General features: G+C 39.5%; 1 protein-coding gene across 1 annotated transcript; it reads left to right on the top strand.

The window, feature by feature from the left end:
- The first annotated feature begins 62,749 nt into the window (after positions 1–62,749).
- LOC127661564 (protein Aster-B-like) lies at positions 62,750–131,458 on the top strand. Its single transcript, XM_052152327.1, has 20 exons — positions 62,750–62,810; positions 91,504–91,711; positions 101,638–101,658; positions 107,582–107,605; positions 117,898–117,982; positions 118,765–118,868; positions 119,031–119,126; positions 119,258–119,338; positions 120,411–120,526; positions 121,920–122,091; positions 122,579–122,771; positions 123,220–123,366; positions 123,687–123,805; positions 123,974–124,116; positions 124,211–124,314; positions 128,165–128,365; positions 128,470–128,560; positions 129,419–129,526; positions 131,056–131,176; positions 131,313–131,458. Exons 1-20 carry the CDS (start codon positions 62,788–62,790, stop codon positions 131,391–131,393), a joined length of 2,238 nt encoding a protein of 745 aa, XP_052008287.1. The 5' UTR covers positions 62,750–62,787; the 3' UTR covers positions 131,394–131,458.
- Positions 131,459–144,179: the final 12,721 nt, after the last annotated feature.

Raw genomic sequence — 144,179 nt, 5'->3', positions numbered from 1 at the left:
CGTGACAGGCCTCGGGACTGGGGCCGTGACAGGCCTCGGGACTGGGGCCGTGACAGGCTTAGGGACTGGGGCCGTGACAGGCTTAGGGACTGGGGCCGTGACAGGCTTAGGGACTGGGGCCGTGACAGGCTTCAAAGCGGGGGCCGTGGTAGGCTTCAAAGCGGGGGCCGTGGTAGGCCTCGAAGCGGGGGCCGTGGTGTAGAGCGCTGGTTCAGTATCTGCCTCCCCCACAGTAAACGAGGAACCAGCGTACAGTAGGGCGAGGTCAATAAACTGAGCCAGGTTGAGGGAGCAGCGACCACCAGGCATTAATGATGAGGTTGGCTCATTCAGTCCACATTGAAAAATAGTCTTCAGAGCCACCTCATTAAAATTCACCTGGTTGGCCAGGGCACAAAAATCCACAACATAATCCTCCAAGGATCGACTCCCCTGGCGCAAACACACGAGTCGAGCCGCTGGCTCCACAATGTTAAGGGCGGGGCTATGGGTTACATAACCGCTGCCTCGCAAAAAAACCCCTTGGTCAGCGTCCGAAGAGCCGTCAAACCTCTCAGGGGGTTGAAGGCTCACGGCGCTCAGAAATGCGCTGGGAGCATCAACGGGCTCAGGGACAGACACAGGTAGAACAGGGTGACAAAAGTCAAACAAAGTGCTTACCTGCTGCCCCTGGGCCGTGAGTGCGTGGTAATCTCTCCCAGCCGCAAATCCGCTCTAGAGAGCTGCGCGAATCCGTGGCGTACATTGTGACTGTCTAAGGTGAGGTTGGTTATTCTGTAACCCGGTCACACACACACAAGATGAGACAGTCACAATGTTGGATGAAACTGCTTTTAATGGTTATTAAAAGCAGTGCAGGCAAAAGTACAAAACAAGGGAAATCCAGTGAGAGTAGTCGAGGGGAGCGTAAGGTCGGAAGCCGGGAAACAACGATAAACAAGGGGGCAGATCTAATGAGGGAGGTGAACGATAAGCGGGGAAAACAGTTAACAACTAGGGCGAAGGACAAGACGAGACTAGCGGGAACAAAGACAGGGGAACGAGAGAGTTGGCAAGCTAAACAGGTAATCAAACAGTGGGGAGGTCAAAACTAGACGAGACTAGCAGGGGCAAAACTAGACGAGACTAGCGGGGCATAAACACGGGAATCTAAATATATACAGGAATCTAAATACAATAACCAACAGGAAACAAACGGAAGGATGGTGTATTTATAGGGGCGAGTGCAGGTGCAAACAATGACAGGTGACGAGACGAGTGCAGGTGTAACTAATGTGTGGGGATAGGAAGCGCGTGAGTGTAAGTGGTCATAATGTTCTGGCAGATGAGCGGGAAGAGAGCACGCTCGCGGAGTGCATGTGTGTCAGAGGGGGGAGAGAGCTTACGAGCGAGAGCTCGTAATAGCAAACCGGGCGTGAAAGCCTGAGGGAGGAAAAAGAGCGTACGAGCTCAAGGGGGCGGAGCGAGGGAGCGGGAAGCGAGCACGCTCGGAGTGTATGGGTGCGTGCTCGAGGAAGCGGAGATGGGGCAGAGGAGTGGGGTTCGTGACAAACCAAGAAATAAAGTCTTGTTTTTTCCCCTTTTCAATAATTATAATAATATAATAATAAAGATTCAAGTGATTTGTACAACTGAAACAAGCACTAATTCTATTCCTGTTGCTAAGCAGCAAGATGCATTTTTAGTTGAAAATGGAAGATAATTACAGTGATTAAGTAAGGTGATTGTTGAGATATGACACAAAAGACCTGACACAATGCACAGCATTTGAATAAATTCAAGCCTAAGGAAAAGTGCACCACAGGAAAGTTATTTCTTAAGTTTGTATGAAGGTTAAAAGCACACAGATGAAACATTCTTCATTATGCAATTTAATACATCAATATATCATTATCATTGGTTGATTGTTTGATTGAGATTTTTTTTTTTCCTCATAAATATATGCCAACTCATCCTCTATCCATTAGCTGTCTAACCCTTGATATTCATCAGATAATTTGGTGAATAAATGAATATTAAATTACTACACTATTTATTAGAAATGAAACATTTTAGGCAGCTTATTTGCAACTTGCAAAAGCCAACTTATAGGTTGTTTGTTTAGTTGTGTATTTATTTAATTTACTTATTTAGTAGCCTATAGTGTAAGCCATTGTTTTTGCAAGTCCCTTTGTTTTTTTGTTTTTGTAGCAGATGGCTCAGTTAAAATGTCATAAATATGTAATATGTAATTATGTAAAAAATAAATAAAATCTTTGCAAACAGATTAAACACCACAGTACATGCAGTAGGCATAATTAGCGTCGAATTTAAACACGTTTATATTTGTGATTCTAAAAAATCTCATCAAGTCAAAAAAGTCATAAATAAATTATTTATATCTGATATGTTGCCTGGTCACTTGACAAGATGATGCAATACATTTACAATATATTTTTATGGGTAAATAACACAATGTAAAAATATCATATAATACTTTTTTTCCAGGGCAACATTTATTGTTAGCAAACATTTTAATATAAAATATGACCATGGGTACGAGATAGTATTTAAACTTTACAGGCAATTGAAGGTGGATGGAAAATAAGATAAAGCATAAATCTTCATAAAGCAGTCTCCTCCACCTCTTCTCTCCTGTAATTTATCAGGGCAACCTGCCCTGAGAGAAAGGAAACTCTCTCTAATGTGCTTTCTTTCTTGTGTATTTGTGTGTGAGCATCCTTTGGCAGCATGCCATAACCTGGCAAAACTGAAATACACACTGATTAGTGTACTGTAGTGCGTGCCACACACTAATTTTCTGTAGAGCAGTGTAGGACATGGTGCACTGTCAATGCTGTGACACACATTATGAATCATCGTAAAGCAGTAGTATGAAATTATTGTAAAACATTGTTTATCCTATAGTCTAAAGATTGCATCCTTCAGATGACCTTCAGATGTGAGCAGTAGATCTGTAATTGACATTGTGTGTTCAGAACTGCATGACTGCACTAATGACCTAATTAATCCTTATCCCTCTTTTTCTCTGTTTGACTCTTTTTTTACTAGAGACAAGTTTTACAAGTATCTGCTTACAACTTTAAATAACACAAACTTTTTCAATGTTAAAATACTTTCTCCTATCCCAGCTTAATTTGCAGAGACAATTATAAGAAAGCCCTTCATATAAATATAATTACATATATAATGATGAAATAATGATACATAATTATCTTTAAATATTTAAAAAATATATATTTTTGTATATATATATATATATATATATATATATATATATATATATATATATATATATATATATATATATATATGTATATATATATGTTTTTATTTTATATATATATATATATATATATGTATGTATATATATATATATAAAATAAAAACATATTCAGATAATTAAAGCGCATTCTTGTGGCAGAAGAGATCATCATTGATAAGACAATACAAAAATTGGCTTTAGAATACAATGTATTGTTTACTACCATATTATTGATCATAATCCAATCATTGGCATACAGTTCACAGCAATCCATTTCACAAGTGAATTTTTCAATTAGTTGGAGATTTATTATGTGGGCTTGTTTAAGGATCCGTCAATGAACAGCTGTGTCAGACATGCTTGTGTAGCGTCTTGGATGAGTTGTGTCATAAACATAACATTTTTAGGTCACTGTGTCAAGTTGAATATAGTTTAATACTTAGAACACATATTGAGATCCCTTATTTCAGATTTGCAATCAATCAAGTGTTTTGAACGCAGGAACGTGACGCATATGTTGTTTTGCTGCTCAAGGGTGTTTTTCTTCACTATATAAACTGCTCATTGCCACGCAGCTGAAGTTTCTCTTACTGCCCCCTGGAGTAAACAGGTGGTACTAAAAGCTTGCATTTCTCAGGAATCTTACATATTACGTTCCGGGGGGCATTGCGATGAATGGTTTTATTTTTTTTAACGCATTATTTTTAGTCAAATTAATCGCACTGAATTAACGCGTTAAATCGACAGCCCTAATAATGACACATTAATCATTAGGCCTATTATTGCATGATATATCGCAAAAAGTAAAAGAAGAAAAATAAAGCACTTAAAACGTGCACCGTTGCTCTTAATTATACTTGCATTTAATCTAAGTAGAATTCAAAGTAATTTAGTGTAATACCTGAATTAACAGACCTTCAAATGTGCATGCTTAGAGATGAGATTAGCAGATTTTTTCTAATTTATCTGGCAAACTTTATCATTTCTGGACACGTTGGCCAGCACTAAAACTCTGGTGTGCCGTGCAAGGCAGGTGTTTAAATGGCTGCTGCAATCATGTTACGAGCACTAGTTATATTCTAATTGTTACCCTGCTTTGCTTCATTGATAAAATGCCTGTGCAATGCACAGGTCTCAGCATAATGTCATCCCACCATCTGCTTTCACGATGGTCAAAGCATGGTTTATTGAAAGGGTCATATAAGAACGTGCCTTTAATTGTGCCGTTAAAGGAATATTGCGTTAATGCTTTATTAATTAAAGGGTTAACTTCGACAGCTCTAATTTAAATGTCCAGGAAATTCAAATTTGGCAAAATTTCTGCTGACCTCAGACCTGAATACACCTTTCCTGGGACTTGGCATGTATCAAAAGGTTTTTAAGCTTTTCTTGATATCTTTTACGCCATAGTTTAGTCCCGCTGATGATCACAAATATGACAGCTGTGGGGGGAAAAGTGATGTCACTGAATAAGGTCAATTAGGGTAAATCTATTAGACTTATCTATTAGGTCTGTGCATGCCACTGATCCTGACAAGCCTACTTTTTATGAGTATAATCCAATAAAACACATGATGGACACCAAATATAATCATCCCTACACCCTATTCCCTAAGAAGACTTTACAATTAACCCTGATGGCTTCGGAGGTCTAAAAAGTGTGAGGATCAGAAATAATTTAATTAACAAACAAAGTAATTTTTATTGGAAATTGCAAAGTGGAAGGCATGCTTGTAAGGAATGCAGGGAATAACATAGTTTTAACCAATAGCGTGAGTTTATGATTGAGCTATTTGTATTTATTATTGAATCTGATCAATGGCAGATGTGAGTGTTCTGGAAATTGGTTTGAAAAAAAATATTTTTATTATTATTATTATCATCATCATTATTTTTCAGTTTGGTGGTTTTCTGATCTTGTGAAGTAGAAAAAGAATTTACTTTATGTTTAAACACAAAGTAGGTGGTTATCCAGGTGTTTGGGGTCAGTTTGATAGCTTTGTATTTTGGATGAAAATACCCCATAAACAGAAAAAATATACTGTAACATTTTCATATACAGTACAGGACTTTTGAAACATGTAAGAAACTAGTGTATAGTCAGCTTTCGTAAAATAGGGAACATGTAAGCATTAACATGATACTTAAATGTTAAGTGTGCCTTTAACAATTTAAGTCTATGTATATAATTCATAGACATTCTATATTAATTATATTTTATACACTATAAAAACACACACTAATTGTACTCAATTGAAAATACTCATAAATTATTGCAATAACATTTATAAAATCTATAAGTATTTTTTATATTTACTTTTTACGAGTATAATCCATTAAAACACGTGATGGACACCAAATATAATGTTTTAAATGTGTTATAATCCATTATACTCTTTAAAGGGTAATTGGGTAACTATAGTTAACTATTATAATGTATTGCCAAGACAGGATGCATTATAATGTGTGTTGTAAGGCATTGTGAATATCTTTTTAATGCATTATAGATATACAGGCTTCAAGTGTTAAATTAGAGTTGTTGGCGTTTCTCAGACCCCAAACAAACCTTAAGGGTTAACTGAGAGCAGTGTCAGTTGTGTTTTGGTCAGCACGCGCTCGGTAATGATAGGTCATTGTATGGTGGTCTGCTCTTTCCGTGAGCGTTTGAAGTGTAACGGCTCGTCTCGTCCTCTGAGCAACAGTGATTGCTGGCCGGTGTGAGATCTCATCGTTGCGTGTCGGTGTAACGGGAATGAATAATTAAATGAATGTGCGATGTCTCTAAAATTGGGGATTTATCTCAAACTGAGCATTTATGAATTAAAAACTGTCTCTCAGACTGATTTTTCCTGTAGCAGCTTGCATCAGAGACAGTAGAGTGTCTTACTTTGACACATTGACAATGCCTCCTTTTGCCAGCCATTGGGATCTGCTAAACATGAAGAAAATCTGATTGAGTGAGTTTTAATATGTTGCAAGTTAATTTACCACACAAACCGTCAATCAGAAAGCCTGGAAACTGCACGCGCTGGATATTGGCGCAGGTAAGGATGAGTTTTGACGTCATGCTAAAAGGTATGGTAACTTTGTTACTCTACATTGGTCATGATGTTATCATAGTCAGATTCGCAGTTGTTATTTTTCACGATACTTTGGACAAATACACACGCACCCAGATGCGCAAATAACAAGGTGGTATGCAATGCATTGCCAAGGGATCAAATGGCAGAAGTATAGTATTTCGAATAAATATTTCCCTTGATCCTTTGAAATAAAAGAGTTCATTGTGTACTATAAAAACAAACTATAATTTTGTTTTCATTCCAAAATTGAAACTATGTTGCAAAAATTGCTTGTCCAAACATTCTGTGGCGCTATAAAAACGTGAGCCTCAATCACTAACCATGCATACACGTGTATTTGTGTGTGAAATCTGCCAATGAATGTTTTCACGAAAAAATTATTCATCAAATTATTTTAAATATACCACATGTACGCAAAGGTTCATCCAACAACTTGGTGAATATTATAAAATCATTCTAAATTGTAATGCTGTACTGCACTATTATAGTGTGATGTTTTTTTAGCCTTTTGCTTTGATGGCATCTTTCTCTACACATTTACATTTGTTCAGGTATGGCGGTGCTAAAGCCCTTATATGGAGATGGTTTGGGCGTGTCTTATGCAAATTACTAACTTTGTACATATGCTTCGTCATTTAGAATAACCCGGATTCATTAACATTAGAATGAAGGTAAGAACACATTTATGTGCGTACTGCGTAATTCAGGAGGAAATTATTCGTGAAAACATTTCCTGTACATATAATTACGGAAAATCCATGCAATTAGTGAATTAGTCTGTGTTTGTGTGGGCTTGACCAATGGTGTGAGTTTGGGGCGGGACTATCATTTCAGTTTACTTTTAAATGTTTTTGTGAAACATTTAAGTGTGGTTTGTTTTGTGAACCTGTCAAAAGGTAATTTGCAGGCTTTTCAAACAGACTTATTGAAGGATGGGGTCGATAAAAATGTCTGAACTCCCAAGCAAAACCTCAGTTCAGTAAATAAAGTACATGTATAGTAAAGAAGAGTGGATGAAGCTCATCCATGGTAATTCTGAACATTTTTGTATTCATACATTATATCCAAATGTTTAATCTAAGTTGGGGCCTCTCTCTGTCACACACACACCCACACACACATGCACACACGCACGCACGCACACACACACACAAACACTCATACTATTGTTGCTTTTGTAACCCTAGCTCTTCCCAGCTGTTGGCTGGCACATGTAATCTCTCTCTGTGTGTGTGCTTCACTCAAAGTTAGACAGCAAAATGGTGTATGTGTGTGTATGTATACTGTATGCATGCGCAAACAGGTGTTCATTCTTATTCAAAGATTTGACTTGTTGGAATTTAATATGTTATGCAGCTTAATGATCGTCAATTCATCAACTGTTCAATTCAGATGTAATAGGCTTAAATAAACATCATATTCAATTATTTGTTTCATGAAAAGGATTATAACAAAATCTGCTTTGAAATTAAGTGCAATTTAGAAGTATTAAAGCAATACTTCACCCAAAAATTTAAATTAGCTGATAATCACCCTCAGGCCATCCAAGATGTATCTGAGTTTCTTTCTTCATCAAAACAGAATTTAACATTTTTAGGATTTAATTTCAGGCCTCCTCCTTCAAACAATGAAAGTGAATGTACTCCATTTTTTGACGGTCCAAAATGCATATTTAGGGTGCATCAAAATAATCCACACGACTCCAGACAACAAATAATGTTCTTCTGAACCCAGACGATTGATTGTTTTTAGAAACAAAACAACACTTATATAATTTGTAACTACAAATGTTCGCTTCCGTACATCTCTGTGACGTGCGCTTATGAGAGGGATGAAGTAAGCTTGTTGGTAAAGTCACGCGTCACGTGGAGGAGGAGTCAGGAAGCTGTACAAAAGTTTAATTGTCTTTGATATAGATTTGTATTTGTAAGTTTATAAGTTTATTGTTGGTGTGTGTATCCTGGATGCTTCATGATCATGAGCGATTGAAGCTCTGACTTATTGTGCTGAACCTGGATATCAGTACACCCCTACATTCTCTCAAATATTGGAGGGTGTGCAGTGAACATTTTACCCCAGAGGATTTCAGACCATCGAAAGAAACAAACGGTCGATATCTGAATTTATCAGCTGTGTCCGTGCTGTTTTTCCAGTGAACTCAGGTATGCGTGAAAAGTTTGTCATTGTCGTTTGTCATTGTCACGCCTCCCTCAGACGCTACACCTACCTCAGCGCTCCGCTCCTCATCACTTGATTTTTAGTTCACTGCACCTGCACTCAATTCACTCACTTATCAGTGCATGCATAAATAAGTTTGTGAAGCTTCTCTTCTGTGTGATATCACTTATAATATTGATCTCATTGTGTAAACCCTGTAAATCCTGTGAATCTCAGTAAACGTTCTCGCACTTGGTTTCACTTACAACAACTTGTGTGGCTTGAACTCGTGACAGTCATATAGCCTATATATTTCTGCTAAAGAAAAGCCACAAGTAGATAATGCAATGGCATTGCTCTTTGAAATAAAGTATGGTTATTTACTGCAGTAATGTTGTTTATTATTATTATTATTATTATTATTATTATTTGGAAATTATTTATTTTATATTGTTTTGAAATAGTTTTGGACTGTTTTGGTTTGTGAACGGCGCATGGTCTGTGTTCTGTGCAAGTTTCTCTTGTAAACAATGATGCGCTTCCTGCCTCCTCCTCCACGTGAAGCATGACCTTACCAATGAGCTTACATCATCCCTCTCAAGAGCGTGCATCACAGAGATGTGTGTAATCTAAAGTAACAATCAGTTACTCTTCCACCAAGGCACTTGCAAGATCCCGGACATTTCTGGGGGAATTGCCCTAGCCCTCACAATCCGAACCAACAGGTCTCAGACATGCTCAATGGGATGGAGATCCAGGCACTTCGTTGGCTATGGCAGATTCCTGTCTTGCAGGAAATCACGCACAGAACGAGCAGTATGGCTGGTGGCTTTGTCATGCTGGAAGGTCATGTCAGGATGAGCCTGCAGGAAGGGTACCGCATGAGGGAGGAGGATGTCTTCCCTGTAACGCAGAGTGTGAGATTGCCTGTAATGAAAACAAGCTCAGTCCGATGATAATGTGACACACCTCCCCAGACCATGACGGACCCTCCACTTCCAAATCGATCCCTCTCCAGAGTACAGGCCTCAGTGTAATACTCATTCCTCTTGATAAACGCGAGTCTGACCATCACCCCTGGTGAGACAAAACCACAACTCGTCATTGAAGAGCACTTTTTGCCAGTCCTGTCTGTTCCAAAGAAGGTGGGTATGTGCCAATAGGTGATATTGTTGCCGGTGAGGTCTGGTTAGGACCTGCCTTACAACAGGCCTACAAGCCCTCAGTCCATCCTCTGTATACATTGCAATTGTTTGCTCTTGCCACATCTGCAGTCCTCATGACACCATGCAGCATGCCTAAGGCATGTTCATACAGATGAGCAGGGACTCTGGGCACTTTTGGTGTTTGGAGTCAATAGAAATGTTTCTTTAGTGTCCTAAGTTTTTATAAATATAACCTTAATTGCCTACCCGTTCCACAGGTTCATGTTCATTAATTATTAATGGTTCACTGAACAAGCATGGAAAACATTGTTTAAAACGTTTACAATAAAGATCGGTAGAGTTATTTGGATTTTGACAAAATTATCTTTAAAATACAGTGTCCTGAAAAAGGGATGTTTCTTTTTTGCTGAGTTTATATAAATATTGTTATGTTTCTAAAAAATTATCAAACATTTGACTTCAGAAGAAGTTTAGTCACGTGGATTATTTTGATGCACCCTAAATATGCATTCTGGACCATTAAAAAATGGAGTACATTCACTACATGCATTGATTGAAAGAGGAGGCCTGAGATTAAATCCTAAATATCTTTAATTCTGTTTTGATGAAGAAAGAAACTGATACATCTTGGATGGCCTGAGGGTAAATTATCTGCAAATTTTAATTTTTGGGTGAACTATTCCTTTAAGTGATGCATTCTGCATGCTCTCTGACTTTCTCTCAAATACCCAGGATTTAAGGGCAACAATAAATTCCATTGCTTTACTCTCAAGGCCTGAATGCGTTCAAAGTCTAGAACATTCTGTGCAGCAGACGTGCTAAAGTGATATTGTCTTAAAAAGAGAGAGTAAAAACAGGGCTGCTTTGGAGGGAAAATTTGGATCTGTAGATGACAGGATTGGTTTGCTGTTATGCAGTAGGTCAAAGGTAATGCAGCCCCACCGTAAGGAGTGGAAAATTTATGTTGTCAAAACATTTGGTATCTATTAAGTTAGAGCTGAACCAGGCTAAGTTTATAAATCACTGAGAGCATGTGACAAGGAAACTGCACAGACCACATGGGGATTTATGCACTTGATTATTGTTCATACAGACATACATTAACATCATTTTTGTATATTGTTACGCTATTATGTAAATAAATACTTGATAAATTAGAGAACATTGCAAAAATTATCTAGTCCAATGATTCTCAAGGTGCTGCATTTAAAAACACTTTGTTTGTGAGATGTGCAGTCGGGTCAGTGCTTTCCTTCCGGCAGGAGAGGCTGGAGGGGCGGCTGTCCCCACCATAGTGGCCCACCATGACGTGGTGGATGGTTAGTCCCTAGGGAAGCACGACATCAGCCCAGACCAGCCCAGAGGCTGAATCCACCTAGGCCACACTTCTTCCACTCATGGGATCTCTCTGTGGTCCTCCTGAGTCTTTGGAGAGCCCTATTTGAGTCAGTCGAGCTGAAAGCTCTCTCCTTGAAGACGGCCCTCCTGATTGCGCTCACCTCCATCAAAAGGATTGAGGACCTGCAAGCGTTTTCTGTCAGCGACACTTGCCTGGATTTCGGTCTGGCAGATTCTCATGTGATCCTGAGACCCCGGATGGGCTATATGCCCAAGGTACCCACGACACACTTCATGGATCAGGTGGTGAGCCTGAAAACACTGCCCCACAGGAGGCAGATCCAGCCTGGTTGTTGCTGTGTCTGGTGCGTGCTTTGCCCATCTACTTGTTTCACATGCAGATCTTTAGACGCTCTGAGCAATTATTTGTCTGCTTCGGCTGCCAGCGGAAAGGGAAAACTGTTTCCAAACAGAGGCTTTCCCACTGGATCATGGATGCCATCATTTTGGCATACCAGGTCCAGGCCGTACCCGCCCCTTTGGGAATATGAGCACACTCTAAAAGGAATGTGGCATCGTCGTGGGCACTGGCACCTCTCTAGCAGACATCTGCAGAACAGCGGGTTGGGCAACACCTAATAATTTTAAAAGATTTTACAATCTCCAGGTTGAGCCGGTTCCGTCCCATGTTTTGTCAGGTACGAACCGGTAATTTTTTTAATACGGAACAGCTGGCTGGTGTATCGATTGTGTTGAAAGCCTTTCCACTCCATCTGGTGAAGACGTGCACTTCTCCCATGTGAGTTTACGAACCCGTGAACCCTGGATGTCCTTCCTCCCTAGCCCTGTGGTTTGCGGATTTGGTGGAGGAATTGGCAGCCGGACCCACTACGGGTGCTTATATACCCTGTACTGGGATAGGTAATCCACAGGTGTCGGTTACTCCGATAACCCCCTGTGGCGTATTTTCTGCGATACGTGTCCTTTGGGCAGAGCTCCCACTTCTCCAGTCGCTGTGTTGTGGAAGTCCTCCCCTTCGAGGTAGGACCTAACACCGCGCTTCTCCCATGTGCGGCTGGTGAGCTCACGAGATGTATTTGCCACATGTTAACCTCCCCTTCGGCAGGATGTGGTCTCCGCAGGGTCTTTTCCCCCTGAAAGAATAGAAAAGGAAAAGAACACCTTCCCCAATTCGTATAATAGCATTAGATGGCCCCATCTAAATCTAATACTCTGTGGAGTGAAAACATTGAGAGAAAAGGCAGTGGCTGGCGCGGGCTTTGCCCATGCTAGTTACATTGCTTCCCAACCTCAGGGTATGGGGAACTACATGATGTCTTGTGGGGCATTGGGGGAGGTTATGTGCAGACTGATGCACCTGCTATTACGCGCACAGCAGCTTGCTTGCACCTGCATCAGCAATTCACATAACATGGTTCAGCTGTTGTGGCATTTTTCTATAGAGACCACTAGTCTCACTACATTGACACAACATCAAGTGAGTGATAGAAGGAGAATGTCTCGGTTATTGTTGTAACCTCTGTTTCCTGATGGAAGGAAGAAGACTTTGTGTCCCTCTTGCCACAATGCTGTACTAGCTGCTGAAATGTCCTGGACCTTGTCTCGGCTCCTCAGCAAAAAAACTGCATTATGTGGCCGCATTCCGTATGTCCGGGGGAGTGGCATGCAGATTCCACTCGCCAATTCTCATTGGCTTTTCTCAAAGATTAGAGGTGTTTGAGGCACTCAAGAGCGATCCCTAGTGTCACTGTATCAACACAAGGTCTCGTTCCCTCCATCAGGGAACGGAGGTTACAACAGTAGTTGAGACATTTTCATTACAACACATCCCAGAGTCTGTGTCCTGCTGGGATGTTTTCCAGGCCACTTTGTTTAAATTTCTACACTCACTCAATTGCACAACATTACAGAAACATGCAGTAAATTCTAACTTGCATGTAAGGGGGTAGGAGGAATGAACAATTGTATCTAGAAACGTTTTTTCTGCATGCATAATTGAAAGGATACATTTGACATTGGAAGAATAAGCATTGTAATTCATGCAAGGGAAACAAAAGTGTGAGACTGACAAACCTCTTCATCTCTCTTACACCAACCAATGGGTTATTTTCAAAAAAACATGTCAGGGTCATATTACACACCAAAATAAAAATAAAAAGTGTATATTTTACTGTAATGCGTTTCTTTTTGTTTGGACTGAACAACAATTAGCATAAATGAAAGGCAGTAAACAAACATACTTCTAACCTGATGTATAGACACTTAAAAATAAAACAAATACATCATAATTAATGAGAAAACAATTGTTTTGCTTAAAGACAATAACGTTTCTTTTTGTACCATTAAATGCTGCTTATTAGATGTTTTTTTGTTTTTGGCACCATTCTGAGTAAACTCTCGAGACTTTTGTGTGAAAATCCCAGTAAAAAATCTCCAGCAGTTACAGAAATGCTCAAACCTGCCTGCCTGGCACCAACAGTCATGCCACGGTGGAAGTCAGATCACATTTTTTCCTCATTCTGATGGTTGATGTGAACATTAACGGAAGCTCCTGACCCATATCTGCATTCTATTATGCATTGCCCTGCTTTCACATGAATAAGTAGGTGTACTGGTGTTGCAAATAAATGCGAGATAGATGCGAGTTTTCGCTCTGCTCTGATAAATTGTTCATGATTTAGATGAATACATTAATGGAGCTTAAATACTTAAAAGTGCACTCAGTGATTCTTGAGAAACACGGTTGATATTCGAACTCAGCTGCCAAAACAAACAAACCCCTACCATCATTGCTCCTCTGGAAGCGCCACACCCCAAATTCATGCATGCAAATTAATTTCTTTTACCTCTCAGCAGTCTCTACATCTTGCCGATATTGACTCCGAGCCCTCGACTTAACATCATTTATTTTGTTTATTTAAATTTGTCTGACCTTTTTCTCTTGGTCTGTTTCTCAGTCATTTGTCCTCGGAGTTTAGAAAGTTTGCATCAGCCAGATTTCCCATCACTCTTCTAATGAATTTCCCTCTTGCTCTGCCCAATTTTAGCATAAGGCTGCAACATAACAAAATGTGAAAAAATTAAGGGGTCTGAATACTTTATGAATGCACTTCATAAACTTCATTTACGCTTTGAATAGATGACATTGTATCATTGGTGATTTGATCAATGCATTACAACAAATTGACTAAGCGCCACACAAATAGTGCACAGCATGGGAGACTCAATTTCAATAGTGATGCAATGCTTTAACAGCACAATACCCTACTAAGCAGAGAAATACATAGCACACACAAATATTGTGTAAAATAATCAATTTCAATTTCCCAGAACCATCATGCACCATCTTCATTGGATATTTTCCCCCTGAACTAGCAGTGTTGCTTGTTTAAGTGTTTGGCTACAACTAGTTATCTTTGGAGGCAACATCATTTGGTTGCCTACCTTTTGGCGCAGCCTTTTGTGTCTGGATTGTGCCTAGAATTCCTTAACAAGAGCAATAATATCAAAAGTCAGAATGTATTCAAGGACCTTTGGCTCAGAATTTCGATGGCCTGTGAAGAACATAGCCTCTTTGACATGCCATGCTGCAGTCAAAGTGTGGACGATAAGACAGGCTGCTCAGTCAAGATGACCGTCATAGGCACAGTCAGATTATTCTTGCTCGAAAACTTCTTGCCAGCAGTTCAGCTGTTTCACACTGTTCACATGAACTGAGACCCAGCACTCTGGAGGACTGATTGTCAGAAAATTTATTTTTTATATTTATATTTTGTCTTACTGTACTGGCAGCATTTTTATAGTTAAATAGACAAGTGAAAAAATCTACCAGTGCTGAAGAAGTAATCCAAAGCATTTAGAATATGTTACTGACCTTGAGTAATCTAATGGAATATGTTACAAATTACATTTTACTGCATGTATTATGTAGTCTGTATTGGAATACATTTCAAAAGTAACCCTCCCAACCCTGCAGATTGTATTGTCTTTAATATGCATCCGTGTTCAGTCACCTAGTCTGTCTTATAATGTGTGTTGAATATAATCTTCTGTGATTAAAAAATAAAGAAAATGCTTTAAGCACGTTACACATATAGAAGAGGATGTTTACATTTTACTTATGTCACTGTAAAGATGAATTAAGAAAATCACACAGCCAGATGGCTCTGCTGACATATGATGCAAAAAACAAATGCATTATTAATCAAATCCATTATTACATAACTTGATTACATTGCAGAACATTTTGGAGGTATGAAGAAACTGGCTACGGTTGCAGACACATTTTAAAGCTACTGTAAGCTTTTTTTTCTTCTTTTTTTTATATCACACATACAATTTCAGACTTCCTGATAGATATCTCTGAAATAGGTGTCCTGAGCAATGACACCTGTCTCTGTGACACCCCTATGATCTTAAAAAAACAAAAAAGGATCAGACTCAGGCCAACATTTGTTAGCCAGTAAGATTTTTTTTTAGGTGGCTCTACTCCATGGTGGAAGTTTTACCGTGTGTGAGGGGTACGTTGTGTCGCACCAGCAGTTTACAGACACCCGTTCAATTTCTGACATTCTGCATGCACTTGAGTCTTTTGGAAACCTGTTTGAAACTCGCCATTATTTTTGTTTGTTACAGTTATTCGACTTATTATTTGTGTCATTATTTTTGTTAGTGTATTTTTAAGTTTGATTCTGCTAGTATCACTTACAACAGCTTTAATTTGGGAATTAAAATACAAGACTAAATAATTAGACATTTTGTAGCCTTTGACATGTCTGTAGAGACCACAATTTTTACATCTGGGGTCCTATTTTAAGAGCGCTAGCGCTATGTGCAGTGCTATGCTTTAAGTCATAAGTGCCATACCAGTGGACATGGCCATTAAGTTTTGGTGTTTTCTTGCAAGTACGCATTAAGTCTAGACGTAAATGGGTTTGGGGAAGTATCGCGCAAAGCACAAATGGGCTGGGTCAAGTGCAATTTAATTCTGAGGTTCTTCTCTGGTTATTCCACCTTTTGTGTCCTATTATATAGTCCATTCCCTGTCAATCACCAGCAACATAAACAAAGGTAGCACATTCATAAGAAGTTTGTAGTGTAATGGACTATGAAATAGAAGAATAGAAATATGGATTTTCCTCTTTTATGCTTTAACCTTTGTTTACATTTACATTTATGCATTTGGCAGATGCTTTTATCCAAAGCGACTTACAGTGCACTTATTACAGGGACAATCCCCCTGGAGCAACCTGGAGTTAAGTGCCTTGCTCAAGGACACCTTATATAGCACCTTTTTAACCTTTTCGGTATTCAAAGCACTTTACACTGTTGACTCATTCACCCATTCACACACACACACACACACACACACACACACACACACACACACACACACACACACACACACACACACACACACACACACACACACACACACATTCATACACCAATGGCGGCAGACCTGCTATGTAAGGTGCTAGCCTGCCATTGGAAGCCCAAAGACACTTCAGCATGTGGAGTCGTGTGGGCCGGGATTTGAAGCACTACACCACCACCTATGTTGAATGGTAAATGGTCTGCAGTTTAATACAAATCGAATCATCTTTGTTTCATAAAATGGCTATTGTGAGTGACATAATTCACAATATTTTCAGAGTTTGGAGATTAACTTTATTACCAGCTGCTGGTGGAATCTCCAAACTGCAAATGCAGGAACTGACTTTAGACTTTGCACTGAAAACAGACCTGCTATTGAAACGTCTTAGTGCAATTACCTATTTCTCAGGAAAATAGTAATTTACGCTTTGTGCAACCTCATTACCATACAATACACCCAAATATTGCGTGCATACACCCACAAAAAGTGCAAAAACTCTCACCCACACCCACTTGTGCCTTGCACTCGGACGTAATTTGCATTTAGAATTAGCGATCTCACGAAAATTAGTGTGTAGTGCTCTCTTTGCATGCTCACAAGAATAGAGCCTCTGGTCTTTATGTCCACTGTTATACAAATCAAGAGAAATTTTTCTATCACCTGTTGTTTAAGATAAACAAAGCAAAAGAAAACTAATTATTTTTAGAAAACATATCCTTGACTGGTTGTGCCACAGTCTGAACTGCATTTTGTGTATTTACTATACAGCCATATTCATTTCGCTTTTAGCAAACAGATTTGCATCTTTCTTTCAAAAAAATTTTTTTTTTAAATAAGAGTTATTTTGTCTTTTTGGCAGACATTTTGGACTTTTCTTTTAAAAGGAGTGATTACTCTATCTTCAGGGTTTATTACTGTATATACAGACAGTTGTACATTCCATATAGACTCTAAATGTAACCTTTGGAATGCTTTAAATCTGTGACCTGGTTTATAATTTTCGAAACCATGTACTATGGTAAACTATGTTGGAATCTCCAGCAACCTCTAACATGATTTGAACTGGTCTTTAGTAGAGGTCACGGTCACAGATATGACTTGTGGTAGCAGTGCCTCACCTTCGGTTCACACATATTGTAAGTGTGAGAACTACATGTGTCATTCTGCATGTATTATGCATTCAGTTAATGAGAGAGAGGGGAGCATGAGTGTCTGTCTTGACACAATGACACAGCCTCTCATTTCAAAGTAACCCAGTCCGGTCACTATCTGTCAACATGGCAGTTCCATTACAACCTGACACTTGTGCAGGTACCTGAATGCTCCTAATGCTGGTGTAGAAACAAAAAAAAAAAAAAATCGCCTCTTCTGATTTGCAGGGAACAGTACTTGATTATATTATTCACCTTGTTACTGCTTCTTATAAATAAAACAAAAAAATAAATTCTGTGCATTGTTGTTTGGAATATGGCCATTAGTTTGTGTGCCTTAAGCCGCATGTAGCTCAGTGGATGTGATTGTTTAAATATTTGATGTCAACTGGATTGTATTTGTGTTTCTCAGTACTAGGTCAGTGGTCTGGGTGATTGGACCCGGGGCTTTTTATATCACTCGTATTGGGCTGTTTACTCTAGTTAAGATTGTGTTTGCACTATGTGGACCTATCGCTATCTTCCTGATTTCCTTTCAGCTAAATGCTACCCCTTTTCTACAAAATCATTTTAGCTGTATCTGGTGTGAAAGTAAAATACAATTGTACTAAAGCTACTTTAATGCTTCACCCTGTAATCACATCTTCAGACCTAAATTCAATGTATAGTTTCAGCATGGAGCATGTGTGTGTTTGTGCAAATGAGTGTGTATGTGCTTGCATTTTCATGATTGCTGTGCTTCATTTTAGCGTTGCAAATTAATCTGTATGTTTGGATTATATGCCATCCTGTGGCTTGTGTATAATTGTGTTATTGTGGTCTGTATGTGTGGGATATATGCATTTTTAAAAGTCTCTATTGTCCTAGTCAACTCGCATCCTATCATCTTACTCTAATCTGTAGGTAGTTGCAGCTGTGGGCCAGAAGACTGAGATGCAGATCACTATTGGAACTGAACCCTCAGGATCTTGACCAAAGAACAAATTACCCACAAATCCTGCTCCAGACATTACCGACCATTTGCAGGCTTGTTTTTGGAAAAGGGCACCAAGGTTCTAAAATAATCCTTGACCAAGGATTACACCACCTGAATGACACTCTTGATGAGAGATTTCTTAAAAAAAAAAAAAATTATACACCATAAATTTCATTTCCATAATCTGAGTCTTTATTGCACGTGAGCATGTGTTTGTGTTCATGAGGCTACAAGGAGGCCAGGAGTACTGTTACACTGATAGTCAACCCTTATACATGTTTCATCTGCTGGGAGGGGAACAGAGCCTTCCTTTGTTATTTTATATGTCCAATCCACTGACGGAGTGCTCACGGTAGGCTTCCTCTGCCCTGCTTTTACCCACATCCACCAATTAATTCCCCTATTCCTTCATTCAAATACTTACAGGTGCCCTTTATCGGTCAGTTGTGTAGCTCTTACAGGAAGAAAGAGTGTTCGATTCTCAATCAATAATAAGCCAAGGCCTCTGTCAAGAAATCACACACCTATTCTCCACAGAACTGGATGTTCGAATTTTGACCAAGTATATTTATTTTTTTTATTTTTTATATAAGGTGGTGGGGCAGTTTTTTGGCTCCATCATTCAGATACAACCACAGGAACACTCATGATGCTTCGGATCAACCTAGCACCTCCATTTGCTCATGATAGCAGCTAGCTGGTCAGTGTTCCAAAACAGCTTTTGGAAAACTTTCACAACCTTCAGGATCAACCTAACACCTCCATTTTCACTTAATAGAAGGCAACTTGGGAGTATTTGTGTTTCACAATTCAGATATAGCCTTTAAAAGACTCTTGCGACATTGAAGACCTTCTGGATCAACATAACACCTCAATTTCTTTTTAATAGTATGTAGCTGTCCATTTCTTTTTACTGCGCCACCATTCAGATACAGATATTTGAAGACTCTCAAAGCCCTGTAGACTCTTCGGATCAACCAGACGCCTCCATATCCTCTGAATAGAAGGTAGCTGGGCTGTTGACATTCAGAAATATTTGACATTCAGAAACAGCCTTTGGAAGACTCTTGCAACCCTAAAGACCTTTTGGATTAACCCAACACCTCCTAACATTTCCTCTTGTATCTTTAACCCAGACAGCTTGCCAGTTAGCTTCTCAACTTCACTGGTGCTTCTTTCTTATAGCAGGGTTAGATAACTAGAGCGGCTCTGCTTAGCATCTTAACGGTGATCACAGCGGCAGGGGTGGTGAGCTTGGAGCATGACTGACACCCTTCGGCCACCTTCCCTCCAGGTGCATGTCCCACGAGATGAGCCCAGCCATGGAGAGGAGGAGGGTGTCAGTGGAGGTCAGGACAGCCATGTCTGGTCCAGCTCTTCTACCCCCACCCTGCGGCGCCGGCGGTTTAAGATGAGACGAATGAAAAAGTTGCCCAGCGAGCAGGAGCAAATTGAAAATGGGCTACTACGGCAGCCAGAGTCACGCTCAACTTCCAAAAAATACCTTCAGCTTCCCTCCATTGAGATCACGCCGTCCAGTGATGAGGATGCGGCATGGTCTAACAGCTCCACTCCAAGCGCCTCACCCCGCCGCAAACGCTTCTTGCTTCGCAAGTGGTTAAAGGTCCGAGAGAGGAAGGAGCAAGTCAGTGAAAGCAGGTTGGTGTTTCAGATATAAGGATCAGGAGATATTAACGGATGATTTATCCAATATCTATTTTTATTTTTGAGAAAATACTGCCAAATGATTATATTCAGGTTAAGAATATTTTAAGAACAGAAATGTTAATGCAAAAACACAGAGTTGTATAAATGTTTGACCAGGATGAATGTTATGTGGTATAAATACAAAATTGATCTTTGCACTGCCCTGCAAAGCCGAAATGTAGTTACTAAATTTTTTTTTAAAGAGTTTGTCTGATATCATGTCTCTTAGACAATGATCTTTCCTGTGACAGAGGAGTTTAACTCAACAATGCATAGATTGAGAAAAAGCAGAGTGATAATATTTTATAATCTACATTTGGCTGCTCGGTCAAAAAAACATTGAAGCACTTATTCAAAAGAATGTCGTGATCTGTCGTATGGAATGCAGCACTAAGATCTAAAAGCACAAGAAGTGAAATGCAGCTGCGATCAGATGATAACAGCAAGTCATTTGTAACGTTGATAAGTGGAGTCTCTGTACTGTGATGGGGACTAAATACTGACTGTAATTGTTAATATATACTATTTATCTGTAGAAATGAACATTGTTGGGAGGATACTTCCTTCTTTAGTATTTTTGACATAAACCGGAGATTTAAAATTGATCTATAATTAGCCAGTTCTCCAGGATCAAGTTGTGGCTTCTTAATAAGAGGTTTGATAACTGATATCGGATAGTGAGGAATTAATAATATTAAGAAGAGGTTCTGATATTAGGGAATACCTTTTTTAAGAACTTAGTTGGTATTGGATCTAACATACATGTTGTGGCTTTTGATGCTTCAATAAGATTTGTTAGCTCTTCATGTCCTATGACAGCAAAGGATTGAAGTTGCACGTGAGGAAAATTATGAGACACTGTTTTCTGAGGTACTGTGACATGATTGCATAGTTCCAATTTTATTTCAGATTATTTACATTTTATCAGTAAAAAATCATGAAATCATTACTCTTGTGCTGCAACGGAATATCTGGTTTAGTTGAGGCTTTATTCCTAACCAATTTAGCCACAGCAGTGAATAAACAGCTAGGATTATTATGGTTATTGTCTATGAGTTTGCTAAAATATGGTTGGTTGCTAAAACCTGTCAGCTTTTTAGTGTAGCTACAGACACTATCCTTCCATGCACCGCAAAATACATCTAATTTTGTATTCTTCCACTTGCACTCCATTTTCTGAGCTGCTCTCTTGAGAGCATGAGTGTGATCATTGTACCATGGTGCAGGGCTTTTTTCTTTCATTTTCTTTAATCGAAGGCGGGTGACACTATCAAGAGTGCTAGACAAGACTGTATTTATATTTTATGTTATTGCATCAAGTTCTTTAGTGGTTGAATGAATAGTTCTCCCTGAACGATGATGTAGACTGAGTAACATTAGCTGATCGCATCATACAAGAGATGAGGTAATGATCTGAGATGTCATCGTTCTGTGGTAGAATTTCTATAGTATCAACATCAAATCCATATGACAGAATTAAATCTAGTGTATGGTAATGGCGATGAGTTGGTCCTGTCACATTTTGTCTGACACCTGAGTTGAGAGTATCGATAAATGCTAATCCCAATGTGTCATTTTCATTATCGATGTGAATGTTGAAGTCACCAACAATTAAAGCTCTAGAGTAAATCTGATAACAATTAGCAAATTCAGTCAGAATATGGCCCAGGTGATCTATATACTGTAGCAAGGGTAAAAGATGACACAGTTTTTTTATTTGTATCTGACGGTTTCACATTGAGCATTATTACTTCAAAAGACTAAAACTTATATCCTGTTCTCTGAGTAACACCAAAAACTTCACTGTAAATTGTAGCAACAACTCCACTTTGACCCTTCAGACAAGGCTCATGTTATAACAATAACTTGGGGGAGTAGATTAATTTAAATGAATATATTCATCTGGTTTAAGCCAGTTTTCAGTCAAACAGAGAACATCCAAACTATGATCTTTAATAATTGAATTCACAGTTAGTGCTTTAGTAGAAAGAGATCAATTGTTAAGTAGCCCTACCTTCATATGATGTTTATCTTAATTTTTTTGTTTTGTTCAAGTTTGACTTTTAATTAAATATTTTCTAAATGAGTTAGTGAGAGTTTTGTGTTTGGTAGTTCGGGGAACAGACACAGTCTCTATGTGATATCTAGGTGATACAGTCTCTATGTATTGTAGTTTATGTGACCTGTGTGTAGTCTCAAGGTAGCTAGCAGACATTAATTTGTTTTTAATGACACGGGCCCCAGTTAGGCAAACACTATCATTAGTAAGATTATGAGCCAAATTACTAGTGAGGAGAGTGGCACTTTCCATGGAGGGATGGAGTCCGTCTCTCAGGTCAGGTCAGGTCTACCCCAAAAACTCTTTCAATTGTCTATAAATCCTATGCTATTCTCCTGACACCACAAAGACATCCAGCCATTCAGTGACACTAATCTACTATAAACCTCATCACCAAGACAAGCAGGGAGGGGGCCAGAGCATATTACAAGTTCACACAACTCTTTAACATTATCTCTAGTGATCTCCGACTGGCAAAGCTGGACATCATTAGTGCCGACATGAATATTTTTTTTTTAAATCTACGTTTATCATTAGCCAACACTTGTAAATTTTATCTGATGTCAGACCCAGAGCCCCCGAAATTAATTTAACAATAGTGGCTGGAGTCTCTATTTCCACATTCCTTACAATAGAATCACCAATTATTAGGGCTTTTTTTATTATTAGGAATTTCAGTGCATGCATCACTGAATAGGGAGAATCGATTGGAAACCCTAACAGGAATGGGAGAGTGGTGTCACTTTGCTGAGCGAGTATGCTGCAGAGACATCACCCAAATGCCTGCTGCGGGGGCTCTAAAACCGTATCCAAAGTGTGTGTGTTGCTCGCTGTTCAACACGCATCTGAAACAGTATCTACCAGCTTCTCTTTCTCACTGTCCTTCACTAGCATTCGGATTCGTGTCTCTAACTCATTAACCTTCTCTGTCAGCCTGACTAATTCCTTACATTTATTACATGTGAATCCCTCATTGCTGACGGAAGAAGCTATTGTAAACATGTGACATGCAATGCAGGAAGAAATAACATGAGTTGATGCCATGACTTACCGCAATTGATAATTTTTGTTGTTGGTTGTTGTTACTGAGCAGTGAGGGTTTGAGATCGATGTGAATCCCTCACGCAATTGTTTGTTGTAATGGTTGTTCTTGATAAGCGGTGCTTTGAGATTGATGCAGTAATCTGTGTTAACACAGAAGAGAAAAATGTGTGTGTGATGTAAAATGCACACAGCTTAATCACAATAAAAATAGAAAACGGATGCATGTGGAAAAGAGAATAACAGTTAGGAGAATAATATGGGGGAAACCCAATGCACACTGAAAAATGGCAGATGTTAAGGATTAAAAGCTGAAAACAGAGAGATAAGCGATGCTATAAAAAGTTAGCAGGCTACAAACACAGACACGAGCTAGGCGCCAGCAGCAACAGGTAAAGTAAACAGATGAAACAGTAGAAATACTGTATGTGGTAAAATGACAAAGATAAAACGATGAATGTATAAGAATAATATGTGTGTAATAATGTCCTGCTATAGCACTTAGGATTTCAAAACAGGTTTTAAGAGAGAATGTAAGGGAGAATGTGGGAAAGAGAAAAGAATAGAGAATGTGTAGGTTGGGTATAGTTTGAAAACAGCTTTATTGTAGGTGTTTTCAGAAGTGTACTGTATTCAGTACACTCAAAAAATGTACTCTTTGGCTGAACTTTATTCAGTTATGGACAGTGGTTCCACGTGTTTGAAATGAGTTTTCTTGAATTAAAATTACCATGTAATTTAAATTTAAATATTTCAATTTCAAACTAACAGAATCAAGTAAACCCAACAAAATTGTATATTTTTAAAAAACTCAAATGAAACACTTTAGTGATATTCTAGCAAGTGACAGAAAATGTTAGCATGCTAAATGCATAGTATTGGGAAGCACTACTTAGTGCAACTTGGTCAATATGCTATGGTTAGCACAGGATAAAGCACTATATTAAATACTCAAAATGTAATCTAGTCTCAAGCTCCATTCTTAACCATGATGGTAACTCCCAAAACTACAATATAACAGAAATTCTTCTAAATCTCAACATAACAAGTCTCACCCTTTACATTCAACTTGCACAAGGACACAAAAAACAACACTTAATTTTAACATTAAAGGTGCACTAAGTAATTTGAGTAAAAAGTGTAAACTCCTAAAGACATGAATTGTAATTTTTCAGTATATGTATGAAATCAGGACCAGTCACATTAAAATGTAGACTCCAGTCATATCAGTAAATTATAAAATCTATTTTATTCTACATGGAAAGGGTCCACACATGGGGGCTGCCATGTTAGAATCACATGCGGGCATGTGTCTGTCAGTCAGATTTTTTCTTCGGATCTGAGCGGTTTTGCAACAGGAAGTTGAGTTCACCATTGTTCCACTCACCTCTACTGGAATGAAGCACTGCTGTTGGATCCTTTGGTGCATTTCCAGCTGGCGTTCTCTCTCTCTGCACGCTGTGCAGTCCACGCCCCTGGGCTTTCCAGTGCTTTCACTGCCTAAAAGAGTGTTTTCCCCTTCTTAAAGAGTTTTATTCTCTAAAAGAGTTTGAGTTTCACTCATAAAAGTGCAATACACAGCAGGCGTTGAACGTCCTTTACAGGACGTGTCTTTTTAAAGATGTCTTTCCGCCTCTGTGTAGTTCCTGGATGCGGTCGATTTCTCTCCACTTCTGACGGTCATAAGAGCTGCCTCGTGTGCCTGGACTACGATCACATGCAGGCAACGTTTTATGAATGGTTCATGTTCTCAGTGCGAGAACGTAGCCATGGCAACGTTGCAGTTGCAGCTTCCTTTCCTCACAAGAGAAAGCCACTTCAGCTGCTCGCCCAGTCTGAGGCTGATGCGTGGATGTCCGTTATGCTTTCCTGGGCCGCCATGAGCGTGAGGCTCGACTGGAAACTTCAGTCCCTCCTCACGGCTAGTCGATCGGTTCCTTGGGTCAGGGCGCCGCTCAGACCAGAGTCCCCCTACAGCAGGTGTCCAGACGTGTCGTGGTCACCACAGACGCCTCTCAACAGGGTTGGGGCACCGTGTGCAATGGGCACACTGCCGCTGGCTCCTGGACAGGGCCCCAGCTACGTTGGCACATCAACTGCCTAGAGATGCTGGCAGTATTCCTTGTCCTGCGGAGGTTTCTCCCACTGATTCGGGCAAGCACGTCTTGATCCATTCAGACAGCACCTTTTTTTCATATGTCACAACTTGACCGCCATCTCCTCCTTTGGAGTCAGCAGTGACTCCAGTCGCTGCACGCCACTCATATCCCTGGCAACCGCAACACGACAGAGGATGCGCTATCGTGACAGGTTTTGCCCAGCGGAGAGTAGAGGCTCCACCCCCAGGTGATCTAGCTGATTTGGGGCCGATTTGGCATGGCACAGGTAGATCTCTTTGCCTCCCAGGACAACATTCACTGCCCTCTCTTGTACTCCCTGACAGAAGACCCTCTTGGGACAGACACGTTGGCACACAGCTGGCCCCGGGGGCTTTGCAAGTACGCATTTTCCCCAGTGAGCCTACTTGTACTGGTGCTGTGCAAGATCAGGGAGGAGGAGGAACAAGTCACCTTGGTGGCTCCCTACTGGCCCACCCGGACTGGCCCCTGGATGTTACGCTGAAGATCTGAGTGACCTACCACCTGCAGTCATAGTCACGATCAACCAAGCCAGAGCTCCCTTCATCAGAGAACTTTACGCCCTAAAGTGGCGCTTGTTCGCGAATTGGTGTTCTTCCCAATCTGAAGACCCACAGAGAGGCGCAGTTCGGTCAGTGCTCTCATTCCTGCAAGAGAGGCTGGAGGGGAGGCTGTCCCCCTCCACTTTGAAGGTGCATTTAGCCACTATCATGGCCCATCCTCCATGGCCAAGCCTATTCTCCTCCTGGGATCTCTCAGTGGTCCTCTCGAGCTTTCAAAGACCCCCCTTCGAGCCACTTGACTCAGTTGAGCTCAAGGCCCTCTCCTTGAAGACGGCCCTCCTGATAGCGCTAGATTCCATCAAGAGGGTTGGGGAACTGCAAGCGTTCTCTGTCAGCAACACTTGACTGGAGCTCGGTCAAGCACATACTCACCTTATCCTGAGACCGCGACCGGGCTACGTGCCCAAGGTTCCTACGACCCCCTTCAGGGACCAAGTCGTCAACCTGAAAGCAAGCTGCCCCGGGAGGAGGCAGACCCAGCCTTTTCATTGCTGTGTCCGGTACGTGCTTTGAGTATCTATTTGGACCGCACACAGAGCTCTAGATGTTCTGAACAGCTCTTTGTCTGCTTCGGCAGATGGCGGAAAGGGAACGTTCCCTTTCCGCCATCTGCCGAAGCAGACAAAGAGCTGTTCCAGACTCAGGCCATGCCCGCCCCCTTGTGGGTTCGATCACACTCAACGAGAAGTGTGGCATCCTCGTGGGCACTGGCCAATGACACCACCCTAGCAGCCATCTGCAGAGCAGTGGGCTGGGCAACACCCAAAAATTCTTTGCGAGAATTTACAATCTCAGGGTTGAGTCGGTCTCGTCCCGTGTTTTGTCAGGTCCGAGCCAGTAGAACTTGGTAATGCGGCACAGAAGTTGATCGAGTGCGCATTCTCTCCCAGGTTTGCCACTAAGCATCACTTCCTGGATGTTCTTCCTCCCTAGACTTCTGGCATGCGAATTCATCTGAGCAATTTGCGACCAGACCCACTACGAGCCACAAGTGTTCCGTACTGGGTTAGGGCTCCACAGGCTTAATTCCCTCTTCAGGCAACTCACTGTGATGTATTTTCCTCGGTACGGTCCCTCTGTCGGAGGACCTGCGTTGGTCGGCGTGTTTGTAGAGCTCCTCCCTCATCAGGCATGACCTACCACCGCGCCGTTTCCACATGTGGCTTGGTCATGTAGCACCTGTTCCCCCCTCAGGGGTGCTGGGAACCTAAGGTCTGTATATGACACCTTTTCTGGGGCATTGGGGAGGGTTACGTGTGGCCGACACAGCTGCTTCTAGAGCGCAGCAGCCTGCTTGCACCTGTGTCCGCCGTTCACTTAACACGGGCTAGTGCGTGGCGCTTTTGAATGGGACCCCTTGTGTCACTTCATTCAACACAATGTTGAGTGATTGACAGAAGGGGAACGTCACGGTTACCTCCGTTCCCTGAGGGAAGGAACGAGACGTTGTGTCCCTTCTGCCACGGCACTAGACCTACCACTGTAAATGGCCGTACCTTATTCTCGGCTCCTCGGTGCAAAAACCTGACTGACACATGCCCACTTTTCTTTATACCCATATGTCCGGGGGTGGAACATGCACATTTGAGAGAACAGATTTTCTGTAAAGTGATGGGCTAAATTTAAGCATTGTTTGCAGAAGATATGCAAAGCACAAAGGTCACACACATTCTCAGTTTTATGAACTTATTAAAATAAAATTATTTGTCTAATTCTTATGTGACATTTTTACTCTTTTATTCTATATTCTTTTAAAATACTGCCATATAGTTGAGGCAATGCATCTGACAGATTTAATTGTATTTATATCAAATAAAACATTTTCATTTTATGTTTTAGAGTCACCTAGTCATCTGCCAACAATATCATGTTGTTAGACCTTTTTACACCACTATTTTCTTTTAAGGGTATGTATTTTTGTTTTTTGGTTGATTGTTAGTGAAAGTTGTCAAAGTTCAGGTCAAGAGCACCAGACAAACCAGCACAGTTGTTTTAAGATTAACCAAATTATCTTAGTTTGTGCTTAAATGATGGAACAGAGGAAACACAAGAGTCAGCAAGACCTTTAGACTTTATAGACAGAAACAAACCACCTCAACTAAGTCTTTATTTAAAAGATTTATTTTTAATTCTAATAACAATTTAAAGATTTTGTTAATTTACTTTTCGATTTAATTTGTTATTTGTTTGGAATAATTTGGAATAAGTGTCAGCACGTTAGACAATGAGCCATTCGTAGGGCCCTATGAAATCCATTTAATTTAGTCAATGTTTTAAAAGGGTTTTAAGGTTGAGACAATTTTACCAAAGAACACTGTGTCATGAATGGATTTGAATGGATGCAGGTACAGTTATGTAATAAGTTAAGTGCTTGTATTTAATCTGTTCTCTCAATTATTGATGAAGCAAAATGAAAATGATTAATCATAGGTCATTTTAGGGGGAATGCCATCCAGTAAAAGGGAAGAGCAATAGAGAGGTTCAGTATATTGAATCATATCTGGATCATATCTCATCTGTCATTGATTTTTAGCACACACTCTCTGCTCTTATTCTAATAAAAATCCTAAAAAAAAAATCACACTTTATTTTTTCAAGCATTATGTCCTTCTTATAAACTAACAGATCTCAAAATAGTAGGTCTATCTTTTTTATGTCAGTTGCTTTTCTGTCCATATGGTGTGTTGTTGTTTTTCTTTCCTTTATAAAAGTGTCATTTTTTTGCAAATGCTGTTTTACACTCAATGACCCAATGAAATTGGAGTTTTGTGGCTTTTATGCCATGTCAGCTTTGAGCTAATTTATATGCTTGTGTATTCCTAAAAGTTGACAAAATTAACTAATAACATACAGTATCTCACAAAAGTGAGTACACCCCTCACATATGTGTAAATATTTGATTATATCTTTTCATGTGACAACACTGAAGAAATGACACTTTGCTACAATGTAAAGTAGTGAGTGTATAACAGTGTAAATTTGCTGTCCTCCTCAATATAACTCATCACACAGCCATTAATGTCTAAACCTCTGGCAACAAAAGTGAGTACACCCCTAAGTGAAAATGTCCAAATTGGGCCCAAAGTGTCAATATTTTGTGTGGCCACCATTATTTTCCAGCACTGCTTTAATCCTCTTGGGCATGGAGTTCACCAGAGCCTCACAGGTTGCCACTGGAGTCCTCTTCCACTCCTCCATGACAACATCACGGAGCTGATGGATGTTAGAGACCTTGTGCTCCTCCACCTTCCATTTGAGGATGCCCCACAGATGCTCAATAGGGTTTAGGTCTGGAGACATGCTTGGCCAGTCCATCACCTTCACCCTCAGCTTCTTAAGCAAGGCAGTGGTCGTCTTGGAGGTGTGTTTGGGGTCGTTATCATGCTGGAATGCTGCCCTGTGGCCCAGTCTCCGAAGGGAGGGGATCATGCTCTGCTTCAGTATGTCACAGTACAGGTTGGCATTCATGGTTCCCTCAATGAACTGTAGCTCCCCAGTGCCGGCAGCACTCATGCAGTCCCAGACCATGACACTCCCACCACCATGCTTGACTGTAGGCAAGACACACTTGTCTTTTTACTCCTCACCTGGTTTCCGCCACACACGCTTTACACCATCTGAAACAAATACGTTTATCTTGGTCTCATCAGACCACAGGACATGGTTCCAGTAATCCATGTCCTTAGTCTGCTTGTATTCAGCATCTGTTTGCAGGCTTTCTTGTGCATCATCTTTAGAAGAGGCTTCCTTCTGGGACGACAGCCATGCAGACCAATTTGATGCAGTGTGCGGCATATGGTCTGAGCATCTTACCCCCCACCCCTTCTACCTCTGCAGCAATGCTGGCAGCACTCATACGTCTATTTCCCAAAGACAACCTCTGGATATGACGTTGAGCACGTGCACTCAACTTCTTTGGTCAACCATGGCGAGGCCTGTTCTGAGTGGAACCTGTCCTGTTAAACCGCTGTATGGTCTTGGCCACCATGCTACAGCTCAGTGTCAGGGTCTTGGCAATCTTCTTATAGCCTAGGACATCTTTATGTAGAGCAACAATTATTTTTTTCAGATCCTCATAGAGTTCTTTGCCATGAGGTGCCATGTTGAACTTCCAGTGACCAGTTTGAGGGAGTGTGAGAGCGATGACACCAAATTTAACACACCTGCTCCACATTCACACCTGAGACCTTGTGAGTCACATAACACCGGGGAGGGAAAATGGGTAATTGGGCCCGATTTGGAAATTTTCACTTAAGGGTGTACTCACTTTTGTTGCCAGCTGTTTAGCCATTAATGGCTGTGTGTTGAGTTATTTTGAGGGGACAGCAAATTTACACTGTTATACAAGCTGTACTATCACTACTTTATATTGTAGCAAAGTGTCATTTATTCAGTGTTGTCACATGAAAAGATAGAATCAAATTTTTACAAAAATGTGAGGGGTGTACTCATTTTTGTGAGATACTGTATATATGCATTTCAAATTCACAGTTTCTCTTAACCATGATAAACAAATCAAAAAACTTTTTCTTACGAATCTATCATTCATATGTGTATCCAGATTTGTTCACAATAAAATGCTCTATAGAATAATAACACTCATCCAATACAACCTAGTTAGTTAAAATTGCATGTAGCAAATCATGGTTCATGACTGTGATGTAATATAAAGGCTATAGTTTTCTTTTTTAAAAAACAGTATGTGCTACCCCAACTTTTTGTTTCAATAGGAAATGTATCCACACATTAAAAACTACTGCTTGTAACATGATTGTATGGGGTCTTTAAGCTCCATCAATGACTGATTTTAGTGTAGCCAAACTAACCATTTTAAAATGTTCTCTGGCTTTTGGCCACAGCGATGTAGTAAATACAAATCTAAATTGGTACATGTACAATATATTCTTTCACTGTTCAGAACACTGAGTATGTTGTGAATTTGTTAAAAAGTGTAATGCTGAAAATAGGAGGCAGATTAATAGTTAAACAGGTTTTGGTATAGTCTGATGTGAAGTGTCAGAAGTACCTAAGGAAACTCAGTATAAAGAAGCTGCCATGATCCAGAATAAGACTACATTCAATTTTCATCCAGCAGAAAGGTTGGAACGAAAGCTGAGTCAACTCTTGGGCAGCACTTTGCTTTTGAAGCATACTTTCAAGGTTTGATTCATCATTAACTGTAGCCTACCTTTTAAAATAGGCATTCTGCAAAACATTTATTTGCAATTTCAGCAAGAATATTTAAGATCTTTTTCGTTTAAACCTTTTCAGGTTTCACACTACAACAGTAGTGTTATTTTAAACCTGAGTCTTTTTGAGCTTTTCATATTACTCTTGCTTTCCTCGTCTTTCTCTTGGCATTCCATAACATTTTAGTGTGGGTACAGTATGGTCTCTTATCAATGGTTGTCTATGTTGTTTCTGGCAGAGCCTAATACTGTCTGTGGGTGAAGGGTCCGCTCGTGTTGCTGAGATGCATCAAGACCTTTCGCAGTCTTGCTTTGCTCTGATAAAAGCTTGTAGTGCTATTTTAAGACATGGAGATTTTGTAAGTGTGCACCTTCCAGTTGAGAGTCTCTGTCATTTTTGTTAATAATTCAGATGTAAGCTCTTTTTTTTCTGCTGGAGGGGAGTAGGTGTAAAATTGTTCTCAGAGGTACATAATTCAGGGATAGAGTTTGCAGGAATGTCTTTGTGGTTCTGCAGCCAATTTACCAATTGGTCTGCTGTTGGGACAAGCTAGATCTTATGTTTACATGCACTTTAAAAGTTCGATTTCAGTTGGACAAAAACAATAACTTGTCTTTTGAATAATGGTATGTTAACACATTAGTCCAAGTGGAATTGTTCCAGTCCACATTTTGCTTCAAATGGCTTACTCCAACATTTATATACGTTAATCTGACCACAATTTTGCCTCTGCGTTGTGTGCATACTCCAAAAGACATGTGATGCACAGCTTGTATTTAACACTTCCACATTCTTCCATTAAATATTCAATTGCACATTTTGTCATGTATTCTTGGCCAGACAGATGAAGACTGTAGCTTGATTATAACTGCACATGTAAACTTATTGATAAAGTATGAGAGTGCATATTTTTAGATTAATCAGATTTCAGCTTTCCAAAACAGCTGAAAGCTCAGTTTCTTGAAAGCTCTCAAGGCTACCTCATTAGATTGGATGAGCTTGTTTGTGCTAAGACTTGTGCAAATTTAAAATTAATCAGATGCAGTTACAGTTTTATTTTCTCAATACAGAAATAAATTTTTGATTGGACAAGTTTGAACTAGATGGCTTGTGTATATTTTTAGGTAATTTCAGGCTTATTTTGGCAAGGCTTTAAAAGAGAGCTTTGTGGTTAAGAAAAGAGAGTACAAGAACCAATGCTCCTCTAGGAGTTCCATGTTTCCAGTGATTCAACATAGCTGACAGAGGAAGCTCTGAAGAGAAGCAGATCCATCTAGCTGAAAAGCAGATTGCTCAACTCAGCAGGCTAATGCATTGTTATATTACTGTGTCACAGAAACCTTTAAATGTATTGGCTCTTTCAGTTTCAGTTGTATGATCAGTCACAGCGCATCTCTTTCAAGGCTGTGCCAGGGGGCACTAGGGGCTTGAGCTTACTGAAAGCACCTCATACATTAATCTCTATCTAACATTTGCTTAACCAATGGCATGAGTTTGGGGCAGTACTACTAATGGCAGACAGATGGAAAGTAGCCTATTGTTTACATGGAGAAATCTCGGCCCTTAAGAATTAAGTCAGTAACCTGAAGTCCTCCAAAATAAAAACTTTGCCTCAGACATCAATTGTAAATGCATTACTGTATGATTGTTGCTTTTTTTTTGCAAAAACAAAAAGTACTTTCTGTGATAATCATTAGCATGACACAGATGCTGTTGATAGAGCTTATTAACTCTATATCTATAAAAACTAAGTATATTAACTCCGGAACATTCCTTTAAACCAGCATGTTCCTATTCTGACGTCAGCCAGTAGACTTTTCCTTAAAGCACCAGGGTTTTGTTTGAGTAGCAGTTAAAACACACGCAGCTTCAAACAGTCAATGGTCATGAATGATTTAGTAGTGTTCTAGGTCATGTCAAGCCTCCATCTACTCCAGTTAGCTGGGAAGTTATACATAAATGCACACGCAGGGAAAACTCTAGACCCCTCAGGCACAGATGCATAAACACACTGAGACAGAGGCTACATCTCTAGTGTTTAAAGGAAACAAGATTAGTCTACATAGGTGAAATGATGACAAACCAACTGACCATAAATTAAATATTTTCCTGCATTGTTTGAATTGCAGATGCAAACTTTCCTGTCAGTGTGTAGTCCGTAGTCACCACAGACAAATATCTGTATGCACCTGAGCGTGTCACCCATCGATAAATCCCTGGAGCTGATGGAATGAGAATATCCAGTGATTGGAACAGGGATTTATGTAGCTCACACGAGAATAAAATATGCAATAACACATTATTGCAGCAATGTCAATTTTACACATATTCTACATTAAAGAAGTTTTGCTATGTAAAGTGTCATTGTTACGATTGCTCATACTTAAGGTTAGGCTAGTTATTTTAAATACTAAGTATTAAATTCAGGCATGCCTCTTGCATGTTTGTGCTACATCATGAATGTTACCTCAAATAGCATTACTTGTATGAGATCAGACTTAGATTTTCACCTTATGTTTAGGCGAAAAAGAACCACATAATAAAATGCTAAAAACTTTGAAGAACACCTTTGCAACTGCATAGTGATACCCTGGCAACTACACACAATACCCTAGCATCATGGCAATAATGCATGAGCAAGCACCACTGTACAAATCAATATATTTTTACAGTTCTGTTTAGTGCTGCTATTGAAACAGAAAATACACGTTTTACTTTTAATTTATATAATAGATATAATGTAGTGTAATGCAAAGTGTGAGTCAAATGTTTTAGTTATTTTCTGTTCAGTAGAGATTATGTAACAGTGCTGCAAGTGAGTACTACTGTTTTATTTTTGTTTTGTTTTTTTTGTCTGAATGCAATGAAAGTTTCATTTCTGAGTACAATGAAACTCTAGATGTATCATGCTAGAGATATCATTGAATGCTGTGATTCTGTGCTGTTAATGGTGCCTGATTGTGAAAGTCTGATTGTGCCCTCTTGTGGCAAAATCATAGGGTCACAATTTCCAGAGAGAAAATACCACATGCTTTATTACTCTTAGAGTAACCTTAAACTAATATTTTTGTGTATTTAAGAATTGTAAATGTTTCCCAAATTTGAGTATTTGAATTTGTATTTTGAATTCTTGGCTGATATTGACCTATTGCAGTTACACAGATATGTGTGTTGTGTTTTCATGGCACATTGTTTACAGATGTCTTTCATTGGCTTTTTTACAGCAGTCAGCAGAGTAGTCAGCAGAGCAGCCAGCAAAGTAGCCATGATGACGATTCCAGCCGCTTCCTGACTCCCGTCAGCCACGAGGAGAGGTACAGTACCTGCATATGCAAAGTAACTGCCTGTCTCATAGATGTAAATGTAGCATTATAGATTTAAAGGTAACATCTGCTATAACTGAATACACAATGCACTCTTTGGTGTGTTTAGCATTGGTTAAAAACATAAAATATATACATTTATATTATAGTTTTCTTTTCTTTTGCTGTTAAAATTATACAGCCCTAGGTTTAATTAATTTAATTGAAAATGATAATAGACATGGTAATGACTGCTGACATGTCAGAGATGTTTGAGGTAAAAAAGAATAAAACCTTTATTCTAAACATTTTAGGGGTTAATGAGCACAAAACAAGAAGTGTTAAAGTTATTCCTGCTCTTTCCTAATTATGAAAAACATCCATGATTTAGGTCATTTATATATATATATATATATATATATATATATATATATATATATATATATATATATATATATATAAGTGATTTAATGCTCAGGAATCCTTGGCCAATCAGATCTCATGGTGCAAAGGTGAAGAATTACATAATGCTTTCTACTGATGTTCAGAATCAGCTGCCCCATAGCATTGGCTCAACCCTAAATTGAATTTGTTCCAAGAGCACTCAAAAGTTTATGTTATGATCTCATTGATTCTCTCAATTTGTTCTTGTATTTGATATTGAAAATGAAAAAGCAGAGGAAAATTTCCATGTACAAATTAAAGTAGAGTGAATTAGCATCTATCAACAATCATGATATAATCTGAGTTCATTTTTAAAGCACTACACAACATGTACAGCATAGAAAAGGTATTTCGACACTATGGCACTTAGTAATTGTTTGTTGTAAAACGTTTTACAAGTGAAGAAATTAAAGGAATGTTCCGGGTTTAATACAAGTTCATCTTAACTGACTGCATAATGTTGATTATTACAAAAATAATATTTTATTGTTTAGCCATATCACCCTGTAGCTCAAGACTGGTTGCCCACTGAAGCTAAGAATGGCCTTGTCAGTACTTGGATGGGAGACCTTCTGGGGAAAAATAAGGTTGCTGCTGGAAGAGGTGTTAGGGAGGCCAGCAGGGGGTGCTCGCCCTGCAGTCTGTGTAGGTCCTAATTCCCCAGTATAAAAAGGCACCGTCCTTCGGATGAGACGTTAAACCGAGGTCCTGACTCTCTGTGGTCATTAAAAATTCTAGAGCATATCTTGTAAAGAGTACAGGTTTCCTGGCTAAATTCCACCATTTACCCTTCTCAATCATGGCCTCCTAGTAATCCCCATCCATTAACTGGCTCAATAACTCTATTCTCTCTCCGCTAGTGTGTTGTGAGCATACTGGTGCACTATGGCTGTCGTCGCATCATCCAGCCGGATGTTGCACACTGGTGGTGGTTGAGGAGAGTCCCCTGTTCACTGTGTAAAGCGCTTTGAGTGTAGTGTCAGAAAAGCACTATATAAATGTTACGTTCATTCAATTCCATTGTAAGTGACACACTGTAACCTGGATTTGTGCTTTTTTTTTTTTTAAGAAAAGTTATTTTTTTATGGTAATCAATATTAAGCCACAAATGCTGTCGACTGAGCTTAACTTGTATTGAACACGAAGCATTCCTTTACTGGTTATACCCTCATGTTAAAATAGCACAACCAGCTGAATAATACACACATTATTTCGGTAATACTTGTTGTTAGAAACTTTCGATTGAGGAATAAATTAACCATGCAACCACAAATACAATATGCCTGTGAATACAATGGCCTCTATAATGAAAAGCTTAAGGTATAAAGGCATTCATACCTATCTTAATGCAGAGAAACACAAGCGCTTGAAAAAAGTGTATCCTTCCACTGAGCTCTAAGTTTTAAGAATTCTGACCAGCAAAATCATATAGCGAAAATAGGATAAAGAATATACATGTCACAGATTACACTCTTGGCTCAAGACAGTAAATCTAAACATTATTTTTGTAATGCTGTAATATTTGATTGATTTGTCTTATCAACACAATTTTTTTTTAGGTACAGTTGAAATGATTGAAGACAAAACAAAATCAGTTTTTCAGAGCCACCTTATTTACACCCAGAGATATATAATGTCAAATCAGAAAAATAAGAAAAAAAGTGTTGGTAAGATTACAAACCACATCAGCATCACAGCAAACATCTGAGCTAATTATCACACTTTTTACTCCAGTAAATATTTCTGACAGTAGGTTTGCTTTTAAAAGCCAATTTCTGAATAGGCATATACCTTAAAGTTTTGGCTACAAAAACCTATTGAACATTTCCACTAAGGATGCACCGATTAGATGCCTGGATTGGATACTGTAGCTTTTAGACGGATGGTATATCGGTCCGACAAGCCCGATCCAAATCCGATACTGTGTAGAGTGGTGGTGGCGTAGTGGGCTAAAGCACATGACTGGTAATCAGAAGGTCATTGGTTTGACTCCCACAGCCACCACCATTGTGTCCTTGAGCAAAGCACTTAACTTCAGGTTGCTCCGGGGAGATTGTCCCTGTAATAAGTGCTCTGTAAGTCGCTTTGGATAAAAGCGTCTGCCAAATGCATTAATGTAAATGTAAATGTTGTCATGTACATTCCTGTCAAGCTCGAAAAATTACATAAATGAACCATAAAAACACAGTTAAAGTAGTTAATATGACTCATGCATTTTTACATGCGATATCTCTGAATCGCAAAAGGCCGTGTTTAATTAGTATACAGTATATATAAAATGCACGCACAGCTCTAGCGTGTCAGTGAATGGCACTGCTCTGTTTATACACACACACACACACACACACACACACTCGCATCTATTTTTAGCCTTCACACGGTACGCAATATTTGAGCGCTACTAACAAACCACATATCAGATGTAGATGCTCAATGGTTCGATGCACTTACAATATGCATTTAGAATGGCACTGGAGGTGCATTTTACCAGAATTTGAATAAGTGAATTAAACTACTGTGAACATGTCTACAAACAGACACACTTACAGGACTTCCTGGAGAGTTCAGAATGTCAAAATAAAAGCGTGAGGGTTTAAAAGTTAAAGGTGCACGATTGAGATATATTACTATTATAATATATTATTATATGTTTACAAATTATAATAATATTTCAGTTGAATGGGTTCCAAAAAATTACTGTGTGAATGAAAAGTGAGCTGCTATCCAGGCATCCCAACCTGCAAAAAGTCATTTCAGGGAGGTTTCCCGGACCCACCCCACCCCCCCAAAAGATATAAAAGCATAATATATAATTTCTTTAGGCTATAGGCCTATGCAATTATTTGTTAATTATGTAGATTACTTTTAATATAAACTGCTTATACTATTTATGTAAACTGCTTTTATTTATATTCCATTGCAACTTTAAACAGGTCTAATGAATTTATTGTTTTCATGTAGCCTAGGTAACTAGCCGGCCTGAATAATATGCACATGAAATGAAACTTATTTAACTCACGTCAACATGTCTTTTACAATCATTTAACCCACCATGGGCAATGCTGAAGTCACTGTTACAAACTGTACAGCGTACAAGACTGTCATTATGTTTCACTCTTATTAGACAGGGGTACACTTTCGTGTAGTCTGGCGTAAAATGTGTCTTATATTTTCGCTTTTTGGGGCACTCTCCCTCTGCCACGGCGTCCTGTGTCTAGATACACTGAACTGATTAATTAGGTTCGGAGAAGAGATAAAAGCCGCCCACACTGACAATTGATTGGTTGACTTACCGAAACAGGCCAATCAGGATGCTCTCTGTCTTACATGCACTTCTTGATGCGCACACGCACACACACACGCAAGGTCTCTCGCTCTCTCCCTCTCTGCCGTGCGCGCTACACGGTTTGGAGCACAGTCTAACCGCTCTTGCTCGCTCGCTCTTGATTCCGGGAGATTTTAACTAATTTGCGGGCATCAGGGAGCCGCTATCAATACGCGGGAGACTCCTGGAACTTCCGGGAGACTTGGGATGTCTGTGCTATCTTACAACTAAATTGAACAAAAAATAGATCCGAATCCTTTAAAGTCCAGATACACATTGAACAAATTTAGCAAAAAAATTAAATGCTACATTATCCAGTATACTAGTTAACAACAAAGTGTTTCTTAATATGTTATACATTTATATTGAAATAAAGTGTAGTTAGAGGTTTGTGTTTCTTTACATATTAAAGAGCACACCCAATTAGTTCCACACAATAATGTAAAGATATTCTAAACTGATTATGCAATAAAACAATACTGGTATCGGATTGGGATTGGTATTGTCAGATACTGAGATTTTTGATATCTGAATTGGATCAGAAGAGAAAATGTATTATCGGTGTGTCCCTAATTTCCACCTCAGTTGTCCTGAAATAAAGATAAAGTTCATTGAACACTATATCATGGGATGTTGTTATACTATGTGGTAAGCTATCACAACTGAACCTGCAATTAAACTATCTATTATAGGCTTTTCAGCTATTTAAAACAATAAAACAATTATGAAACAAACAACAATTAAATAGTGGATGCTTGTTCACTTGTTTACTCAAGAGCTAGAGCAAAAGCATGATGACATTGAAATTTTAACTCACAAAACTTCACAAAAATTTGTTTTTAGAAGCTTTTAATGTAGGTGTTTGAAACATCATACAAAACCACTATGACGACTAACCCTGGTCGCCCCTTGATCCCTCAGTACATAAATGTTCAAGTGTGAGTGTGTGTGTGTGTGTTTGTACATGACTGTGCACAGGAAATGGTAGTTATAGTATTCTTGACCCACATATCTCTGTAAACCGCTGTGTGGTGGCTGTTTTGTCTGAGGTGTGGTATCTCAAAGCCCTGCTGTGCTTTTGTCAAATTGAGCCCTGAATAAAGTTGCAAGCTACGGACTGTCATTGTTTGCCTTTTTTATTGGACAAACCGCTTAATACCTGGGCACAAACAGAGCTCCATGCTCAGACCAGGCTTTCTGGGGCTTCAACTGATTGAGTTTATCTTTGATTTTTGGATCTAATCTCCAAATAAGAAATACAGAAGTCCAGAAATCTTGACCTTTCATTGTGGGGACAGAGATCACCATCCAGGAAGAGAAGGTAAGTGGAAGCAGGAAACACAGATTAGATCTTGTGAGGAGTTTATCAGCAGAAAAGAGAATTGGTGTTTTATTTTTCTCAAGCAGTTGTGTCTCAGTACAGTTGCAACTGCTGCGATGATGGTGTATATTTGTCTGTCTGTTTTTGTGGGTTTGTTCTGAAAATATTAAAATAGACTGTCTGTACATTTTTAATTAATGAAAACTGCACTTAAATCTAAAATTGTTTCTGGACTTTTTTCTACTTTTTAAGTTTGTGAAGTCATTCTACCTCGGTTGCTCAGCTTCAGTAGATAAGTGTGTTGTGATAGTGATTTATTCTTCTACTCAAAATGTGAATATAAAGACTATGAAAAAAAATAAAAATATGAGCAGGGTGTTCTGGGGTACAAAAGGGATGTCTGGGGTACAATGTATCCAACCTGGTTGAATTAAATCATGTCATTATACCTACATTTTGACAAAATATTTGTTTTCCTGGTGAAATAAACACTAGAGGTGCTACAGCAATTACTTTTATTCCATTTCACACAAATCACGACTAAAATGTCAGATAAGCAGTTTATAAACACTTAGCGGGGTAAAAACGGCTGTTAACTGTGCTGGTTTAGCGCCCAATTAACTAAAAAAAATTATGCAGATCAGGCAACAGTGTAAATGTGCCCACAAAATCACCTGTTTTATTCGTGAATTTATGTTGCTGCTATGCTTGAGTGAACCTATTTAAAATAATACAATTTGTTTTAAAATGTTGTGGAGCTTGATCATTCTCTTCCTATTGAGTTTCAAATATGACTGAATTCCAGGAGCTGCATGAGGTCGTTAGCCAATCAAACAGTGGGCGTTTACGATTAAGTTTAAGGAGATGCTGAGGTCAAAACTGAGTGTTTCAGACAGAGGGCCAGAGACAGGGTGGAAAAATGATCATATATTACTAATTTATGGAAAAAAACTAAAATAAAAATATATATTTTTAAAGGTTTTGGGTAGGGTTTTGCTCATTTAAAACTTGAAAGAGTTAAAAACTTGATCTATCTGGGAGAAATTTCAACTTTTATCTGGAATGGTTCGCTGCTGGAATGAAGGCAATCCATTATAACTCACGAAACTGAACAGCTATTGATGACATATAATTTGCATCTTGTATACTCCCTGTCTCACTTTTTATAGTGTAATGCCTTTCTCAATCCTACTTCGTTACCTACCTATAGTGGTAAACATCTACCGTTCTAGTTCTCGTGCCCCTATGTACACACTGCACTGCATAAAATTTTCTTTGTCCAGATGCTGAACAGAGGCTGCTCTTCTGTTATCCAGCCCACAATGAGAGGGGCAGATCTAGAAAATAATTTGTGGGCTGGCAAGAGAGTGGCATGAGGACTATGAGGGGTGGCAACACCAAAGTAAGTGCCCATCCATAGTTCTTCTTGATTAAGATCACAAGATTCACTGCAACAAGTAGGCCTACTAGTTCATTTATTTAAGCCAATAACCAGGTTTGGGAGGGTTACTTTTTAAATGTATTCCACTACAGATTACAGAATAAATACTTTGGATTTCTTCTTTAGCACTGGTAGATTTTTTACTTGTTTTGACTATAAAAACTCAAGTACAGTAAGACAAAATACACATGTTAAAAATACATTCTCTTAAAAAACGAAATATTTTATGCAGTGTTGTTTCTAAAATAAGATTAATCAAATTGAAGGATTTTTATAGATTTTTACAGGAAAACAAAACAAAAATTATTATCAAGAATATGATTTCTGTCCTAATATAAAAGGTCTTACTAGAAAAAAGAAATTATGAACCAACGCTAATTTTCTTGATAAACTTTTTTATTGTGCCTAGTAACATGTGCATGTACAATGGCTAGAAATTGCATTTTAGCTTAGCATAAAGCTGACAATTTACACAAGGTTTATTTATATTTCATCTGCTCCAAACTGTCTTCAAACTTACTTCTCTGTCTGCTCGTATGAATGTAACACATTATAAGAAAGTGTTTCACCACTGTTCAAATGCACTTTGATTGCATCATTTATATGTATACATTTTTCCATCTGAAAGCACTAAATATTAAATGAAACAAATTACAATAAAATGCAAAGTAATCTCTTCAGTAATCAAAATACCTTTTGAATGTAACTGTATTCTAATTACCAATTATTTAAATTGTAACTGTAGTGGAATACAGTTACTTATATTTTGTATTTTAAATATGTATTCCCATTACATGTATTCTACAAAATCGAACCCATTGCTAACCATTGCAACCTCATACCAGTACGTAGAAGGACTGAGGTGGGGAGCCACTGGGGTGGGTTTCCCTCTGACGAAGGAGAGCCGCAACCACAACGTTGCCATGGTCATGTTCTACCAATGCGGACATGAACCATCCACAGACTTTATCTCCGCGTGGGCAGCTCGCAAGCATGTGAGACATCGATTGTGGCCATTAAAAGTGGAGAGATAGTGCTGCAACCAGGAATTATATACAGACAGAAAGGCATCTTGAAAAATATGCTCCATCAGTGACACTTTTTTGTAAGAAATATACTCTTTTTTTTTTTATTTTATTGTTTTTTAGATAAATATACTCTTTTAGCTGCTGAAGCACCCAGGGGCATTCTCTGCACAATGCCGGTGCAAGAGGGGGAGAAACTGCTGTAATGCGCTGTAAATCCAACAGCTTCACTGTTTTCAGAGGTGAATGGATCGGCAGAGGAATTCAGAACGCTGAACGCTTACTCTCAGCTCAGAAGAAAAAATCATAATGAGTGGTTGCAAGCCAGCTCTTTTTATACCCGTATGTCCGGGGGAGTGGCATGCAAATTCCATTGGCCTTTTCTCCAAGATCTGAGGTGTTTGGGGCTCCCAGGGGCAACCCCTAGTTTCACAACATGGATATACATCAACCTGTGCTTACAGTTAAAGTTGGCCACCATTGGTGTATGAGTGTGTGTGAATGGGTGATTGGGAAACAGTGTAAAGCGCTTTGGTAACCTCTAAGGTTAAAAAAAGCGCTATATAAGTGCAGACCATTTACCATTTACCAAAGTGTGTATGTAACTTAGTTCAATGGAAAGGAGGAGGTGAGAACCGGCTTGATAATATAAATAATAGTTTAATATAAAACTGAAGCAAAAGACAAAACACACACATGATGGATATGTCCGTAAACTGTCTCTATCTCGTCGCACCACCGTCTGCCATCGGCCTTTATCCCTCTCGGAGGCTTAATTAGCCTGATAATGGACAGGGTGTGTATAATCACAACCCGGCCCCGCCCAACGCCCTGCCACAGTGTCATTTCTGTGCCACTAGAGTCACTAAATGGAAGCATCGCCTGTATCTGAGCAATAAAAAAATTCTTCTTGTGAGTACATTTTACACATTGCGCCAAGGCTGCAACAAACTGCCACTTTTTTCGAACTGAAGTCAAATGATACATTCAAAATTATTTCACTCTTTGATGAATTTAGCAAACAACAAAATTAGAGGGATATATTTGGAATACATCCACCTAACATGGATATTAAATACTTCAGGATGTAGGAGAATAAATACAGTGTGCTTAAAAAAATGATATTTCTTTCGTTCCAACCCACTCTTTTCTCCCTAATCTCTTATTTTGGCCCATATTCATGCCTACACTTCCTGTAGCTGTAGACGCCATTTCGAGTTCAGTTATCCATACATTATAGATGTGGTTGGCACTATATGAAGCTTTTGACTCCAAAAACATGAATAAACTACATTATGTATCAAAAACATAATTCAAAGACAGCACAGCCACACTGTTGGAGCATTAAGTTGGAGCATATTAATCATGCTGTAAGCCTCTTGATTGTGCTGAAAGATGTGGGATTGTGTGGTAGGTATCTGTAGAAGAATTCTACAAAGCAAGACCTCACCAGTGTGATTTCAGGAAATCAATAGAGAATGGTCTGAGAATGGGAATGAGTTAAAGCCATTATATATTTCTTAACCCTGCCGATGGGTCTGCAGAGAAAACGTAATGATCAAAATTTGAATAACTAAAGTCTTGACCAACACAAAATATGTATACTTTTAAAGCTCAGAACCTGTACGTTACAATGCATGTAGGCATTATGACTAAAACTGAAAAGGTGCTTTGAAATTTGCAGACAAATCCGAAGTGTTCCGTTTTGATAATGTATTAATAATTTTGCACTGTACATTTTATTGTAATTGGTAAAAACATTAATCTGATTGAATAGCTTTGTGTCAAATGCAGTTGGAATGCTCTCAAAGAGTAGAATACAACCAGCATATTTTTTACTCACAGACAAAAATATAGCAAAAAGTACATGTATTTGACTCACATGTTACATGGAAACAGGTCTTGCTTATAAGCCACATTTTTGCTTATAACTGTACAGAACATTAAATATCACATACCATTACTTAAAGGAGGGGATTCACGTTATAACAAGTCCACACAATGTAATCAGATTTTATGTGTTATCTGGCTAAAAACACGTTTGCTTTCTTGGATCAGATGACTTCATCAGAAATTATGTAGTACGTTGTCCAATATCATGGAATCCTAAACCAATCAGATTAGGAGTTTCTTAAATTGAGAATCTCATAATTTATCATAATCACAACAGGGTGTGGAAAGAAGAGATTTCTTACATTGGCAGGACTGACAGAAGTGTGTAACAGCAGACTGTACTGTAGATAGACACAAAGGAACACACCATCTGGATCCTTCACTCTGTGTTCTGACCATGAGACTTAAGAGAGACAACATGGTCTGAACATGTTGTTCCACCATAAGGTCAGGCATTACATCTATTTAACTTTTAGTCTTTTAATCTACCTTTGACATTTCTTGTTTCTCTTTTTGCTGTTTCACCTTCCATTTGCTCTGCTCTGAATACATTTTTAATTAATGATTTTGTATGAGGACAAACACTGTTTGTTTTACACAGTATTAGACTATAGAATGTACAATGATTTTAATTTTATATTAATTAATTAGTCACCCTTATGTTATTCAAAAACCATATGATCCCTTTTTCTTTTGTCCATGGAACACAAAAGGAGAATATCTGAACTTCCACGCAATGAAAATGAATGATGATGGATGCTGTCAAGCTAAAAAAAAAAAGGAGTAAAAATAGTCCATAGCACCTGTGCGCTATATTCCAAAACGTATGAAGCCAGCTTTATGTGAGGAACAATTTTTTGCAGAAAATATTATAATTGTAGTAAATGTATAATTAAGGTGTTTTTTATTTAGTATCTGTCCCTATTTACTGTTACTTTATGAAAAATAGCAGTCTGCACATTCTTCAAAATGTCTATTTTGGTGTCCCATGGAAGAAAGAAGGTCATAAAGGTTTGGAAAAACAAGAGGATTATATATTTTTCAGTTTTGTGTAACTTTAAGAATATGCATCACATTGTTTTTGTTGTAATACAGCAGGTGTTTTCTGGAGAGTTATAGTTTCTGTGTGTGTGTGTGTGTGTGTGTGAGCGTGTATTTATCACTTTGTGGGGACCAAATGTCCCCATAAGGATAGTAAAACCCGAAATTTTTGACCTTGTGGGGACATTTTGTCGGTCCCCATGAGGAAAACAGCTTATAAATCATACTAAATTATGTTTTTTGAAAATGTAAAAATGCAGAAAGTTTTCTGTGAGGGTTAGGTTTAGGGGTAGGGTTAGGTTTAGGGGATAGATTATAAAGTTTGTACAGTATAAAAACCATTATGTCTATGGAAAGTCCCCATAAAACATGGAAACACAACATGTGTGTGTGTGTGTGTGTGTGTGTGTGTGTGTGTGTGTTCTCTCTTCTCTCTGGGTATATTTATGCTTGATTTCATGGAGGGGTTTTCAAGATGTTGTGGCTCCCATTTGGGTCATTTGTTAGAACAGTCAGTCTCTCTCTCTCTCTCTCTCTCTCTCTCTCTCTCTCTCTCTCTCTCGCTCTCTCTCTCTCTCCCATGAAGATTGCTAACCTCTGCCTATTACTCATGGTCCTAGTAATGTGCTAGCTCTGAGCTAAGCACTGAGCTAAGCACTGAGCAAGATTTATGAAGCTCATTCTCTACCTGCTTTAAGCAGTAGAGAATGATACCATGGATCTTCATCTCTGAAGCAATTTTAAATGAGTTAAAAATGTCATGAAAAGTTGTTCTTTGGCAGTTTTATAACGAGGCATACAGCTTGCAGTGGCAGAGCTAGGGGGTGGCCAAGGGTGGCCGTGGCCACCATGGTCCGAAGCCTGGCCACCCCATTGGCCACCTCACTCACAATTGCTCTTTTAGTCATTTCTTTGGTTATTTTTTTATCACAATTTAGTTCTTTAGAGGTGAAATCATCTCTGTACAAATGTACAAACTTAACATGTGTGCACACCATGGTCGCCAAACCTCTCCGTCCCGTGTGTCATTGTTTCCACTCAATGAGAGGAGCTGGCTCGCAACCACTCACTCAGATGTTTTCTTCGGAGCCGAGCGGTGTTGAGCAGCATGTTCCACTGCCATTCCATTCACCTCGCAGAACGAACAGTGTATGCTGTTGGATATATGGTGCATTTCAGCGAATTTCTCCCCCTCTGCATGATTGATGCAGAGTATGCCCATGGGTGATTGATGATTGGTTCGCTCTCACTACACTTGAAGGCAGGGCGGCCAGGGTGTACACACTGATTCCTCAGGTGGATAAGGCAGTTGAGGTGCACTTGTCCCTGCAAAAAGCCGTCACCTGGCTGAATCGCCCGAAACACCCATCCAAGGCCTGTAGGATCTAAGTCATCTCTGGCAACCAAAGCATACAGTGCCACTGGACAAGCTGCCTCCACCCTGCATGCAATGGCCCACCTGCAAGTACACAAGTCAAAGGCATTAAAAGTGCTGCACGTGGGTAGTCCTGACCCTGAAGTGATGCAGGATTTGCGCTCAGCGACCGATCTCACCCTCCGGGTGACAAAGATCATGGCGCAGGCAGGCACTTGGGCAGGCGATGTCCACCTTGGTGGTCCAGGTGTCAAGTCAAGTCAAGCAGCCTAAGCAGGCTACAAACAAACACTCGTGCAGTGTGCCGTCAGCAACAGGATGTCCAGTGACGTCAGAATCACTGCAATCAATGAATCAAATGCAATGTGATGAAGGTCGGCGACAAGGTCCATCTCCCTCATCGACCTATTCGGCGACACCATTTAGGACTTTGCCCAGCAGTTTTCAGCGGTGAAGAAGCAAATGGATGCCGTCCAGCACATCCTGCCCTAGCGTGGCTCAAGGTCCGCACCCCATCTGTTCACCGCTGAGGGCGTCCCCATGTGGCTGCAACCCAGGTGGCTCTGCCACAGTCCAAGCCAACCACTTGGCCTCGGCATCCTCAATTATCTCTATGATTGGCTGATTCTAGCCCACTCTCGAGATCTGTTGTGTGCGCACAGGGACCTAGTGCTCGAGCATCTCAGCCGGTTGGAGGAGGCAGACCCATCCTTATCATTGCTGTGTCCGGTGCATGCTTTGCGCATCTACTTGGGTCGCATACAGAGCTTAAGATGTTCTGAGCAGCTCTTTGTCTGCTTTGGCAGAAAGTGGAAAGGGAATGCTGTATCCAAACAGAGACTTGATCACTGGATCGTGGATGCCATTGTATTGGCATACCAGGCCCAGAGCGTGCCCATCCCTTTGGGATTTCGAGCATGAACCGGTGAATCACACTGATTTAACATGTGCTTATATAAGCACATGTTAAATCAGTGTGATTATTTATATAAAAAAATAACATGTTAAAAAACTAGTAATCATGTCCCTTTGACCGTAATAAGGAATATTATACTATCAGAGTGATTCAAGTTTGAAGAACCAGCTTTATTCTCCAGGGGGCAGTAAACAAAACTCTAGCTGTATAGCCAATGCACAGCTTAGACAGAGAACAAAATACACTTACCGAGAAGATGCAGCACAAGATGAGGACGGACGTGTTCTTGTGTTCAAAAACAGCTTGATGGAGCACAAATCTGAACTCAAGGATCTTAAGACGTGTTTTTCTAAGTTTCAATCTACGTTTAACTGGACACAGCGACCTAAAAACTGTATGTTATGATGCAACGCAACCAAAGTGAGACACTCAAAAGCATCCGTCTTACAAGCCCTTATTATAAATCTCGGATTGATTGACGAATTCAATTGCTAAATGTAGGCCAATGATAGGCTTATGTTCAGTAATATGAAAATAAATAAAATATTGGATTCTAAAGCCAGTTTTTATACTATAGACTTATCAATGATTTACTTGTCTGCCACAATAATGTAATGCATTTTAATTATCTGAATTATATATATATATATATATATATATATATATATATATTATATATATAATGACAGCAACCAAGAAAAACTGTGTCCAGGAGCATAGGCGAAACCTATCTCCCCCAAATATCATTAAAATATGTGTATTGTAAATAATATAATGATATATTCTTAAAATAATTGTTTAAGAAATAAAATAATACAAATGCAAACGGGGCAACAACAACAAAAAACCCCTTGGTGTCCCCTTCAAAAATTGCTCTTGAGAATTGTTATGTTTATTGTCCCCCCCAACATTTTGATGAAATTTTCGCCCCTGTCCAGGAGTATTGGTGCTATTTTGAAGACAAAGACGGTAACATCAAAAAAACATTTTTATGTTTACTGGACTTTGCATGACATTAATTGATAAATGAAAAATATTTATGGCATTATTTTGGAAGACATCATTACTATACAAAATTTTTCATCAGTGCTTTAAGCTTTTGTACAGTACTGTATAGTATATACACTGGTGAACAATAATACAGATTTTTCACTTATGGAAAGAAATTGGTACTTTTATTCACCAAAGTAGCATTCAACTGATCACAATGTACAGTCAGGACATCAATATCGTGAATAATTACCATTACAATTTGAAAAAAAAAATGCAGAACTTCTTAAACTACTTCAGGGTATCTCATCAAAACAATCCTCCACGAGCAGCAATGACAGCTTTGCAGATCCTTGGCATTCTAGCTGTCAGTTTGTCCAGATATTCACAATGGTAACATTTCACCCCATGCTTCTTGTAGCACTTGCCATAGATGTGACTGTCTTGTCTGGCATTTCTCACACACCTTACAGTCTAGCAGATCCCACAAAAGCTCAATGGGGTTAAGATACATAAAACCCTTTTCCAATGATCTGTTGTCCAATGTCTGTTTCTTTGCCCTCTCTAACCTTTTCTTTTTGTTTTTCTGTTTCAAAAGTGGCTTTTGCAATTCTTCCTATAAGGCCTGCAGCCATGAGTCTTCTCTTTACTGTTGTACATTAAACTGGTGTTGAGCGGGTAGAATTCAATGAAGCTGTCAGCTAAGGACACATGAGGTGTCTATTTCTCAAACTAGAGACTGACGTACTTATCCTCTTGTTTAGTTGTACATCTGGGCCTTCCATATCTTTCTGTACTTGTTAGAGCCAGTTCTCCTTTGTCTTTGAAGACTGTAGCGAACACCTTTGGATGAAATCTTCAGTTTTTAATCTCTTTCATTTCTCAAAACAATGATTGACTGTCATTTTTGTCCTAATATTGACCTTAAGTCATGCCTGACTATTGTATACTGTGGCAACTCAAAAACAAGCACATGTTTGATGTAATGGCAAGTGATTTTGTAGTACCAAATTAGCAATTTAGCATGATTACTCAAGGATAAGGTGTTGGAGTGATGGCTGCTGGAAATGGGGCCTGTCTAGATTTGATCAAAAATTACTTTTTTCAAATAGCGATGGTGCTGTTTTTTACATCAGTAATATCCTGACTATACTCTGTGATCATCTGAATGCCACTTTGGTGAATTAAAGGACCAATTTCCTTCCGAAACAGCAAAATCTGTACATTATTCCAAACTTTTGGCCGCCAGTGAATCTCTGCAGAGTTTGTCTGAGGCAGGCAAATCTCTCGACCCTACCACAAGCACCTCATGCTGAGAGGAGAATGAGGGAGCCACTTTCATGCGGCTCTTTACATGCATTTCATTGAGCCATATTTGAAAGCAGCTCAACTCAATCCTTCATAACAGGGAGCATAAGCAGTGTGAGAGGATTGTTGTGAATGAAAAAGATGGAACCCTCTCGAGAGTAGCCATCAGCTTAGGCAGGAAATCGCTGTAATGGCAGCGAAACCCAATTACAGTGACATAAGTCTGAGCTTGTATATGTGTGTGGTTGGAGGATCATGAGTGTACCCAGAGAGGAGAACACTAGTGATGTAATAGTACTGAAAATGAGCATGTTGTGATTGTCTGACTCAGGGGACATGTGGGTGCTCCAGCACTGTTCTTGTGATTCATTCTCAGTAAGGTCAGCAGAGATACAGGAGAAAAGATGTACACACACACACACACACACACACACACACTTTATACAGGACATTGTCTAAGAGCTTCCTGTCGGATGTTTAGCCTCCCCACCCTCCTATTCTGCCAGCCTGTCAGAATATTTATTGGTTTCTCAGGTAAAACACAGAAGATGGAAGATAATTATATGGAAACCACACAGGTACTGTTGGCAAGTCAGTAACACGCATACAATTTCCACGGCAATTTATTATTAAAATATCATTTCGGTGACTCCACACAGACTCTGCTAAAGTTTAGTTTGTTTTTGTTTCATATTTTAATGTTTAATTTTAAAAAACATGCAAGATCTTTACTCAAAAGAAGAAAAGAAAAAGAAGTTAAAGGGATAGTTTGCCCAAAAATGAAAATGCTATCATCATTTACTCATCGTGATGTCGTCCCAAACCATTAGCCTTTATTTATTCTTTTTCTCCCCAGTTTGGAATGCCCAATGCCTAATGTGCTCTAAGTCCTTGTGGTGGCATAGTGACTCGCCTCAATCTGGGTGGCGGAGGACGAATCTCAGTTGCCTCCACATCTGAGACTGCCAATCCACACATCTTAACACCTGGCTTGATGAGCGCGTTACTGCGGAGATGTAGTGCATAAGGAGGCCCATGCTATTCTGCATATCATCCACGCACAACTCACCATGCACCCCACCGAGAGCGAGAACCACACATTATAGCGACCACAAGGAGGTTACGCCATGTGACTACCCTCCCTAGCAACCGGGCCATTTGTTTGCTTAGTAGACCTGGCTGGAGTCACTCAGCATGCCCTGGATTCAAGCTTGTGACTCCAGGGGTGGTAGTGACTTTCTTTATTCTTAATGAATCACAAAAACTTGCATTATTTTTGTGCCAGACAACACATTCTCGTGTGAACATGGCGCTTGTGGACATAGAATAGCAGTCAAGTTTTTCTCTGAAAATTACTTACGTTTGCGTTTTTTTTCTTGCATAAACCTACCATATGGCTTCAGAAGACTTGGAATATGATGCACGAACTGAATGGACTACTTTCATGATACTTTTGGGTCTTTTTTAAGCTTTAAAATGAGGCACTATCCACTGCTATAGTATTAAAAAGATGGGTTGAGGTATTTATTTAAACGTCTCCTTTTGTTTTCCACTTGAGAAAGACAGTGTTATGGCTTTAGAACAACTTGAGGGTGAACTTTCCCCTTAAGCTCTATGAATAGTATCTGTGGCATGCTGTCATTTACCACACAAAATAATTTCAACTCATCCTTCAGTTTATAAAAACATATATTGTAAGTTATACACTTACAATAGGAGTCTATGTAAGCCAGTCATTGCATTGACTTGTGATAAAAATTGGTAACTAAACTTTGTTGTGCAAAGTTGTACACTATCTTATTAACTTCTGTCATAACCAAAGCCAGTAAACTGAGTGAATTCAACATAATATGCACCAGAAATACCAGAGAACTAGAAAGGGACTGTTTACATAAAGCAGAAAAATTCAACCACAGAACTTATTTTAGTAATGCTTAACCAGAAGTCCCACTGCTAAAAGGACAATGAAAAGATCAAGTAACACACATATTTGTATGGAAGAATGAATATACAGTAAGTACTGATGGACAAATCTAAATTGGACAAATCTAAATTAATCAACTGTAATGCCACAGATGCTGTTGATAGATCTTGTATTGAATTTTCCTTGAATATTTTTCCTCCTATTCACCACCAGAGGGCACATTCTGTTTGACTGACAGCATTTTAAGGGCCCAATCACAATAAGTGCATCTTGTACTATTAGGTATTTGGTCTTTTCTGAATAGAGCAGGCCAATAATGTCACCACACACACACACACACACACACACACACACACACACACACATGCACAAGCGAAATACTCAAATCAAAAAAGTAATTACTAATAGTGCTAGTCAATATGGTCCTCTGCATTTGGCCACAAGTCTTCATCTACATCACATTTAATGTGTTCTCTGATGATACACCTTGGAAAGACCTCTAACCTTGGGTATTCCTCTTAATTGTCTTGCACCTCACATAGGCATTCCTCTTTCTCTTCCTCATCTCATCAGTCTACACGCTCTGTCAGCATGTTTGCGTAACACAATAATTACAAAGTTGGCCCCTTTTACAGTATATAGATGGTCAACATTGATAAAGCAAAACAGCTGAGATTTTTGATATTTTCACATTGATTGCCAGGTTTTTTGGTACAATTTATGGCACTTGTTATGGTATAATTGGTTGCTGCATGTGGCCTTCAAAGTCGACTGACGTACTAGAGCGTCAAAGTGCGCACCCCTGACATATCTATTAATAACTTCGGAATGGATCAAGGTATTAACTTACTTTTTTTTTTATGAAAAAGCTGCCATTCGACTGCATAGACTGTGTTGACTTCCGCGAATGATAAGCCTTCCGTATTTTAGTGCAAATCTATAGCATTATTATTATAGATTTTACCGCAAAACAAAGACGTTGTACTTTATTTTATCTAATGATATAAAATGCTGTTGGTGTGTGTAAACCAATCACAGAGCTGTGTGTGTGTGTGAACCAATCACAGACCTGTGTGTGTGTGTGTGTGTGTGTGAACCAATCACAGACCAAAAACAAAGAATGATGTTGTCAGATGTCATTGGAGTAAAAGGGGGGAGGGGTGTGAAATTCCTACAGCCAGAGCCTGTGGCACCTAATGACTGATGAAAAGCACATCAATCATTCAAATGCAGTAAACAGTTCCATCTAGTGGTGTTTTTGGATATTACTCCATTTATACAGAATATTCCATTCAAATGAACAGTTTTGTTCCTTTTATATTTTCTCCTGTTTTTCAACCAAAAAAAAAAAGGTATGGTGACTATAGTCACAGAAATGTAAATAGTTGTTTTGTTTCTTTATATTTTTTCATCCAATTTCTTTTGAAGTTGTTCTAAAGCCTTTGAGGAATAAATATTTGTTGTAAAATTCATTATACATTTATGTTTAATATTTTTTATATAATAAAAACAACAAAATTGAATTTCCGTTTTTGTATTTTTTGGTGATATATCACATCAGAACATGTACAAATGTCTCAAGAAGTGTATTTACAATGCATCCACATTGTAGATGAGAATCTATAGAATCCAGAAATATGACTCTCTTCACTCTGCTATGAAAATTGACCATTCCAGAAGCCAAAATATCAAAATAGTGCCAGGCGGACTTAAGACCCCTTAGACCAAGAAGGGTTAAAGTGTCTATCAGGGAGGCTATGACTCCAGCATTTATGGCCTATTAGTCTCTATGGAAACTGACCATCTTGTCAGCCTTTGTGTGTTTCTCTCTGAGATCTCTCTGGAGCTCCTACTGATGTTGAAATGTCACACAGGAACACAGCTGCTCTAAAGGGCAGCTAGACTGCCTCTCTCATCCCTCGATCTGTTCCATCTCTCATTCTACATGTCTCTCAGTCTCTCTGATCAGTCTGTCGTGAATCTGTTGTGTCTATCATGTTGTGTCTTTTTGTAAACTGAACTGAATATGTTAATGAAGGCCAATTGGCTGGCACTGATTGGATATTTAGCAGGAGAATAAATATTGTTTTTCTTACTTCACCTCTACCCCACTCAGCTGTTCCACATGTGGTTTTTCCGTAAGGATTAGTGAATTGTATGTGTGGATGTGTATGTGCGTGTGTGTGTGTGTGTGTGTGTGGGGGGGGGGGTTGGGGGTGGGGGGGGTTAGTGTACATGTTTATACTACATTGTGGGGACCAAATGTGAAACTAAAACCTGAGATCACCTACCAAGCCAGCTGTCCCCATGAGGGAAATGGCTAATTAAACATATAATGTTTTGGTTTTTTTATGTAAAAATGCAATCGATGAGGGTTAGGCTTAGGGGTAGGGGTAGGGTTAGGGGATATAAATGATTGTTAGATCTGTATAAAATCCATAAAATGCAAGGATGTCTATGGAGAGTCCCCACAACAATATAAAAACACATTTGTATGTGTGGGTGTGTACAGGTTTGGGTGGTTTATGAGGACATTTTTTTAGGTTACAAACAGATAATTAAAAGGGTGTTATGCTATAAATGTGGTTTATGATGACATTTATAGTGTCCCCATAATTTGAATTTGAGGGTTAGGTTTAGGTGTTGTGTTAGGGTTAGAGGATAGAATCTATAGTTTGTACTGTATAAAAATCATTATGTCTATGGAAAGTCCTCATAATGATAGGTAGACAAACATGTGTGTGTGTGTGTGTGTGTGTGTGTGTGCCACATAAAGCAGTATTACTGCATACTGCCACATCCCTACTATGACACTGAACTGGTGTGACAGTCACCCGGTCAGCTGACAACAAGTACTCGCCTCTCATTGGGTGCCATTGATCAACCTATACAGCTCTAAAAATAATCCAGAATGGTCCCTTGAAGAACCCAGAATGGCAGGGTGAGAGATAGGGCAAGATACATAGTAAGACAAAGATAGTCAGAGAGAGGGACAGAAATTTGCACAAATCAACATGTTTGTAAAATGTGTAACTATTTTGGGGTTTTAATTAAAGAGTTTTGTTATCTGTAATTCACTACTTACACAGCTCCACCTCTAACATAGCATTCCAAGGTCATTATAGTAAAGTTTTTCCAGTCACGTATATGGGACCTTCTATAAAATGTATTAGATATAAAATAGTCTGCATAGCCCTCAAAAACAACTACAGATGTTTTGATTAGAGAATACAACACGATTGTTTTTCCTATTTATGTATTACCCAAAGGGCATAGTACCACAGGTTACTTAACAGCTTGTCCATGTAAATCATTAGGGTCTGTCAGCATGACTTGTTTATCTTCAGGAGCCTCCAGTTTCCCAGAATTCCAATTTTTGGTGTGGAATGAGTGGTCACATCCACCCTGTGATAATACAAGTCTGTTGGCTTGTATTACTGTTGTGTCTATGCAATGGCAGTATATACTGTATCTATTTTATTTGCATGTGAATGTGTAAATGGGCCGCTGTCATTTTTGTCAAGTATGATGTCCTCTGTAATGTACATGCTAAACATATACAAAAAACGTCTCGGGTTACTTGACTGTAACCCCATGTTCCCTGATAAATGCGGAACGAGATGCTGCGCTGAATTAGCACTTTGGGAACAACTTTAGGTGTGACCAGCTGTGAATATGTGTGCCACACATCAATGAAAATTTATTGAAATTTATAGCCTCTGCCAGTGACATCATTGGATGCACCTGCAGCAGGGCTATAAATAGATGCGTCACAGGTGCATCGTCAGGTATTTTGTCTGAAGAGCAGCCCTGGGGCATCCCAGTGCAGCAATGAAGCGCAGCATCTCATTCTGCTTTCGTCAGGGAACAAGGGTTACAGTCAAGTAAACCGAGATGTTCCCTTTCAAAAAGCTACACATATGATGCTGCGCTGAATTAGCACTTTGGGAACGAGAAGACCCATGCCGCCGCACTGTGGATGTCCAGACCCCTTACGGATGTGTAGTGTGCTCACAATAGTCTGAGATGTCTCAGACATTAGCTTGTGATGTTGACTCAAGAGCCCGGAGTGGCATGAACATCCAAACTATAAAATCTAATGAATGTGTGTGGAGAGGACCAGCCTGCCGCATCACAAAAATGCTGCAGAGGGACACCTCTAGCCAAGGCTTTAGAGGAGGCAACCCCTCTGGTAGAGTGAGCCCTGATACCTACTGGCGAAGCTTGACCGCGCGCCTCTTAGGCCAGGGCAATAGCGTCCCTCACCCAATGCGACATAGTCTGCTTGGTGGTGGCCGCCCCCCTGTTGCGGCCCCCATGGCAAACGAATAGTTGCCCAGACATACGCCACTGGCTAGTGCAGTGGACATAAGTCTGAAGGGCATGGACTGGACCAAAGTCTGTGAAGTATTTCCTGCTCCGGCATTGTAAACGGCGTGGAGCAGAAGGCTTCGAGAGTGACCAGATATAAGGTCGAGAAAGCGCGATTCCTGTCCGGAATCGCCCAAGGCAAGCCGTCGAGGAGAGACATTATCTCGAGAACCATACCAGTTTCAACTCCCGCGTCAGTATTTTCTGTCTGGACAGTAAATCTGCTCCCATTCAGGCATCCAGGGATACAAGCTGTTCTGATTAACAGGAGTTTGCCCTGGGCCCAAAGGAGAATCTGCCGTGCCAGTCTATTCAGCTGGTGTGAACGTAGACCTCCATGATAGTTTATTTAAGAGACTACCGCTGTGTTGTCCACCCGCACTAAAACATGGCAGCCTCTGGAGTAAGTATTTCAGGGCCAGAAATACAGCCATCAACTCGAGACAGTTAATGTGACAATCGAGCTGATGACCCTCCCATTCCCCTTGAGCTGGACGACCACTTAAGACGCACCTAGAATGGGACCCAAAGTGAGGAACCGGGGTCTGAACCACATAGAAAGGGTACGTATCACACGGCGCGTAACCCTTATCGGCCTAGGGGATTGGCCCTTGGATGAAATCCCCTGGCTTTGAGCCACAACTGAAATGGTCTTATGTGCAAAAAGGCCCAAAGGGATCACTGAGGACGCAGTTGCCATGAGACCTTGTAGTCGTTGATACTGACGAACAGTGCAACCTTGGCCTAGCCTGACTTTGCTCAGGGTGTTCTGAATGGACTCGATTAGAGCGGGAGACAATTGTGCCCGCATTGTGATCGAATTCCATATGATCCCCAGGTTCTCTGAGATGGGTATCGATTCTGACACTTCCTGTTGAGGGGATATCAAGTGTCCCGTGTCCTGGACTAAGGCAGGTAGCAACGGAACACCCAACATTTCGCTGGCAACCACTAACTCCCGAAACACCAGAGACGGCGGGAATGGAGCAGTTTCGTGGGGAGTATCGGGAGGATACAGGTGGATGTTTCACGTGACCCGTCCCAAGGGGGGCTACCCCCACAAAGCTGGGTGCAAAACCGTCAGGGTTTTTTTGTTTCTTTTTAGAAATAACTGCCCTGAGGTCTTGCTTTGTGGGCTGCTGAGGGCGACGAACTGGCCCCCAGTCTTTACGAGGGGGAGCATGATTCGCCACGCTTTGTTTTTGAGCCTCCCGTCTAGAAGGACCGGGGCGGGGCTGGGTGGCCGATGGCCCATCCCCCAGAGTGTGGTGAGGAAGGAATTGCCTGAAGGCTTCGTCATGACTTTTTGCCTCCTGGAACCTGGTGATAACTATATTCATAGCGTCACCAAATAAGCCAGAAGGCGAAACCAGGGCATCGAGAAGGAAAGTTTTGTCCTTGACTCAGATGCCCAATAGTTTAAGCCATAAGTTTCTCTCCATGCTGACTAAAGCAGACATAGACCGGCCAATGGCGTGGGCCGTCTGCTTGGTCGTGCAGATAGACAGATCCGTGGCTCTACGAAGCTCAGAGAAAGCCTCTTCGTTGACCGTGGTGCCCGCACTCAGGTCCTTCAACAGATTAGACTATTATGCCTGTAAGGGCAGCACCAGCCTGACCTGCTGCCTGATAAGCCTTCCCCACAAGCGTGGAGGTGGTCCTGCACAGCTTTGTGGGAAGAGTGGGTCTCTTTAGCGATGATGCCGAGCCAGGCGAGAGATAACCTGCAAGTGTCTCCTCTACCGGCGGCATCACCGAATTCCCCTGAGCCTCAGCACCCACGATAGTCGAATATGTCGAGGGCACGAAGACACAGGAAGTATAAGGATTCTTCCATGAATGAGAATGCTCATTATGGAGGTCATAGAAGAAAGGAAGTGACTGATATAACGTTCCCTTCCCTTTTTTTATTTTTTTTTAATTTTTGGCCACCAGACAGAAATCTGTCTTCAAGTTTGGAGCAATTGGGGGGGTCTCTTGTTTGCGTGGCCAGTCTAACTTTAGTCTGGCCACAGCCCGAGTAACCACCTCGAGTAATACCTCAGCCACTTTATTATTGCACATGGAATGTACATCATGAACCGAAGAGGCGCAGAGGCACACTTCAGGCTTACGAGAAGGATCAGCTGGATCTGGGGAGAGAGCAAGCGATAGGGACGGCTCTTGGAAGTAAGCGAGACGAATGTGAAACATTTTGACTGTAAACTGCACAGAGCAGCATGCTCTTCCCCCAAACACACAAAGCAAAACCGCTTGCTTTGTTTATCAGTCATTCTTTTCCTTCTTTATTATTAAAATAAAAAAAAGAGAGAAAGAGAAAGGTTTCTGCACACTGCCTAACAATTCTAACTCCTAACAGAGGAAAGTAGAAAGTTTCTGACAGGCTCATGAAACACACACATACAGAGTGTTCTGAAGACAAAAGATCTGATGATGTACCTGTGACGCATCTATTTATAGCCCTGCTACAGGTGCATCCAATGATGTCACCGGCAGAGGCTATAAATTTCAATAAATTTTCATTGACGTGTTGCACACATATTCACATCTGGTCACACCTAAAGTTGTTCCCAAAGCGCTAAATCTGCGCAGCATCATAAGTTTAGCTTTTTGAAAGGGAACAGTGTAATAAACAGAAATATCAAGCTGTGTATCTGTGCTAAGCACCCAGAAAGACTGCATCTGCCACACACTCTTGAAAACGTGAAAAATTGGGATTGAAAATATCATTATAGGTATTAATTTTTTTCTGAGGAAAACAGTAGCAGAAGTACCAATAGGTACCATGGTACTACCATGAATTTCTGAACATGCTACCTGTAGTATTCATGATATTTTTAGGCGTCAAGCCCCGAAGAGGCGAAGACCCCTATTTTTTTCGTTAGTGTTCCTATTATTACTATTCTTCCGCTCTTGAGTCTATGGCAGCCCATAGAACTGCTTGTGGGAAAGTTATGAAATTTGGCACACAGATAGAGGACAGTCTGTTACCACAGCAAATTTGGCATCTCTATCTCAAACCCTCAAACACCACCAACTGCCCAAATTTGCACTCATGTTAATGTTAATAACTTTTGAACCGGGAGTCCTAGAAACTAAATTAGATTCCTTGGCTAAAGACGATTCGATTGCACCATATGACGTCATTTTCTGTCATGAAAAGTTTTATGGCATTTTGAATTTTCTGAAAAATCTACTTTTTTAACTCATCCTAGGCCGTTTTGTCCGATATGAACGAAAATTGGTCATCTAGAGGCACTCACGACAAAAAGTTATTCACAGAATTGTGAAAAACCTTATCATTTTCGAATGGTGCTTTAACAAATTAGACGAAGAGCACACCAAAATGGACATGAGGGTATATCTCCGTAACACTTTAGTGTATTCATACCAAACTTATTATTTGTCATATGCACCATGACTCGAGGGTGCCTGCTTAGCCTAGTGGTCACGAGATATGAAAAAAGCTAATTTTTGCTTATAACTTCTGAACAGTTTGTCATAAAATCATCAAATTGGTCTAATTAAATTCAGTGGGGTATAGCGAATCCAACGTTATGTAAAAATTAGTATATCAGCCATTTTGGACGTCGTAATTTTTTATTTAGTCATAAATGCTGTATTTCACGAACGACTTGGCGTATTGTTACGAAACTCGTTATGTGTCTTTGGCACCATGCCCTTTAGGAACTCAAAAAGTTTCGGGACAGCTAGTTCTAGATATAGACTGTCCGATTTGCACAAAAATTGGCCTGCATCATCTAGAGGCACTCAGGACAAAAAGTTATTCACAGTATTTTGATAAACCATACAGTTTTCAAATGGTGCTTCAACGAATTTGACAAAGAATGTGCTAAATTGAACTTGAGCAAAAATTGGATTGAGATGAAACCTGGTACGTGTAATCACAATTAGGCCCTGAGGTTACCTGTAGAGTTTTGGTGCACTGCCTCCTACTGGTCAGGAGGCTTATAACTCTTGAATGCTTTCCTGCATGATAACCATCATGCCCAGATACTACCTGAGCAGTTTCAGTACAGTGCCTCGTACTGGACAAAAATTCTAAGGAGTAGCTATTTTTATTTATTTTTAAAATAAATGTGTTTTTATGATTGAAAGTTTACATTTTCTAACTTGTCATTCATTGGACTCTAACCAAAAACATGTCACAAAGCTTCTTCTGCTGCTCATGGTGCCGATAATTGGCTTGACCATGGTATCGCTGCTTGCAGCTATATTTTGTCATTGGTTCTGTAATTTGGGAGTGTATGTTAAGTGAATAGTTGCCGTGTGCATGGTAGGTCAGAGGGTCTTGAAAAGCCCTGTGTTTGAATATGCATATTTCCCTATTATATAGTCAGTGGAATCGTAAGTCAGCATCCTCAATATACCAAGAAATGTGTTCCTTGTGCTTAAATTGTACTTGTTTATCAAAACCAGAGGTAATAACTTTTCAGGGTTGTTGTTAAGTAATTGTAACAAAGTTTGTGGTTGGGGCAAGGAGGAAGCGGGAGTCGGCTAGTTCCAACACAGAAAGTGAAAACTTAACTTTATTTGTTAAGCACTCTAGTCTCTGTGAGCTCTCTCCCTCACTGGCTTTTGGCTCACTCTTAAATCCATCTCCATCTCTCACTGCAATGACAATCAGCTGTTAAAGACAATCGTTGCCAGGTGATGATCCTTACCATTTTCATCTCCTGATCTCACTCTCCATTCACAAGCAGCTGCTCAACCATATATATATATATATATATATATATATATATATATATATATATATAATACATGGGAATGATTCAAACTTACTACCTCTAACAGAGTTTTTGCTACAGAAGTTTAAATCGCAGATGCTGTTAAATATATTTCTGAATTCATTGATACTACAATGATAGACCAGCGTGGAAAAATTCAGTCAACTTATAAAGCAGACAGACATGATCTATAAACGCCTTTCCAGAAATCACAGAAAAACAGAGGAAAATGTTTGTAATTGTAGTAGTATACAATAGCCGTGTTTCCACTATCGAGCCAAATGAGGGCATGCTAGTTCGTGCCAGGACCAGTTGCGTTCCCACTGTCAATTCCGAGGCTTCGTCATGCTGCACTCTGGACCCGCTAATTAACCTTGGGCAAAACAAGGCCAACTATGGAGTGAGGTGGGGTCAATGTCAAAGGCAGAGTTTCACCGAACTTGCCATGTTGTGTATCAACGGTACATGCACAACGGTACAGTACAAAACTGTTAAAATGCACAATGGACAAAGCTCTGCCAAAAGAAATAACTTTCCATGGTTTGAGATCATGGATGGTGTGCTGGAACATCGTCCCGCTGTTAGTGGAGAGAACACTCGGGACACCATGGCAGTTACTGTCAGTGAGTTGTCAATGCTTATCTTGCTATCGAGGTAATGTTTACAAACGATATAACCTTGATATTCTAGATAACTAGAAAACATGATACCTCAGCTTGAGCTTCCCTCTTGCTTATAAAATGGGCGAGGTGTGTGACATTGGCCATAATATGTTAAGGACGGGGTTTAGGGCAAAGCTGCAGGGCTATTGGCCTGGCTGGCCAGTTGATAGCCCTGGCTTGCACTGGCCTGACAGTGGAAAAGTGGCTAATGTTAGAACAGTGCATGTATCGTTCACAGTCAAGGTAATCGCAAAGTGATGATCTTAGTGAAAAAATAAATCCAAGAGGACGGACAAACCAAGATAAATAATAATAAATATACCCGTTTTATTTTTAACCAATGAAGTTGAAATAACGCAGACTGATGGCTTCAACTAATGCATATAATATCAATGAACAACCTAGGAGTTCACGGTAAACCTGTCTTCAAAGATTTATAAGGTGTTTTTGAAAATCAATTTGCTGTTAAAAAAAATAAAAAATAAATGAATGGAATATTTACTTCCAGAATCAGACTGTTGAAACTGTTGTCGCTCTACTGAGATTAATTGTGAGTTAAGTCTCCTGTGTACTTCACGTGAGGTGCACTATTTGTGTGAGTAAGTTGTTGCCTATGTAGAGCGTTCTAAATCAGTCAGTTATAATGTTTCATTTTAGTTAGGATGCTGCCTGTGTAGGCAGTTGACAACAAGGCAGCTCACTAGGTTTTGGAACAGAACTATAGCTTATGTACATTAGGAGATTAGGCTGCTTATTGAGTCCTAATTGGGGCTGACGGGAAGGCAAAGTCTTTATAATCTCTCCACATGAATCCCCCACCAAAAAACACAAGACAAGACAAGAAAACCCACCTCGTCTGACCCTCTTAAACTTCAGCCACCTCTGTTCACCATAGGGGACAGTCACAGCTATCCAAACAATCTTTTAGAGCTGAGAAAATGTGAGAGAGAGAGGGAGAGGAAAGGCTGCAATGAGCATGCTCAGTAACACTCACGGCTCAGTGACTGCAGCTTTTAACTGCAGCAGGGGGATGAGATAGAGAGACAGGGCACATAAGTGGCAGAGAAATTTATGGAACAAGTGCAATGGAGAGCGCAAGAATGAGTGAGCTTATACACCCATGCACTGCAATTTAATTAGAAGGATAACACCTACATCTGTGTGTGTTTGTGTGTGCTGTTTATCTCTCCCATTTTCTCTACAACACACCCGTACACACACGTTTCGCTCTGACGAATCTTGATGACAGGTATTTTTTAGTAGTACAGTCCAGCAGGTTTATATGGGACTGTCTGAATCCTTGGACGTCCCGGTAGCATTAGGTTGAGTACTTAGGCTCTCAGCTCTCTGAATGGGACAGCACAGCAGGACACGCTCTCTTCTTACCGGCTGCACATCACCAAGATGCAGCCTCAACAGCCGCAGCCACCTGACTCCATACCTGACATGCTCTCAGCACCGCATCAATGAGAGGCTTCAAACTCGCCTGGTAAGAAATAGATTTAGTCATGCACACTCTCGTAGCTTCCAAATCTTTATTACATATAGACATTCTTCATGCATTTGACCAATATGTGGTTATTTAACAAAGATTTGCATACTATGACTTTTTTCTATTAAATTGACTGTGTCTTGCACACCTGCCTGCGATCACCCAGATGGGTGAGTTATGGTTATTTAAGTGAGAAAACACAAAAATGGGCATGTTTGTGAGTTTCCAAGAATAAGATTGAAAAGCAAAACCCTGAAAATATTATTTCAGTGCTGCAGTTTCTTTAAAGTGTTTGTGAGAAGGATGACATGAGCCCATGTTTGTGTGCTTTTTTAATTAAAGAGAAACCCTGGAGAAACTTTGTGCCAAATCGTCCTCTTCTCAGTGTGTCAGGGCCTCGTATTTTGTAAAGTCTCTTTGCATCTCGGTGGCCACTGTCACGTGTCGTCATGCGGTCAACTGCAGTGCCTCCCTTCTTTTTTCTATTCTTCCTGTGATCCTCCAAACTCAACTCTCTTCTTTTTCCAAACTCCTTCTCTGTCAGTCTCTCTCTCTCTCTCTCTCTCTCTCTCTCTCTCTCTCTCTCTCTCTCTCTCACTCTCTCTCCTCTCCCGTCCCATGCATGTGTTTGTGAATACGTCTCAGTCATGTGGAGGATATTTTTAGCTACAAATCACAGTATGCTGCGTTGAGTGGAAACATGTAGCCTGTTTTCTCTCACATTGCTCACACTTGCACCATGCTAGCTGTCCTTTTCCCAGTTTTCCTCTCTTTTGCCCTTTCCTTTTGGAAAAAAAAATTCATTTGATCTCCCATATGAAATAAATATTACAAATGAGATCTCTTGTATATCTGTGTTGCTATGGTTTTTAAGAGCCCTCTGAAGTGGAGGCTGATTGATGAAGTGGAGCTCTCAGTCTTAAAAGTCAACACAAAACGGCATTCGCAAAAAACATTTTACATTTGATTGGTTTCTGAGTGAAATAGAATATACATACAACAAGAAAATGTTGAGTGGGGCATTACATACCAGAATAGAACCAGTGTTTTTGATTAGATTTAAAAATAAGGATTGAATTGATGATTGAAATATATGATATGTGAAAATATGTGAGCTAAAAAAGGAGTCTTTTAAGAGACATTGACTTCTTTACTGTTTGTTTACTATTACTTTTCTTAAAAACGTGCAATGATGTATCATGTACAGGATATTCGTTTATTTATTTATAAAGCACCTTTAAAACAACAGACCAATGTGCTGTCCAATAATAATTTGGGCTTGAGGTGAGAGTGGTTCCTCGGGTCAGGGGGCCGCTCTCAGCCATCCCCCCTCCCGGATTCTTTCCGGAGGTGCATGATGAGGTGACCAAGCCGTAGAGGGCACCGTTTACTGCCCTAACCAGCTTCCTCGCTCATCCGTTCTCACTACCCTCGCCTATCTGCCACATCATGCCTTGCCGGCATTCCAGCCAGAGCCATGCTCCGTCTGCCCCCCGAAAGCGTCCCTCTGCAGCTTCTAAACAACAGGCAGCTCCGCTTCAACCTGGGCCCAGCTCTCAGCCCCAGCGTAGAGCTCCCCACAGAAAGCTGACACCCCCGTCTCACGAACCACTACCAGGACCCAGAAGGCTCCCAAGTGTTCCTGAGACGGAAAAATCAAGGAGCGAGATGGCCAATACGGAGTTGGTATCTGGGCCACTCCATCACCCGGTGGAAGGCCGGTAGGGAAACCTCTTGCTGCACCCCGCCCGGGCCATGGTACCCACATTGCCAGTAAAAAGAGAGCAGTTCCCTCACTCCTTTGGTCACCTAAACGGTGCCCCCACACGCCGTTCTCACGCCGGTCTGGCGTGACCAAGCACCTGCTGTCATGGCACCATGGACCCCTCGCCTCCACGCCCTTGAATGTAGACTTCCGGCAGGCCGGTTCTGACGAGTCTAGAGGACGCCTCCATAGGACCTTCTCCTCAGTCACTTTTCCGGCCCCAGTTTTTTTCTCAGCACAATTGTTTCGGGATGCAAATTTGCTCCACAAAATATGACCTGCTCCCCCCGCTGCAATACCCCAGTGACCCAATCTAGGAGCTTGGACGCGTCGCTTACACTTCCAACCGGTTGCGCTGGTGGGCTGGGACCATCTGACTCGGCGATGCAATTTAGTTCGCCAGGCACTCGCCCCACAGGGGTGCGATAGATCCGTCCCTCCAACCGAGATAAAGCCGGGGTTCTACGGCCCTCATTTCATCGTACCCAAGACAGGCTGTGCGTGGCGGCCTATCTTGGACCTGTAAGTTCTGAACCGGGCCTCAAACAGACTCCCGCAGGTACCAGGTGCTCAGGCACCTCAGCCGTCTAGGTCTTCAGGTCGACGAGGAAAAGAACAAGCTCTCACCCGGTTCAGAGCGTTTCTTTTGTCAGCATGGAGTTGCACTCAGTCTCAATGACAGCGCGCCTCACAAACGAGCGCACGCAGCTGGTGCTGAACTGCCTAAGTTCCCTCAGACAAGGCACAGTGTTTCCATTGTGGCAGTTCCAGATGCTCCTGAGGCATATGATATCATCAGCAGCGGCCGCCCACGCCGGTTGATGCATATAAGACCGCTCCAGCACTGGCTTCAGACTCGAATCCCGAGATGGGCATGGCACCTCGGCACATACCGGGTGTTCATCACCTCTTTCTGCCACCAGACATCCAACCCTTAGACAGACCTATGTTTTCTGCGGACAGGGGTCCTCCTAAAGCAGGTGTCCCACCTGCATAGGACTTCCTCCTCAGTCACTTTTCTGGCCCCAGCAGGTACGCAGAGTTTTTCTCAGCACAATTATTTCAGGATGCAAATTTGGTCGACGAGGCTTCAGGTCAACGAGGAAAAGAGCAAGCTCTTCCCAGTTCAGAGTGTTTCAGTGCATTTCTTTTCTCAGCATGGAGTTAGACAGTCTCAATGACAGTGCGCATCACAAATGAGCGCATGCAGCCGGTCCTGAACTGCCTAAGTTCCCTCAGACAAGGCACTGTGGTTTCATTGTGGTGGTTCCGGATGCTCCTGGTGCATGTGACATCATCAGCAGCGGCCACGCCGCTCAGGTTGATGCATATGAGACCGCTTCAGCACTGGCTTCAGACTTGAGTCCCGAGATGGGTATGGCGCCTTGGTACATACCGGGTGTTCATCGCCTCTTTCTGCCACCAGACATGCAACCCTTAGACAGACCTATGTTTTCTGCGGACAGGGGCCCCCCTAAGGCAGGTGTCGCGACACGTTCTGGTCACCACAGATGCCTCCAAACAGGGTTGGGGCACCGTGTACAATGGGCACGCAGCCACCGGCTCCTGGACAGGGTTGGCACATCAACTGGCAAAAGTTGCTGTAAATTTTTGCCCTACGGATGTATCTCCCACTATTGTGAGGCAAGCATGTCTTGATTCGCTCTGACAGCACCAACATGATAGCGTACATAAATTGCCTCGGAGTGCACTCTCGTTTTAATTTCAAGAAGCGTTTGGTGATCATAAAACAACAGAGCCGATGAATTCAGTAATCATCGGTGGCTCGCCATGCACACTGGCACCAACTTAAACACTAGTCGTACTCTCTCTCTCTTTCCTAGCATTTGTCCCACATAGGTGCAGGGTCCGCTTTGGGATAGTCCACATATACATATTTGATTTGGCACAAGTTTGATACCAGACGCTCTTCGTGACACAACCCCCAGTAGCTGGGGGACTCTCACTCACATATGGGGCAATTTAGAGTAACTTGCATGTTTTTTGGACTTGTGGGGGAAACTGGAGCACCCATAGGAAACTCCATGCATACATGGGGAGAACATGCAAACTCCACACAGAAAGGCCCTAGTTGAGCCGGGACTCGAACCCAGGACCTTCTTGCTGTGAGGCAACCTCTCTAGTTTGAAAACTCAATTTTAACATCATCTGATCCAGAGCAGTCAGTAATGGTGAGTGTTTTAGAAAAATGCTCAGTTTTCTGTGGAGGAAAACACATTCCAGAATTGACAAGAGTACAGGCACCCCCAACTCCACGTTTTGTAGCTGCTGCTAATTATTTCAAATAGGTATAGCAACAGGTATAGAAGACATATACTGTGTTCCAAATGGCATAAATGATGCCTTCACAGTGCATTTGGAAGAGAAAACTATAATGATGGCAACACAGAAAGATTGTTAGAAAATAATTTTCAGTAAAAAATTACTTACAAATGTAGATTAGAATGAAAGACGTTTTATTACATCTTTCAGCCCTCTGACAGTTGAACGTAAAGTCTTCTGAAGGGAACACACCCTTTATGTCAAGTATGCTACAGGCCAGACAAAGCTGTGAAAACATCTTTTAAAATAATAGACATTGACGCAAGTTTGCATCGTTACTATGACAACTAGTGGACGTGCTATCAAAAGCAACTGCAGTCAGAACAGAAAAAATAAATCAGATCTGTCCAAATATAACCTGCAGTTTGAACAGTCAGTTTAAAAAAATCATATTTGAGAATAAATATCCGATTTTCCTGCAGTGTGAACAAAGAAGTGTGATTTGGTTTTGTTTATATGCCTCAAATCAAATGTTTTAAGGTTGTTAATTAATAGCTTTCTGGTTTGGGTTAAGGCTGAGAAATATTTATTATTTATTTTTTAATAACTTTGGAGAAAATTAATGGGAATATCTCGTGCTTTTCCTTTGGTCCATCCTTGGATCCATTTCAGGATCTGCACCTGTAGACGAGAGGTATAAACCTAGCAAAATCAAAGTATTTTCAAATGAAAATGCATTAGTATTAGGCCTAAAACAAGTTTAGATGCTGTACATTTCAGTATCAATCCAAACATACAAATGTAACATATAAATATCTACAAAAACTAATGAGATCACCCTGTATTTGAATGTTTAAATGTTTTAAATGAGTGCAAGATAGCGTACATTTTCAGCATTTGGCAGTATTGTCATTGGTTTAAGAGACAAACATACTGGTGAAAGTTTTGGCTGTGGTTCAACACTTTTGGAAGTTTTACTGAATAATGAGAAATCTATATGCTGGTTTGGAAAATAACACATAACATTATTTAAGATGATCTTTAAAGGGTAAGTTGCAACATTATCAGGAAACCCAGCCATGGTCAATTTTGATGTCAAGTCAACCAGCATACACTGCTCATTCAAACAGGAACAGGAAACATATTAATCTATTTGAGCCACCATCTTAAGCTGAAAACGGTTCAGTTCCAGACAGGTGTCTGCTCCAGAGCTCCATTTGGCATAAGTAGAGCATATTCTATGCTTTGTCTGCTGGGATTAGAACCAGGTGCTCTTGCTGATTGGTTCTGATCATTTGTTTCCTCTCAGGCACATCTGTATCTCTGCTAAATTATGACTAATGAAGTGTTATGCTGTGAATGTCAGTTCAGAGAAAATTAACACAAAGAACAAGGTATTGTCCATGAACTCAGTTTGTTAGGCCTTGGTTTGCCTGTTCTGTTCTTTCCAAAGATTTATCTTGCTATTTCTTTTGGGAACAGCCCGAACTTGTGATTCCCAAAACCCAGCAAGATGTTGGTTGACGCAGCAATGTTATTCTCATAGGGTCTCTTTCTTTCTTTCTTTCTTTCTTTCTTTCTTTCTTTCTTTCTTTCTTTCTTTCTTTCTTTCTTTTTCTTTTTCTCACTGTCACCTGCATTGGAAGACTTTTTTGTCGCTCTAATTTCCCCAGGGATGCTGCTGCTCTCTTCCCTGCACTTCCTCTCTCTTTCCGTCAAAATGACAGCTCTCTCATACTCTTAAATAGGGCAGGCAGTACACCATGGATTTATTGAAGGATTCAGACTTAGGCAGTCTCATACAAAAATTTTACTTGTCTTTATAGTCTAAAGGTGCAGCCTCATTTACCTTTGCATGACGAATTTCCATGGGTGAAGAGGCGTAGCTAAATATTCAGCGTGTGTCAAACCAGCAAAAAAACTAGTGGCCAAGCAGCCTCTTTTTAATGCTGCACTTTAAACTGTGAGATGGGCAGACTACTGTGTGTCTCGTAGCCACGCACCGAGCCAACACATAACCTCCCCTAATGCTGTTATGAACGGCCCTTCAGGGATAAGTTGATTGCCCAAAGAAAAAATCTTTTTGTTTTTGTCCCCCGAAAAGAGTGAAACATTTTCAGCCGACCACCAGTGTCCACGTCGGGGGGAGGTGTCACTCCCAAGGGGAAGACACCACAGAGACCAGGTTTGAGTGGAAATACATCACATGGTCTTGCCGACTTTTTCGGCATTTTGCCGAATTTATGATTTTTTAATAATTAAGGAACTGGGGGCCTCGGTAGCTCAGAAAGTATTAAAGCTGACTACCACCCCTGTAGTTGTGAGATCGAATCCAGGGTGTACTGAGTGACTCCAAGTCTCCTAAGCAACCAAATTGTCCTGGTTGCTATGCAGGGTAGAGTCACATAGGGTAACCTCCTCGTGGTTGCGGTTAGTAGTTCTTGCTCTCAATGGGGTGTGTGGTAAGTTGTGCGTGGATCGCGGAGAGTGGATGAGGATCCACATGCAAAGTCTCCGCGGTGTCATGTACAACAAACCATGTGATATGATGCGTGGATTGACTGTCTGAGAGGCAACTGAGACTTGTCCTCCGCCACCCGGATTGAGGTGTACATACATATAAATGTTAACCTAAAATCTTGATATTGAATAAAGTTATCTATATATCTATGTTATCACTGGTCAACTACTGACTGATTTAAAAAAATAAAATAATACGCTTTAATGCCCCCAAAATTTTCACAACACTATGGTGCAGACTACATTTATTTTTTCTCTTACCCTTTCATGCTGTGCTGTACTTTGAACCATTGCGTGCTTGTTGTGTTGTTGTTTGGGTATTAATGTGGAGAAAATGCTCTTAATAATCTTACACCAAAGGACGTGTTAGATCACACAAGCACTCTAGAACACACTAATGAGGTCATTGTGTTTAGAACACTGCAGTGTTGATCAATCAGGAATCGGTCTCTAATATCAATAGATGCAATAATACGTACAATTTCCCATCATAACAAGAGACAGTTAGTGAGCTTGTGGTTTATCATATAATTTGTATATTTTGTCTTTCTTCATTGGTCTCCATTAGCTGTTTTGTCATCTGTTATCTCTCTAGCATTGTAAATTCATTAGGTGAGGGCATTATTGATATTTATTCATAGGAATCTATAGTTAAAACGTGTAATGCCTCTGTTAGCATCCAAATAGCTCATTATTATTATTTTTATCAATTTACAATGTTTACAGTATGTACCAAACAACCAAAAACACTGGGCTCTTTAACAATGTTTTGTATGTACTGCAGTTGTAATTATTGATTATTGTCTTATATGCTTCGTAGTATGAGCCACAGTTTGCATTTACTGGGGACATTAATAATAACTTGTGCAAAGAAAACTCACAAAAAAGACACTCACTTGGACTGAGATTAAATATTTGTTTTCTTTTTATGAAAGAAGCATGTAGCTTCTTTCCGTTTTTACCTACTGTAATTCAGATATCCCCTTTTCCATCATCAGAAGAGGTTTCAGATGTATGTGCAGTTCTTCTTGTAAAGAGACCCTGTGAAGGGCATTTTACCATTTTGCCTGTCAGTCATAATGCTGTTGAGTATCTGACTCACTGATGGTCACATGATTTGCCACAAAACAGGAACAGTGTTAAATTTTTTTGGAAGAGTACATTCCCTCACCTTTGATTTCAGCCTGTGGGTAACATTATACTGTTATAAATAATAATTAGCTTTATATTTATAAATTGTACCATTTATATGAATGTTTAATTAAAAGTGTATATTTGTGACTTTAATCACTTTTTAGCTTTTATGAGGTTCATTTAGACTAAACAATCCTGCTGTGTGACAAATTAACTAAAAGGACATATATTCCATGTAGTCTCTTAATTAATATAAAAAAATAAAGTCATAAAAATTACTAGACTGTATAACTAGAAAAGGAAAACCCATTCACAACTTTGAATGTTGGCTTGACAAAACCTTGTCTGAAAGTTTACAAAAAGTTTAAAAAGCATTGAGTTTGAGGGTTACATTGAGGTTTATATAGTTTGATTTTTTTGGATATTTCATTGTTCACTATGGGAAAATAGTGGCAGATGGCTGCTGCGGCGTGGAGCTCTGTAGAGTTTTTGTTACTTTTGTTGGTTTGTCATGTTTTTTGTCGCTCTTTCCCAATCAGTTTCACAAGGGATGAACTGCTGAATATTCAGCAGATCATATCTGATAATTTTTTTTGACATCATAATTGGAGGTGCAGCGGTGTTCAACAAATGATCCAAAAGACGCAATCGAGGGATGCGAGCCAGCACACTTGTGAAGCTTTGTCAACTCGGCTTTAGGACTCCACTGCCGAGTATTCATCTGCAGAATGTCTGCTCCCTCACTAACAAAATGGACGAGCTCAATCAAATAAGGACTTTTCTAACTCTGCTGCTCTGTGTTTCACAGAAACCTTGCTGCATGAAGCCATCCCGGACAGCGTGTTTCATCTGCTGGGCTTTTAGCTGTTCATAGCAGATTGCGTTGCGGAATCATCAGGGAAAACGAAAAGTGGTGTTACATGCTTTTACATCAACAAAAGTTGGTGTACAGATGTAACAGCGTTGTAGATGTGCCGTCCTAATTTAGAAGTGCTCTTCATCAACTGTAAGCCTTTCTACTCAACTAGTTTTCCTCATTCATTCTGATGCATGTATGAACGCAGCGTTGCAACTGCTGGCTGATCACATCAGAGACACGGAGTAACAACACCTGGACTCACTTATTATTATTCTGGGATATATTAATAAAGCTAACCTATTTGTGGACTTCAGTTCAGCCTTCAATACCATCATTCCTGATCTTCTCTCAACCAAACTGAGCCAGCTCTCCATGCCCACCCCAATCTGTCGATGGATCACCAGCTTTCTTACAGATAGGCAGCAGCAGCTAGTGAGACTGGGGAAACTCACATCTGGGACCATCACTATTATCACTGGTGCTCCTCAGGGATGTGTTCTCTCCACTGCTCTTCTCCCTGTACACGAATGACTACACTTAAAAGGACCCCACTGTCAATCTCCTGATGATTGCAGATGACACTACGGTCATCGGGCTCATCTGCGACGGTTATGAGTCTGCATACAGATGGGTTGTTGAACAGCTGACTGTCTGGTGCAGTCACAACAACCTTGAGCTGAACACACTCGAAATAGTGGAGATGATAGTGGACTTCAGAAGAAATCCACCAGAACACCCCCCACCACCCCACAACCATCCTGAACAGCACAGTGGCAGCAGTGTCGTCATTCAGGTCCTGGGCTGTACAATCTCCAAGGACCTGAAGTGGGACACCCACATAGACTTCATTGTGAAAAAGGCTAGTAATTCTAGTTCTAGGTAGTTTTAGTTCTAGGTAGTTCTTCCTTCACCAGCTGAGGAAGTTCAACCTGCCACAGGTACAGTTGATACAGTTCTACTCGCCCGTCATTGTGTCTGTCCTGTGCACATCTATAACTGTCTGGTTTGGTTCAGCCATAAAATCAGACAGAAGTAAACTACAATGGACAATCAGGACTGCTGAGAGGATTATTTGTGCTCCCCCGCACACCCTCCAAGACCTGTACGTCTCCAGAATGTTGCAGGTAGAATCACTCTACTACAGAGCACTGATCGCCAGTTTTTGAAAACAGTTTTTCCCTCATAGTGCAATAATATAAATACATATCTCATGTAAATATGTAAATTCACATATTTAATGTAATAACTGTTAATACCCCTACCTTTCACATACATTGTGACTTGCACATGTAAATATGCCATTCTGGTATATGTCCTATTATTTGTATGTTTATTTATTTATCTCACTGTAATGTTCTGTGTGCACTTGGTTCTCCTATCACCCAAAAATTATTGTGTACGTGAGAACACTTGACAATAAAGCTCATTCTTATTCTGATTCTTGAAAGCTGTAGGAGTTACAGATTATGTAAATAGGGATTTTGAAAAAAAAATAATAAATGACCCATGTTTGTAAAATAAGTGTATGTTGAGTTTGTCAAGCCAACACAATATACAAGAATAATGTTGGGTAATACTTACATAATAAGCTCCCATTAGTTAACAATAGTTAATACATTAGATATCACAAACTAACAATGAAAAATATATTTTGCACAGCATATATTAATCTTTGTTAATGCTATTTAATAAAAATACAATTGTCCATTGTAGTTCATGATAGTTCACAGGGCATTAACAAATACAACTTTTGATTTAAAAAATGTATTACTATATTTTGAAATTAACATTTACCCAGATTAAAAAATGCTTTAAAAGTATTTTTCATTATTAGTTCATGTTAACAGATGTTTTGAACTAATGTTAACAAATGGAACCTTGTGTTCATTTTACGTTACAACAGTAAGATATACAAATCAGTTTAGGAATAGCTGATGGACAATTACTAAGTAGTAAGGGTTAAAAGTAAGTGTGTCAATGTTTTGAGCTGTTAGCTTTGGCTTGCTGATGATTTCAGGTTCATTACTGTTTGTTCATGTAATGCTTATATCATTTTACACGCTTAAAACTAACTATATATGTGTATATATTGGGTGTTTGGATCAGCAATTTCATTTTGATCTATCAATTAACTGAAGGAAACAGTAATATTTCAGTAGTGAAATTAGGTTTATTGGATGAACAGAAAATGTGCAATATACATCAAAACTAAATTAAACAGGTGCTTAAATTTGGGCACCCCAACAGAAATATCACATCAATATTTAGTTGAGCCTCCTTTAGCAGAAATAACAGCCTCTACATTTTTGGATTCTGGATGAAGGTATTTTGGACCATTCCTCCTTGCAAAACATCTCCAGTTCAGTTAAGTTTGATGGTTGCTGAGCATGGACAGCCCGCTTCAAATCACCCCACAGATTTTCAATGATATTCAGGTCTGGGGAATGGGATGGCCATTCAAGAACATTGTACTCGTTCCTCTGAATAAATGCCAGAGTAGATTTTGAGCAGTGTTTTGCGTCGTTGTCTTGTTGAAATATCCAGCCCTGGCGTAACTTCACCTTTGTGACTGATTCCTCTACATTATTCTCAAGTATCTGCTGATATTGAGTGGAATCCATGCGACCCTCAACTTTAACAAGATTCCCAGTACCGGCACTGGCCACACAGCCCCACAGCATTATGGAACCTCCACCAAATTTGACTGTGGGTCAAATGTTTGCAAGTGTTTGTCTTGGAACGCTGTGTTCTTTTGCCGCCATGCATAACGCCCCTTGTTATGACCAAATAACTCCATCTTTGTTTCATCAGTCCACAGCACCTTCTTCCAAAATGAAGCTGGCTTGTCCAAATGTGCATTTGCATACCTCAAGCGACTCTGTTTGTGGCGTGTGTGCAGAAAAGGCTTCTTCCGCATCACTCTCCAGTACAGCTTCTCCTTGTGCAAAGTGCACTGAATTGTTGAACTATGCACAGTGACACCATCTGCATCAAGATGATGTTGTAGGTCTTTGGAGGTGGTCTGTGGGCTGTTTTTGACCATTCTCACCATCCTTCGCCTTTGCCTCTCCGATATTTTACTTCGCCTGCCACTTCTGGCCTTAACAAGAACTGTGCCTGTGGTCTTCCATTTCCTCACTATGTTCCTCACAGTGGACACTGACAGCTTAAATCTCTGCAATAGCTTTTTGTAGCCTTCCCCTAAACCATAATGTTCAACAGTCTTTGTTTTCAGGTCATTTGAGAGTTGTTTTGAAGCCCCCATGTTACCACTCTTCAGAGGAGAGTGAAAGAGAACAACAACTTGCAATTGGCCACCTTAAATACCTTTTCTCATGATTGGATGCACCTGTCTATGAAGTTCAAGGCTTAATGAGCTCACCAAGCCAATTGTGTGTTCCAGTTAATCAGTGCTAGGTAGTTACAGGTATTCAAATCAACAAAATGACAAGGGTGCCCAAATTTATGCACCTGTCTAATTTCGTTTTGATGCATATTGCACATTTTCTGTTCATCCAATGAACCTCATTTCACTACTGAAATATTACTGTGTCCTTCAGTTATTTGATAGATCAAAATTAAATTGCTGAGCCAAACACCCAATTATTTATAAATGAAAATCATGGAAATTGTCAGGGGTGCCTAAACGTTTGCATACACCTGTATATATACAGTATATATATTATTTATTACTACCTCACCAATAGTGTGCAGCTCACACATTAAACCTAATTGCTACAAAGGATCTAGTGGATGCCACCTGTAAGAGTCCTGCCCGCAAGGTACACAGTAGTTCAAAGAATGGAATTCATTTTCTTCCTCTTTGTACTTTTATGTTAAAATTATTATCCTTCTCAAATGCATGTGATATAAAATAAAATAGAATTAGGTTTAAAGTAATCCAAAAGTAATCATATTAGATTACCCCAAAATGTAATCTATGACATTACGTTACTGATTGTATTTTTTGTCATGTTAATTGTAACCATTCCTGATTACAATTCACAATTAATCCACCCAGCATTGGATACATGTTATGATGTGAAACTTCCTGAAAAAATTGCCCAAATGCCCTGAATTAATTAGGCTAAATAAAATGAACTAACTTGTGTTCGTTTAGGCTAAAGATGTAGGTAGTCAGTTTCAGAAATAATTACATTTTATTTATGCAAGCGCTAATTGATATGTTGTTGAGCATAGAAGAGAATGACACACATGTAACTTTAAAGCAAAAGTATGAGAAATACCTTCACAGTTTCTGAAAGGCTTGTTTATTTTGGTTCAGCTTTAATCAAGCTGATGCGATGATGTCATCATTTGACTGAGCACTAACATAAATGGCCCCAGATTAAACTGCTGTTGTTCCATTCTGCATTTTTAGAAAGATTAGTAGATGATGTTTATGAGTGATGGATTATTCTGCTTGTCCTCATGTGTGAAGTTTTCTTCTATAATAATTATTTTAATAAGTATTATTATTGAAATTAATTATAGTAATATTAATAACGAATCATAAATAAATAAATAATACATTTTTATTGATATATTTAGTCTTTGCAAAGCATAAGGTTGCTTTAAAATGAATATGTGCTCTTTTAAATAGCATTTGTTTTATGAATAAGTCTATTTATTTCCCTCAGATCATAAAAAGATTTTACAAGTGCTGACTGTGGCTGAAAGCACTCTCATATTAATTAATACACTTTGCTATAATTATATGACATTTCAGGCCTGATTCACTCAGCAGTTAAAATTTAGCCAGCTATATAGTCATAAGATTGAAGTCCTCTTCTGTTTGGAGACTGATTAACTGAGCTCTATGATTCTTTAATCTGACCAGTGTAAAATAAGATGTTTCAAAATACTGGACATTTCCTCACAAGCTCAGCTAATAATTCAGCTTCTGGAAATCTGCTTGATTACATAATCTTAACACAATCCTAAATAGTTGGTGCAGGGATTAAAAAATAAAAAAATAAATAAATAAAACTATTATAAAAATAAGTGGATGTTGACTTTGTCAAGACAACATAATATACGGTACAAGAAAAATGTTGGGAAATACTTTACAATAAGCTCCCATTAGTCAACAATAGTTAATGCATTAGAAATTATAAACTAACAATGAACAATATATCTTGCACAGCATTTATTCATGTTTGTTAATGCTAGTTAATAAAAATACAATTGTTCATTGTTAGAACATGTTAGTTCATAGTGCATTAACATGTACAACTTTTGATTTAAAAAAAATCAAGTTAACAGTAACCAAGATTAATAAATGCTTTAAAATAATTTTTCTTTGTTAGTTTATGTTAACTATTTAATGTTTTTAACTAATGCTAACAAATGGAACCTTATTGAAAAGTGTTACCAAATGTTGTTTAAAATAGTTTAAGATTAAGTATTTCAATAGTTTCATGTCAGCAATTTTACATTTATTCTTTAAAGATTTTAGAGCAATTTGTTTTTTTAATGAATGCTGGAAATATCTCTGTTCTAACACCCCACCAGATACCATTACTTAACTGGTTTCCTGTTGTAGCAGAAACTCAGTAAGCCAGCTCTATTGAGCCAAAATGGCTCCAAGTTGTCACAATGATAGATCTGATTTCCTCTGTGCAGTTCATTGGGCTATTTGATTGAATTGAATTGCAACGCATGACCTCATCAGTACTGAGTTTGACCACTCCCCCTTTTCTCCAGCCAATGAATTAGATGGTTGGCATTGGAGGCTTCTTTTCTTGGCATTGGTCATGTATCCAGCATCACAAATGGCAAACTGGCCCAGAACAACAGCCTGCTGAAACTTCCTGTTAATGTCCATTTTCTGACACACAGATGGGTGGATGAACACACTTTGACTTTGATTCCCTCTTATTTTCATTGGCCCATATACCATTTAGCTGTCCGACTGGGAAAGGGGGGTTTTGGCGGGTTTGTTGTTTCACCTTCCGATAGGCAGGAGGTAGGGGGCAGGTATGTGCCTCAGCACTGTGTAGGTGATAGAGACGTGTCCCAGCTGCAGTCTGCGGTAGATACTCTGCGCTGTGTAATCGGTTAGTGCCACTTCGTCACAATTTGAGTATTTTGAGGGGCCCGCTACTCGACCTGCCCTCAGGGAAAGGTCCCGGAGCTCCCGATGGCCAGTCCATCGCTGCCACTTGCATTACATTGGAATTATTCGTAAAGCATGCAATATACAATTGTAAAGAATGCAAATGTAAATTAATTTCTAAAATAAAACTGAGTTCTAAAAAAGTATGTGATCATTTGTTTTAATCTTCATTTTGAAGAAAAATCCCATTCATGCTTATTATAGCGGTTGCTTTGATTGAGTATGTGAGTTCAGAATAGCACCCCTTGTTGGAAGTTTCATTTATAACATGTAGTGTCAGTATGGAACGAGCAATCTGTACCTACCATATGCATGCTTGTCGTGTGTGTGTGTGTGTGTGCGTGATAGAGGTTGTTGGTGTTTGCTTCATAGCGCATTAAGCTTAGTCTGCCATTCAGAATAGTACAACAGCCTGCATGTGAACTGCTGGCACTGTCACCATGGATATGGCTCTTCTACGATAACAGTGTCACCGGGAACTTCCGACCCAGTCATGTCCTGCCAAGGCCAGGTTGCCATGACAACACTGTAAACAGAACAAATGCAACTGGCGACAGAAAAGCAGACTTCATGCTTTAGATTCAGCACTCTTACTGGGAGAAACTGTCCACAAACAAACACCTTTAAACTCTTGTGCTTTACACTTTCCGTCTGGAATTCTCCAATGTTACTGTTCTGTCTTCCAAACTCCGATACAAGCAGTGCTGGGTAGTAACAGCTTACATGTAATCTGGATTACATAATATGATTACAAAATCAAGTACATGTAATTTGATTAAATTACATTTTATAATTCTCATAATCGGACTACAGTTACTTTCTCATAGATTACCTGATTACATATTAACAAGGCAACGGCAGTTAAATTGTTAATCATTTATTGATAATTTGAATATCAATATTCTTACCCCGAAGCGCAATAGCCTCACAAATGAACATTTTGAGCATTTGCTCATTTTAATTTTTAACAGTAAGATATGCACCTCATTTTAGGAATAGGTGATGGACTATTACTAAGTAGTAAGGGTTAAAAGTAAGTGTGTCAAGAGTTTTGAGCTGTTAGCTTTGGCCTAGCAATGTCATTGCTGTTGATTTCAGGTTCATTAATGAAATGCTTGTTTATTTGGGTTCAGCTTTAATCAAGCTGATGCGATGATGCCATAATTTGACTGAGCACTAACATAAATGGCCCCAGATTAAACTGCTGTTGTTCCATTCTGCATTTTTAGAAAGATTAGTAGATGATGTTTATGAGTGATGGATTATTCTGCTTGTCCTCATGTGTGAAGTTTTCTAATATAATAATTATGTTAATAAAAACAACAAGTAATAAATAAGTGAATGTATTGATTAATTAATACTTTTTTATTTATATATTTAGTGTTTGTAAATGTAGTCTTTGTATTTGTTGTTAGAATATATCTTAGAATGTATTTCCCTCATATCATAAAACGTTTTTACTAAGTTGTGACTGTGGCATAATTATATGACATTTCATGCCTGATTTACATATGTCTTTTTTGTCAAAATTTGTCAAGATTTACATATGCCTTTTCTTTTTTTTACTGTATGTATGACAATATTTTCTGACATTTTATTCAGCATTGTGAGGGTTCTAACCACTGATTAGAATAGGGCAGAACCTTTGCGATATGTCCGGGGACATTACAGTGATGTACACACCACAAAAACCAGTGATGGAGAAAGGACGTTTACAAAACAAACCCATATGTAACTTGTGAACTAAAGCCGTATTCGCATGACTCGATGGAGTTAAGCTTCAACGTTTGCCCGACGGCCGCTCAAAGTTCAAACTATATAAACTTTGCCCTGTTGCCGCTGACATTTCGAATTGTCAGCCAGTGATTACAGGACAATTTGGATGAAGTATCATTACTTTGCAACGCCAGCACTAAAAGCAGAACAGGACATTTGCCGTGTTCGAAATGGCATACTACCATACTAGGCTACTCTTACAATTTTTGGCATACAAAGACAAGACAGAAGTAGTAAGATTAGTATACTATTACGAACTCAGCAGTTCTCTGTAGCGCTTTTCATTTGGAGTTCAAACTTCAAGGTGGCACTTTATGCTGGCATTGAGCAGTGCGTTGATGTACTGAAGCGAATCATGTGAATTCAATATTTGCAAATTACTAATTTGCTCAAAATCATGTGATTAATCAAAATAATTTTTTTAAATGGACTAACAGCACTAATATATCCACTGAGAGCTGTGAAACAATCTCCTCTACGGTGAGGGAGCGCTGAGCGCACACAGGAAAAACAGTGCAAAATATTTACAGTGCATAGATGAGAAGATCAAAAAAATGTGCAATACAAATATAAATTACTTGAGTGTAATAAAACTAATATACATATATTATTCTTTTTATTCAGGACTGAATGAAAAACAAGCCAACTGGTTTACGGCACCAAGCCACCAGAATACGTTTCTCTATTTCTCTCCCTCTTTCTCTCTCTGTCTGGCTCTCATGCATGCTTGGTTTTGTCTTCATCATTTTCTCACCTACCCTTCATACCTCTCTTCTAACAGCCTTTGCTTTTCACTCAATCTCTCTCTCCATGTCTCTCTCTCGTTCTCTGTTATCGTTCTTCAACACCCCCTCAAAACCGTACACGAGACGTAGCTGTCTCCTGAGCCGCGAGTTAGTAGATGCATAGTTAGACTGTGTTGTGCAGGGAGAGAGAGAGAGCTGCTACAGCCATGAGAGAGGTAGAGACAAGGTTGCAGGCAGAGTTGTAGTGCCGATCGCTCATCGTTCGTACCATCTTCTTCATCCATTCATCATTCATCTTCTCCTCCTCTTTCATCGCTACTTCCTTCCATCTCTCCCTCACTCCAAGTGGTGCAGAGCGCAACGGAGCTGTGATATATATGGCAGCCAGGTTAGTCTTGATACAAACCTTATTTATGTGTATTTATGTATATATAAAATGTCTTCGTTGTTGTTTATTTGAATGGTTGTGTGTACAAATGTGTAAGCGTTTGAGGTGAAATAATCTCTGCCATATTATCTGACAAGTTCATACCAACACTCTCTCATCTAAGCTTCTTCATTTAGATCTGTTCATTGTTTATTTACGACACTTGTCTCTCCATCTCTCTCTCTTTTCTCTCTTTTGGGGTGTGTCATTCTAAAGTGAGGTGTGTGTGTCCATGTTTGTGTTTTGATTTGGCAGCAGGATCTGGGTGCGGCACATGGTCTCTGTCACACCCACGGTGTATGTCTGTCTGTGGAGGGTGAACACATCCATCTGGTCTCTACACCTCCTGTGTGTACTTACCTATAGATCAGAAAGATGTTGGTTTGCATAGCCTTGTATCTCTAGTATTGGATGTGTCTTACTATTACTATTTCTATTGCTAAGACCATTATCTATTGAAGATTGGTGTTTTAATGTCAGGGATGCAACCAAATATTCAAGATTGATTTTAAATTGTTATGTAAATACATTTTGATTTTTGCAATGTCGGACTAACAGATCTAGATAGTGTCCTTGTAACTCAACTTCATAGCATTTATACACATTAATCAGAATACAACTTGTTGGATCACACATAGTTCTTTTTTTAAATGTCATGTAAATGATTTCCGATTTTTGCAAAGTCAGACAAACAGTTCTAGATCATGCCATTGTAACTCAGCTTTGTCCATATTTATACACTTTAATGGAACCACTACTGGACCACCACTTAAAACACATCCTATTAAAATGTAATGTAAACTCTTTTAATTTAGTAAAGTCAAACAGCAGATCTAGACAAAGCGTTTGAAACTCAGCTTCCCATGCATTTATATACGTTAATTGGACCAAACATTTAAAAAAAAAAATGTTAGTTCTGTTAGTCTAGATCTAGATCTGTTAGTCGGATTAACAGATCTAGATTGTGCAACTGTAACTCGGCTATGTTGGTATTTATACACGTTAAAAAGACCTCAAATTACTTGAACGCAACTTGTCTTTCAAAATGTCATGTAAATGCTTTTCGAATTTTTGTGAAGTCAGACTAACAGTGTCACGATTTCCTTGTTGTCTGCCCCGTGTTTTCCATGTCACCGTCACGATCGTTCCCGGTCCTTCACACTCTGTCACGATTCCTTGGTTGTCTGTCCCGTGTTTTCCATGTCACCGTCACGATTGTTTCCGGTCATCTACACTGTCATTGTTTGCACCTGAATGTCGTTTGTTATCTTCCTGTGTCGTTGTATATAACCCTGTTTGTTTCTCCATTCCCCTGTCGGTCTTTGATGTATGTGGATGCCTGTTTTCCATGTTTCCCGTCGATGTTTACCCCGCCTGTTAACTCTTCTTATGCCTTCCGTGTTTTTGTTTTACTTTTTCCCATTGTGGATGTTTCCTTTGTTCGTGTTTTTTCGTGTTGCCCTTTTATTTAAATAAAGTCTCGCTGCGTTTAGATCCTCGCCCCTCGTCTGCCTTCCTGCTCACCTACACTCATAACAAACAGATCTAGATAATGCAATTTATGTTGGCTACATCCACATTAATACATGCTAAACGGACCACAAATTGTTGGACCACAAATTGTCTTTTTAAAATGTCATATAAATGCTTTTCTATGTTTTGAGAAGTCAGACTAACAGATCTAGACAATGTGCTTGTAACTCAGCTTCCCGTGCATTTTTTAAACATTAATCAGACCACAACATGTTTGATCACAAATTATTATTTAAATGTCATGTAATCAACTAAACCACTATAGTGGTTATGGCCCTGTGTGTTGTGTATTTGGCTTTAAACTTTTCATTTTGTTTAGGTTTTCTTTTGTGCATATATTCTCTTTGATGTGTGTCTTTGATTTGATGGACCAAACAATGATTGTTTGGAATATAATTTAGTTGATTTATTTTCACCAGTTTTTGTTTTGTTTCGATGTTGGGAAAGACTGACAGACAGACCGACAGACTGACAGACAGATCAGTCAATACTGCAGAGAAAACAGAGGCTTCCAGAACAGCCCAGAGTCCTTCCCATTGCAAACTGGATGAGCCAATTCTTGTTTGGACCGATTAGTGTTCACAATTAGTAGAGACGTTGAGTAAGGATTTGGGGGTCCTTTGAAAATAATGTGACAGTGAGATCATTCATTTTAAGGAGTGGCCATTTGGCCCGGAGAAAGTTTTTGTTTGTGTTTGTTTGTTTGTGTGTGATTCCTTAGTTTTACAAGGTTGGATTTTTTTCAATTGATTTCCTATGTAAACCTGTGCTAGACGGATGTCTTTAACTTGACGTTTTGTCTTGCTGGGTTTTTTTTGTTTCAGTGAATCAAGATAAAATCACTAACTTTTAAAAACAAGTCTGAGACACCTGCGTTCTGTTCTATTCATAGTGCTGCATCTAGCTTTTTTTGACGCAAGTACTTAATCGGTTTGAACACTTACACTGTTTAGAGGAGATCCACTATTATTTTATTATGGTTTTACAGTAGTAACAATAACTGTGGGAACTATTGTATTTTTTGCAGAAACTATGGTTACCATGGAAAGTTACTATGGTTACCATTTTTCTTTGAGTACTTTGAATGACTGACTGAATGAATTACTGAATGAATGAATGAATGAAAGAACGAGGTGTAAAGCTGAATTGCATGTCTTTTTGCTGTAGTTGTTGTAGTGTTTTGTTGGATTGTATTAAGTCATGTGAGAAGAGCAGACAATGAGAGCTGTTATGTTTAGCAACTCTGAATATTGCAAACCCCTGTAACCATAGCAACATTACTATAGCAGGAATGTCACATCAGTATTGTACTTGAATGTGGGAATTTATGCTAGCATAAACACATTTTTAGTGTTTTGTACCTGTGAATCATACAAATTGGGTTTGTAGTTTGATGAATCAAATGTTCTGATTGATGATTATCTGCACATCTTTGATGACATTATTAAAAATGCATTTTCTCTGTGCCATGACTGTGTTTGTTACCTAACATCCCGCCATCTCTTACTGTACCATCTCTCTCTCTCTCTCTCTCTCTCTCTCTCTCTCTCTATCTCTCTCTATCTCTCACTCCTTTTGGATCCCAAAACACTTGCAAACTTGGCCAGTACTGCTCTGACTGTTTCCATGGAAACATATTCACTCATGGCAGGCTACAGCAAAGGAAACGAGTCGGCAATGTGTGTGTGTGTGTGTGTGTGTGTGTGTGTGTGTGTGTGTGTGTGTGTGTGTGTGTGTGTGTGTGTGTGTGTGTGTGTGTGTGTGTGTGTGTGATTCCCGTTATTTAGGATGTTCTGGCGTCACTGCTTGACTCTACTCTCATCCAAACAGAAATTCATACTCTTTCACACATCAAGCTTTTAATTTAGGGTGGAACAAACCACTTTGTATTTATTTTAGATCAAAGAGAGAAAGTGTAAAGCAGTATTGTGAGACCATTAGCCACTCAGCCAGTGTGTGATGTGATAAATTATGGCTCTCAGAAACCAGGTGCATACAAATGATCTACTCCAGTGTGTGTGTGTGTGTCTGTGTGTGTGTGTGTGTGTGTGTGTGTGTGTGTGTGTGTGTGTGTGTGTGTGTGTGTGTGTGTGTGTGTGTGTGAGCGTGTATTTATCACTTTGTGGGGACCAAATGTCCCCATAAGGATAGTAAAACCCGAAATTTTTGACCTTGTGGGGACATTTTGTCGGTCCCCATGAGGAAAACAGCTTATAAATCATACTAAATTATGTTTTTTGAAAAGGTAAAAATGCAGAAGGTTTTCTGTGAGGGTTAGGTTTAGGGGTAGGGTTAGGTTTAGGGGATAGAATATAAAGTTTGTACAGTATAAAAACCATTATGTCTATGGAAAGTCCCCATAAAACATGGAAACACAACTGTGTGTGTGTGTGTGTGTGTGTGTGTGTGTTTGCGCATGTGTGTATGTGTGTGTGTGTGTGTGTGTTTCATTAAAGGAATGTACTGGGTTCAGGACAAGTGAAGCTCATTCGACAGCATTTGTGGCAAAATATTGATTACCACAAAAGTTTATTTTGTCTTGCCCCTCCATTTCTTAAAAAAAAAAGCAAAAATCTGGGTTATAGTGAAGCACTTACAATGGAGGGCCATTTTTTTACATTAAAAAACTCACTTCTTCAAAAGTATAGCCACAAGTCAATTTGCAATTTGCATGTTAACATGATTTTAGTGTAACATAATCACATACTAACTTTTTCTGTTTAAATTATAGCCAATTTTACAACTTTGTTGCGATGACGATGTAAAGTATATAAACAATATAAACAATTTTACAGCTCAAATAATACATGAGTTGTAACAGAAGAGTTAATGTAAGTGATTTAATTAAATTATAAACTTCATGTTGCTGTCTCTAAAAATTAAACCCTCCACAAAATTGGCCACAGTCACTTCCAATTGCCTTTACTGTAACTTTACGGTCATTTTTATATATTTATTTTTTAAGAAAAGGAGGGATGAGTGGAAATAATTTTTCGTGTTAATCAACACTATGCCACAAATGCTGTCAATTGAGCTGAACTTGTATTGAACCCAGAATATTCTTTTAAATGCTGATTTTGATGGTTTCATGCTTTTGGCAGCCAATAATTGCATCAAACACATTGTATTCAACACAAACCATGTTTACCCTCATTGCAAGTGAATTTAAATGTATTGTAATCTGGGTCATAATTTCTTTTAACTTGCATAGTTTTGTTTATAATTTTCAAGGACGAGGACATGTTGCGCAACATCCATGTTACCACCTGTCTTATTTGGCTAGCTTCTACCAAGAATTTGCACCAAAATACTTTAGAATTTGGCATTTGATAGAAACAACAAAAGATATATGAAATGCTTGTTCCTCCCATTTCAGATTTTATAAGCATATGTATTTTGCTATCCACGATTATACACAATTATAGCTGCATTTAAAAACAATTTTAACCCTGCTGTCTGAAACCCTGTCAGAATAGACCTGCGACCCATTTATGGTTGACCCACTAGCTGACAACCTCTTGGCTTGTGCAGCAAATGTTAGCATAACAAGACATAATACTGGGCCCGTGCACCAGTATTGCACATCAATCATAAATAAAATGTTCTCTGCTTCTGCACACTAAACACTGTTCTTTATTGCAATAACATCCCTTTTACACACTCAATCATCCACAAATATATTGATATAACCTCGCACAAACATGTCTTACAAATCTAAAAATCATCTTTTTATGAGAATTCAGCATTTATATTTTACACCTTATCCCAAAAGCAAAAGTAACAAGCGGTATTCGCCATTGTCTCAGGCTCGGAATTTTACCAGATAAGTTGAAAAGCAGTGATTTGCTGTAGTCCTCCAGATTGCTAGTTTGATGCTATGAATAGCATATGTCTCTAGAAAGCAGTGCACCTGACAGGCCACAGTGGGCAGTTATCTCTGCTAATCACTGTGATCAGTGTGTGTGCACACACGTGCACATACATACATACACAAACACACACACAGTGTACTCACTCTTTCAATGCCCTACTGAAAGTGTAGAATAGCGTAGTGACCTCATTTTACAATTGTGATTGGCTTGTAGCGATGTAAGATGTTGCATAAGACCATATAATGTGACTAGGTTGCTACCGTTCGAATCTGGAGAGAGCGTTAATCATCTACAGGGAGAAGTCAACAGGCAGTTTGGTTACATATATATACAAGTCATGGTCTGTGAGTGTGTTATTTTGTATGTGTGTTATAATGTGTAAAATTATTCTCGTAATTAGTTAATGATATGCGGTGGGTTGATGTGGGTGGGTAGCCTCAGATGTCCGTGAGCCAGCGCCTGTAGCCTCAGATGTCCGTGAGCCAGCGCCTGTAGCCTCAGATGTCCGTGAGCCAGCGCCTGTAGCCTCGACCGTCCCTGAGCCAGCGCCTGTAGCCTCGACCGTCCCTGAGCCAGCGCCTGTAGCCTCGACCGTCCCTGAGCCAGCGCCTGTAGCCTCGACCGTCCCTGAGCCAGCGCCAATAGCCATGACCGTCCAAGAGCCAGCACCAGTAGCCGTGACCGTCCCAGGGCCAATGCCAGTAGCCAGGACCATCCAAGAGCCAGTGCCTCCCAAGTCTCTCGAGTCTTCCAGGGTTCGGCCTCCCGAGCTTCCCAGAGCTCCGCCTCCCGAGCTTCCCAGAGCTCTGTCTCTCGAGCCTCCCAGGGCTCCGCCTCTCGAGCCTCTCGAGCCTCCCAGGGCTCCGCCCCTCAAGTCACTCGAGTCTCCTACGGCTCCATCTCCAGAGCCTCCTACGGCTCCACCTTCCGAGCCTCCTACGGCTCTGCTCCCAGAGACTCCAGAGCTTTCTAGGGCTCCGCATCTCGAGCCTCCTACGGCTCCGCCTCCTGAGCCTCCTACGGCTCTGCTCCCAGAGACTCCAGAGCTTTCTAGGGCTCCGCCTCTCGAGCATCCTACGGCCCCACCTCTCGAGCCTCCTACGGCTCCTCTCCCAGAGCCTCCTACGGCTCTGCCCCCAGAGACTCCAGAGCCTTCCAGGTCTCCGCCTTTAAAGCCTCCTACGGCGCCACCTTCCTCGGCTCCGCCTCCCGAGCCTCCCTCGGCTCCGCCTCCTGAGCCTTCCTCGGCTCCGTCTCCTGAGCCTTCCTCAGCTCCGTCTCCTGGGCCTTCCTCAGCTCCGTCCCCAGAGCCTTCCAGGCCCCCGCCTCTAGAGCTGCCTACGGTGTCACCGCCCTCGGCTCCGCCTCCTGAGCTTCCAGAGCCTCCCTCAGCTCCGCCTCCTGAGCTTCCAAAGCCTCCCTCAGCTCCGCTTCCTGAGCCTCCCTCAGCTTCGTCCCCAGTGCCCCTCTCAGCTCCGCCTCCGGGACCTGTCCCTGTCTGATGGCCTCCTCCCAGGCCCCCTGAACCGGCCCCTGTTCTACGGCCATCTCCCAGACCACCAAGACCTGTCCCTGTCCGAAGGCCGCCTCCCAGGCCTCCTAGACTCGTCCCCGTCTTGTGGCCGTCTCCCAGGCCTCCTCGACCTGTCCCTGTCCTGTGGCCACCTCCCAGGTCCCCTGAACCGGCCCTTGCCAAGTGGCCAGCCCCCAGGCCATCTAAACCGGCCTCTGTCCCGTGGCCACCTCCCAGATCCCCTGAACCGGCCCTTGCCAAACGGCCAGCTCCCAGGCCACCTAAACCGGCCTCTGTCCTGTGGCCACCTCCCAGACCACCCAAACCTGTCCCTGCCCGGTCGATACCTCCCCGGCCTCCTAAGCCTATCCCTACCCTGTGGTTGCCCCCCAGGCCACCTGACCCGGTTCCCTTCACACATCCCCAGAGACTGCTTGACTGCCCCTTGTACCCCGATGGACTGCCTTTGTGCCCCCGTGGACAGCCTATTTACCCCTATTGCCTCCTCGGACTTCCTGATTGCCCCTTGTGCCCCCTTTGGTCTGTCTGTTTGCCCCTGGTGCCCTCACTTTGTTTCTTGTGGTTTTTATGTCATTTATTTTTTAGGATCGTCTGGAATCCGATCCTTTGAGGCGGGGGTTCTGTCATGTTCACTGTTGTCTTTTGTTTTGTGCTTTTATGTTGAAGTCTAGTTTAGTTCCTGTTTCCTGTTTTGGTTTTTGTAGTCCTTTGTAGTTTCTTTTATTACCTTGTCTTGTTTCACTGTTGCCCTTTGTTTTTCACCTTTGTCACTTTTGTATTCCTTAGTTTTCACTTTTGTCCCTTTTGCACTTCCATAGTTTTCTTGTCAGCCCTCGTGTGCTCTGTTCATTGTTTTCACCTGCCCTCGTTAGTTGTCTTTGGGTTTTAGTTTATCACCTTGTTATCTTGTTTGAGTTCTGTTTGTTCATTGGTTCCCGTCTCCCTGTTCATGTATTTAAACCCTGTCTGTTTGTTCAGTCTCTGTCGGTCGTTGTTTGTTCATGAGTGTATGCTGTTGTCCTGATGTTCGCCCTGCTGCCCGCCCTGCTGCCCGTCTAGCTGCCCGTCTAGCCATGTTTATCCGTTCCGTGTTCCTTTGATGTCTCCCTCTTTTAGTTTTGTTTTACCCACCGTGGTTGTTTCATTTGTTCATGTCTGTTTACCCTCACCGTTGTGTTCATTAATAAAGCCGCATTTGGATCTTACCCTCTGTCTGCCTTCCCCTGCTTTCCCACATCGTGACACACTGCACATAAATAACTAATATTGCCATTATATTCATGCTGGTTAGCCAGAGGGGAACTGGCCCCTACAGTGAGTCTGGTTTCTCCTGGAGTTTTGTGTTCCTTGCCACAGTCGCCTACAGTTTGCATACAGTGGTTCTAAATACAATTATTATTACATTTGTATAAACAATTTACAATCATATTTAATCAAACTACACAATGATCACTCTAAGACTTTATAGATATTACAGGGTAATTTTTTTGTTAATGCATGATTTTCTGTAAAGCTGCTTTGAAATTATGTGTGTTGTGAAAAGTGCTATAGAAACAAAAATGACGACTTTTTAGGTTTGTTTTGGGGTTGTTTTAGTCAGTTGTGTTTTTCTGTAGGCTTGTTTCGGTCAATGGTATTTGCGGTAGGCTTGTTTTGTTAGTAGTATTTGCGGTATGCTTGTTTGAGTCAGTGTTGTTTGCGGTAACCTTGTTTTGTTCAGTGGTGTTTCTGATAGGCTTTTTTTGGGTCAGTGATATATGTGGTAGGCTTGTTTGTTTTGCTCAGTGATGTTTATGGTAGGCTTGGTTTGGTCAGTGGTGTTTGTGGTAGACTTGTTTTGGTCAGTGGTGTTTGTGGTAAGCTTTTTTGGGTCAGTGATATATGCTGTAGGCTTGTTTTGCTCAGTGATGTTTGCGGTAGGCTTGTTTTGCTCAGTGATGTTTATGGTAGGCTTGTTTTGGTCAGTGGTGTTTGTGGTAGACTTGTTTTGGTCAGTGGTGTTTGTGGTAAGCTTTTTTGGGTCAGTGATATATGCTGTAGGTTTGTTTTGCTCAGTGATGTTTGTGGTAGGCTTGTTTGGATCAGTGGTATTTGTTGTAGCCTTGTTTTGTTTAGTGGCGTTTCTGGAAGGCTTGTTTATGGTCAGTGGTTTTTGCTGTAATCTTGTTTTGATCTGTGGTGTTTGTGGTAGACTTGTTTTAGTTCAGTGGTTTTTGTGGTAGGCTTGTTTTGGTCAGTGGTATTTGCAGTAATCTTGTTTTGGTCAGTGGTATTTGCGGTAATCTTGTTTTGGTCAGTGGTATTTGCAGTAAACTTGTTTTGGTTAGTGATATATGTTGTAGGCTTGTTTTGCTCAGTGGTGTTTGTGGTAAGCTTGTTTTGGGCAGTGGTATTTGTGGTAAGCTTCTTTTTCTCAGTGGTGTTTGTGGTAGGCTTGTTTGAGTCAGTGTTGTTTGTGTTTGGCTTGTTTTAGTTCAGCGTTGTTCATGGTAAGCTTGTCTTGGTCAGTGGTGTTTGTGGTAGACTTGTTTTGGTCAATGGTGTTTGTGGTAAGCTTTTTTGGGTCAGTGGTGTTTGTGGTAAGATGTTTTGTGTCAGTGATATATGCTGTAGGCTTCTTTTGCTCAGTGATGTTTGTGGTAGGCTTGTTTGGGTCAGTGGTGTTTGTGGTAGCCTAATTTTGCTTAGTGGTGTTTCTGGAAGGCTTGTTTATGGTCAGTGGTTTTTGTGGTAGGGTGTTAGGGTGTTTTGGTCTGTAGTGTTGTGGTAGACTTGTTTTGGTCAATGGTATTTGCGGTAATCTTGTTTTGGTCAGTGGTATTTGCAGTAAATTCGTTTTTTCATTGATATATGCTGTAGGCTTCTTTTGCTCAGTAATGTTTGTGGTAGGCTTGTTTTGGTCAGTGGTTTTTGCTGTAATCTTGTTTTGGTCAGTGGTATTTGCAGTAAATTTGTTTTGGTCAGTGATATATGCAGTAGGCTTGTTTTGCTCAGTAGTGTTTGTGGTAAGCTAGTTTTGGGCAGTGGTATTTGCGGTAAGCTTCTTTTGCTCAGTGGTGTTTGTGGTAGACTTTTTTTAGGTGTGTTTTTATTTGTGCTAGGATTGTTTTTAGTTCAGTGTTGTTTGTGCTGATCTTGTTTTAGTTCATTGGTGTTTGTAGTTGGCTTGTTTTAGTTCAGTAGTGTTCATGGTATGCTTGTTTTGGTCATTGGTGTTTGTGGTAGACTTGTTAAGGTCAACAGTGTTTGGTCAACTTGTTTAGGTCAGTGGTGTTTGATATGGATTTGTTTAGGTCAGGGGGTTTTGTGGTGGACTTATTTAAGTCAATTTTGATTGTGGTGGACTTGTTTATCTCAGCAGTGTTTGTGGAGGACTTGTTTAGGTCAGAGGTGTTTGTGGGTGATTTGTTTAGGTCAGTGGTGCTTATGGTAGACTTGTCTATACAAGTCTAAACAAGACTTGTTTAGCTCAGTGTTTTTTGTGGTGGAAGTTTTTAAGTCATTGTTGATGGTGGTAAACTTTTTTAGGTCAATACTGATTGTGGTGGACTTGTCAATGGCATTTGTGGTAGATTTGTTTAGGTCAGTGGTGTTTATTGTGTACTTGTCAATGGCATTTGTGGTAGATTTGTTTAGGTCAGTGGTGTTTATTGTGTACTTGTTTATGTTAGTGGTGTTTGATGTGGACTTGTTTAGTTCAGTGGTATTTTTGTTATGGACTTGTTATTTCAGTGTTGATTGTGGTGGACTTGTTTAGGTCATTGATGGTTAATGAAGTTTTAGGGTGGTGATTTTTTAAATGCAAGTATTGAGGTCTGAGGAGGAACACATCTGTGTATTTAATTTCACCAGGCAAAGCCTAGGATTTTAATGTTTTCATGTTTATGTTTATTATTGTGGTTTAGAAGCTGTTTAAAAATTCCAAAAACCTGAAGTAATGCATAATGCACACATTTTGAAAGGTGAACGTTTGCGATCACCAAAATCATGGAATCATTGATTAAGAGTTTCTGTGATAGTAAATAAATATATTACATTATCTATTATAGAACTTTAAAATGCAGTTAATCTGTGGGATTTCTAAGAACTATCTTCATAATTTGTCTCTCTGTATTTATTTCAGCACTGCCAGTAACCGGAGTTCCCCTGCTTGCTCTCCGGTTCTGCGGAAGCGTTGTCAATCTCCCATTCTGCAGAACTTAGAGACGGATATTATGGTGGAGAAAGGCTCAGAGCACTCGGACATCTCCAAGTCTCCATCCACCCCTGAGCAGCTGGTCACACGCACTTTCTCTGGGCAGTCAACACGAAGCGGGGCCAAGAACTCCAAGGTATGCCCTCTTCAGACAACCCTTCTCAGTCAGCCCTACCTGTTGGGTTCCTCTTTGGTTCTACAACCTCACCCATTGCATACATGACATCAACATCACCACCAGCACACCTGAATCATACTCAGTGTTTGAAGGCTGAAGACATCTGGTTTTCAGTGGGAAGGGTGAACATAAATATGTGGAACAGCCTTGTCTGAGAGCTGGAGTGTCTAACCGCTACCTTGCCATTATTGTACAATCTCAGTGTGTGTCTAGCTTATGGACTCCTCAGATTGGACATTGTTGGTACCGTCTGGCACCAAATTTAATCCTGACTCTCATTACCCATCCACAAATCTCTACATCATTTTAAAATAAACAGTTAATCTATGAAACGAGTCCCTTTCCCATTTTGAAAAGGTGATTTTTTTTAAAGTAAACTTCTATAGGACTTTAAACATCCTGTCGGATAAAATATTTTTAGGATATAACTTTGCCTTCAAACAATGATCAGGTTGTTTAGTCATCACAAGCCTTGTACACTAAGTCATGACACTTTGAAATGTTTATTAGAAAGATAATTTATTTTTAATATTTCTACGACTACACAATTTTCAATGATACATTTTTCACTATAAAAAGTAATGTTTAAAATATTAAAAAATGTATAGTCAACAATTTACAATCACCCTTCTGACAAATATAACAAGTAAGATACTAAAAACAACTAGAAAGTCATAGAAAGACAATTATAGATTCTTACACACAAATTAGAGGCATTTGTCAAATAGTTTTGATTATTTTTATAAAAAGAAGCATTCATTATTTTACAATTTAAGCAAGATTAAAGACATGCAACAAAACATGTAAACTTCATGTTCAGCCATGCATGCAATGTTCAGATGTATGTTTAAATCAGTAGATATTTATATTAAAGAATGTAATGCATGAATGCACAGGTGGATAATGTTAATAAACTGATGGATGGATGGATGGATGGATGGATGGATGGATGGATGGATGGATGGATGGATGGATGGATGGATGGATGGATGGATGGATAAAAATGAGATTCTTTCTGCTACTGATTTCAATTATTTTTAATGAATGAAGTCTACTGATTCCAGAGTAGCTTAAGCTATTTGTATTCCATTTCAGTCATTACTCTCATGTTATACTTCTTATTCTGTTATGCCGGGCATACACAGTGCGAGTTCTGACACTCAGGATGTTGTGAGCCCCTGCAGACATTACGAGTCAGTTTATCTGATATCGTATAAATGCAGTGGTACATGACACGATTTTATGGCCTGGCGAATTCCGAAGCAATCACACCAATTTTTTTTCGCTATTTATCATCAAAAGGCATAAAGCCAAAGGGGGACATTGCTTTCATTCCTTGTATCTTGCGATTTAGAAATAAAAAAGAATACTGACATGGCCAGGGGCTGCATTAGCTATATATATATATATATATATATATATATATATATATATATATATATATATATATATATATATATACCTATATGGATAATTATTTCAAATGCTGTCTGATATTTGACAGATTCAGGTTTCGAAGGGAGGCTGTGTGATTTCATGACTGCATACATCAATCATAACAACAGTGTGTTGCTGCCAGTACTGCATGATAATAAACATGCATGCATTGTTCAAAAATTGCATGAACAAGATTAAAAAGAAAGTGTGCAAAATTCACACACTGTTTCTGACGGTTATACTTGGATTTAATCTAAGCAAACATAACGTTTAGTGCAGAATTCAGAATTATTTTAGTGGAGTAAGCTTCCTGTATTATTCAGCTTTAGATGTAGGCAACATCCTTCTCACCTGTGTCACACTGTCACTGCTGCATGTTGATAGCAGACATGCTGAAAAAATCTTGTCCATGTAAATGTGCTTTTAAATCTGCACATAGCAAAGTTTAAAAATCTTCTTTTAGTGCTGCGGTTGATTGACAGGTAGAACTTTCAACCTAGAAGTCCTTGGTTTCACCAGGCTCATGCTTGGTGAGTTACTCTATCGTGTATATACAATTATAACAGATGCTGTACCCCCTAAATGTCGCCCTAGAATTGAAACGAATGCAAGTATGACGAATAAAAACAGACCATGATGGAAATGGCAAATAATTTGTTTGAAGAGCTGAGAACAGCATGACATTTCTGTAGAATCATTCCCAGTGATGTGGTCCTGAATAATATGGAAAAAACACAGTTTTTTTACTCCAAATGTGTTAAGGCTTCATGAACTCTCAGTTTTCATTGATCGTGTGAGTTGTAACACCTTCTACTGATTGGTCAACTTCAGGTAGATTGCCAAATCGGCTGTTTCAACTGCACACACCTCACAAATTCAAGCCAACAGTGGGCATATTTTTGAAACATTTAAAAAAATTATCGAGAGGTTGTGAACTGTGAATTCCTCTCACAGTATGTGAGCAGCAACCACACCAATGCAAAAACACCAATGATTTCCACGCAATCTCTACCGATTTGGTCGGGAGCTCACACGACAGCCAAAAATCACACCATGTACGCCCGCCTTTAGTCACTTGTTCTTTGTGTTTCTTTCCGCTCTATCACCCTACCATTTTTTCTTCTTTTAAAAGTTTGATACTTTTGCTGATGTCATAAAATGTCTTTGATCTTAACTTGATTATGCTTTTCTATCTGTTTGTGGTCATTCTGATTTGTGTTCAGTTTTCTGATTTGTGTTTTTCTCCTTGATGCATGCTAGTCTCACAAGCGACTTTCCAAAGTAAGCATTTCTCTCTTATGTTCTGTATTCACTTCATTTATCTCCCCCTTTTACACTATCTGTGTCTGTATGCCAGCTCCAATGGCCTTTATTTAGTTTGTTTCATTGTTATTGATTTGTCTGTCTCACTCTGCCTGATTGTGTTTCTGTGAGTATAAGTGTGTGTGCCAGTGTTTGTTTAAAAAAATAAAGTACACACAGACTCCCCTCTCTCCGTCCTCTTTTCCTGTTACTTAATAAGAATGTGTTTGAATGTGTAGTCATCATTGATAAATGAAAGTCAAATGTATTTGATTAAATATGATTGTGAATTGTGTATACTGTAAAAGTTTAATAATTAAATAATAATTGTATTTATAACCCCCATTGAGCAAGCTGTATGCAACTGGCTAGAAACTCAAAACTCCATAAGATGTTGGTTAATGGAGAAAAATAACCTTGGGAAAACCAGGCTCACTGTGGGAGCCAGTTCCCCTCTGGCTAAACAACATGAATATGATGTGTTAAAAATATATATATTTTTATGAACTGTAAGATTGATGACTAATCATTTTGAAGTCCATCCTGGATTAACTACAGAAATTCACATAGATGCATTGTCCTTTGTTAGTTGGCTTATGAAGGCTTTTGTTGGCAATTAAATGATAGTCTATGGTCCATCAATAGACAAAATTTATGCAGACAGAGATCAATGAGGTGCATCGCAGTTCAAATGGCAAGTCATTTCAATGAGGTTTGGTGTGGTCCATCCTAAGTCCATGGGTCAGGAAGTGGCAAATTAAGTATCTGATATCTTACAGTTGGAGTTGGCATCAGTTCATCCTCTGAAGTCCATCGTAAAAGACATAAGTGATGTCTGGCTAGCATCGGCCATAGTTTGTCATCATCAATCAGCGACATGTAGCAAATAAGTGCGGGGGGGTGGGTGGGGGGTTGTTTGCTGTCCTTTACTGCATATTGCGGCACCGTTTTGTGGTCCGTTCTGGATAACGCGGCGGCTTATTGTTGCTTATTGTTGGCACGTTCGGTTCTCCCAATGGACATTCCGCCCCTGAATGGGGATAATATGATCATATTTCTTGTAAAAAGTTTTGTTAAATGTAAACTTTGTCCAATTTAGTAAACTTAGTCCAGTGGTTCCCAACCCTGTTCCTGGAGGTCCCCCAACACTGCACAATTTGTATATCTTCCAAATTCAGGTCGTAGAGTCTCTACTAATGAGCTATTGAGTTGAATCAGGTATTTGGTTAGGGAAATATCCAAAATGTGTTGTGATGCTGGGCCTTCAGGAACAGGGTTGGGAACCACTGGTTTACTCTGTGCATTATCACCAGTCACATCAGAGTTCTTTGCAACCATATTATAATATAATAGTAAGAGTGCATTTATCCTAGCAGTCTTTTGACACAGATGACTATACTGTAGAATTAAGGAGTCAAAAGGAGGCATGGTAATGATTTACCTCTCTAGATTTCCACCTGAGGGTAATTCCTGCTTCACGAATTCCTGACTATCTTATCTGGGATCAATAAAGTACCTATCTATAAAATAGTAAAAAAAAAAGTTCATATCTATTAACTCCCTCAAATCCACATAGGACAGAGTATAAAGACTTCTTTCTTTCTTTCTTTCTTTCTTTTTATTACATTTGATAGTAATATCATCTAATCTGCATACAAAATTACTAGGAATAAACCAATCCAGTACCTGAATCGATATTGACTGTGATACTGACTTTTTTTAACCAGATCGAATATCAGTCCAAAGTACCCGATCCAAATCCATTACGTTGTGTTAGTCATAGTCGTTACTATCTAACAATGACATTACAGAACCATAAAAGCACCATTAAAGTGCAGACTTGTGCATTCATTTAGAGTCTCTTAAAGCCATACAATAGTTTTGTGAATCTCAGAAGGTTGCGATTAATACGTAAATATATCGTCTAGGCAAAGCACGCTTCGGTGAATGAGCACTGCTTTGTTGTCATATACTCAAAGCATGTGCGGGGTGCATGATGCACTTCTGCTTTCAACTCCCAGAGCAGCGGGCAATATATGTGAGCACTCTACATGAATAATAATTCGATAGTTTGGGTTGCCTTATAACAAGAATTGTTATAACCAGATTGCACCAGAGGAGCAATTCACCAGATTGTGAATGAAAAGCATATTTAAACTACTGTGAGGTCTTCCTGGAGTGTTCTGCCAAAATAAAAGCAAGAGGGTTTTAAAGTTAAGAAATTACATCTTAAATATATTATTATTGTATAATATAACTGTTTAATATTGTGAATTTTATTATAATTTATAATATGTTAATATACATTACTGTGCTATCTATTTAGATATTTATGTCTCAATTGCTTCTTTCTCTTTATGCAATCTGAGACTGACACGATGTTCAGTGTGGGGAATTGTGGGGGCCATGACATCTGTTGCAGGGCTCCCTGTTCTTCTATTCTAATACATTTCTATTTGCGAAAGTAATGTTTGGGAATCTAACATTTAGATTTCCTATTGACACACTAAAGCTGAAGATATACATATCCATCTTAAGACAAATGTTTTTGCACAGTACTGTATATCTATACAGTATATAACTTTGATATATTATATTACACTATGCAATAATATTTTGGTTGTCTGAGTTCCAAAAAAAAACTGTTAATGAGAAGTGGACTGATATCCACAAACAAAGTGCAAAAAAGAAATCCAGATACAATATAAGGAAAAAAATGTGGACTGGCTTGGAACTGGTTTCACTTAAGATCTTCACAGGAATTACTGTTTATATTGTTGTTTATATTATATTGAGTAGTTCACAAAAATAAGATCAGAAGAGATAAAGTGGTATCACCCAACAAAGCACACACATTGTGCAAAATATTGACCTATTTGAATCAACTGAAATTAACTGTTCTTAATCTAACTACTTATCTACTCTCTCTATATATACTTACTTTAACTACTTTAAATTAGTTTATGGATACTTGTCAGTATTAAATGCAGTAAAAGTATCTAATAGACATTTCTCTCCATCCCTCATCTGGCTTTTTGATATATAAATAATATTTTAATTTGATATTTATTAATAATAAATTAATAATTTTAATTTATTATTATTGTTTATTTTATATTCTGGTATTGCCTAATCCGTATCACTTCACTTGACAAGTGCACCTATGATGCCAATATATGTTGTCTAGGTAGGTAGCTCATTAGGTTTCGGAAAACAGCTTCTATCTCCTTTTCTGTTCGTATTTTATCTGTACTATTTCCAATTTCTCTCAGTCCGTTAGTCACAAGCAATCTAATGGATTTCTAAGAGTTCTTGGCATAAATTATTTTTGTTATTTGAGATAAATTGAGGTCAATTTTTTTGTAATTCATCCTGTTTTCATTGCTTTGCAGTATGACAGATTAAACCTGATTAAAGTAAGCATTCATGTTGATCCTCATTTGGCCAAGACCCCTGAACTAACATTACTTTAAGTATTATTATTAGTTCATAAGTGTTAGAAATCCCAAACCATTCTTCCATGTCCTTCCCCATCTCTCTCTCTCTCTCTCTCTCTCTCTCTCTCTCTCTCTATTCACATGCAAGTCCTGTCCCTCACCTCTCTTTTAGTGTAGATCAGATTAGACTACATTAAACTGTCCAATCCCTAGACATAGACCAGTATGTGTGTGAGCATGTGTGTGTGAGCTATTGTGAGTTGATCTCTAAGCTTTTAAGTGTCATGAACGAGACACAGTTATAGGGCTGTGTGCTGTAGGTCCAAGTAATGTGTTAAAGTAGCACACACACACACAACACACACATGCACACAATGTTTTCCTTATTGAGGGTGTAATCTAATTAATCGGCTTATCAGCTGACACATTCTCTGTCATTATATCAGTTCACTTGAAAGGACTAGTTCACCCAAAAAATTGCAATTGTCTTATCATTTACTCACCCTCATGTTATCCCAGATGTGTATGACTTTCTTTCTTCTGCAGAACACAAATTAAGATTTTAATACAATATTTCAGTATGTTGGTCCATAAAATGCAAGTGAATGGTTACCAGATTTTGAAGCACCAAAAAGCACATAATGGCAGCATAAAGGCAAGCAACAAGACTCTAGTGGTTTAATCCATGTATTATGTAGACAGACAGTTTTGGGAGAGAACAGAACAAAATATAACTCCTGTTTCACTGTAAATATTGACAACAGCCATGTCCTTGGTTATCATGATTTCAAGTTTAATTACACTTCCTAGCACCAACTAGTGCTCTGCGCATGCATTAAGTACTAGAAAGTGTAATCGATCCTGAATGATTGTGCCTAGAAACTGCAATGGCAAAATGTACATTGAAAAGTGGAGTCATATTTTGGTCTGTTTTCAAGACCAAAATTGATTAGATCTAGAATTAGAAGACATTGATTAAACAACTGGAGTCATATGGATTACTTTGATGCTGCCTTTATGTGCTTTTTGGAGAATCAAACTTTTGGTCACCATTCACTTGCATTGAATGGACCTACAGAGCTGAAACATTCTTCTAAAAATATTTGTTTGTGTACTGCAGTAGAAAACAAAGGAGCCTATTATGCACCTTTCTTTAAAGGTTTGGTTTTGCATCTCCCAATGAAATTGCAAAAACAACGTCTGTTTCACTCCCTCCATCTTTCATTGGTTGGACAAATAGACAATACTGCAAAAAAAAAACATGCCACTGGTTGAGTCTTGCTCTGAAACAATTAGTCAACATCAGCGACAACGTCGACAATAAAAAATTGTCGACAAAAATGTTCATTGTCGACATTTAACGTAACATGAGATCACATTAAACTCTAATGACACGCGAGAGCAGCACTGCAGCTGGCACCTGACTGAGGAGAGGAAGAAAACAGCTCACAGTCCAGATGCACTCTAAACTTTCTAAACAGCTTCAGGTGATGTAGATCGCAAAGTATGTCGGAATAATAGTGCAAAACTACAAAATAAGTAAATACAGAAGCACTCTCGTTGTGGAATAAGTGGAGCTGGAGCAAAACTTGCATGTCAAGCATCTTAAAAGGAAACTCCCCAGTGTTTGTGAGTTAGATAAATTGAAGAGAACAGAAAGGGGAGAGAGTGTTGTCTTCGCCCCATTATACACTGCAACAAAATACGTTTTTGATTTGTTTTTGTTTTGGCTTGTTTTCCAACATACATATCTAAACCTCATTTAAAACTTTTCTTTAGCAGCTATACTGCAGAATAATTATTTTTTTTATCTGAGAATGAATATAATATTAAAAATACAAATATTTTAAAATATCTAAATTCCTTTAAAAAATGTATTCATTATGTACACTCACCTAAAGGATTATTAGGAACACCATACTAATACTGTGTTTGACCCCCTTTCGCCTTCAGAACTGCCTTAATTCTACGTGGCATAGATTCAAGAAATGTTGGCCCATATTGATAGGACAGCATCTTGCAGTTGATGGAGATTTGTGGGATGCACATCCAGGGCACGAAGCTCCCGTTCCACCACATCCCAAAGATGCTCTACTGGGTTGAGATCTGTTGACTGTGGGGGCCATTTTAGTACAGTGAACTCATTGTCATGTTCAAGAAACCAATTTGAAATGATTCGTGCTTTGTGACATGGTGCATTATCCTGCTGGAAGTAGCCATCAGAGGATGGGTACATGGTGGCCATAAAGGGATGGACATGGTCAGAAACAATGCTCAGGTAGGCCGTGGCATTTAAACGATGCCCAATTGGCACTAAGGGGCCTAAAGTGTGCCAAGAAAACATCCCCCACACCATTACACCACCACCACCAGCCTGCACAGTGGTAACAAGGCAAGATGGATCCATGTTCTCATTCTGTTTACGCCAAATTCTGACTCTACCATCTGAATATCTCAACAGAAATCAAGACTCATCAGACCAGGCAACATTTTTCCAGTCTTCAACTGTCCAATTTTGGTGAGCTCTTGCAAATGGTAGCCTCTTTTTTCTATTTGTAGTGGAGATGAGTGGTACCCGGTGGGGTCTTCTGCTGTTGTAGCCCATCCGCCTCAAGGTTGTGCGTGTTGTGGCTTCACAAATGCTTTGCTGCATACCTCGGTTGTAACGAGTGGTTATTTCAGGCAAAGTTGCTCTTCTATCAGCTTGAATCAGTCGGCCCATTCTCCTCTGACCTCTAGCATCAACAAGGCATTTTCGCCTACAGGACTGCCGCATACTGGATGTTTTTCCCTTTTCACACCATTCTTTGTAAACCCTAGAAATGGTTGTGCGTGAAAATCCCAGTAACTGAGCAGATTGTGAAATACTCAGACTGGCCCGTCTGGCACCAACAACCATGCCATGCTCATCTTTCCCATAGCAATCCGCAAATGCACAGGAAGCAATCTACAAATAAATGTGTGCCCAGCATTGTATTTGTGAGTTAAAATATATATTTGTAAAAAATATATATATTTTTTTGCGAATCAAATTTTTATTTATATGTGAATTCACATTATATTTGTGAAACGCCTTACATTTATTTGTGGATATCATTCAATTTATTTGTGAACCAACTTTCTATTTGTGAATCTCTTTCCATTTGTATGTTAATATGAAACAATTCCATCCTCATAATCAGCCTACCATTTCTCCCCCGGTGGCGTTCGCAGGAGAAACGCATGTAAATGCGTTCAGCGGGAGACGGTGATATAAACACGAAGATGGTGCGCAACAGCGAAAGCTGCAAATGTAGCGCATCATCATAGAGTGAAACCGTCCTGCCACACAGACCCGTAGTGATGTCAGTGCGTCCCTGTACACAAGCACACGCATCGTTCTTAAAAGTATACATTTGTCTTAATCCTATTTTTGTTCTTAAAAGTATACATTTGTCTTAATCCAATGGCATTTAAGTTTTGAAACTGCTCATTTAACCATCTATCTCTGTTCCACTCTATTTGTGGAAAGGTCAAATGACGTTTATGTGTGTAATTATCCATTGAAAGGATATGTCTGTCACTCCAACAGACTTACCAGCTGGCTCATGACAGGCCCTTGGCCAGCCCTCACACTCTGTAAATATGCACTCTGTGAGGGGGTGTATAATGCTTTGCATAGTTTGTTGCTTTCCATAATATAATACATTTTCTCTCCTTCTCTTTCAGAAAAGCCAGAGCTGGTACAACGTAAGTCATACTTTTATTGATTATTTATGTTTGTGCATGTGTTAATAATTGCGGCTCTGTATCTCCCTGACTTTACAGTCATAAATGTAAATTGAGTATGTGTTTTGTGGTAAAGGTTCCATGACATATTGCTTAGTGTGTATTTCTTGTGTTAGGGGACAGTAAATTGAGATATATATATATATATATATATATATATATATATATATATATATATATATATATATATATATATATTTTTTTTTTAATTATTGTTTAGAAGGCTGTCTGTGTGTGTGTGTGTGTGTGTGTGTGTGTGTGTGTGTGTGTGTGTGTGTGTGTGTGTGTGTGTGTGTGTGTGAGTGTTTATGTGGTTTACAAGGAATTGTTTTAGGTTACAAACTGGTAATTATAAGGGTATTATGCTATAAATTTGGTTTATAAGGAGATTTCTAGTGTCCCAATAATTCAAATTGCTTAAAAAACATACAAAATATTTTTTTAAATGCAGAAAGTTTTTTGTGAGGGTTAGGTTTAGGGGTAGGGTTAGGGTTAAAATCTATATTTCATACAGTATAAAAATAATTATGTCTATGGAAAGTCCTCATAAGGATAGCCACGCCAAAGTGTGTGTGTGTGTGTGTGTGTGTGTGTGTGTGTGTGTGTGTGTGTGTGTGTGTGTGTGTGTGTGTGTGTGTGTGTTCATATGTTTTAGAGGTATGCTTGGTGATTAAACAGGTGAATTCTTGTCCTGTGTTTGTAATGATTTACAGACTCTTTACACTCAAATTTATCAGGTTAGAAGCAAAATCTTATCTACTGTAACTAAGGATCTTGTTATCATTTTCCTCATATTTCACATCACTGTGTCAACCTGGGGTGCATTTCACAAAACTATCGTTAGACAACTATGGTCGCAAGTTCCTTCCTTACCAACATAGTTCAACAATTTGGCATTTCCCCGATACTGTAGTTCCAACGAACATTCGCAAACCGTGTAGTGGGAACTACAGCTGTCCGCCTGTGGTTAGAAGCATAGTTCCTTTGTTAGTTTGTGTTGCCGACGTCATTGATTTAATTGCGGCTGTGGTGTATTCTATTCAGAGTTCAACGTTATCATATTCAGAGTTATCACCCCTATGCCCCATTCCTTTCAAATACTTCATCCACTTCGAGAGCTTTGGAAGGCTTAAAGTTGTGGGGTTCAAATATCACATAATTTACTTTCCAAGTTATTTTTATTGGAAATTCTGTTTAAAATGATCTTCCAGCATGACTTTAACAGTGGTTCTCCCTTCGAAGTGCCCTTCGAAGGCCTTATTTATGCCATTTGAATTTGGAATTTGGAATATCTTTGTTACAACATTGCTAAAGAGAAATTCCACATGGCAATATAGTATGTAAAACATAATATGTATGTTAGTGATTTTCACTGATATAAAAATGTATCTGTACTGTACATATATTCAACATATCTGCAGTGCTTTGAGTGTAGGGTCAGAAAAGTACTATGTAAGTGTAAAATTAATTCATTCACCTTTCAAAATATTACAATTTCATATATGTAAAACATTATTTCCCAAATCACAATATAATTGTAAATATCCAATATGCCTAAATAAATGAACAGTAATTGTAGAAATATGTACATGGCCATATATCTGATTTCTGAATGGGATTACAATTCTGTGTAAGTGGTTTTGAGTTTATTTCATTTATAACAGAATATGGAATATTCTCAATAGGCTTTGTTATAGAAAACAAATATACAGGATGCTTCTTGTTTGTAGCAGTCTTTCAGTTAATGTATACAGGGGGAAAAACATAGACCAAGGTCAGCAATTACACAAAATGTTTATTAATACAAGTTTACATCTGTCAGATGAAATAACAGAAAATACAGTAACCAAACTGTATTTAAAAAATAAACATAATTTGTTGTGTTATGAAATAAATGTAATTTAAATTCAAATTAAATGTTCCTGCATGATGCCTTCTGCCTTGATGTGGGTTCAGAGGATCATCATCATCGGCAGCATCATCTTTGTCATCATCAGCACCAACACGAACCCCCCTTCCTCATCAGGATGTTTCCCTGACTGCAATGTTGTTGAGAATTACAGTAACCATTACAACAGCACAGGCTTTGTAGCAGTTCAGCTTCAGGCTACTATTGGACTGGCTGAAGCAGTGAAAACTTTGTTTCCACACTCCCATAGCCACCACACTCTCCACTATAGAGCGTGTCCTTCCGTGGACCTGATTGAATCTTTCCTCTGCAATAGTGGCTGGATGCTGCACAGGTGTCAAGAGGTATGGGTGAAGAAGACATTCACTGTCTCCAAACAGCCAGCTGTCACCAAATTGCTGAATTAGCCCACTTAAAAGTGTCATGTGTGCTTCCAGGCCATTTTGCTACAATGTCAGTGAAGGCCCCCAATTGATCACACACTACTTGAACAGTAATGGCTGGATAGCCCTTCCTGCAAATGTACAAGGGCTCATTCACCACAGGACTTGCCACTGGGATAAGGGTACCATTGATAACACCAATCACTCTGGGGATGTTGGCAATATTATGGAACTGTTGATTGGCCAGCTGGATTACTTGAGGAGGAAGTCAGCAAGGTGCTCATAAGCTGTAACAGCAAAGGTGTTACTGCTGTCACAGCCTTGCTGACTGAAGACTTGCTAAGCCACAGACCATCACCAAATAAGCTAAGAACTGCATTGCTGTACTTAAGGCATAGTTTCTTCTTGTGGCCCTCTCCAGGATATTGGTCCTTGGAAGCCAGAATATTCTTATGATGTCATCATCGGATAGAGAGTCAAGCGGGGTGAACCTTGTCTTTTAGTAGGCATCTATTTACACTGCCTGAGTACTGCGTCGCCTTCTGTGCTCAAGCTGTAGTATTCTTTGTAAAGCCGCCATTGTTTATGTAACAAGGGTAAACAGGAAAGGAGGCAGCGAGATCCGGACGAAGAATCAAAGTAAATTTTAATTAAACAAAAAGACACAAACAAAAACACATGCAGGGCAGCTGCCCATAACACTCTCTCTCCCGAACTGCTGCCTCTGTTCACCTTTATCCCTCTCGAAGACTTGATTTGCCTGATTAGGAGCCGGGTGTGCAGCATCACAACCCGGCCCGTTCCTCCTCCCTGTCACACTTCTCCCTCCTTTTAGCCCTGCCTACAGGCAGGTCATCCCCGAGGGTGACTAGGGGAGGGATAAAACAACAACAACAAATGAAAGAGATAGAAAAAGGCCAACATGGGGAGTGAGAGAAAAAAAAAACGTACTCGCCGGTTCTCTGATACGCCATAGCCTGGTCCTCGGCCACTCCTCCACCCTCTAGTGGACGACAGCCACGCCTCCCCGGGCAGATTGAAGGCAGTCTTCCAGCCCCTGGCGGACGGAATACCCCGCCGCATTTTCGGTGGATGGTAGGGATCTCCCTCGCTCTTGACAGTGGTTCTCCTGCGCCAGGTGGTCCCCCTCACCGCTTGCGGTCGGAAGTCCTCTCTTGACCACGCCGCATTTTAGCGGCCGGTAGGGGTCTCCTCCGCCCGTGGCAGGGGCCCTGATCACTCCAGGTGGTCGGCTAGAAGTAATTCTATCAATCTGTTCATTGGTTTTTGCTTTTAAAATAGACTGTTTCATGCAATTTTTTCATAGTTTTTATGCTGTGACTTGGGAGAAATGAGAATTAAGCTTTTGAGATTTGTCATGGGTTTAAATAAAGGATATATAGAGTGTACTGTTTTATATATATATATATATATTATTATATATTAATATATATTGTGTACTGTTGTAGAGTATGTGATGGTGGGTCACCACTGCAAAACAATAAATGTTTGTATTCCAAATGATTCATAATGATACTTATTTAATATATTCATGACATTATTCTGGTAGTTGATAATGACGGTATGACAGGTATTCATGGTAGACATGATTCACACAATAATTACTTACATTTTGATCTGACATGCTACTGTGATGCATTAAGTTACAAGTATAACATTTATGTGCTAATTTCCACATCTTAAACCACTGAATGAATGCCATGTGTATTAGAAAAGCACTAACACAAAACACATTACACAAAACGACAGTATTTTTGGTTATCAAATGGGATATTATATTTTGTATTTAAATTCAGATGGTGAGGGTTTTAACTTCTCAAAGCAAGTTGAAAATCATATGTTTGTTGCCATGCAACACCACACAGCTTCACCAGAGCCCAGAACCTGAACCTGTCTGTATCTTTCTCTCCATATTTAATTCTATATCTCTCATTGTGTCAAGAACAAAAGTGCCATTATTATTAGTTTTTGAAGAGTGCGCATATGTACGTGCTCAAGTGCGGTAAAGTGAGGTAAATGGGAAACCCCACTATTGCAGCTCAATGCTGCGAAAGGTCACAACGAAAACAAACACGAGCAACAGAGGAAACAACGGAGAAAATAAAATAGTGAAGTAGACCTCAGATGCCATGTTCATTATTAACAGCAGTGTTGTTGGGAAATAACATTGCTATGGAGCTGCTTACTGACCAAACCATGTGTATACTGTAGTAAAGTATATCAACTTAAATGTCTATTTTGTGTCTTAAGCAGTTTCTTTCACAATAAACGGCTTTCTGATCATGTAAATGATCTGTTACAATTTCATATCATTCGAGCTCTGCAGAAATTATTACTCCACCCCCTGAGTAACGTTATTAACAACACCTCCACATTGTTGAACCAATGTGGTTGGAACGTTGGATATACAACATAGTTACTAGGGTTTCGGGAAACAGTCGTGATTAGCTAGTTAGTTTATCTAACGATGCATCGTACTATGTTGGTTCAGCAGTGAGTTACGTCATTGTACAAGAAACGCACCCCTGATTGATTACAACCAACAGTCTCATTGGCAAAGTTTATAGTTGTTTGGCGTACCAGATATTGAATGTCTCCAAAATGTTAAATTCTGGATTTTTATTTCCAGAATTTAATTCTGAATATATATATATATATATATATATATATATATATATATATATATTCAGATAATTAAAATGCATTACATTCTTGTGGCAGAAGAGTTAATCATTGATAAGACAATACAAAAATCGGCTTTATAATACAATGTATTGTTTACAACCATATTATTGAACATAAGCCAATCATTGGCATACAGTTCACACCAATCCATTTCACAAGTGAATTTGTCAATCAGTTCGATATTATGGACTCGTCAATTTTAACAAGTGTCAGACATGCTTGTATAGCGTCTCGGGTGCATTGTGTCATAAACATAACATTTTTAGGTCACTGTGTCAAGTTAAATATAATTTAATACTTAGAACACATGTTGAGATCTCTTAGTTCGAATTTGCACTTCATCAAGTGTTTTGAACGCAAGAACGTAACGCATGTTTGTGTTGTGTGTCTGCTGGATGATTGTTTTCTTTACTGTATAAACTGCGCATTGCCACACAGCTGACATTTCACTTACTGCCCTCTGGGGTAAACAGGTGGTACTACAAGCTTGCATTTCTCAGGAATCTTCCTTTTTACAATCAGCTGGCATTGCGATTAATTATGTTATTTTTCATTAAATTAATCGCACTGAATTAACGCCCTAATAATAATATTACATGGAGGTATATGGTGGTATTTGATATACTGTAATAGAATACGCTTTATTTTCATTGTAAAAATATCTGTCAGCAATTTGAAGATTTTCTCTTTAGATCCAAACCAGCAATTTATAATTAAAACCAATTAGCCACAAGAGGGTGTTGTTTTTATGTTGCCTATCAGTCAGTTTTCATTCAATAATATCTTCCCTTTATCTTTAATATCCAATATATTTTCTTTCTTACTGAGCTTCTGTTTGTCTGCCCCTTTGCTCTCTCTGTCTCTTTCCCTCACTCTTTCCCTCTAGCATGAGAGACAGCACATCCTCAGAGTAAGCATGATTTTACAGTTCTGCCCTCAATGCACTTCCTGTCTGTCACAGTCTCCTTCTCTAATAGTGTCTCACACTGTTCCTTTCCCAAAAGTGCAGTATGAAAATAAGGAATGAAATGAGCCTTGAAGGCTTCTGCAGGTCTAGTGATGGTTTTGTAATGTATGCACTTTGTAATGGAGCTATGGTTCTAAACTTTTTTTGAGGACTGGAACCCTGTCATCTTACAAACCTCATTAGGGATCACCAGAACAGAATATGCTCATTGATATCAATAATGTGTCTGTACAGACAAAATGCAACCAAGTATGATTCATTACTAATTTTAGCTGAACGGCTGTTCTGACAGCCCATGCTAATTGTCCCGCACTTGATCAGCAACATCTTGGGCGATGTTATCAATTCTGCTGCATTTTCATTAAAGGGATACTTCACTTGAAATATCAAATTTTGTCATTATTAACTCACCCTATTGTTGCTCCAAACCTACATGACTTTCTTTCTTAATGCACAAAATGATTTTTTTATTTAATTATTTATTTATTAATTTTTAGCATCAACTAGTAGCACCAAATAAACAAGCAAATATTTTTATATTTTTTTTTAATTCTATAGAAAATAGTTTTCCTAAAAAATAGTATCTACATATGGGGATAGCGAGACTATGTTGTAAAACTTTAAATAACACTAAGCTATATAAAGTCAAAAAATGTTCATCAAATTGTTTATGTTTCCATGAGTGTTGGTATTCATGTTTTGAGGCTACAGACATTACAGCTGATTTGCTGTAAAGCTGAATAAATAATACTTATTCAAAGTAATGTTCAGCATCATCCAGTCACTGCCAACCATGTAAAAATAAAATGTAGCACTATGAAATTCTTAATCCATGTACTTATTACCATTGTCCCATGTGAGTGGTCGAAACATCATCTGCAGCCTGAAACTGAACTTTTGGTTACATTTAGATTGAATGCACTTAGCTGCATAGAAAGCAATAGGATGCTCCCTTGCTCCCTATTTAGTGAATGACTTGACTCCAGTGTACTGTCTGTCTTCACTGGTGTCAGAACAGTTTGAAATGCATCTTATTTTCATCCTAACTTATATAATGCCTCTGAAAGCGACATTTTTCAGCTTTTGGATGAACCCATTTATTCTCAATGTGAAAATGCACTGTAAATATTTAGCAATGCATCAACTAATGTTAATGAATTGTATTGCTCAGTGATAACAAAATTTAACATGTATATTAAAATGAAACTACATGACTCACAGATGTTTTAGAGTTAAAAGTTATTCCAACTTTTGAGAAAATGCAGTGCCAGTTTCCACATATTTAAAGCGGTATATCAAACGAAACTAGAGACTCACTCTACTCTTTACAATCAAACAGAGTTCAATGAAAACACTTACAGAGAGTTCTTACCAGAGGCACTTTTGTTGACGCTGCATCCGTAGGAGCACTTCAAGAAAATTGACTGCATGCTGTTGTGTCACGTGACTCGGTGTGGCAGAAGTTAACCTTTTACATGACAGTCTAGAGTCTTGTGAATAGTATTCAGTCAGGATTTATTCATTGAAATTATGCGTTGCAGATAGCGAAGCCAAAAACTAACGTCCACGCATGTGGACCTGGGGTTGCACAAGGCTATAAAACCACAGTAAAAGTACTGTATTTTCCAGAAAAAGTAAATTTTTATGGATTACTTCTATGTTTCCTTTATGTGATTTTTAGAGCTTCAAAGGTCTGGCTACCATTCACTTGCATTGTAAGGTCCTACAGAACTAAGCAATTTTTTCTCTAAAAATCGTTATGAAAGAAAGTCATACATATTTAAGATGTCATGAGGGTAAGTAAATGAGAGAATTACATTTTTTTGGTGAACTATCCCTTTAACTCCTGACAGTGCTATTGCATGTATGAATAGGATTCCCCAGTGAACTTTCTCACTGCACTAAACTGAATGCTTACCGACAATGCATAGTATTAATACCTGCATGGCTCTGATTCTTAGAGGGGTGATGGGACTGGTTGAGCATGGCTATTTGACAGCTGTATGGATGTGATGCATACTAATTGCATATAGTTTTTCAAAATGTGGTTTAAGTTATATTGCCATAAAACAATGTATAAGCTTGAATGTATAGCTTTTTGTATATACATCTATCAAGTGTATGTGTGTGTAGACATTTTAGGTGGTCACACTAGTAAAAAAAAATAATTGGTGTCTACAGGTTTGTATTAAGGGTAGGTTAGGAGTTAGGTTTAGGGGTTGGATTGGGGTTAAGCTAATACCATTAGCCTGCTATGAAAACAATGGATGCCTACTGTATAAGATTTCCTTGTCAAAGGTAAATCTTACCATGATAGAAAAATAATGTGTGTTTGTTTGTATGGGCAGTGATGATCTCCCATGGCACTGAGAGCTCTGTGATTACATCTCAACCGTCCTCATGTGAGTTCTGAGCCCGTAACTGTACTGACAACAAGACTTAATGTTGGCTAACAGCTGTGTCGCCATAAACGCCCATTATTTTGTGCTTACAGGAGACCACTAATTATTACAGCTCAATAGCACCTGCCACTTGTACAGAAGCGTCAGGTTGAGTGAAGTAGCTTATTTTTGGGTGATATTTTAATGACATATTTGTTCTTATTCAGTGGGAAAAGTAGTGAGGGTAGGAGAGAGAGAGGGATGTGTTACATTAACCTATTAGATGTGTCGCACAATGACCTGCACTGTCTCTGAATTTTATGGCTGTTATCATCCTACATTTTTTCCCCAGCATCTTTGCCATTCAAATTAACCAAAGAAGTCTTATCATGTTTTATGTGACTTATCTAAACAGTGTGATCTTGTGAAACAACATTTTATATTTCTACATAAATAGCTCGTAAAGGCTATTGTAACACAGTTGAAGGATGGGCAAGGAGGAGGCGAGAACCGGCTTGTCAACATAAATTATATTTTAATGAGAAACTCAAAAACACATAAACAAACACACATGACGGACATGTCCGTAATTCTCTCTCTCTCGAACAATCGTCACCGGCCGCCTTTATCCCTCGCGCGCCTCATCAGGCTAATTGGGGACCGGGCGCGCGATATTCCGACCGGCCCCGCCCCCCTCCGCTCCACACTTATTTATCAGGTACACTTCCATATAGCGAAAGAGAATGATCCATGGATGATATGCTCTGGTGCAGAGATGATGTCATTGTGATTGATGGTGATTCTGGAAAAATGTGCCACATGTGGCCGACATACAGTGGCCCCAAATTGGTACACATACAGTTAGACACACTTAATAAGTTGTCATTGTTACATAACAACATGTAACATAAAAAAGCATTTATTTTAAAAATAGGTAACCGATGCGCACTTTTGAAGCAAATCATTTTCCTAACATAAATTTAGCTCAATAAGAAAGGGACTAATTTTCCCTGAGAAGACTACGGAAATTCACCTGGTGATGGTACACATTCATTATGGATTTATATCCTTTTGCCAACTTTCTTTAACAAATAATAGTTAGTGGGTTGGCATCCCATCCAATTTAGAAAGAAAATAATAAAATACTAGATATTTGATATGCTTTGCATTGTTTTTCAATTTAAGCAAAAATGAGTTTTATCTCTTTTTAGTTGAACATTATTTATAGTGTTTGCTTTGACTCTTAAGCAAAACCCCTCCATCACACATTTGATTTGGATTTAGCCTTCTATTGGATACTGGAATCATTTCTGGTGTTTATAAACTAGATATAAATGCACAGTTAATAAAGGTGTTAATGAATAATTCCAGAGGTGTTTGCTCAAAGAGATCACATCTCTCTCAATGTTTGTTGAGGGTCAGTTTTACACCACAGATGACGGCGCTTTTAGTTAATAAGCTCTTTCTCATTTTCCTTCTAAATTAGAAGTATATAATATATTATGTTTTTCTTCTACTCATTTATTTGGCTTTTAGTTGACTACCGTTATTAAAGCTACATTTTAGCTTTTTGTTAGGTTTCAAATAATAAACAAAAAATATTTGGATGCATTATGGCTGTACATGCTCATGTGATAAACCACACCTGTGGTTACTTTACTAGGTAGGGCTGCAACTAACGATTATTTTATTAGAACGATTATTCGACTATTTGTTGATTATTGCAATGATTAATTATTAGCTCTTAACCGATTATTCAGCTTGTGCACCGACTTAAAAGGTTGCATTAAACGTGTTTACTAACAATAAAGAGGACAAAAATACTTTTTATTAAGTTTAATTCAGTAAAGAAATTCACTGCAACAAAATCATATTATATATATATATACAGAATATCCTAGTGTTTTGTATTGTTTTCCATTTTAAATGGTCTGCAAATCCTTAAAACAAGATACATTTACAGTACTTGAGAAGCAACATATAATATATTTAGACTTGCTTTAAAAGATTCTTAAATATAAGTTTATTTTGTATATTATTGTATTTGTTCAAACAAAATCAAAAACATATTTTGTTGCAGTGTATAATGGGGCGAAGACTACCCTTTCTCACCTTTCTGTTCACTTCAATCCATCTTTAACTCACAAAAAACAAACTCTGTCATATTAATAAAGCTGCGTATTGCCAATTTTCTTCACAATAAGAAATGCACAGCGACATATTTTATGATTCAATACGTCGCGAGCCATCTAGCTACAGCAAGTGCGCGCGCTCGAAAAACAAGCGTCACCACGCCAGAATGTACCTGGTGCAGTTTCAGTCTCTCCCCCTTAAATCGGGACACTTCGCTCAACTCATAGAAGAGGCGCTGACCGCAAAGAGAAATGTCAGTTTCAGAGTTTCTAGTTATTTACCTGACCTGCTTCCATATTATTTGAACTTTATTAAAGCTATAACACATAAAATATAACTGCATAAAAAATGTAACGCTGGGGTGTTTCCTTTAAAGATGCTCGAAATGCAAGTTTTGCTTCAGCGGAGCGGCAGCTCCGGCTTTGTTGATTTCACAACGAGAGTGCTTCTGTATTTCCTTATTTTGTATTTTTGTATTATAATTCCCTCATACTTTGTGATCTACATCACCTTAAGCTGTCTGGAAGGTTTGAAGTGCATCTGGACTGTGAGCTGTGTATTTCTTCCTCTCCTCAGTCATCATTAGAGTTTGATGTGATCTCGTGTTATGTTAAATGAGATCAAACAACTATTTGACAACAATTTTTTATTGCAGACGTTGTTGATCATGTCAACTAATTGTTTCAGCCCTACTACTAGGAGAACTTAATCCATCCACAAAAAATTACCCTAATACCATTTGGTTTAATGTAATTGCATAAAAGGTTGTTCATCATTTGATTGTTAGATGCCACTTGATTTTATATTTTGCTGTCTAATCAATTCATATTCATCGTAAAGTGAAGCTTAAGGGTCCAAAGACTTTGGGACCACTGTATTTAACAGATTCCTGATTAACCCAGTTGACGTCAAGAGACACAGAGATGATGAGAGACAATGATAATAAAGGTATATTAATAGCAGCTTTGCATACATCAGCTCTGTTTTTCAGCTGTTTTCCTATGCACTAAATGTGCATCTTTGACTGTTGTACCACATCTCGCTATTTTTTCAGCATCACCTGCAGGAGTGCTGCATTTTTATACGTTGTTTTAAGCTTAAAAATGCTAAAAATGTGTCTAGCTTTTTTTAGCACAAGAACACTTTTGATGTGAATGGTCCCTTAGGGCGCAAAAGTCCAAATTCCTGAGTTAATCAAAAACTCTTGTACTTGTCCCTGTCATGTAACAAAACAAAAGGTAACCCCCTCATGAGTATGTGTGTCTATGTGACGGAGAGAGGTGGCATTATTGGAGTCATCACACCCACGCACCCTGGTACCAGTCACTGGCAGCTCTCATTATTTACTCTTGCCGTTAATGTGTAACTAACTTTTACACACTCATCACCATGGATAGACACACACACACACATACACATATGTAAATTCTCCTTATACACTCAGAGAGCCTCCAGCTCTATATAAATAATCAAGGCAGACAGAACTATTGTCATCCAAAGGTTTTTCTATTTGCTCCTACTGCTCGAGTTGATCAATTTTGGCTCACTGGAATGTGATTTGACATCTATTATTCCATTGGGATTCTGATGAGAACTTCATCAAAGGAGCAACAATCTATTCTTCTTCATATATGGATGATATTTGTGCACAACGACTGAAAAACAAATACTTTTGTGACAGAGATTAAAGCTGCCGCTTGCAAGAGCAGAATTCCTCTTACATTCTGTCCATTCTCAGTGCTACGACTGCTGCAGATCATATGTCACACTTTGTGCTTGGTTATCTTTAGTTTACTGACAGCACCAATAACAGAAAGAAAGAGAGTGAGTAGAAGCCAGAGTTGAGAGATGGGATTGTGAATTGAACTTTAGGAAGCTTTTGACAGCTTAGTAACTAAAGGAATTGGTGAAGTGGATTTCCAGAGGGACTTTATTTGACGCCGTGGTCATAAATCCTGATTTTCACACCTGGAGAAGACCATCGTTCTTCTCAAAATTATAACAACAAGTGGTTGAAAACAACAACAACAACAAGTCCAAAATCTGAGGACAAAATCACATCTTGGCGGACTTTCATGCTCAAACTTGAAAGACATCGACCAATTAGCAACGAAGAAAATAGTGGCGATCGTTTACTGTGGTAACAACTAATGATCACTTGCGGAAGTAACTGAATGTTCTGTCTACATTGGATGTAGATGCTTCCCAGTACAAACTACAGCAAGCTGGAACAAACACCAGCATAATAAAGGATCTGTCTGCTGAGGTTACTAAAGGGCATTTGTGTGTGAGTGTGTTTTTGCACACTGGAATCATGTGGTACTAGTCAGAAGAGCTCAACATTTATACACAGATAGAGGTTACACCCTTAGCCTACAGATACCCTGAACCAAGGAGGGTCTGCATCTGGGATACTTATCTACAGAACCATACAAATTTAAAACACACTCTATATTGAAGCTGGAGGAATCACACCAGAAAGAATCTCGCAGTCTTATTGGAGAGTCATTGATGAACTGATTGATCTTTGATCCAGATACTTGCAACATAAAGGAAAGGTTTGGAAACATGGATTCTTCCTTTGGCTCTCAGGAGGACTGGGAGACCGTAATGGAGCTGGAGGAGGCTTTGGCTGGGTGGTTGATTCAGGGTTCAGACTGGAACCAGAACTGGCCCTGGGGTTCAAGGGACAACCCGTACCAGGATGAGGAAATACCTGCTGTGAGTTTCCATTAAGATTTGAGATTCAGGGAGTATAGTTTAACGCATAGGATTGTTGAGTCTTATAGCTGAATTACGATATATCCTGGAGAAGTAAGTTTAGTGTACACTTTGTTGATGGTACATTTATATATATAATTAATAATAAAACAGGTTTAAAATAAATTCAAAACAGTCGTGTGTAGTAATAGACCGATATTTCAGTCAGGTCAGCTAATCTGTAAATTTTGAAATTACAACTGTGTCTTCATAGGCGATTAACAAAAGTGTTACGGGTCGGTCATACTCAATGCTTGTTTGCGTTCATCTGTGCTTATTTTTAATTGTTTTTCTAGGTAAACGTGCACTACACAGTCTTTGAATTTTGCACCGTGTCTCACTGTTTTCTCAGTGTCATGGATGAGAACCACGCTTTTAAAAGTATGTTCCTGGTTTAATACAAATTCAGCTTAATCGACAGCATTCGTGATGCAGTGTTGTTTACCACAAAAAATATTTTCAACTTGTCCATTTACAAAAAAAAAAAAAGAAGCAAAAAACGCAATTACAGTAAGGCACTTACAATGGAGGGGTCCAGTGCATAAACATAAAAAAATACACATGGTTTCAACAGTTTAGCCACAAGACATGAATATTATACAAGACGTATTATACAAAGATTACTAACCATATCAATGTAAAATTGGATCCTTTGCCAATGTCACTGCTTACGTCACACACGGAAGTGGTGGTAAAAACCGTGTGCAAATGTAACCAGTCCTCATCAACCTACTCCGAGTGAGATTCGGTATCAACTGGTATGGGAGGCAGGCATGCTAATGAGGCGGCTAAAGGCTACAACCTCTAGCATCAGTCACTAGCGCGCCTCTTGAGGCCAGAGGAGTGAGCTTTACACACTGCTCAGCTCTCTACCAGCTGGCTACCATTGCACTCAACCCCTAAACCTCACTCACATCTGGGTCATAGCACTACAGTCAGTCCTGCTCGAACCGCTCTGAGCAGGATTCGAACTGGGGTCAGCTGGCATGAGAGGCACACTAACGAGGAGTCTAAAGGCTACAGCATCTAGCGTCAGTCACTAGTGCACCTCTTGAGGCCAGGGGAGTGAGGTTTACACATACTGCACAGCTATCACATACCAGCTGGTCCCTGTTACACAAACAGTAAACATTTATCGGATTCCAATGTTGAAAAATGATTTTGAAAAAGCCCTTTCGTAGACGGCTATAGCATCAAGCCATCAACAGAGCTGACTGAACTAAGGAGATAATTTCAACTCATGGCTTTGCAGCAAACATTTATAGTGAACATTATTACAAGTATCTAATTAACCCTTATCATATGTAATAATTGTATAAGTAAGAATATGTCTGTATTTATCAAGGTTTTGTGTCGTACTTTCATTTAATCATCTACTCATCTAATCTAACCCAACAGTTTGCTACTTAACCATTTACTACACGTGTGTTGAAATTTTTGTAAACAGTGGAATTGGACAATATTACATCTTTGTTGCTATGACAATGCAAAAGCTGGTAAACTCTATAAGCAATTTTATAACAGAGATTGTATCACACTAAAATCATGTTAGCATGTAATGTTTGTGTCTTGTGGCTATACTTTTAAGTGTGTCTATTAATGTTTACATACTAGCCCCATTCACTTCCTTTTCTGTGGTAATCAAAATAACGCTGCAAATTCTATCATTTGAGCTTAACTTAGAGCGTTCCTGCGCCGTGTGTGTTTTTGTAATTGTTTTTATATTTAAACATGTGCCGGATTGACGTCTTTGTCCATTGAGTCACTTCTCAGAGTTTTTTTCAGGGTCCCGTGCTTGGGTGGTGCGGCCTCAAGACAACGTATCAACTTAGGGCCGTGGCACACAGATTGTTTATTTGTGTCCATCTGCACAGTTTTCCAATAATTTTTTATGTAAACAATGCGGTAGACCAGTTGTTCTCAAACTGGTCCTGGAGGCCCCCACAACACTGCACATTTGTCATGTCGCCCTTTTGTGACACGGCTAATTTAAGTCTTGGAGTCTCCACTAACGAGCTGATGAGTTGAATCAGGTATGTTTGATTGAGGAGACATCCAAAATGTGTAGTGTTGAGGGGTCTCCAGGACAGGTTTGAGAACCACTGCTTTAGACAAACGTCTTTTTTTAAGGACATTGCAAGCGGAAGCTTTTAATGGACATGTTTTTTTGACGCCCTGTTATACATATCTTGAGACTATTGTATTGGCTTAGATTTGTTTGTGTAAGAATGCATTTGGTATGAATGACACCTTAGTTCCAATATCTGCTGCCTTTTCAATGGATAATAACAGATTTTTTTTTAAACAAGTGTTTATTTTAGCCATTTTGTGTCCATCTCATTTGCTGCCATTAAAATGTAAAATATACATAAGCCACACTGCTCTCTAGATACTGATATAGGCATCTGTCAACTCATATCAGAACTCATATCGGTCGACCACTATATGTGTTAATGTTTCATCTCTCATGTCCCCTCGCATTTTGTTTTAGACATCATTGACATTAATGTTAAAAATTTAATTAAATTTTTGGCAACAGGAGTCAACAGTGTATCTGGTTCTCTATTGTGTAAAAAGGAATTACCATTTCAACAGTTGACCTCAAGACATGTAACCAACATTTTTAATATTCTCTTTTTTGAGTATTTGTCTTTTAATACATTGTTTGCACTTTGCTGCTTATATGAGATTTGCGTTTGCTCATTAGAAGGGGTGTAGTGCATCTTTGAATGCTGAACAGTGTAAAGTCATCATTTACACTCGACCAGCTTCCGTTGTGCCACTGTATGAATGGGTTTATTGTGGTTCCGCTCATGCTCCTGCATGACAGAACTAAACCAGCATTTGACTGATGATTAGCTGTTTGAAAGATTGGAAATGGGCATACCTTTGTGCTTTTCTGAGTATGGATCTGTGAGTATGCTTGTGTGCCATAAATCTATTGGTTTATTTGTTTTGTAGGTCCTCAGTCCCACATATAAACAACGCAATGAGGATTTCAGGAAGCTGTTCAAGCAGTTGCCAGACACAGAACGTCTTATTGTGGGTAAGAGCCCTCACTAAGTATGGTGTAACCGTACAAATGGAAAGAGTTACTCACTGGCAATTAAATCATTTTTGCATTAAATAGTGATTTACTGTACATAGCAAACCAGACTTAGAAGGGAGGGGTGGGCCTCTATACAGTAAGTTGAAATGTATATCACAATAAACTTAAAAAATGTAGGTTGATAACAATACATACTGTATCATATGTCATAAAATACGGCCACATTTAAAGAATTTTGGTAACACTGTAACAATATATAGCACAGTATATTTATTTTTGCTTGAAATTCTATGGAAAATTATTTATATGTTCATTATCACGTGGTAATGCCTATTTCTGGATAATCCCGTGAATTAAATATTTCAAAATTAAGTTTATGAGTTTTTTTAACATTTGAATATTCTTTGTTTTTGTTTGTAACTTGATCGACGCAAACCGAACGATACAACTATTCATAATGAATAAGTCTAGCAGTAGTGCAAAAACACATTCACATTATGTAACATTAAAGTAAAAAAATCATAAAAACTGTAAAACTAATATTATAAAACAGATTGTAAATTCTTATTAGATGAGCCACATTCAAAGTTGATGTAAATAACTGATATTCTCTATGGCCGCACATCAACTGAATTCTATATTAATGCAGCAAATTACGACATTGCTCTGCAATAAAACAACTGCACTTCGATTTATTTTGTGCCATGCAAATAAAGTAAACATTGCAAATTAACCTTAGAGACTTATTTGGACCTTTGACCTTGTCTTTTTATTGGCAGACTACTCATGTGCTCTGCAGCGGGATATTCTCCTGCAGGGGCGCCTCTACCTCTCTGAAAACTGGATCTGTTTTTACAGCAACATCTTTCGCTGGGAGACGCTGGTTTGTTTTATCACTTTTATCTGCTGTTGTTGTTAACGGAACTACACTTTTTTGACACTGAGAGTTAAAGCTACAGTTTGCATTTCATTTGGTGCTGTTAGCACAGAAATTCTGCACTGCCTCTTTTAGTGTGTTTTGTTAAACTTGTGCATGTGTGTTCAGCTTACAGTACGGCTGAAAGATATCTGCTCCATGACCAAAGAAAAGACAGCACGTCTCATTCCCAATGCCATCCAGTTATGCACAGACACTGATAAGGTGAGAGCTCTCCACCAAGACATACTAAGTTACCAAAGTGTCCAAAAATGCATTAACACAGGTTCAACTTTCAACAGGTTCAACTTTCATCATTTAATCCATGTTTCTCTTTGCTTTTCTCTTCCTTTCAGCACTTTTTAACATCATTTGGTGCGAGGGATAGGACCTACATGATGATGTTCAGACTTTGGCAGAATGCACTGTTGGAAAAGGTGAGAATATGAACCACACGCACAGCTGCACATGGCAACTTCCTGTCTCGAAAGGAGTCTTTAAGACATACTGCAGCAAGTTATAAATTGCTATTGCATCTCATGAAATATTTAATACATTTTAAATCTTATGAAGCTTCAAATTAAAATTTGCGAAAATTCAAAAAAGATGGTCATTATAATATTCTGCCGCAATTTGAAAAAGAAAAAGTATTGTATTACATTAAATATGTATACATCATAGAAGTACTCCATTGGTACGGCTTTTCATTTACGCTGATTTTAATAAAATAAAATACAAATTGACTGTGTTAAAGTAATGATAATAGTCACTGAAAGCAATAGTTACATGGAAAAAGTTAAATGTCTATCCAATGCCCAATGCTTCACTGTTATAGGCTAACTGAAATGAAATGATGGGAAGAGTTTGGGGCTGCATAAATAAGCTGCATTTTGTCCCATTTTAATTCAATCGCATTGTTAATTTAAACCACACAATGAGGACTTTAAGACATTACAGCATCATTTTTTGTTACAGTATAATTTTAATAAAATAAAAAATGACTTGACTTCATTTGAACTGAATATTTGTGTCAGGCGCACGACTGTATGTGAGATTTCCCAAGAATCCCTACAGCTTAGTAGCAAAAATGTTAGGCTTAATAATAGACTATAATTTCTTTCAAATTTTTTATAGTGGTTACTCTGGATGAGATGCAATGCAGAGTATATTGTAGTAATATGGTAAAAAAAAAATTTTTTTAATAATTTTAAGATTGTAAAAAGTTCTGTTTTATTTGTTATCGCTATCATTTATGGCTTCAGTATTTCAAGATATTGAGCGATGGCCTGCTCGTCATGACTACAGCATAATAGATGCAGAAAGATCTCTCCACATAACATTACTGCAATAGCTTTACAACGGTTTGCTGGTGACCTTAGATCAATACTGCCATTTCTGCATATTTTGCATGTTTTGTGCGAATCACCAGTTTAAAAAACTATTTTATGGAGATCTGAGTTATTTCAAATATACACCGTCTCTGAAATGATCTTTTCTATCTGTCTGCAGCCCCTCTGCCCTAAAGAGCTCTGGCACTTTGTACATCAGTGTTATGGCAATGAGCTGGGCCTGACCAGTGACGACGAAGACTATGTGCCCCCTGATGATGATTTCAACACCATGGGGTGAGTTAAAGTGGCCACACATGCGTGCATCACTCATTAGTGGTGTTCATCATTATTACTTGGGGTAGGTAAAAATATAGATTTTCCATTGCATCGCTATCTTAATATGAACGATATCGATATTGATTCCTAAATCACAAGAATTATCGTTTACTCTATGCAGCAACCCTCACCAAAAATCACTCCCATTTGCAACCAAATTCCACGCTATGTGACTAAAATGAATATATTTAGCAAATGGCTGGTAAAGGTTTAGATTTCCCCCACCAGTAATTGTGTAGTATAGTGGTGTAGTCAACAGCAAGATCCTTTCACTGTGTGTTTTTCTACAGTCAAGTCAAGTCGAGTGGTTTTTATTGAGATTTACTCGGCTCATTTGTCAATAAATAAGGTCTCTTTTAATGCCCTTTCTGTTCGCTATAGTCAGTTGTTGAAACAACAAAAAATAAAAACTTAATGCTAATCACGCATAGCAAGGATGAGATAAAGCCATTCAAGTTTCATTAACATGTGCTCATTCACAGATGTTCTTAAAGAGACAGAACCTGTTTTTAGCACGTGTTAAACAAATCAATCTAAACACTTGTGAATAGTACGAATTGTGCAAATAAACATGAAACAAAAAATTATAAATGCATTATATTATCATATTTATGGATTTTTTAATATTTTAATATTTAAAATATTTAAGACGTGACCAAAATTATGAAAAACTAATCAAATATAATTTTTGTAATGTATCTTGTTAGAGGGTCCCCTGTATAATTAACCACATTAGCTGGGAGATAATGTCCTTTATATGTAAGCAAAAGGCACATTATAACTGAAATATACCCATATGAATCCATGTCAAATCAAATAGAATCGGAAACGGAATCTAATCGATTTAAGAGCTTGTGAATCGGAATGGAATCTAATCAGGAAATCTGTATCAGTACCCAGCCCTAATTATTACAATTACTCATAATTAGGCTTGAAGGTTTCTAAATTGCCAAACTAATGTAATAAACTTCAGAGTGTAACTCACCTCGAACATGATGCCTCAAATTGCGTGACTTGTTGAGGAGATGTGTGCTATTACTTTTCTAATGGAGCGCACTTACACGTTTTGTAAAGGAGGGACGTGAGCCATATCTAGGAACCACAATATCATTAAGACTTGTGGCTTAGAACACATTAGCAAACCCTGGACACCACCCACAACATCCTAGCAATGTGATGGAGTTTTTTACCGGCACTCACATTTCACTCAAAAAAATATAAAAATCTAGTTAACATATTGCACCTTGTTTGCAGTAATGTTGCACAAATATATACTTAATCAAACATATACAGTATATGGTAGCACCTTAGACATTATCTCTGTGTGTGCTTGTTTATGTGTGTGGTTCAGGTACTGTGAGGAAATCCCAGCAGAGGAGAATGAGGTCAGTAATGATAACTCATCTAAGAGCAGTAGTGAGAACAAACCAGACAACAGTTCTCCTCCAGCACACAAGAGATCCATCACCCACTCCACCATCACCTCCACCACTCCTCCCAGCAGCACTGATACACCATTGTCTGTGAGTATACATGCTCAGACACAAGTACACTCTGAGATACACACTTTACATATACAATATGGCCAAAGCTATGTGGTCACTCAAACACCATACCCATATGTGCTTGCATTTAATATCAAAAACATAGGTTCCACTCCTCTGGAAAGGCTTTCTCCTAAAAGTTGGAACATGACTTGGCTCACAGGCAGCGTTACAATTCACCTTAATGGTGTTCAGTAGGGTTTAGGATGTGGGCTTTGTGCAGGCTACTAAAGTTATTCCAAACAAGACTCCAAACAGAAAAGCGCCATCCTGATGCCACGAAGTAGAAAGAATATACTTCTCTAGAATGTCATTGTATGCCGTAGAGTTAAGATGTCTCTTCATTGGAATCAAGGGGCATAGACAAACCTGTTAATTAAAAGCAGGTGTTCACAAACTTTTGGTCATGTAGTGTATACTATTTTTGAGAAACAGCATTTAAAGTTGTGCCCTGTGCTACGTTCAGTTTGAGATTCCTGCTGAGGAATACACAGACTGCCTTCCTGATGGCGATCTGCTGCCACTCCCTCTGCTGTTTGAGGAGGGGAACTGCGAACCGGTCAGCCCTCTGGGTCCTTTGCCCTCACCTGCCCTCGACTTCAACGACAATGAGGATATACACACTGACCTCAGTGATTCCTCAGAAACACATGATGAAGGTTTGCATTCTCAAATACAGTACACATGCAGTCAAGATCTTAATTTAAAAAATACTAGGACTGCAACTATTATAAATTAATCTTTCCATTTTCTTTGAATAATTAAGTAGATTAAAAAAGCCTAATTGAATTTCCTGAATTTTATTGTAAAAGCACTTAGCAGCATATTATTCCATATGTTGCCCAAAGCTTCCTATTAAAAAAATGTGCAAATTAAAGGCTATAAAAAACTAATGAAAATATGTCAATGTATGTTACATATTGCATGCAACAACAAAAAAAGTTTAAAATGTAAACATTACAATAGAAAATGCAGTTTTTTACATTTGAAAAACAAATATAATATATGCACATATGAATTGAGCACCATGAAAGACTTGACATCATTTGAAGTTAATATTTGAGTATTCCTGTAAAGTTCATCTTGTGTGTTTTTGTGTATTCTCAGTTGTTGAAGTGCAAGCATTTCATGAGGACCTGAACGGCCGTCAGTACATTAACGAGGTGTATAAATTCAGTGTTGATAAGCTGTATGCCATTCTCTTCACCGAGTCCCAGTTCATGACAGACTTTATGGAGCAGAGGAGATTCACCGGTTAGAGAGAATTACACAACAAAACATAAGAAAGTTAGATGATGCAATGCATTAGATTTGTAATTTGTGTATACATAATATGATTTATATATTAATATACATTTGATGATATTGTACAGCAACATTAAAAATGCTCATCCAGTTAGATTTAAGAGTCAAAACTAAACATTTTATAATATAGTATTTGTGTGGATAAAACAGCTGTAAATATGTTTATAGAGTTTTAAATGAGTTTCGTTTATTAGTTTTAGATTTCTGATTGCAATACATCCACTCACTTGCTTTGGTTCTGCATTCAATACTCAAACATTTATCTACAGATGTGGTGTATCACCCCTGGAAGAAGGAGGATGCTGGAAACCAAACGAGGGAGATCATGTACACTATCTCCCTCACCAACCCATTGGCCCCCAAAACAGCTACTGTTACTGAGACTCAGGTGAGACATGAAACTATCCTAGAGTTCAAATACTGTAGTCACATAACCACACTGTAGGTTTTTTTCAATTAGCATAAGATATCATTAAGGATTCTCTACTATAATATACCTTATATAAAAAATTTTCAATAATGTGTATGTTCGAAATGCAATTTCTTACTGAATTAGACCCTATATAAGGCCAGCCAGGAGAGCGAGTGCTACATCATTGACGCGGAGGTCATTACTCATGATGTACCATATCATGACTACTTCTACACCATAAATCGCTACATGCTTACACGTGTGGCCAAGAACAAGTGTCGGCTGAGGTACTGACAATAATGGCTTTGGCACTGAGGTACATACATTTTTAAAACAGAAAAACAGGAGTACTGAATATGATTTGATTTATCTTTCCTTTAGAATTTCTACAGAGCTGAGGTACAAAAAACAGCCATGGGGGTTGGTGAAGGGCTTCATTGAAAAGAACTTCTGGAGTGGACTAGACGAGAACTTTAAAAGCCTCGGTAAGGCATCACCTGAACCTTCTTGAGCACCATCTTCTGAGCTCATCCTGGAGTGGTGGAGGCGTAGTGGGCTAAAGCACGTAACTGGTAATCAGACGGTTGCTGGTTCAATCCCCACAGTCACCACCATTGTGTCCTTGAGCAAGGCACTTATCTCAAGGTTGCTCCAGGGGGATTGTCCCTGTAATAAATGCACACTATAAGTCACTTTGGATAAAGCGTCTGCCAAATGCATAAATGTAAATGTAATCCCACAATCTTAAACTCTACCCAAAACTTTCTTGAGCCTCACCCACAACCTTCTTGAAATTCACACGTAACCTTCTTGAACTACACCCACAACCTCATTAAGCTCCACTTACAGCCTTCTTGTGCCCCACTCACAAATGTTTTCAGCTTCAACATTTTTTATCTCTGCCCACAACTGTCCTGAGCTCCATCCACAAACATATTGAGCTCCACCCATAACCTCATTGAGCTTCAATTTTCTTGACTCCACCCACTTCATTCTTGAACTACACCCACAACCTTCTAAAGCTATAACATTCATTAACTCCTAACACAACAGTCTTGAGCTCTGCCCACAACAGTCTTGAGTGCCACCAACAACCATTTTGAGCTTCAACATTCCTGAACTCTTAATATAACAGTCTTGAGCTCCACCCAAAACCTTCTTGAACTCCACCCACAACCTTCTTGAGCTTAAACATTCCTGAACTCCTCACACAACAGTCTTGATCACCACCCACAACTTTCTTTAACTCCTCCCACTACCTTCTTGAGCTTCAACATTCCTAAACTCCTCACATAACAGACTTTAGCTCCACCCACAACCCTCAACTCAAACCCTTTTATTTATAGAGCACTTTCAAAACCACAAGAATGGACCAAAGTGCTGTACAGAGATTCCCATTACAACATCAAACATAACACGTACCATAACAACTAAAATACTTAAACAAAGACTTGGGAAATAATAGCAAATGCAAAGATACAAATGTGCCTCATACAACATAATAAATACCACTCACAAATTTAAAACTTATTCAAAGGCCAAAGTAAATAAAGAAGTCTTTAGACCAGTTTTGAAAGCATCAATACATGATGCTGATTTTATAGACAGGGGCAAATCATTCTTATAATCATACTGAAAAAAAGTTTTCACAACAGCATTTATCTGGTGATCAAATCTTAGCTTAGTCAAAAATAACTCCTAGATTCTTTAAATGAGAGTGCATGTTTCCAGACAGTAAACCACAACTGTCTGTCATATCCTTATCACATTGATTTTGACCATAAACAGTAAACTCTGTCTTATCCTCATTTAATTGGAGAAAGTTATTCACCAATCAACCTTTGACCTCAACCAAACAATTATAAAATGTGTAATAGAAGAATAATTATCATAATTTAAGGGTAGGTACAGTTGTACCATCCCATCCCAGTCATCAGCATAAAAATTCTAACATATTAATTATTATTATTTTTTATTTTTTTTTAATTAACACCAGAGCCAACATATATAATGAAAAATAAAACTGGACCTAGGATTGAACCTTGTGGAACCCCACAAGAAATAGTGCCAAATGATGAAGAACATTTCCCAATCCTGACCGAACAAATTCTATCCTGCATGTATGAAGAAAACCACTTAAGGGCCAAGCCCTTAATACCTACATAATCCCTAAGATGTTTTATCAAGATAGAATGGTCTATAGTGTCAAAAGCTGAACTCAAATCCAATAACGTTAGTGCCACATATTTTCCTGAATCAGTACTTAACAAGATATCATTCATAACTCTTAAATGAGCCGTCTCTGTACGGTATTTAGGCCTGAAACCAGACTGAAATTAATCTAAATATTTATTTTCTGTCAAAAAATAAACTAGCTGAATGTAAACTACCTTCTCTAAGATTTTATTTACAAAAGGTAATTTTGAAATACTAGGTTTTTTAAAACAGGCTCAACAACTGCGTGTTTAAAAACTAGTGGAATAACGCCATATTCTAGACTGCTATTTAGAAGAAATTCTAGGACAAATAGTGATCACAACCTCTTTAAAAAGTTGCGACGGGAGAACATCTGGAGAAGTTGTCTTTTTCAACTGTAAAACAATGTTTTTTAAATATATCACAGACACTGGCTCAAAGCAACTAAAACAATGTGAAGTGGTTTTAAATTCAACAACAGCACTCCCTGATGGTGAGATGGTAGATCTTATGAGAACATTATCAGTAAAAAAATCTTAAAAACTTTCACACAAATCTGTAGAAGGATCTAAGAAGATAGTGATAACTGTATTAAGCACCTTATTTATAGTAGAAAACAAGATCCTCAGCTTTCCTAAATTCCTTACTAAGATTCCAAGTAGTATTATTTATCCACGATTGTGTGTTAATTTAGCGATTCTTTGGTTTGAAGGGAGCCACTGAATCAAGAATCTCAGAGCAAACACAGTTAAATTAACTAACTAATTCCTCAGGTCCTGTAGAGGATGAGAAAGGGGACTCAATAGAAGATGTTAAAATAGATGTACTAAAAGCAGTTGAGAACTCAGGAAGCAATGATTACACAAGATAAAAAAGCAGGTGGCTGATGATGTAACAAAACATTATCTTGAGAAGTAATAGTAAAACCAATAGATTTATGGTCCTAGAAAACTGTATCCTCAATACATATATTATCAACAGCAATACCTAAGAATAACACCAGGTCATGGCCATGTTCATGTGTGGGTCCAGAAACACAATGAAACAAATTAAAAGAATCTACCAGTTAAAAACTCTTTGGTTAAGGGTTTTAAAGGGCAACAGACATGAATGTTAAAATCACCCAGAAATAAAATTCTGTCTGCAGAAGGTACAATAACAGATAGAAAATCAGAAAATGCATTTAAAAAATCCTTATTATATTCAGGATAACATAAGAGCACAAAGCACCAGCCTAGACAAGTCGACCATGAGTAACCGTGCTTCAAAGATCTTAAAACCTTCAACAGGCCACAATCTGCACTTAAACATATTCTTAAAAATAAAAGCTAAACCTCCACCTCCCAGGGACTCACATCCCAGAGGCACAATTTCAGAAAAAGGGCTTATCTCTGCAAAAAGAAAAAAGTCAGTCAAGATAAACATTTTGTTGACAAGAGATCGAGCATTTACTAGAGCCAAAAGACTGATTAGAAGATGCAAACTTGAATCTGTCGGCGTACCTCAATCGAGAGAGCATTGATTTGAGTGATCGACTCCTCCACTTTTTGTCTTTATCTGAATAATCCACGACAATGACTTCGATGGAACCGGGATGACAGGTATCAAGTAAGAGCATCGAAACATCCGCAACTCCTCAGCTGTTATTAATCCTCTGGCCAAATTCCTAACATTTTTATTTGATCTCACTAAACCTCCTGCTCGTTTGGCCCATTTTCTGCGGCATTTCTTTCTCCAGCACATGCAGCCAGACACATGGCAAAATCTTCATCTGAGCCAAAAACCTGCATGGCGGCTCGGTAAACCATTGCACTATAGAATCACGGCTCCAGAGGTCCATGGCCGATGATCGAATATTCAATAGCGTAAGACGGTCATTAACCAAAGGGCAACAGTCCAAATGCATGGATAAACACACAAACTGAACAAACATACAAAGAACAAGTGTCCTAAACTTGGAGCAATGGCACACCAACATATAGCCTGACGCCATCTTGATTCACACCTTCATGAACTCCACCCACAAACGTATTGAGCTCCACCCACAACTTCTTGAGCTTCACCCACATTACATGTTTAATTTTGAAGCTGTGCAGACTACAGTAAAGTGTATATATATAAAATTTATTTTTTTGGCAGAGCTGGAGTTGGCTAAGATGGAGGACGCTATAATAGATACTCACAGGCCATCTCCTAAAGCTAAAGCAGTGAGGAACTCCTCCCTGAGGCGGAGAAAAAGACCCCTCACCCATCTCCGCACGGCCCTTCTCGATGAGACCCTCAGCCCCGTTTCAACGCCAACAGACGAGGAGGTTATCCACCGCATCAAACACGTGGCAGGTCAATTTTATGCACACTGCCATAAACACAAAATCTCACAGATATCTGTACTTAAATCACACACCTACACCGAAAGAGTTGATTTGTGTTTGCTCCACCCACAGGTTCCACTCAGACAAGACACATTCCTGAGCACATGTCAGGGGGCGGGGTTTTCTGCAACCTCTCCAAACCATTACTCTTCATCAGCTTTGTGTAAGTAGCGAACATTTCCTTTTCTCTATACTCTGTTAACTAGTACTAAGTCATGTTTTGTTATTGATTTTAACTGATTATTTTTAGGATATTTTTATAAATATGAATTAGCAGTGTAACTCTGTTTTCTTTTCTTTTCTTTTCTTTTTTTTTTTGTATTGTTTCTTGTGCCTGGCCTTAGGATCTCTATAAGGTACATGCCTTTAATGATAAAATATAGATCCATTCTATTCTATGCCAGAAATCTCATCCATAATATCCTATTTTAGTACAATAGACACATACCATTCTTACTGCCATGCCTCCTCTCTCAGCCTTAAGATCTCTTCTAATACCTTGTGAGCTGCCAGACAACATTTTATGGCCTCAGAGGCGCTTTAATTTATAGGTATCTTAACCTTATAAAACAGCCACTCCAAATGAGAAGGCTGTTCCAAAATGTTTATGGCTGTACCAAAATGTTTAAGACATTTAAATGTTTAAGATGTTTAAGATAGTGTACCTATAAAGTACCTCAGTCGTTCACAAACAAGCTCAGTGAAAATTCATCAGAAAAGGTGTACAGACTTGAGAGAAATGTTCGGTTACTTATGAGGTTCCATTTTGATGCTTTTCAAATGCTGTCTGAGGAGGCAGCTGCCTATGTACGGGTAGGCAGCAAGACTGCTCACTTGGTATTTCACAAAGTATTTTCACTATCACTAGGAATTTGGCATACTGCTCCATCTAACTTAAGATTGTGTATTTCATTAGTCATCACAAGTCAAGCATTTGGCTTTTTTTATCACTAAACGTGGCCAATGGAGATATTTTCTTGGCCTTTGAACCCAGTTTGTCATATGTTTGTTTACTCTGCAGTCTGGTGCTGCTGATTTTACTTAATATGATGATGTTCTATAAACTCTGGATGCTGGAGTACTCTGCTCAGAGCCTCACCAGCTGGCAGAGTTTACACCTACATGAAAGGTACAATACACATACTCGCAAACACACTCATGAGCCTTTGAGAACAAATGTTTTCTTGTGTTAAAAATAACTAAATACCGCACAACGAATGGAACAGAATGCAGGTGTCTCGAAACCTGTTTTGGGTTAACTTGACACAACAACTTAAAAATGCAGTGTTCATGTGCAAAACACTGAAAGAACAGTGAGACACGTGCAACGGTCAAAGCCTTTCATCTAGATCATGTTTATATAGAAAAACAATTTAAAAAAAAGAACAGATGGACAAAATAACATATTTGGTGTGAACGGCCCCTAACACTGTATCTTAACTTGGTGTGACATCAAAAAGTTTGTATAATATTGTAGCTGTCTCTTGTAAATCGAAACCCCTACTCATACTGGGAGTGACTTTGTCACTGTAGTCTGTTTGGTTGCAGGTATGAACGTCACTACCCCTAAGACGTTGTTTCATGTTGATAGTGAATCAGTGTTAAAGTTGTTGTAAGTGATTATAGCTGTTCTGGAATTTCAACAATCTCAGTTGTTGGATAAGCCACACCCCCTCTTTCCAAAACTCTGCACTCCAAAGATACCAAATGAAATGTGTTGAGACTGACAGAGCAGAAACAGTTGTGAAAACAACAGCTGGAAAATAGTGCCCTCAACTGACAACTCTTAGCAACATGACATAAAAAATGGCATTACGCCTCAATAATTCACTGCAACTACAATACTATGAGAATGCTCAAAATGTCAGGCAGAAAGTGTCTGAGACAGAGGCCCGTGGACACATTTTTGTTTGCTGTTTACAGAGTTGAGTGCTGTCATAGAGACAAAGTGAGATATCTCACAACACTTATTTCAATAATATCTTTCAGGGTCTTTTTTTTTTTGCTGTAAACTCGTTTAAATCGTCATTTTAGTCATTATAGGGTTTGTGGTAACGAAGTTGTAAATTGGCTATTACTTTACACAGAAAAGGACTGTAAGTGATTTTAGCACTCTAAAATCATGTTAACACTCATATTGTTTTTGAATTGTGGCTATGCTTTTGAAACAGTGAGTGTTTTAATGTTTACAAATTGGACACATTCACTTCCATTGTAAGTGCCTCACAGTAATCCAGATTTATTTGCCCTTTTTTAAGAGAAGGAGGGCGAAGTCAAAATAGATTTTTGTGGTAATCAACTTAATGCCACAAATGCTGTCGATTGAGCTTAACTTGAGGGTATTGAACAAAGATTATTCCTTTCAGTCGCGACAAGTTATGGGACATTTTGTCATTCACTTGATTTCTCCTTCTGTCACGTTGCGCTCGATAGCCCCACCAATTTTTATATCTCACTGTTGCAAAATCCCAGTCCACATAACAGTACATTAAACACCAAATTTCCTCTGTTTGGTTGTGATTGTGTTGTGTCACACAACAATTATGCTTTCAGTGAGGATGGGCAAATTACATGTTCCTAAACTCATCTGAAAAAACCATTAGCTCACTAGGTGACGTTTCTGTATTTGTGTTTATTTGCGCATATGTGTTTTATCAGTAAACTACCGCAGACACAAATGGAATGGGCACAGCTCTTAGAGTCCCAGCAGCGATACCATGATGCCGAGCTGCAGAAATGGAGAGAGATCATTAAAACATCAGTACTGTTATTGGATCAGGTATACAATACACACACATACAGTATGCACACTGATATCAGCAAGTGACGTTCGTATGCTCTTACCAAGTGATTTGAATATAACGTAATGTCATTCAAAAGTGTGATGTCATTGCTGTCATATGTTGTTCATACAGATGAAGGACTCATTGCTGAGCCTACAGAAAGGCTTGGGTCTACGAGATTATAACTCAGACTCAGAAGAGAAGAGGAGTTGATATTACTGACAATTACCCTCCAGGCCACCAGGGCGTGCTGTGCAATGTAGAGCCACGTATGTGAGTTTGTGTCTACAGATGTCTACATCGCAAAAGGCAAAAAACAAAGGGCCCATTGTGTGTGAATGACTATGCATACCAAACAAATGATACCAGAGATACCAGAAGAAGAGATGGACTTTCTGGTGATGCTAGTGGACAGTCAACACTTGGCCCCATCCTAGATTACGACAGGAAATGCGGCCATATCTGTCTCGTGAAATCCAGTGTTCTTTCGGGATCTCTTTCAGAGGATGTGTCACTGCATACTTTGGACTGAGGAATAGAAAATGCAATGGGACTGAGGAGCAATGCACTGAAAATGAAGAGCATGCTGTTTAGTTTTTGATTCCTCTCAGCCCTGCTTGCTTTTGAAGTGGCTTTCATTTTATTGGTACACAGATGAGGAAAAATTTAGCATTTTAGTCAGTAGGGCATGGTTTTCCTGGTTTGACCAGCAAAGGTAAAGCTGCCATGTCCCTTTTCCCATTTGAGACCTTTTTCCAAGACGTTAAACATTCTAGTTTACTATAGCTGTAGTATCAGGGCTGGTTTCCTTGATAATCCTGACCTAGAAGGTTTTGCGTTGCAATTCACTGCAGCATTCAACGCATCCATGTGCATTGCCAAAATACCATACAGTTTCTGCAAAAGAGCCACTGACCTAATCAGAAACCTTACATTTCTGTGAAGTGTGCATTATTTAGTCGTGCTGTGTTATGCTGGAATTACACCATGACAGGCAAGTGCATAACTGTATAAAGGGACACTGCAGCCAGGAAGTTGGAAGAATTGTATGTTTGTGTTTGATTACTAAACTGTGATATCTCCAGGTTTATTTGAAGATGTAGAAAATTATACAAATATGTTGAAAAAGTATACTTTTATTCAAAATTTAATATATATTTCAATATATAAATATAGAGATCATTGCAAATATTTATTGTTAATTTATGTACATAGAAAACGTATCAAAGCTCTAGACAGGCTGAAGAGTTCATAATTATTAAAACCGCGATTTCTTCAACACGCACAAGCACGTTTGAGACGTGACTTTTATGTGTGGTGGGGTTGTTGGTGGTCAGCATATACCCAAGTGGTCCATTTTGGTGAATGTACAATGTGTGCAAGTGTGTTCGTGTGATATTTTAAATCATTCCACTTTGTATGTTTTTGTGTCTTCCTCCTGGCACATGAAGCCAAACTGCCTTTTTCTTGCCCAGCAGCTCAGTCCAATGGGCGTCTGTTTACACTTCTGCCTGGCTTCAAAGAGTGATCTAAAAATGACTATGTTTTAACTCTGCCCAAACCCGTGCACACACACTTTTCTTACTGTGGCACCTTTTGTTTGGGATGAGTGTCTTGACAAGCAAGCACTGCAGGAAACGGTACTACTAGCTTCTTGAATTTACTGAAATCTGACGAACTTGACCAGGGGTTTTCAAACTGTAGGCCACAAGAGGTTACAAAAGCAAGCGGGTTTGAAGAAATTTAGAAAAACAATGTATTTATTTTTAACAGTAAAGCCATAGTTACACTAGGCTTTGAGAATGTGAAATTGTTTCGGAAATCGCAACGGACAGGATTTAATGTCACATTCAAGGGCTTCAGGTTTTTATTAATAACAAATAATATTAGATTCAGATTGTTCAAATAAAAAACACAGCTTGCAAATAATCTGTCCTTTGAATAGTTGCTATAAAAACAATGCTATACAAATACATTTGAATTTAAATTAAAATGTTTTATTGCCAGGTTTATATGTCTAGCATCCAGATAATTAAATATATATATATATGTATCATTTATTTGACAACAAATATGTACCCATTATTTTGCTTCAGATGCAACTTGTAAGTTATTATATCACACTCTAAATCCTAAAATATAATAACTGTTTTGAGTAGGGAAACATTTAAACATTAAAAATGTGTTTAAATAAATGAATGTTGATGAGTATTTAGAACTTTCTTTTGAGTTCACAAAACTTACACCTATTCAGTAACTTGAATTGCTTTATTGTTTTGAGTTTAATGAACTTGTCTCTTTAAATTTACAGGAATTTAAATTTAACTGAAACTAGGCAGCAGGGGATTATAACTCCCAGCATGCTTTTCATCGCACTCGACAGGGAGAGTAAATGTTCAAATTAAATGTTATTTAATGTGTCTTTGTGCAAAATAAATGCAAAGGGAGACTTCATATTTTATATTATTTAGAAGAGTTTCTGTTATGTCTGAGTATTTTGGGAGGTTACCATTATGGTGAATAGTGGAGCCTGAGCATAGTTTGAGGACAGGTGCAATATAAGATGGTTGTAGGATATATTGTTTTGCTTATTGTGCAATTGCTATGCTAATCAAAGCATGTATCCAATTAACATTAATTCTGCATGCTAGCATATGCTGTACTAATTAGTTAGGTTCCCTTTACTTGAAGTATTTAAATTGAGCCTACATGGAAATTTTAAGTTCAGCCAAAGAATTACATTTAAAGTTTAGCACCATAGAAAATGTGTAAGTTAGATTACTCAATATTTTAAGTCAAGAGCAAATAACATGCATTTGAATTACAAAATAAAAATCTGAAAGTTTCATTGACTTAAATTTGGGAGTTAATCAACATTTTTTAAAAAAATGTAAATTATGTAACTAATTGCTTCTTTATAAGGAGGTCCCTTGCAAAGAAATTGTCATTAGGAGGTCCTTTTCATCAAAAAGTTTGAAAACCCTTGATCATCTTTAATTTAGCTAAAAGCCCCTTTTTTCATCTATTGAATTGGTCAAATGAAAGAAACGTTAAGGATGAAAGGTGGTGATACACCTTTTTTTATAGAGCACAAGTGCTCTAGCCTAAACCAAATAAAGTATTTATAGATGGTAGAATTTATTTATACATGAAATGAAATTGTTCCCTTTTATACAGAATGAGGTCAATGTAAAAAAGCCTCATGATTATTATGGAGAGATGTGGCACTTTACGTCCAGACATTGTTGGACAGAAATCCAGAAAGTCAGAAGTTTACATACACTTAGGTTAAAGTCATTAAAAAAAAATGTATTCACTCCACAGATTTCATATTAGCACACTATAGTTTTTAAGGATATCTACTTTGTGCATGACACAATAATTATTCCAACAATTGTTTACAGACAGATTGTTTCACTTTTAATTGACTATATCACAATTCTAGTGGGTCAGAAGTTTACATACACTTTAGTTAACTGTGCCTTTAAGTAGCTTGGAAACTTCCAGAAAATTATGTCAAGCTTTTAGGCAATTAGCTTCTGATTGGAGTCAATTGGAGGTGTACCTGTGGATGTATTTTAAGGCCTACCTGCAAACTCAGTGCTTCTTTGCTTGACATCATGGGAAAATCTAAATAAATCAGCCAGAAAAAACATTGTGGGCTTCCACAAGTCTGGTTCATATTTGGGAGTAAGTTCCAAATGCCTGAAAGTACCACGATCATCTGAACAAACAATAGTACGCAAGTATATACACCATGGGACCGCACAGACATCATATCGCTCAGGAAGGAGACGCATTCTGTCTCCTTGAGTTGAATGTAGTTTGGTGTGAAAAGTGCAAATCTATCCCAGAACAACCTTGTGAAGATGCTGGAGGAAACGGGTAGACAAGTATCTATATCCACAGTAAAACGAGTCCTATATTGACATAACCTGAAAGGCTGCTCGGCAAGGAAGAAGCCAGTACTCCAAAACCGCCATAAAAAAGCCAGAGTACAGTTGGCAAGTGCACATTGAGACAAAGATCTTACATTATGTCCAAAAAAATGTCCTCTGGTCTTGTGAAACAAAAAACTGTTTGGCCATAATGACCATCATTATGTTTGGAGGAAAAACAGTGAGGCTTGCAAGCCAAAAAACACCATCCCAACCATGAAGCATGGGTGTGGCAGTATCATGTTTTTGGGGTACTTTGCTGCAGGTGGTACTGGTGCACTTCACAAAATAAATGGCATCAAGAGGGAAGAAATGTATGTGGATATATTGAAGCAACATCTCAAGACATCAGCCAGGAAGTTCAAGTTTGGTCGCAAGTGGGTCTTCCAAATGAACAATGACCCCAAGTTGTGGCAAAATAGCTTAAGGACAACAAGGTCAAGGTATTGGTGTGGCCATCACAACGCCCTGACCTCAGTCCGATTGAGCTTCTGGACAGCTACCCAAAACGTTTGACCCAAATTAAACAATTTAAAGGCAATGCCTCCAAATACTAACAGTGTATGTAAACTTCTGACCCACTGGGAATGTGATGAAAGAAATAAAAGCTTAAATTAATAATTCTCTCTACTATTATTCGGACATTTCACATTCTTAAAATAAAGTAGTGATCCTAAGTGACCTAAGACAGGGAATGTTTTCTAGGATTAAATGTCAGGAATTGTGAATGTAAACTTCTGAATTCAGCTGTATGTCAGCTGGCACATACAGTATAACACTCCAGCTAGAAACAAGATGGTGTTGTATTAATGAATGTATCTAAGAAAGATCTGTCTTTTCCCAAGAAAGATTAAAAGCATCTTCATTTATTTAAAATGTAACTCAAATCATGAACCATATTCCAGAGTCCAGCACTTTGGAATATGATGGAGTTTTTGGTGCGAATCTTTCAAATCGATCTTAGTGTTGCTCTGTGGGCAGGTATTTTATTCCAGAAGTGAGATTTGTTGCAGTTGAGGTATTGAGATATTTACAGTTTTGACAATTTATCACACTGCTTTTTTGACTCTTTAAAAAATATTTTAATACATAGATTTTAAAACAGCTAGGCCTTAGTTGCACTAAGTTTTTTTTTTTTCCTTTTTCTTTTAGCATCAGCGTGCATCCGTATAGATTGTTGGTGTGTATTCTGCAGTATGGTTTTAATCACTTTTCAATTTGTGAATAGATAAGGGATGGATTGGTTGCTTATGTTGTGGTATTTTGGAACTGATGCACGCTACTGTGAATGATCAAGTAAAACACTGTCACAATCATGTTCATTGTACTACTGTATGTGTGTGCATGTCCGAATGCCTCGTGTGAAATTACTGTATGTTGTTTTTTTTCCCCACCTTTGTGGACCACCTATTCTCTTCTGCTAAAAAAGCCCAAAAGAAGATCATTTACTTACTGTTGACTCTACTGGAGCAAAACACAACTTAATTAACATTCAGCCTCATTATTTTGCTCATATGCAGCTACTTCCTTTTGCATTTGACCAAAGATGTGACCAAGTTCGCATTTTACAACTGAAAAATGTGCTGTCACAACTAGAGAGATGAATACTCAATTTGGCAATCAAAGTTATGTTGATCAATGGTGATTTTAATAAATCTATCCAAGCTCAATGCAAAGGAAAGATATTGCTCTAAATTATATTTCATATCACACTCAGAGCATTAGACCATGTGTTATCAGATTTGGTTATCCATGAAGATGCAAGCCAAAATAATTTCCACTGTAACTCCATGATGGACATAGCAACTGTCTCCAAGCACATATTTTTATGTCACAAACTCTCGCTAAATCAACTGTTTATCTTCTTCTTTTTAGAGGTGTTTTTATCTCTAAAACGGTCTGATTTGTACATGATTCCATATGCAGTGTATGAATATGACAATATCTGCAGTGTTCACTGACATAGGAAGAATAACTGTGCTGTGCACAGTTTTCCACTCAACAAACCACTTTGTCTAATAAAGACTCAGATTCAGTGGCTTTCTGATCTATGTGAAGTAGACAGATTAAAATAATAATAATAAAAAATACTGGTAAAACACTTTAAGTTGTTGTTGTTTTGTTTTTTATACATATATTGACTTCTATAGAAAATTTATATTTCAGTTAAAGTAGAATTTATTTAATGTGATTATTTGTCTCTGTGCCTTTGCTATACAATATAAATGAACGGATGCTCTAATTTATCCAGTATGGCATTTTGTCTGAATCTGGTTCAAAAGACATTATTTAACACCTTAACAAAAAGGAATCTCAAACTAATAATACTGCTTCCACACCATAGTGTAGAGTGTATGCACTACCCTGTCTGGCCACTAGAGGGATCAAAGAATGTGGTTATATGAAAATGACGTATCAAATATTCAGTTTGTATTAGCCCTTGTGTTTTAAAATAATTAAATATTGTTTTGTCTTGTTGAAATTACAATAAAGATATTTTATTATACTAATATAGCTTCTGATAGGCTAATTGGAAGTGTACATGTGGATGCATTTTATGGCCTACCTTCAAACTCAGTGCCTTTTTGCTTGACATCATGGAGAAATCAAAAGAGATCGACCAGAAAAAAAATTGTGGACCTCCACAAGTCTGGTTCATCCTTGGGAGCAATTTCCAAATTCCTGAAGGTACCACATTCATCTGTACAAACAATAGTACACTAGTATAAACACCATAGGACCACACAGCCATCATATCGATCAGGAAGGATACTCATTCTGTTATTAACATAGTTTGGTGCGAAAAGTGCAAATCAATCCCAGAACAACAGCAAAGAACCTTGTGAAGATGTTGGAGGAAACAGGTAGACAAGTATCTATATCCACAGTAAAACGAGTCCTATATTGATATAACCTGAAAGGCTGCTCAGCAAGAAAGAAGCCACTGCTCCAAAATCACCATAAAAAGCCAAACTACAGTTTGCAAGTGCACATGGGGACAAAGATCTTACATTTTGGAGAAATGTCCTCTGGTCTAATGAAACCAAATTTGAACAGTTTGGCCATAATGACCGTCATTATGTTTGGAGGAAAAAGGATGAGGCTTGCTAGCCAAAGAACACCATCACAACCGTTAAGCATGGTGGTGGCAGAATTATGTTGTGGGGTGCTTTGCTGCAGGAGGGACTGGTGCACTTCAGAAAATAAATGGCATCATGAGGAAGGAAATTTATGTGGATATATTGAAGCAACATCTCAAGACATCAGCCAGGAAGTTAAAGTTTGGTCGCAAATGTGTCTTCCAAATGGACAATGACACCAAGCCTACCTCCAAAGTTGAGGCAAAATGGCTTAAGGACAACAAAGTCAAGGTATTGGAGTGGCCAATGACCTCAGTCTGATAGAAAATTTGCTGGCAGAACTGAAAAAGCGTGTGCGCTACAAACCTGACTCAGTTACAACAGTTCTGTCTGGAGAAATGGGCCAGAAATCCAGCACCTTATTGTAAGAAGCTTGTGGACAGCTACCAAAAATGTTTGACACAAGTTAAACAATTTAAAGGCAATGCTACCAAATACTAACAAAGTGTATGTAAACTTCTGACCCACTGGGAATATGATGAAAGAAATAAAAGCTTAAAGGGGTCATGACATGGGTTTTTTTATTGTATTATTATGTTCACTTAGGTGCAATTATAGTATTAATATATATTTTTTTTAAGAAAAACTTTTAAAATCTAGTGATTTATGACCTTTTCCCACCCTGTTTCTCATCCTCTGATTCAAACAGTCTGTTTTGGGGGCGTTTTCCATTTAAGACTTCAGTGTTAACGCCCACTGTTATGATTGGCTAACGTCAGTGCCTATGTATCAATTATTGACGCCCCCAGCCAGAACAATATGCAAGTAAACTAAGTAAAAACACTGTGATTATTCATAATGAATGAAATTGCACTTTAAAAAGTAGTTTAAAGTTTAAAATAGATTACTTACAGTTTGCGTCGTCTTTGTTCCCAGAATAGTCGGCACGGACTTATCTTTGAGCAACAGTTTTCTGGCAAAGCCAGCATCATATTGAGATTTGTTAAAGAAAGTAGTGATCCTAAGTGACCTAAGACAGGGAATGTTTTCTTCGATTAAATGTCAGGAATTGTGAAAAACTGAGTTTAAATGTATTTGGCTAAGGTGAATGTAAATTTCTGAATTCAGCTGTATGTCAGCTGGCACATACAGTATAACACTCCAGCTAGAAACAAGATGGTGTTGTATTTTGTTGTAAATTGGTACTTTAATTCAACAAAGTGGCATTCAACTGGGGCCGGCTGCACCAGCTATACAGCCTAGTTGTGGCTTAAACGGGCACTAAGTCACAATTTACGCACTACTAAATATTTGAGCATTGCACCATTAAACTTAGGTAGGACATAAACCTATAAACTAAATATTTACGGCAGCCTCTGACAAGGCGTAAAGGTCGCAATAAAAAAGCAGACTGGTATTATATGACATCAATGAGTTCATGTTCTCTTACGAGAGGTTCTCTCGTATTGCGTAAGCTAGCTTACGCTACGGGAAAGATTCATCTTTTCTGAGATATTGAAGCCAAAAAATTATCCTTAATTTTTGTATCCATTGTCAACGCAGTGCGGCAGCTGCAGACCTTGAGCGGGCTAGCTAGCGAGCTCATAGGTTGCTCTGCGGCAACTGCTGCAGCCTATAGACGAGCTTGGGCGAACTCGCATCCAATGAGAAGCGTCCGCGCGCTCACTGCAACAAAGCCCGCCAAAATGGGCGTGACTAGAGTGCATATAAGCGTGGTTTGTAGGCTGGAACCCTGATTTTCATCTCTTCAGCGAAGCTCTTCGCATCTCTGAACTGGAAGCCGCGTCGCCGTTCGAGGGGCATCAAGCAAGCGTGGACAGCGCTCGAAGAAGCCGGCCGTCTTCGCCACCTTCAGCCGTCCTGCGAGCTACGCCATCCGGCGGCGTATCCTTTTAAAGCAAGCTAGTTCTTATGAACTTCACAAAAGAATACTGGCGTCTTTTTAAAGATGCCTCGCTCCACTTGCGCCTCATGCGCGCCCCTCTCAGCACCGGAGACCGCCACGTCATCTGCGCTCTCTGCCTGGGACTGGGGCATGCAGAGCTCGCCCTCGCTGAAGGCGGATCGCGATCTCTGCGAGGAGCTTCCGATGTCGACCCTGCGGGCTCGACTTCAGCGCTCAGGACCGAAGCCGCCGCGCGCCTTCCATTCAGCCGCGCAGTAAAAGCGCCGCTCTCAAAGGCTGCGGAACCAGTGGTAGAAGCGATTGCCTCGCCGGAGCCCCTCCCTCGAGCATCGCCTTCACCCTCCCGCCCACTCGGGGCCGCGCAGTTGCCACCGGCGGCTGCTCTGCTGCCATCTCGGACCAAGAAGCGGAGGATAAGGGCTGTTCCATCATGGCCGGACAGCGAGGTGGTCAGGCTCACACGCCTCCTCCTCGGCCCAGGAATCCAGCAGGACCAGCGCCCGAGTCGAAGGGGAACTAACGCGCCTCCTCACACAGGCCGTCGACCGCCTCGGGCTCGAGTGGTCACCGCCCCTGAACAGGCTCCCAACAGACTCCACGCCGCACCTTTGCCCGCCCTCCGCGAGATGGCGGTCTAAGCTGGTGCTCCCGTCTAAGGTCTGCAGAACTACTTCCGCCTGTGTTGGCGGCGCCTATACCGCCGCCCGGCCAAGCGCATCTGCTCTGCATTCCATGGCCGTCTTACAGACAGAGGCTGTTTCAGATCTGACTAGCCGACTTGGGAGAAGCTGAGCGCACTACGCGCCGCTCTCTCTGTCCGGTCTCTTCGGTTCAGCGGTGAGTGGCATTGTTGACCGTTCTCGAAGCCCAAGCCATGAATCTCTTTCTGCCTCGTCGCGCTAGCTCCTCTGCAGGCCGCCACGTGACCAGCCTCCTGCACGAGCCTCTTCACAGTGCCCAGCTCAACAAGCCAGACTTCTCAGCGTCGACAGGGCGGCCGCCCTCGATCAGCGCTCAGACAGCCGCCCCCTGCGGGCCTCGGCCTAAGATTGTACTGAAACCTGAGCAACGGAGTCCTCCTAGCGTTGTTGAGAAAGCGGCGGCTCAGTCCCGCCACGGCCGGACCACCGTCAAAGCTTAGCCCCTGTCAGTCCCCTTCTCTCAGGCTACTGCAGTGGTGGATTCAGCAGCCAACAAGCCGGTGATACTACCCATTTGCCTGCACTCAAAGCGCCGTTTTCACGGCGACCCAAAGAAATCTTGTAAAGAGTAAACATGCCTTATGTGTAGAAAATGTGCCCACAATCCAGTGCTCACCCCTACACACAAGCATTACACATCCGTGTCCCTATCAGAGCACACTCACATAAGCGGTTCACGACCAGCTCGAGTGTTAGAGTTAATAAGCGCCCACGAGCCCGTCGCGCATCCCTCCTCTGCCCGCTCTGTCACCGCGGCCAGCTGTATGTAAGTCCCGTACGCCCCTATCAGTCCCCTTCTCTCAGGCTACTGCAGTGGTGGATTCAGCAGCCAACAAGCGGTGATATTACCCGCTTGCCTGCACTCAAGCGCCGTTTCCACGGCGCCCAAAATAAAGCCTTATGTGTAGAAAATGTGCCCACGATTCAGTGTTCACCCCTACACACAAGCATTACACGTCCCGTGTCCCTATCAGAACACACTCACATAAAGCGGTTACGACCGGCTAGAGTGTTAGGGTTAATAAACGCACCCACGAATCCGTCGCGCGCCCATTCTCTGGCCGCTCTGTCACACGACCAGCCTTATGTGTAGAAAATGTGCCCACGATCTAGTGTTCACCTCTACACACAAGCATTACACGTTCCGTGTCCCCATCAGAGCACACTCAAAAGCGGTTACGAACCACTCGAGTGTTAGAGTCAATAAATGCGCTCACGAATACGTGCGCGCGCCCATTCTCTGCCCGCTCTGTCACACGGCCAGCAAACACTTCTCTGTATGTAAGTCCCGTGCCCGTGGCTATGCTTGCGCATCACTTAACAGGCGTGACTCTTTCCCCATTCACCTCAATCGGAAGTCACTCACAGAACAGCCTGTCCATGCTGTCTGCGAGCAGTCCAGCATAAGCACAGTAAGCGCGCTCACACATTCTGTTCAGCGCGCTGTGTGCGGCAATCAAAGCGATTTGGCCATTCACCCTCTAACATTACGCTTCAAAGCGTGGGAAGATATTCAGGGATATCCGAATGGGTGTTAAGCACAATAAAACAGGGCTATTTGCTACAGTTCGATCGCCGTCCTCCTTGCTTCAGAGCGCGGCTCGAAACTACTTTGAACACGGAAGCAGCGTGCATGCTTCGTTCAGAAATAACAAACCATCTGTGCAAAAGGGCCATAGAGAGTGCCGCCTCCCTGAGCGAGTCGGGGTTTTACAGCCGTTATTTTCTTGTCCCCAAGAAAGACGGCGGCCTCAGACCAATATTAGATCTCAGGGTTTTTGAACAAAGCGCTTGCAAAAGACCGTTCAAAATGCTTACAACCAGCAAACTCCTCGCGCATAGTGCGCCAGGGGACTGGTTTATTTCTCTCGATCTGAAAAATGCATACTTTCAGATTCAGATAAATCCCGTCACAGGCCATTCTTGAGATTAGCCTCGGCGGCCAGGTTTATCAATACACCGTCCTTCCGTTCGGCCTGTCCTTAGCACCCGTACTTTCACGAAGTGCATGGGCCTTGGCGCTCGCACCCTCTTGAGTCAGGGTTTGCGAATTCTGAACTATTTGGACGATTGGCTGATTTTGGCACAATCACATACGGAGCTTCTGTCTCACAGGACAGTTCTCCTCAGTCATCTGAACAGTTTGGGCCTTGCAGTCAATTGGACCAAGAGCTCACTACAGCCCAGTCTGGCAATTTCCTTCCTTGGAATAGAACTAGACTCAGTGGCAATGACGGCTCGCTTATCTACACAGCGTGCGCGCCGTGTGCAGCGACTAGCTGCGTCATTTCAGATGAACAGCCTCACACCTCTGAAGAAATTTCAGAGAGTGCTAGGCTACATGGCCTCAGCCGCAGCAGTACTTCAGCTGGGTTTACTGCACATGTGCCCACTTCAGCATTGGCTAAACACCCGTGCGTCTCGCCGGGCTTGGGCCACAGGCCGCCAGCCCATCAAGGTGACTCAGACCTGTATTTCAGCTCTGCAGCCCTGGACAGTGGCCGAATGGTATCAGCGGGGAGTGACAATGGGAGCTGTATCTCGCCGAAAAGTCATCTCGACAGGCAGCGTCCAACACGGGTTGGAGCGCGGTCTCGCGAGAGCTCTCCGGTTTTCGGCCTATGGTCAGTTCAGGAAAAGCTCCTTCACATAAATTGTCTGGAAATGATAGCGGTCGATGCGCGCTGCGTCGCTTTCTCCCGGTCATTCAGGGTCACCACGTCCTGGTCGTTCGGACAACAGATCTGTGGTATCCTACCTGAACCGTCAGGGCGGTGTCAGATCCAGGAACCTCTTCCATCTGGCGAAGCGCATGCTGAGTTGGTCCCAGTGCCACCTGCGCTCGCTGAGGGCGACGCGCGTGCCAGGCCACCTGAGCGGCGGCCCGGACAGACTGTCCAGAGACAATATTCCCCAGGGGAATGGTCCCTGCACGCTCAAACAGTCCAGGCGTTATGGCACCTATTCGGCAGAGCGGAGATAGACCTCTTTGCGTCCAAAGAGAACTCTCACTGCCCAATATTTTTCTCAGCGAGGGCAGCTGGCCCAGGACTGGCCCAGGCGCCCGCTTACGCCTTCCCTCCCGTCTCGCTATTGCCACAGGTAATGCAGAGGATCAGGAAGCAGCGTCACTCGGTGCTCCTCATAGCCCAGCGTTGGGAGAATCAGACATGGTTCCGGAGCTTACGCAGCTGTCACTGACAGCGCCGTGGCCCATCCCAGTGAGACAGATTTCCTCTCTCAAGCTCGCGGCACAATTTGGCATCCCCACCCAGAAGCTGGGCTGCATGCGTGGGTGATCAGCGACTACCCGTCGCTCTGCCAGAAGGAGTAATAAACACCATCATACGCGC

The sequence above is a fragment of the Xyrauchen texanus genome, chromosome 21 (genome assembly GCF_025860055.1).
Source record: "Xyrauchen texanus isolate HMW12.3.18 chromosome 21, RBS_HiC_50CHRs, whole genome shotgun sequence".
Classification (NCBI taxonomy): Eukaryota; Metazoa; Chordata; class Actinopteri; order Cypriniformes; family Catostomidae; genus Xyrauchen; species Xyrauchen texanus.
Note: the sequence above shows the minus strand (reverse complement) of the source record. Positions and strands in the feature narration are given on the sequence as shown.

Bases quoted from the DNA above. Each gene is read 5' to 3' on its own strand.
- LOC127661564 (XM_052152327.1), top strand. From the start codon at position 62,788: ATGAGAGGCTTCAAACTCGCCTG. The intron at 119,127-119,257 runs GTGAGAGCTCTC...TCTTCCTTTCAG, and splicing joins TATGCACAGACACTGATAAG to CACTTTTTAACATCATTTGG. The intron at 120,527-121,919 runs GTGAGTTAAAGT...TGTGTGGTTCAG, and splicing joins GATGATTTCAACACCATGGG to GTACTGTGAGGAAATCCCAG.